Source organism: Ambystoma mexicanum, chromosome 3p, assembly GCF_040938575.1.
Source record: "Ambystoma mexicanum isolate Mex_15411 chromosome 3p, UKY_AmexF1_1, whole genome shotgun sequence".
In the NCBI taxonomy this organism is placed as follows: Eukaryota; Metazoa; Chordata; class Amphibia; order Caudata; family Ambystomatidae; genus Ambystoma; species Ambystoma mexicanum.
The window spans coordinates 1,140,363,290-1,140,507,468 of record NC_090925.1 but is presented as its reverse complement, the minus strand read 5'-3'; positions in this window follow the sequence as shown (position 1 = coordinate 1,140,507,468).

The following is a 144,179-nucleotide window of genomic DNA, read 5'->3' as shown; positions in this document are numbered from 1 at the left end:
CGACTTTGGACTTCCATAGTTGTAATATGTTTCTCTTTGCTACTGCTCCCGCGACTGCCACTAATCTCTGGATTTTTACAGATGCCTTTCCAATGTCGCCCAGGAGATATTTTTGTGGGAGAGCTGTGATCTGTAGCCCTGTGATGTCCCTTATTTTTGCTGCTACATCTTGCCAGAAGGATTTTATAGGGGGGCATTCCCAGTACATATGTATAGAGTCTGCATTTTCGTTGTCGAATTTGGGGCAGGCCGTTAAGGTTGCTGGGCCGTACTTGGAGATCTGTTTGGGGGTTATATGTAAGTGGTTTAGAATTTTAAACTGTATTAGCCTGAAGTTTGAGTTCATGGATATCTCTTTGGTGTATCGGCAGTATCTGGACCATTGGGCATCTTCTATGTCAATGTGCAGGTCCCGTTCCCATTTACTTTTCATTACATTCCCGGATGGGGTGGGTGCCTGGGCCGCTTTGTACAAGCTCGATACTGAGCCAGTGAATCCCTCCGGGGTTAGTACAGCTGTTAGAAAGTCATGGATCAGTGGGACCACAGGAAAGGATGGCCACCTCTTTCTGCATGTGGCTTTTATTCTATAGTAGTTTAGTGTAGTGACAAGCCCTTGCCTCACTTTTTTATGCACTATATCTAGTGTTGCGAAATTGCCCTCTGGAATAGATATCCTATTTTCATTTCCTTTTCCGGGTCCCACTTGCGTTGTACGGCTGAGTCAAAGGTTGATTACAGGTCGGGATGATGCCATAGGGGAGTGTGTGGCCAGTATGGGTTGTTACATCCCACCCTGTTGAACAGTGCCATCCAGGCACAGATTGTGGAGCTAACCGGGTCTATTGCTTTTATATTACCCTTCCTATTTGTGTACAGCATTGTCCGAATATCCGCCGGGACTACAGCAAATTTCTCGGCCCGGACATGAGCGTGATTTTCAGCCGCCTCCCCCCAGTATTTAGCGAAGTGCGCCTGTGCTGCGTGGAAATATAGCACGAAATCAGGGGCTGTCAGTCCCCCGGTTTCTTATCGCTCACAGAGTCGGGGCCATCATAGTCTCACGGATCTTCCGGCCCATACAAAGTTGACCGCCAATTTCTGTAGTCTCTGAAAAAAGTCCCCACCCGGCCAAATGGGTATCCCGCAGAACATGTATAATAATTTGGATACAACAACCATCTTGACCAGGGCCAGACGACCGTACATGGAGATCAGTAGCCTGCCCCACACTGCGAGTTTGTGCTCCAGCAGTTTTAGGTATGGCTCGTAATTATTGATATACAGGGTCTGTTTGTCAGTGGACATTGTTATTCCCAGGTACCGTGCTGTTGTGGGGGACCATTTGAATGCCTCAGTGGCCGGGGATTGTTCTGTGGTTTGTGTAAGAGGGATTATTTCCAATTTTGCCTGATTAATTTTGTACCCGGAGTACTCGGAGAATGTATGTATTTCCTGCATTATTGGCAGTAGGTGTACCTTCGGGTGCCTGACGTACACCATAGTGTCATCTGCGTATAAGGACAATAACTGGGGGTCACCTCTAATTTCGAATGCCCTTCCATGTGTGTTCATGTCTAACCTTAGCGGCCATACCCTGTATTGTAAGAGCGAACATGAGGGGAGATAGCGGGCAGCCCTGGCGGGTACCCCTGCCTAATTCAAATGGAGGGGACAGCGTGGTATTAGTTCTGACGCTAGCTGTTGGGTTCTTGTATAGTATGTGGCTATAGCTCTTGAAGACTGGCCTGAATCCCATTTTGTCTAGTATAGCAAACATATATTGCCACGATACTGAGTCAAACGCTTTTTCAGCGTCAAGCGTGATTGCGGCAGCTTTGACTTTCGGGTCTAACTCAGATGTAATTGCGAAAAACCTCCTCAGATTAAGTGCAGTCGATCTGGTAGGAATAATCCCGTCTGATCCGTGTGGATTAGCTTGTTCAAGTGTGGGAGTAGTCGGTTTTCCACTGCCTTTGCAAAGACTTTGTGTCAGAGTTTATCAATGACAAGGGGCGATATGATGCTGTGTCCTGGGGGGTTTTGTGGTTTCAGGAGGACAGTTATGATTGCTTCCCTTATGGTGGTAGGCAATTTTCCCCTTTCCAGTGACTCCTCCCATATCTCCAATAGCCTCGGGGCAAGCTCAGCTTTAAATATCTTGTACAGGTCGAGTGGGATGCCGTCCGACCCGGGGGCTGTGCCTGCATGCAGGTTTGAGATGGATTGTTAATTTTCTTCAGTTGTCAGCAGGAGATCGAGCATTGATCTTTCATCAACCCCTAATGTCGGTAATGGGAATGAGTCCATGTATTCTAGGAGATTTGCTTGGGACACCGTATCCGCATTTGCATATAAATTGGAATAGAATCGCCGGAAGACTTTGTTTATGTCATGAGGCGTGGACTGCACGTTCCCATCCTTATCAGTGATGATGGTGATATATCTTGAACCTCGTTCGGATCTGATTAGGTTAGCCATTGTCTTACTTGCCTTGTTCTTTTCACCGTACTGCTATGCCCTTATGGGTTGGGACATATGGAGGGCTTCTTGTTCTGCAAGCTTTTTGAATGCTTCCAGTCGCTCCTGTAACTTTTGTAGATGCTCTTGATCAAAGGGCATGGGTTGTTGGGCTTCTAAGCCCTTCACTTCCTGTTCTACCCAGAATACGTTTTTCCTTATTCCCCTCAGGGTGCCGTATGACGTCCCCATCAGCTTGCCTCTCAGCCATTCCTTAAACATCTCCCATACCGAGCCCATGGTCTGCACTGTACCAGCATTTCATTTGAAGAACTCCTCTATCTCTATTCTCATTGGTTCTCTGACCGATTCGTCCTTCAGGATATCTTGTGGCATGCGCCATATATGGGTGGTATGTTCCGAGTTTTTGGGTATCATATTCAGGAGAACTGGGGAGTGGTCGGATAATGTTCATGGTAAGATTGTGCATTGTTCCATCTGTGGCATCAGCTCAGGGGAGCACAACCAGTAGTCTATGCGGGAGCTAGTACCGTGTACTCCTGAGTAAAATGTGTAGTCCCTTTCGCAGGGGTGTAGTTCCCTCCATATATCTGACATAGGTAGAGTGACCATTTCCTGCTGGAGCATGAGTGCCGCCCTGGTGGTTGGTCTATGGTTTCCTGCAGAGCAATCCAACACTGGGTTCAGGGTCAGATTGAGGTCTCCGCCCCAAATCAGTTTTGCGTCGCCTATTGGTGATATTAGTTCCAGGATGTGAAGGTAAAATTCAGGACTGTCTGTGTTTGGGCCATAGGTGTTGACTAGTATGACTTCATCATTGTGCAATTGGCCCCAGACTATGACGTATCGGCCCTCTTCGTTGGTTCGAACCTTGGACGTCCGGAAGTTCACTCTTTTATGTATTATTGTAAGGACCCCCCTCACCATCGATGAGTAATTTGTTGCAGCTTTTGTGTAACCCCTGCTTCGCACAAATGTGTCTGTGACTTTCTTTGTGGCATGCGTCTCTTGCAGGAATAAAATATCCACCCTATGTCGGGTTGTGTAGGCTAGTATCTTTCTTGCTTTTATTGGGTGTGCCAATCCTCGCACATTCCACGTGAGCAGCCAAACCCCCTGCATCAACAGCACTCTCATCAGTGTTGTTACTTGTTTGTCTCAACCCCTTTCTCCACCGAGGTATCCCCATGTTTCTTGTGCTATACTCAACAGTTTTGTCTCTGATCATGTCCTGCAAACTTAGCCGGATATTTGTTCGTGTTCAGAGTGCACGTATGTACTTCTTGTTCAACTCCCACTGGGCAACTGGCCCAACCCCCATCGCGCCCCCCGCCCTCACCATCTCCCCAACTGGACGGTGTAAAACCCATTGAACTGTTCAACCTTTGAACCGGTGTGTGGCTCTGTACGGTCATACTCCCCTCATCGACTGCCAACCAGACCGCCTTTAGGGCCGTCGCACCGGTAACTTCGCACATCCAGAATTTGCATAGATTTGGACCTTCTTGTATTCAGCTTGTGGTTTCATTTGCTGTGGCCCGGCACCAGGTCTCTGCCTTTCGTTGGAAGGGGGATATTACGTTCGATGTATCCCATGGCCTCCTCGGGGGATTCAAAAAAGTGTGTTTTGCCCGTGTGTTGTATTCGTAGCTTGGCTGGGTACATCATTGCATAGGGGATGTCTCGGGCCCTTAGTGCTTTCTTAACCTGATCAAAGTTACAACGGGCCGCCTGTACTCCATTTGAAAAATCGGGGTAGATGTGTATCCTCGTTGAGTCGTACATCAGGTTGCCTTTTTCACGTGACAGTCGGAGGATTGCATCCCTGTCCCAGTAGTTAAGGATATGAGCTATGATTGTTCGTGGAGGTGCGCCGGGCTTCGGGGTGCTGCCATGACCCTGTGGGCTCTCTCCACCAGGAACTGTTGTGAGAGCTGTGCATCCGGGAGCATTGTTCGGAGTACCTCTTCTATGTAGACCTCCATTGGAACATTGATTTGTTTCTCGGCCAGCCCCACCACTCTGATGTTATTGGGACAGGACCTCAATTCTTAATCTTCGCACTTTGTCTGGAACGCCTTCAGGTGCTTCTTGATGGACTCTATCTCCTTACCATGGGTAGTCACTGTGACCTCTACAGTAGTTATTCGGTTCTCCGCCTCTAGTACACGGGCGTTCACTTGCTGGAGATCCGCCTTAATGGACGTGATGGTGGTACCAATCTCATCAAGCCTCGAATTTAAAGCTGCAAAGCCGTTCTGCAATGCTACCATGTAGGGGTCTGGGGCGTTCCCCCTTGGACTTTGCGGTTCCGGAGTTGTAGCCCGTGATGATCCAGCTGTTTTGTCCCCCATGTTAGTGCTGGTGAATGCCTCCATGGGCCCCCTCTTGTTGTGCCTTTTGACCCTGGGCATATTATGCGTAGTATGGACTGTGTTTTAGTGCAGGCCCACCAGCCTTTGTTGTGCATGGGATTATCGTGCCGCGGGGCCACTGCAGTCACGCCTCGAGGTTCAGTGTATTGTGTCACGGCTAAGACTTGTTCCTCCAACTGAGGCACCCAGCCGCTGTGCTTCAGGATATCCCCCCTTACCCCGCGGGGTAGTTTCCTGCTGAGTTTCATGGGGGATAGGACCCAATGTTGTTGCCCGTGGCTGTTCCCACCTGTGTCCCTAAGTGTCAGTGGTGGGTGTTGTGGTGCAGTTTATCCTCCACCGCTATGATGGAGGGTAGGGTGAACGGTGCCCCTGGTAATCTTCAGGGGGGGCACACGGGTCCCCACTCATGCCCAAGGGAGATCCCTCTCCTGGTCGTCCTATCGGTGCTGGACTGCGTGGGATGTATTCTTTCAGGGACCCAGTGTATTAATTGCCGTTGGGGGCTGGGCCAGAGGGCCCGTTGGACTCTTCGCCTCCTACCTCCCTGTTTGGTGAATCAGCTCCCGCGGGCCTCTCTGTGAGTCCAGGCCACCTCGCGTGCTGCAGGGAGAGAACGGAGAGACACAGACCTCGCGACCCCAGCAGCTGCACGGAGCAATCCTTGCCCTTACTTCTGGCTGCCCACTCTCCTTGGCCATATGTGTGTTCTAGGGGGGGGAAGCAGTCCCGCTCCAGCAGTCGTTGGGCAGTGTTTAGTGGGTGGGCCACCCTCGACCTGGCCGGCCTGCCGCTCGCTCCCAGTGCACACAGCGGCCGCCGGGGAGGGCAAGCCCGCTTCTATTCCCGGGCAACTGTGCACACCGTCGGGGTCCACTCAGCCCCACGCGGCTCTCCCCGCACTCACCCGACCCTATGTCTCGCGGGCCTCATCTGGCGGGCACTGGGCTGTTCACTCATCCTCCAGGGTATGTCGAGGGGGCCGGAGAGGGGGGGGCCCTCGACCCGGCAGGCCAGCCGCTCGCTCACAGCGCACACGGCAGCCGCCGGGGAGGGCAACCGTTCAGGATTTTCTTCACCAGCGGCTCTGGCTGTTGTCTGCCGCGCTTCGATGGGCGCCAGCTCTGCATCACCCAAAAAAAACAAAGCGGGGTCTGGCATGTTTAGAGGGCAGCCGTCTCCTTTTTTTGGAGTCGGTTGGTCCCCTGGGGTAAACACTTCAACGTCAGCCTCAATTCGCATGGGATTGGGTTCTGGATGCGCAGGATTTTATCAGGATTTTGGAGTAACGGCGCAGCTACTCTGTCAGGTGGCCATCTTTGTTGGCATCCGGCAGCGCCCCCATCGGACCCATGGTTTGATATGTGAAGTAAATATATAGTCTGAATACACATAAACATTCTAAAAAAAGAACAGAGGTTGGCCAATAAGAGTGTGTAATTTTCCCCCATTTCCACTCCTCTGGTTTGTTTATGCATAGTATTGTTAAATAGAAACACATTGTTACTCAAGGGAAAATCAAGTATTTCTTTCAACATTACAATGTGTAATACATATGAAGCAGATCTAGTGGCATTCGTATGATCAATTGTTTTTGAGTTACGGTTTTGTATGTTTAGCGTTTGAATTTGCAATGATTACGAAGTGGGACAAAATATGTTAACAATGTGATGTCATTAACAATGACTTTATGTATTCTTTTCCTTTTCTTTCAACTCATCTCTGTCTGATATCAGGTTTGTATTATGGATCATTTGCATCTGATTTTGGGGGGTATGATTTTGACATGCAATGATTGGCCATGTGTACAACAACATGTGTTGTTCTTTGTTTAAAATGAAGTTGTGTTTATCAATATGAATAAATAATGACTTATGTTATGGTTCTAAATCCCTGAAGGAGACCTTTACTAAAAGGTAGAAACACATTTTGGTTTACGCACATACAAATATTATTTTGTACTGACCAGTAAAAGAACATGCATCACTAACTGACTTTTGTTTCTAATTTGTCATAAAGTTATCGAATATGTGTGCCAGTTACTAAATCATGAAGTGCTGCTAACATTTCATGAATTTAGAGTAACATATACTACCCCCCTATCCTATTGGCACCAATATGCTATTAGTGGTAATGCACTAATGGACACTCTAGAAACCCTATTGTCCAACACATCTTCTCCTCATGAGGATAGACTTCCACATTTACATAATATTGAATTGAATGCCTCAATATCTTATAAAATGCCATCTGTTGAATGAACTATTGGTCCAAATAGGGGGTTAAAGATAGCATGGCAACAAGACTATGATCTCACCAATGAAGAAAAACATTGGCCTTCTGTTTGGAACAAAATCTCCAGTGTTACTTCATCAGCAGGCTTGACTGAAACCTTTAACTTTTTCCACTAAAGAGTCTTTATTCCTGCTTCAACGCTATTCAAATGTAGGATTGTTCAAAATGGCAAATGCTGGAGCTGCCTGGATGCTGAAGGATCATTTAAACACATGTTTTTCCAATGTAAGTGTGTTAAAAGAAATGTTGGGAAAATGTTTGGAGTACTTTGAAACTCATTTGTAAGATAAAACATGAGCTTGATTTTAAGTTCCTTTTGCTAGGCAGCACACTGTTGCTGTGTACATTGGAGCTAACGTTTGTCATCTATTTGAACCTTTTATCCTTATTGCAATCCAAACTATTTCCACCAATTGGAAAAACCTTTAATCTAATCAATTATAAAATTTGGTGGAATTTCGTTTGTAATGGCCAAAGACTGGAAATATGTATTGCTTTCTCCCTGTTCCAAGTTCACAAACATGAATTAAAATGGAATATTTTCCAGGGTTTCCAATCTACTGTTTCTCCAAATGTATAATTTGTACTTTATAATTCTTATTTCATATCATACTACTCTGTCTTCTTTCTCCCTGCACCCTTGTTTGTTTGTGTCCATCCTGTATTCTTCTCCGTGTATGTTTTTCTCATCCTGCTCATGTTAAAAATGTAATCTTTCTGCTCAGTTGTACCTATTTGTGAGTTTCAAATAGTATTTGTTGACACTCCGTTTCATCTAAATCAGCCATTATACGATTGTTATCTTGTTTCACTGTTATATTGCCATGCATTATTATTCTCAAATAAAAATCTTTTAAACTAAAAAAAGGTGAATACATCTTTCACATAACTACAAGAATATTGAAATATAACAACTTTAATAGGTTCAATGCTTTTGTTGCAGCACCAAAAACATCTTTTGGTTGATTATTTGTTGAGCCAATTACTGTTGGGTTATGTGCTTATTTTGCAATTTGAGTTAAATGCCTACTTCCAATTCTGTTGAGATGTCTGTGTAAATTTTGGACTATCACCACTTTTCTCCAGTCGTCCAATGAAACATCCTCTGCGTTTACGGTCTGTGAATACCACGGATATGCAGGTCATGTCGATGGAAAAGATCACCAACTGGAAGAGATTCATCAAGGGCAAAAGATTCATACAACATTTTAGAAAAATTGTGACTGGCAGTTTTTTGCAATTTTTCTTTTGGTCCAGGTAAACAAAGATTTCTGAAAAGGTTGGAATAGGAGCCAACCAGGGATCAGACCATTCGAGGAATTGGTAATGAACATTCTAAGATGAGATACTCCCAAAATACAATATCAACAGGATTGATTTGTCTGTGGGCAGGAGCTAAAACTGACTGAAATAAATCACAGATACAAAAAAAGTATTAAACATTGGTAGCATAGCACCATTATCAGATAAATCAAAATCTTCATGGTATATCAAAATTGCCCCCATGAACCTTTCTTATTTAATTATTTGAGAGTGCTTGCACCCAGCCACCTCTCCTTCCCTTTTGTTTGCCTCCCCTCAAATACACTTCCATTCCTCCCCGTCTTACCTTCGCTTTCCATCCACCCTTTCCAACCCAAATTCCACCAAGATGGCCTTCTTTTCCTGGTAGCTTCCCACATGTTGCCCAGGGCCACACTAGTTGCCGCAGGATTCCTCCTTCTGTTGGTTGAACCTTTTTCCCATGGTGGGTGCAATACTTTATTTGTCCCCTCTCCCCATCACCATACCCTGCAATTCCTTTTCCGTGCACATCTTGTTGCATCCCCCACTTTGCCCATCTGTTCATCGGTTCCATTGTTTCACTTTGCTCTTTGTGGAGCTGACTAATGCGCCATATGGAGCTAATGTGCCAAATAAACCCGGGGAATTAACACATGCATAAACACACGTTCCCATTAAGAGGGGGAGATGTTTACTTCGGAAATAATGGCTTGTGCTTTGATTATGTTTATAATACAAGTATCCATTTCAAGCTGGGACAGCTTGTCCCAAGAGGTTGGCAGCTGAACGAGCAGCTGTGTTTTACCCGCATTTAAAATATCGCTGCGCAGAACGCATAACTCATAATTACGCAATTAAAAAGACAGGGACATGATTTTAAGTCTGATTCGTTGTACGCATAATGAAAACCATAGATGTAAAGTGTTCTTCACGCGTTGCATATGCAAATCATGAACACAACAGCGCCGCGCAAACAGATGATCACTTCCTCATCTCCTCCGCTCACGCATGATGTTGGGTCCCCTGAGTGCCATTTTCAAGGTCCACTAAGTGGAGTGGAAAAGGAAAAAGGAAAGGTCAGAAAATCTTGGGGAAAAGTAAATATCGCCTGCAAATTTTGTTTTCAGGTGGTGTTTACCCATGGTGTCCTATAGGAGGCGCCAGGGTGCAAAGCCAAGGCAAGCTCACAACGCGACTCACTGAGGACACAAAGGAGGGCTACACGGCAGAGATCATATCCCCGCTCTGCGGCCCTCCGTCGTCTCGTCAGCTCACCACTCCAAAATCGGGCAGCACCATAAATGAAGGCTTAAAAGCATTACACCTCTCATTTACGTTTCCATTTAACAGGCCACCCGATTTAAAATTAGGCTGTTATGGAATTATCCATTCACTTATAGAATAAATTGTTGAATGTTATGCATGTGTGGGTCAGTGTCATATGAAATGAGAGAGGGTAAGCAAGTTGAGGGGAGGTGAGCGAAAAATGCTGGGAAAATGAATGGTCATTGATGGGTCTGGTGAGATTGGAAGTGGCTTTGCCCATGTGAACGTAAGGGGGGTAATAAATGCGTCCGCGGGTGGGTGAGCCGGCGCAGGCGCCAGTGAACACATGATAGAGGAAGCAAAACATTCTTGACTGAGGGAGCCAATGAATGAACGCGTGAAAATGAGTGAGCAGAGCTGATAGGGCGTTGAAGGGTGACGGCCTCAACACGTGACGTGAGCAAATGCGAGAGTGGGAGTGGCAGCGGCTGGGTGACGATTGACATTATCTAAATGTGCACATCATTTCTCAGTCAGGCTACACGGAAATTCAATAGTCAGAGCAACTCACATATTGCGCAGTCTTTTCAGCTGTGTGCTGAAAAAGGTTTTCCCTGCTTTTACAAAATGTGCTCCAAAAAATAAGAGGGGCCGGCGAGCTGTCTGTGTGGAACACTGCGAGTCAGCACAAGCGCCAGCCCTAGGAATTGTGGGGCCAAGTGCGGCAAATTAATCCAGGATCCCTAATTTGCATATGATATCACAGGAAGTGACATCGGAAGGATAAAACCTGGGGGATTGGAACCCGCGGCCAGCAATTTAAACATAGATCTCAGCAGTAGGCACATTAACCCAATGGCTATCATTGCTGCATGCATATTAATTCATGGCACACCGAGCATAGAGGTACTTTCGTGTCTACCTGTCACTTTACCCCAACAGACACATAGACACTTTTTTTACGGTAGACTATGTGGTATAGAAGATTCAATAACATAGCACAACAGGGCATAGAAAACGTTCCACTCATTCTCTGTTGGGCAGAACTCTGGATGGTCCATGCAACTTTGGTGTCTGCCAGCAAAATAAGAACGCAGTTAATGATGGCTCTGCTGAGCCCAGTCCTCTTTACTACAAGGGATTACATTATTTGCCCAGGATCACACACTGTTGTTAAACAGTGAAGTTGGTATGTTAGCTCATGCAGTTTAACCAATTGAACACATGTGCTCCAAGCTACACTTGGCACAAATATTTTAAGTTTGGATTTCAATGCCTACAATAATGTCTTTCAAAATGCTAACCCGTCCTGATTTATGAGAAATGTTGCCAGCCTTTTATACAGTGATGGCGCTCTTCAAAATTCAATTTGTTTGGTATTACATAAAGAAAAAAAAAAGAAAAAAGAAAAAGCTTCAACTCAGAAACCGGCATGAGCCTTAATATTTGGAGATAAAAAAAATTCTATGCTGCGCTTCTTCTCATAGAATACAATAAATTGCGTACTAATTGAGTATTTCTCAGTTTATTGTGGAGAAAGATTTTTTTATATGCAAAGTTCTAATGCATATAGTCCTGATTTCCCCTGGAATTCTGGGACTTTACATTTTCCTAAATTTCAAACGGTAGAGCAAAAACTACAGGTCCCAGACTCCAAATGCAATAAAATGTAACTTTATGGCATTCCCACACGTGACCCTGAGAAACTTCAAAGCTCAGACAGTTTACTTACAAAATACACATCTCATGTTAAAACAACATTCCATACGTTAATCCTTGGAGACACATGTTAAAGCAAAAGAATATTCTCGTTGCTTCATTTTCCACATCCTGAAATCCAGAATGGAAATTTAGAAGGCCACAATGCAAAATATTACAAACCTGTTGTGTTCTTTTTTTTTTTACCACTACTTGGAGAAAGGTTACTTTTGTCACAAAGTTCCAGCAGGCTGTTATGCAAGATGTTAAGAGCATGTGCCTATTATAAGGCGACCCTTTTCTTTTTTACATGTCAGGCAAACCTTTAACAGGGGAGCTTTATTTTTAATGAACGCCTTCTTGCCAAGCAGCTAAGCTAATGAGCTCTAAGGTAATGAGCCCATCAGTGTCAAAGGGTTTGCTGGATAAGATAAAGGGGCATGTTGCAGGTTGAACCCAATTCAGGACACTGCGTGTGGCCTTGCATAAGAATGCAATCCGCCTGAGCTCTGAAACTGCAGGGACCGGGATTGGGACCTCTCGCAGCCCAGCCTAGCTGTTTCGCACAGTCCTTTTTCAGATCCGCCAGAGCGCCAGGGGACCACTCCGGTGGTGATATTGCGCGGTACAAGTAATCTTTAACATTAACACGAGAACGAAAGTCCTGCGCTATTTTGATGTGTGTTTGCATTGTGAAACAAGGGTCATACGGCCGCATGATGGCTGGATCCGCCAGTGCTGGAGATTCTCAGCGGTTGACCTCAGCCGTCATGAGGGGGGGGCAGGAGGGGCAAACTTCAACGGTCCTCGTGCTTGGGGGGGGCTCACGCAGCCCACTCCTGCTCCCCGAGTAGAAGACAGCACAGTCCACCTGTGTCGTATATTTACACAGAGGACCGTGCTGGCTGCTCTCTGAACCTGCAATGATTTTGCTGTTTGTTGTGGAGCCAGGCCGGCAGGGCTGTTGTTCCCTGGGCTGGGATGGCTGGTTTATGAAAAACAGCAAAAACATAAAATCTTTTCTCAGACTGACAGTGCAACTGAAAGGACTGAAAAGCAGGGCCTGTTTGCAGGCTTGCCGGGCTTCTGTGAAGTACATAAATACAATGTTTCCACTTGACCATGGCTGTGCAGTGCCGCACATGTGGCCCTCCACAGTAGAGTGAACAGCAGCCCAGGCGACAGCACGGCTCCCTTCCAGCCAGCACCCTTACTCTTCACTATAAAGGCAGTACAATTCTTCTCAGAAGTTTTGAGATGACTAACAGATGCCCTGCACCTCACATGATTAAACCAGAGACCAACGTGGTTGCATTTCCATTTAGCTACTAACAGGTAAGGTGCCCATTTGTATTTCAGTAGCATTAAATACTTGCACTAGAGTTTGCATGTCTGCTAATGTGAAATGCCCAAGCTGCGTAATAATTCACTTCTTCTAAAAACGAAAATGTGTACGTTGCATGAAGTTATGGAAGCGCGCAGTTTGGTTATTTTGTAACAATGAACATTTGCGCATTTCCTTTTAGATAATTTACCTCGCAAAATCGGTTGTGTTGGAATACGCTGTTTGCTGTAACTGAAAAATCGTTTTCGCCACAAAGTGGGAAAGCGGCAATTTAGCACAATTCTTTGGGCCCATTTAAATTGTGCACACCAATAGAAACCAGCTTAGTAAACGATGAGCTTGTGGGCCTGATTTGCAAAGCGTTTTGGAATGGGACTTTCCCATTCAAAACGCTTTGGTAAATCAGGCCCAATTGGATCTGATGCTGGCTCTCTTTAGTAAGTGACGGGTGGACTAGGGCAGGGGAGGAGTCCCCTAGTAATTATTGCTGCTGTTATTTAATATTAATGTTATTTAATATTATAATTTTCATTGTTGTTACTGTTCAAATGGGACCTTCATGGCCATACAGAAGTCAGAAGGTTTCTCCTTATAAAGGAGACATTTGATAAAATGGGGCAAACAATGTAATTCAACATTTGTAAATCAGGCTCTACATCTCCATCCAGAGATCTCCATCCAGAGATCAACAAATTAACTTCAGACTTATGTTTGTGTATTCATTACAGTTCAAAGTGCATGGTTAAAGCAAGATTTGAGGGGCCACGAAGATCCTTTCGTAAGCAGCTGATGCCTCCCTTATCAGCTGCAAGATAAACAACAGAACGCATAGCTTTATGTCTGTGCTCAGCATACAGTAGCATGGATGGGCGTTAGCAGAGCGTTTTGGTGCACCATGTCATGATTACTTTATTTTCATCAAAAGTGCATCGTTCCTTTGTATTCTACTAAAGTAAACTGCCCCATGCCCTTTCCTCTATGTACTTTCTGGGAGTTAACTTTGCAAATACAGAGCAACTGACTAACCTCTGCAATGTTCAAAAATGGGGTCAGAGTGCGCATAAATAAAAGAGCATCCACTGTTAAAAGAAACGTTTTTCAACGAAGCACTGGAAGCAGAAGTCAAAGAGTAAAAAAAAATGCAGTATAGTGCACATAGATTTACCAGGATTGTGGAGCCGGATCTGAGATCCGGGGAAACATGTTTTACCAGATCCCAGATCTGGCAAGATCCATCCCAATGACAGAACTGAGTACAGATAGAGAGAAAGAGCATGTGTGGAGAAACACAAAGCTTGTAAGTGTTGTTTGGTTATTTTCCCACCCATTGACTGCCCAGGGCTATGCAAGTCTCTATGGCAATTCGCAACTATTTCCTGCCCCCCAGCCAAAACACATCCTCGTTTGAACTCTTTGAGCTAGCTTTAATCAAGCCTTACCATCAAACGCTGCCCTGAAATGGACTGCCAGTGTTTTCTCAAAGGTGTCTTCTGAGAGTTAATGACTTAATGGAAGTTGTAAACAAGCCACTGGTGTAATAAAAAGGTCTTGTCCAGGTCTGCCTTCAGCATCACCATTTAAAAGCACCATGCATCTCTTGCACTGAAGTCCTGTTAAAAACAAGCATTGGCTAAGCAAACAGATTTGACTTGTCCATATGTATTTAGGCATGTGCAAGGCACTGCTATTACATGCTCACGTATGTGAACCATTTTGCACCTGCTACCATCAACAGCCAGTTAATACCAATACAGCAGCGTCTTTCCCATGCCTACACAAAACCTCAAACTCTTAGCATTGCCAATGCTTGTTTTGCTTTTCCCATGATGCAAACATAAGTGTTACTACGTGGCTAAACTGGACCACATGTGAATGTAGGTCAGTCTCGCCAATAATAACACTTATGGTTCGCAGCCTGCCCAGACATATTTTCTGTGGCATGGCATTTTTATGGGCTAGGAGTCCTTATATTTTATGTTATGTCATGTCATGTCATGTCATGTCATGTCATGTTATGTTATGTTATGTTGCTTGGCATTTCTATAGCCCCTTATATATCATTGGTATGATCTCAAAGCGTGATAGGTTGAACTCCCTCGGGAACCGTAGTTCAGGTCAGTAGAGAGAGATAGTGTCATATGGTGCGTGGGTGCACCCGATATGTGTGCAGCCGGTGTGGTTGTCGGATGATAGCTGCTTCCTAGCGATCGGTGTGGTGCTGAGGATATCAGTTGGATGTGTCCAGTCTGGTGGGTGGACACCCAGACTGGGTTCTGGCTGCGTTAGGCCTGAGGAACACCTATGTGAGCAGCTAGGCTGCAATGTGCTCAGCTAGCTGCATTTTATTAGGGTGATGAGGTGTTCATGGGGTCGTATTCATATGTGAACAGCTAGGCCGAATTATCAGGGGTATAGCTGTGTTCTAGTTGAATGATGATGTATAGTAGAGAGTATACATAGTGTTGTGATAAGGTGGTTATCTGTAAAGCGCCTGAGACCAGGCACGTGAGCAGGACGGTGGGAACGTACATGGCACATACGGATATATAGCGACAGGGGTCGATATAGGTATAAATGGGGATACAGATACACAGATATATAGTATATAAAGGGGGGTACAGATATATGGCAACAACACAGGGAACAGGTGCAGAGAGATACAGACTTTTAGTGCAAATTCATAGTCATTTTGCCATACTATCTAGGGGTGATACAGTTTTAAGATGCAGAATATGGCCAAGCGGGAGATGGGAATGTCCAATTGAGAGATGGGAATGTCCAAGTGGGGGATGGGAATGTCCAAGTGCGATATGGGTATGGCCAAGTGAGATATGGGAATGCCCATGTGAGAGATGGTATATGGCGATACTGGCTTATATTGGCACATCCTGCATGGACATACATGGGAGGAACCTGCATGAATATATTTTTGTACTGCCATATGTTGTGGGCAAAGGCTGTAGGAAATGCATTGGAAAATGTTCCTGTGCATGGTTGCTGACTTGCAACTATTTACTTTTTTCATTTACCATACAAAACCTGTTGCAAACTATGTGGCTTTCTACCCAATTTTGCAAAGAAAGTGCTGTAAAATGCATCATTTCAACCCAATGTTTCAAATATTTTCTTGGGGGTGAGAAACCCCTTCAAGCACCTCTTGTTAGGTTTGGGCTGCCTTGCTGTGCTCTGTCAATCCTGCATAATTGGTGTAAACATTTAAGCCTCTTCAGTTCAGAAATTCACCAGCCTCCACTGCACGTCATTTCTGTCACTGTGTATAATGTGGCAATAAGACCCGAGGCGGCGGGCCAATGCCGCCCCAGGTAATGCCCGGGGGCGTAGTTATAGGCCCGAGCAAAGCGAGGGCCTTAACGAAGCCCCGGGCATTACCGTGGGCGGTATTGGCCCGCCGCCTCGGGTCCTATTGCCATTAGTACCCCGGCCCGTTAGACCGGGGTACTAATTGCTTTTTTTTTTTCTATTCCGAAACGTTTTGGAACAGAAAAAAAAAAGAGAACGACCAAGAAAATGGCCGCCGCCATGGAAAGGGAAAACGAAGTCCGTTTTCCCTTTCCATGGCAGCCATCTGGAGCGGATCCTGTAAAAAGGATTACAAAAAAAGGTAAGTGGGGTTGGGGGGGCAGTTGAGGGAAAAAAAACGTACCTGCGTCCCCGGCGGGGGACGAGGGAAGCCCCTAGCCGTGTGGAGGCGCAGAGCGGGGATGGCCCCGCTCCGAGTCTCCACACGGCTGGAGGCTTCCCTCGTCCCCCGTTGGGGACGCAGGAACAAGAAGGTAAGTTGGGGGGTAGGAGGGGAAGGGAATAAAAAAAAAAAACATACCCGAGTACCTGGCAGGGGCGAAGGCAGCCTCTCAGCCGCGGGGAGGCTCGAAGCGGGGATGGCCCCGTTTCGAGCCTCCTCATTGGCTGAGGGGCTGCCACGCCCCTCGCCGGGAACAGAGTATCCTGCACGCACAGCGTAACTGGGAATACTGTGTGGTATGGCTCGCAAATGAGCCAATCAGCACACAATATTCCCTTTGCGCCGCGCTTGCTGGGTACTAATGTGTGTTTTAATGCGCACACAGGGGCAGGGCGCTCCTTAATGCTGGTGTCATGCCATCCTATATATCTGTTAGGTACATGATACAAATGTTAGTCGGCATAAACCTTTCTTCAGCAGAGAAATCTAACTTTGCTGTAGTTGATTTGCAGTTGTAGTAATAGACCATATGTGGGTTCCCGGCACAAACTTAAGTGGAGAGTTAAGTCTCCTGTTTGCGGGGGTGCCACCGTTGGACCAGTGCAAAGAATTGTACGGGGGCCTCACCAATCTTTTTGCCCTGGGCATCACCACAACTTGTGAGAGACCTGGTTGGCGCTCTTTCGCCCAGGGTCAGCCGCTGCACTTGCCTGGCAGGCACTGTCCCCCCTCATATTGCCTAACTCATGAATGCGCCTCATTTCCATGAGTCCCGAAAAACGCTACTTAAAGTGACTTATTCAGTCAGCTAACTCTTCCTCCTGTGTTTTTTTAAAGTAAGGCATGCACGGTTAGTCGGCTGCTACTCACAGAAATAGCTGAGTCACAATACCTTCACTGCGAGCAGCAAATTAACGGCAATAATTGATGTGTACACTGCATGGCTGTGCCAAGCACACGCATAACATACTATAGTGCAGCTCCTCCTTTCAAATTCGTCGTGCATACTGATAAAATGTGCACCTATTTTGTCCTCAATGTGGAAATATGCATGAAAAAGGGTAAGCATTATCTTGTGAAAACTCTATGCGCTATGTGTTCGTCCATGTTCCATAAACGGTCTTAGCTGCAAAATATGAACTACTGTACAATTAATAAAGTTGGAAAAATGTACCGAAGAAATTCACAAAGAAGGCAGAGTTTAAAGGTGGTTTACAGCGCGAGAAGCTCAAAACAAGCCCTAGAGCGACATCTAACGGATAAATGTATGATTTCAACACTTTGGTAAGAAAATGTCCATGCCTGCCGTTTGTTGCAATGGTATTTTACAGGCACAAAGCAAAGCAGTATAAAGAACTTTGTAAGGAGAAAAAACATATAATTTACCATAGCTATCATTGAAATATTGTGATAATGGTGACACAAGAACAACATATCAAATATGACAATTGCAGGAATTGTAAAGTGCTGACGATAACCACTACATTGGAAATTCAGCACAATTTTATTTTTATTTTACATTTATAAAGCGCTCACACAGCCCGCAGGCATCGAGGCGCTGTTACAGGAATTGTTTGTTTTTCTTAGTTGCGTAATTGTGTTTTTTGTCTTAGTTACGTATTTATAACGCGCTTAAACACCCAGAGCTTTCTAAGCGCGGACCCAACCTGGTGTTGCTTCGTGTCGTCTTGCTTCCAAGACGCGCACGCTGCCGCTGAGCTATCCTCCCAGGACAATATAACCAGGCATTTTAATTATAGTTTTCCGATCGTTGAGTTTCTGCCCTTGAAATGCAGTCCAGTGAAGAAGCTGCCGAATCGTCTACCAGGGGATCTGAATTCCAATCATGGGTTCACTGTATAACCAGACTACATTGTGTGACTTTGGGTAACTCACATCGGTCTACTTCCCTTTCCAAATCTAAAACTGTACTGCATAAGTCCTATATGCAAATTGGGCACTCAACCAATTAGTGTTAATTACTGAAGGAGCACATAGCAAGGAAGACACAAACAGCTAGGTACCAACGTTCCTTCCTGCAGAAAATCAAGCCCTTCACCCTAGCAAACAACTTCAGATCAGCTGTCCAAGTCTTGGTCCTCTTTCCACCTGGATGGTGGCCATGCCTCACCGGCCACCATGGCACCCTTGTAATGTGTCCTTCATGCTGCAGTATGAGTCATCAAAGGTCTCTGGGGGAGGTGGAGTGTGAGCAATCTGGCAGCGAGGGATCTACAAACAACCGGGGAGGAACAGAGGCAAGTCTCAGGTTAGGTGGGGAGTGGAGGATGTGTGGACGTAGGGAAGAATCATACCTTGAAGAACTCCTTCTTAAATTGTATAATTGAGGGTCTGATGTTGACAGTGAGGTGGTTCCACAGTCCTGGGGCATAGACAGAGAAGTCCTGTCCTCTGGTTCTTTCCTTCCTGCACCGGCAGAGTTCAAGTCTACACAGGTCTTTACTTCTATCGGATCGTAGGCCTCCAAAGATGCAGATTATTTTCACCGGTATCTTGGGGACATCAGGGTGACAGGCTTACAGATGATGCAGCATGATTTCAAGATGATACAGACTGGCATCAGGAGCCAGTGCAGTTCGGTTAGGGTTGTAGTGATGTGGTTGAATTTGCAGAGACCTTTGATGACACATGCTGCAGAATGCAAGCCACATCCCAGGGGTGCCAGGGTAGTCACTGGAAGGCCTTCCGAAAAGGTATTGCCACCATCCTGGTGGGAGAGGATCAAGGCTTGGAAAGCAGATCTGAAGTTGTTTTCTGGGATGATGGGCTTGATTTTCTGCAGGAGAGAAGGTTGATAACAAGCCATTTGTGTCTTTCTTGCTATCTGCTGTTTGAATGAGTGGTGTCTGTCAATGTCGAACCAAAGGAACCTGGCACAAGTGGCCAGTTGGGGTGTGAAGCCCTCAGGGTTCATTGCAGAGATCAATGTCTGGATGTCACAATGTTTGCTGTTGTTGGTCAACAGTAGGAATTCCGTCTTGAAGAGTTTGAGCTTCAGGTAAGCACTGGACATCTATCTGAGGCGGGCCCCGAGACTGTGCAATTCTTTGATGGAAGATATTTTGAGGTAGAGCTGCATGACATCTGTGTATTGGTAGAGGTGGATGTTGTGCGAGCAGTGGGGTTCAGAGAAATTCCCTTTAAAGATTCAAGATAACAGGGAGAGGATGGATCCTTGCGGGATTCCAAAGTTGATGGGTAAAGTTGGTGATCTGGAGGAATCCATTTGTACAAACTGTTGGCAATTAGGAAAGTAGGATTTGTACCAGCTGAAGGCGATCTCACTGCTCCCCTTGCAGTGATGTAGATTGTCAGTGAGTGTCTAGTGGTCTATTGTGTTGAATGTCGCTGATAAATCAAGGAGAACCAGGAGGCAAGTATGCCCATCATCAAGGATTTTAAGGGTATTGTTGATCACCTTAATGGTAGTCGTTTCTGTTCTGCATCTGCACCTGAAGCCAGATTGGTAGGACTGAAGGAGGTTGTTGGCTTCAGTGTGTTTGAGGAGTTGCGTTGCTACTGCTTTGACAAGGGTCTTACCTACAAAGGGAAGATGGGTGATGTGGCAGTAGTTGTTGAGGTCATCAATATCCAATTTTGGTTTCTTGAGATGCGGGCAAATTTGTCCAGCCTTGTGGGTTGAGGGGGAGGTCCCTTGAGTTGGGGAACTGTTGCTGGTTCTCAGCTAAAGCAGGAGTGCTAAAGTCAGGAGGGCTTTGAATATGGAAGTAGGGAGGATGCCATCTGCATGTGATGTGGCCTTGAGGGGTGCTACAGTGAAAGTGAGCTCTTCCAAACTGAGTGTCTTGGAAGTTGTCCACGTAGTTGTGTTTTTGCAACATGGGATGTGTAATTGACATTTGCTTTCACTTTCTATCTAGAGCAACTGAACGAAATGCTGGTAGAAACCTCAAACAATTAATGTCCAAGTACCTGCCCACAAGTTATTCTGTTATTCATATCATTTCATGTAGATGAATGGCTTAAGTGTTCTATGAGAGCTTTCCTTTTGTTTTTTGTTTTGTTTTTTTCTTCCTTGAGAAAATTTGTTAATTTTCTATTTTTAAAAAGTTTGTAATAAACTAAAATAAAAAATAAATATAAAAAATAGTGTGCTATCAGTTGTGGTGTTGGTGGCTATGTTTTGGCAGATCATATTGATCTTGTTGATAAAAAACGAGTATATGGCAGTGGATATATTGCGATGGAGTATGGTACAGGTGGGTTGGCAGAGGGTTGATGCAGTACGTGATGGCTTTCAAGAGGTCTGCTTTCACTGTTGGCCTTGTTTATGGTGTTTTGGTAGTAGTTGGCTTTGGAAGTGGTGATCAGGCATCTGTGTGTACCATGGAGTTCCTTGAGCAGGGCAAGGTTTGGTGTGCTGCAGGACTTTTTCTAAGTCTTTTCTTTTTTTCTGATGATTCGTTTGTTGAGGTTGAGTTCTTGAGTGACCAGGGTGCGGAAGGTTTAGACTTGAAGGTTTGTTGTTTTACGGGTGCATGGCGGTTGATGTTGGTGGGTAGGGTGGTGTTGAGTTGTTGGATACGCGAGTCACTGTCTATGCCTTCTACCCCTATCCTACTATCATGAGAGGGCTTCACAGGATCAGAGCCAGTTGAGCTTCAGTTGTGAGAGGCCAACTAGCTCCACAGCTTCACACCTTCTGCCTATAGGGCAGCAATGTCTTCCTCCTGCACCTGGCTGTGGTCTCTAAAAGTTGCATATTTTCTCCAAACTGGGCATTGAATTGGATTTGACACATTCTACCCTCAGAACTCAATGGGCAGCTATTCAGGCATACCAGGGGCCCTGTTTGGGCACCAACAGGAGGAAGGAAAATATTCTGTCTTGCCTGAATGTCAGGCTGCACACTCATATTTCCTGGATAAAAATATGTCCTCCTGATCCGGCAAAATGCTCCTATTCACAACTGCAGATGCAAACCCGGGTAATAAGAACCTCCTCCCTCACCATTTGGCCTTGGATCTGGGACACCTTTTACCTCTATTACTATTCGTTGCAAGGGAATGGTCAGAGCATCCTCCAGGGGTTGGTCACAACATGGGCAAGGGAAAGGGGCACCTCCACAAAGGAAATTGGCTCCTGGGCCACTGCCCAGCAAGGGCACTGGGCTGGCAGAATCTATAGCTCTGGTGTTCTTGATATGTTGGAATAATCTGTATTAGTAATCCACTTCATGGCGGGGTGCTCCAAAAATGTACCAGTCATTACACCTATTCCTTTTCTTACTCCTTACAGTGCCAACACCCACCTTTACCTCACTTGAATAATCAATCGCCTTGGCTCCTTGGGTATAACAGGAGGATTGTGGGTAAGTCAGCCTCTTTATACGCCACATAAACAGCCCTGTGGCTGTCAAATGTGACACGTTTATATGTTCAATAAAGCTTTACATTGTTTTAGTCCAGTCCCAGATTTAATTGTGAGAATTCTGAACAATATTTAAATGTGTTATCCTTGCCTTATTATGACTAGCTTCAACCAAAGTATTTCTTTTTCTTTTCTTTTATGACCCACAAATCCTCATGGGGATTCACTTTTCTACAAGTATGAAAACTCAGTCTGGGTATCACAATGTCAGATATATAAATGTTTCTCCTCTTTCTGTGTGAAAAAGAAGAAGGCCTATTTACTTTAGTTACATTCAGAAGATAATTCTGAGTGGAATCTACTCCAATTGCTGTTGCTAAGGTCCATTCATAAATGGTCTTTGTGCAACCAGTCTATCTTTCCTGTTTGTTTAAAGGTATACATCCTTCATTATATAGGGGAATTTAGATGCTTACCTGGGCTTCTCTGGTAAATGGAGACAGTAATAGCATAGTATCCCAATCACTAAAATGTGGCCCCCAAACCACAGGGGTTTTATATAGTTTTCCACAAAAGACCTCCTACAGAAAAGTCAACATGATACACTTTAGTGTGTTACATTAACAATAGACTCCTAGCTCAATATCCCTTTGTTCTTTCTGCCGGTGTAGCTAAACTGTGGTGCTCGGCGCAGCTTGGTTTCACCCTGCTGGCCTGAGCACACGGTAAGGGGCTGAATGTTCTGCTTTTTGCATTGAAAGAGACCCAAGGCAAAGGGCAGCACCCAGAGTAGCAGCTCCAGGGGGTGTTTGCCGGTGTTCGCTGTCGGAGCATGCAGCGCAGCCGTCAACCAGTAGCAACTGACAAGGTAAGAAAGGTGCGGGCTGGGGGAACCGCCATTACTGCTGCCTATTTAAATGGCTCTCTTCTTTTGCTAATCCTGTTAGCAAACTTTGCAGTCTGCTGCACGTCACAGTTGATTATCCATTTTCCGGCACTAGGTGAATTGTGTTAGTTAGTCTTGGGGCTTAGCCTCTTCTAAGAAAGTGAAATCTGTGCGTTTTTACATTTGATGTTGTGCTTAAAAAATCTGGCTTTTCCCCTCTTCTAGAAAAGTTGAATATGTGTGTTTTTTCATTTGCTGTTGTATTTATAAAATGTGGCTTTTCCCTCTATCTGGGATTTTACCTCTATCCTGATAACACGCTTCTAGGTGTCTTGCTTTCTGCTGTCGATGTAACTTAGGCATTTTTCCCTTCCTGACACTTGATTCTAGATTGTTGCTTTTCTGTGTGGTGTAGTTCGGTATTATGCACTGCAGTTTCTCCCTTGCCCTCTCTCCCCCCTTCCATCTCTCGTTGCTCTCCGGCAGTGATGCTCTCTATCTCCCCATCTTCTCTAACTACTATTCTATCACCTATCCTATATCCTATCCCAGTGTCAAAGTCTGGAAGGAAAACGTGCATGAATGATCTCATGGTCACCAATCCAGGCCTGCCCATCACTGACACCTATGTCAATGCTTCTTCCAGGCAGACTTTCACCAACATACTCTTTGCCATTCCCTCTTCAGACCTTTCGATTCCCCATATGGTCGCAATTCTCTCCCCTTTCTCTTCCTCTCCCATTAATGGGTTAACCCGTTGGGAAGTACTCTTGGCATCCTTCCTGTCCTCTAGGGCCACCATTAATGTCTACCTAAGTGGCATTGTCATGATCTAGGGCTCTCAGCCCAACCTCCTCCTTCTTCAAAGGCATATTCCGTCTCATCAACTTCCTCCCTTCTCCTACCAATCCTCCTTCTGCCACCCTTTTGGCCTCTCTGCCACCTCCAACGGGTGTGCCACACTCCTTTACCCCTCCTCGGAAGACCTTCAAAAGTGTCAACCTGCTCCATCTAGCTACCCTCAACTCTCGTTCTGCCGTCAAACACTCCTCTGACATCTGCCACCTCCTTGACGACCTCGACCTCGACATCCTAGCTCTAACTGAGGCATGGTTCATGACCATCTCTATCTCATGTTTTGACACTCTCCTCCCTAAGGGCTACAAGATCCTCTGTAAGCCCAGGCCTAACCGGTCTGGGTGGGAGTTGCCCTGATCTTCCCTGAGTGGGTTGCTGCTACTATTATACCCACTCAGGCCCACTCCTCTTTCAAATGCCTCATCTGCAGGCTTGGTGTCTCTCCTGTCCAACCTCTGACTCCAACCACGATCTACAGGACCCATGGACAGATCTCCCTCATCCTCTCAGAGTGGACTGACCTCACTTCTTCTCTCCTGGCCTCTACCTTCAAGCTCCTCCTCCTCTGAGACTTCAATTTTCACCTTGACTCCACTGAGGCAGCCTCTGGACTTTTCCACAACCTCTGTCACTCTCTTTCCGTCTCCATTCTTCCCTCCATAATTAAGAACTCAGCCAGACACACCTTGGATTCTCTCATCTCTGCAGACATCTGCATCTGCAACCCTCTCATTACTCCTCCCTAGTGGTCTGATCATGCTCTCCTGTCCTCTCACCTGGACCTCCTGTGTCCCCCCGCTAAGCTCCCGCCTGCACTGCCATTCTCCTTCTCTGTCATTCGACGTGTGAAGCAAATGTCAGTTGCTGATTTTGACGCCATCTTCATTCCCACTCCTACTTCTGCCACTGACTCTCACTCTCACGTTGACACAGCCCTTACTAACCTTCACCTCTCCATCTCAAACACTCTGGACATCCATACCCCTGTCATGAGGATCCGCATGAAACCTGCCTCCGAGCGCAATTCCTGGTATGACTCCGAACTGCCCTCTCTGAAACGCAAGTGCAGAGCAGCTATGATATAATATGATATGAAAGATTATTTATAACACGGTTAATACCCAGAGGTTCCTAAGCGCTGGCCCGGGGATCGAACCCATGTTGCTCTGTGTCACCTGGCTTACAAGGCGAGCATGTTGACCCTGAGCTATCCTCCCGAGCTGAGTGGAAGTGGCAGGCATCAAGCACATCCTCTGATAAACTAGCCTGTCGCCTGCTCAAAATGCAATACAGACTTTCCATCTGCTCAAAGAAGTGGGCCTAATTCGAAGCCCACATCTCTGGGGCCACTATCATCACTGCTGAACTTTTCAAAATCTGCAAGGAACCCAACAGTCATACTGCAGTCTCCACTTCTCCCTGTCTTCCATGCCCTCTGCACCTCTCTGGCCTCTCACTTCATTACTAAAACTCTCTCTCTGCTACACCACACCCTCACTCAGGCTCCACTAGGCCCCCTTGTCCCTTCCCTCCTACTCTCGTCTTTCTCTCCCATATCGCCTGATGAGGTTGCTAGACATATCCTTTCTTTGAAATTCTCATCCAAACAGATGTTCCCCTGCTCCTCCAGAACTATGAAGGACAACATTGCCTCCCTTGCTCCAGCCTTGGCTGATTTCTCTAATCACTGCTTTGCCACTGGATACTTCTTGTCACTTCGCAAGCACTCCCTTTTGCACCCTCTCCTCAAAAAGCCTTCTGCCTACCCTTCCTGTCGGGCTATCTAGCGCCCTGTCACCATTACCTCTTCCTGGGCAATCTCTTGGAGAAGCTGGCTATCTCCCAGCTCATCCACCAGAGTGAATCTGTTGGTTGTCTCCATGACCACCAGTCTGGCTTCAGAGCTGCCAGAGTCATGGAAACTGCACTCCTAAACACCCATAAAGACTACTGCTCTCTATTCTTGATTCCAACTCTCCTTCCATTCTCATCCTTCTTGACCTTTCCTTTGCCTTTGATACGTTCAAACATGCTGACCTTATAAATTTGCTCCATGATAGTATTGGCCTTCAGGACCTGGCTCTGGACCGGCTGATTTACTTCTTCTCTGAACGACCTTCCCAGGTTCAACTGGGTCCTTTTCTCTCCTCCATCTCATTCTCCACATATGGTGTCCCTCAGGGCTCTATTCTCTCATGTTGGCTTTTCGACATCTACCTTGCCCCCCTTGCCCATTTGATCTCTGCCTTCTCTCCTAACTTTCAGTGTTATGTGGGCAACACGTGACTCTCCTTCAGGATTCCCTCCCCTGCCTCCTCCTCTTCCTCTCTCATTCCCAACTTTCTGTCTGCTATTCAGGCATGGTGCACTGCTGCCAATCTCTGCCTTAATGCCAGTAAGACTAAGATCCTTCTCATTGGGACTCCAGCTCCCTCCTTCCCTCCTACACTCTGGCACCCTCCATGGGTTCCTCTCACCCACCCTCCTGTGCAGCAAAAAGCCTTGGTGTCATCTTCTACTCCTCTCTCCCCTTCCCTCCTCACATCACAGACCTTGCCAAGAAGGCCCACTTTCAGCTGCACCTTCTCAGAGGCATTCTCCCTTTCGTAACCTTCCACCAGAAACTCAATGTCTCCAGAGTGGTGGTCCTCTCCAGGCTGGACTACTGTAACAGCCTCTTGCTCACCCTACCTAAATCCTCACTTCACCCCCTTCAACTAATCCAGAATAGGACTGCGAGACTTATCCTTGTCCTCAAGCCCAGAGACAGCATCTTTACAGCCCTAAAATCTCTTCACTGGCTCCAGATTGCTGTGAGGATCAAGCCCTCTGCATCATCCACAAGACTTTCTGGGTCCTGGGACCCTACTACATAAAGCTCTCTCTTCCTAAATGCCTCCCTGCTAGAGCCCATTGGTCTTCTAGTTCCAACTCTCTGCAGATCAGACGCTTCTCTGAGCAGAGAATGTGGTGTGGATATAGGGACCCACTCAACAGTATTTCACCACATCACCAAGCTGCCTGGTTGCAGAAAACAGCAAATGGCTGTGCTGGCTCCTGTGCGCACAAGGACCTCAAAAGTGCATTTTTGCAGCAACAAAAAGATGGCGCACCATCCTGCCAAGCACACTTCAGGCAGGATGGAACAAGGGGTTACACTGAAGAAGCGTGCCAGTGTGTTCTGAAACACATAAATGGAATAAAGTGAAAAGGCAGCACTGCTTTGCTGAAAACCCAAAATTCGCCTTCAAAATGAAACTTTTTCACCCTTTAAAAATGCTGCTTTGACGCTAATTCCATCTGTTCTTAAACTACTGTGATTAAAAAGGCCCTGCCATGCCCAGGATATTGCATTGTGCCTCAGCAAAACCAGGCATAATTCCTTGAATGACAGGCCCTGTCAAACCAACTCTGAGAGAAATCAACAAGGAACTCCACTTTCACTCGCACGGGAAAACATGTTTATTTCTTTCCAAAAGTATCCAGGCTCAGCAGTTCTAACTCTCTGAGCCAGGTCAGTTTCATTGTATCTATGCTTCAGATAAAACTCCTGCAGTCAAGAAAATGACTATAGCTGCAAAGACAGTGTGGGAATCTGATGGAGCTGCCAAACCCAATTTAAAGAAAGAAATGCTTGCAGTTTTCAACACGTGTAAAAATTATTATTCTAAAACCTGGTTGTTTTCTTTATAATACATATATGGCAAAGATAAGAGTAAAATTGTTACCTTTCTTTACCAAATGTTTTTTCCACCCAAAATTTCATTTACAATCCTATTTTCTTAGAGCATTTTCATTCTTAAAGCCCACCTGCATGCCAAATAGTATGTCACTGTTAATATTACATTAAGCATGTCAGTTAATCTACAATATCGCTCTGCATCAACTGTGGTTCTTACTCCTGCCTTCATAAGCATAGATTCCAAGCTCCTCTTCTGTATTTTACTATAAGTCAGGCAAATGAACATAAAAATGTTGCATGGATCCTACTATGTCTGAAAAAAGGGCAATTATTATTGTTTTATACTGTGTTTTTTGTTTCCACAGTAAAGCTATCTTCCAAAAAATCCCCTCTTCACTGTCATACAACCTTACCAACTCCATTCCCCTGCCCGTCCACCCACCCACCCAGCGCCCTCCCACACAGGCAGATGCCAGCATACAACCATGAAAAGCAGTAGAAAAGTCCCTCCAGGGACCATAAGATAGGTCATAGGTAATTCTACATGTTCTTGGAATCCAATTATGTTTTAGGTTTCCCCACTTAAAATATCTTAGGGTTTGCCATTAAGTATCTCCTTTAACTAATTTACGTATGCCAATAGTGATGGGATTGTCTGTAAGTAAATACAATAGAATATTGGTTTTTTTAACTAATCTTCTTACCTATGTCCATATGAATCAGCTTCATATGTGTTAGTGTATTCAAGGCATGTTTTGGTAGTGATAATACTCTCTTCAGAAAGATGTTTTTTTACACTAACTAATTTATCACAGGGCTCATATCTTTAAGGTTCTACACCATATGCAGCACCAGTTACCAGCTTCTTCTTATAAAGTTGTATAGCAGCTGTTATGGAGCTGTTCCCTAAACTAGCACTACATGTGGCTACCATGTGACTTGATCTAGCCAACGAGACACATCTTATCTCTTTTCTCTTTCAGAGCACTCCATTTGACAGTCTATTGCCCACGTAATACAATTGGCCACCCTCCTCTATTTGTACTCCTGTGGGTTCAAGATCCACTTTTAGGACTTTTTTGTTTTGAGGTTGGCATATTGTTAATTTCGTTTTTGCCGAATTTACTTCCAACTCCTTCTTTGCGCAGAGATCATAGCATTGAGGTAACTGTTTCTTGAGCCCAGATCGTGTTTTAGAAATTAACACATAATTATCTACATACAAAAGTAAGCCAACTTTCCTGCCATTCAATCTTGGGGAATCTGCTTCCATTTGCTGATTTAATTTGCTGTTTCATTCATATATAGGTAGAAGAGAGTAGGAGCTAATGTACACCCCTGACCTACACCCTTAGCAACAGAAGAGAAATTCATAATTTCTCACTTTTGCCCATATCCAACCGGTGCTCTATTTTCACTGCACAAATTAATTATACATTCCAATAGTCCACCAGGTAAGCTGAGGGATGATGAACAACTCCACATATCAATTCTTGGCATACTATCGAACACTACCTTCAGTTCTAAAAAGAGGGGGGAAACAAGGCGCTTATTTACATGTACATGCTTATGGATAGTATGCATCATCCTAAAAACCTTTTCGGTACAACTGCTCCCTTTTTGGTAGCCAGCCTACCATGGGCTAAACATTGTACTCTCTGTCACCTACTCTTCCAATGTGTACTGTAGAGCTTTCTCGTAGATTTTGCCCATGGAATCTAATAATGACATTGCGTGGTAATTACTTGCATCTATTTTACCCCTTTCACGAACCAGGGAAAATGTCCCCTGTTTTCCAAGAATCGGGTGCCTGCCTACTGCACCTAAAAGCGTTCAGGAATATACTAATATATGGAACTCAGGCACCTTCCTGTTGTTTTGTGAATTAATTGCCTTTCTTATTTCCTCCAGCGAGAATAGCTCTTCAGCACCCAATAAAACAGGACGATGAGATCTAATATCCATGGAACCAGCTTACCTCCAGTCTCGGTAAGGGGTACTAAAGTATTCTTACCATTAAGCGCTAGCATTTGTTTCATGAAATATGCAGTTCACCATTCCTCAGAATGAATCACTGTCTTTATTATTAAATATAATTATTAATCCTCAAATTCTGCCTTTTTCATCTCTGTAGTTCATTTGTACTCAGTAGCTCTTACCCTTTTCATCATCTCATTATTCCTCCCCTTCCTATCTTTACTAATTGGGCTATGGGTGTGGATTATATATAATATTCATATCCTTTAATCTGTCCCATGATATTCTACTGTTTTTTATAGTGATATAATAAGAGTACTTCTCCCTATCTTCTTCACTTTGTCGCTGAATGGCAAAGGGTTATTGGATTTATGTCCATTGTTTTTTTTTTACAGTATATGTACGATTGTTTTGTGTAGGTGCCATATGTGACAGTTTTCATCAGTGGTTTCTATTCCCTCCTATTAGCACATATATCCCGGAAGGATGATCATTTTCCTTGTTTCCACTCCACTGAAACAGATGGGATGTCTCCCTTCGCTTCCCACTTCTGCCTTTTAACCCTCAATTTACTCATCTCCAATTGGATTTCTCCAATATCAGAACCCAAAGCCTCCATTAAAGACTTAATTGGTATCAGGATATTAATAACTATTTCACAATTATTACACATATTATGTCCAGGCCTCTGTGAATCACTTCTTATATCAGTTTGATCAGTTGGCAGGTTACGTTGTACAGACCATTTGGCAGGCAGATGCATAATACTATGTAACAGGTGTGTTCTGCTATTTTAAAACCCTCTTTTTCTTCACCTCTACCCATCTGAAGCAACAGCACCCCTTCTGAGAAATTATCATTCAAATCATATGGCCACAATAAATTTCAGCTGGCAAGCCAAGTGCCCTACCCCTCACCGGACCCACTAGATCATTAATCTCAATTGTGTACATTTCTTTTAAATATTTGATGTGTTAATTCTATATCCCTCATAAATCAGCTAGGTGTTGGTTGCCTGTTTACCCGAAAAGGTTTTTTTTTCCCTGGAGGCCCCAATGTTCAGTGCCTCTGCTTGGGGCAGCTGTCAGAGTCACATTTGGAATTTGCAGTCCCCCAAAAAATGAAGAGTCCCATTTGTGGTATTAAGGATATGTAGCAAAATAGGGCCATTGTTCCGGTCCATAATCCATGGAGGGCATCATGATCCTATTCACGCCTGTTAGTTGTGCCAAAGCCTGGCACTGGGAGCAGGTATCTGCTCCTGGATTTTAGAAGACTGATCCTGTTTGTCAGTTCTTTTCATTTTAAGATGCAAACCCTTCAAACGATCAATCAAGGAATTTCCAGGGGAGATTTCCTTGCAACTTTGGACTTTATGGATGCCTATCTTCACAACCCTACCAGGGGTTTCTATCATCTATTCCTCCTCTTTTCCAAAGGGGCTGTGGACTATCCATTCACGGTTCTTCCCTTCGGTCAAACGCAGCACCCAGGGTATTCTCAAAGGTACCAGCTGCTACAGTAGCACTGTTACACCAGGGGGGAACTGTGCCAGAAGGCAATCTCAGGGTACCCCTCTTTGGTGATTGATTCCTTATTCAGGCTCGTTTCAGGAAGGCAGAAAAAGCATAGCTAGAAAAAACGTGTTAAGCGCTGCAGAGATGCAGACGTATCATTTGAAAGGAATTACCATACGTCCATCACAGGATTTCATCTTCTTACAAGCCCGGATGTGTATGCTGCAGGGTCTGGTTCTCCTCTTAGAGGATTTAGTTACTAAGCTCAACATCAATGACCCAAATGGTGTTTACGTTACACCAATCTTATCCTAAAGCTTCTAAAGTAGACTATTCAAGCTCTCTATCTCAATCGATATGCTCAACAGACTGAGACACCATTGGAGGTTTCATCTTTTGGAGACGCATAAGCGGCTGATGTTCTCAAATACGAACGTGAAGGGGGTCTATTTGTCGAATATATATCTCAGGACCTGGGTACATGATTGCATATCTTGGGGTTTCAATTTGTGTGGCTACTCTGCTCCCATAACAAGGCATTGCATTTGAACACTGTAGTTCTTATAGAGAATGATCATGCCAAGCAAATTTCACGTGGCATATGACCTAGGATTGGTTAAAATCCACAAAGTTTAGTCAAAGTCCATTGTTTAGGCGTAGCATGTGTGCCAAATGTATCACTATGCCCTAATATGCTTTGGACATTTCAGTGCAATCAAAGGCATCAGTGAAAATGGTTCAGAGACAATGAAAATGGGCCACATGAATACAGGTCTTTTGCTGCCTTAATGAGGGGAAGTTTGTGATAGTTCTTGTTCCAGGGGTGAGTTCACCTCAAAAGTAAAAGAAAAATGTGCCTAGGAATAGTAGGACCATAAGTAAGGAAAAGTACCTTTAATTATCCAAGCACTTCTCATTCAGCAATGATTAAAAAAAAGTCAAAACAATTTTCCTCCTAATGGGGCAGCTGCCTTACAGCGGTATCAGGTAATATTATCCCCACCAATAATATCGGCATATATATGGTCGTCGGGTAAGGCCATAGACAATATTATTAGTGGCGATACTTTATGGGGTTATTGGGACCGGGGGTTGCGGGGTGTCCCTCGCTCCATTAAAAACATTATGGGGGCTGCATGGGTGTCCCCTGCAGGTTCCATGGCTTAATATCACTGCTTAAATATGGGGATATTCTTGTATGGCGATATTTTTGCGGGGATATTAACACATGGAGCCCTTACAGGTTCCTTTCTAAGGGCCGCCAGGGTCACCCCCAAAATAGCTGTGCTTCTGGAGATGGGGAAAGCGCTTTTAAGTGCGGATCAAGCTGATTAGCAAAGTAACCTGTGAATCGTGGTCTTGCCACTCACATATGAACTAGGACTGCAAAGGTAGTGCCCTTCCAGGTTAGTCACCAAACCGCAAACAGAAAGGGGTGTGGGGGCTTACTTGTTCTGTCTTGCCCGCGACTGGGCACCTGACTGGTTCATACCATGAGCAATATCTCAGGGGCAGTTTTCACAGGCACATACACCACAAGGAACTGAAGAGCCGATCCCTGGCTCAATGCGGCCTCCAAGCTACCGATGTCAACGGAATCCTACCCCTCTTCCGGGGCAGAAGCGGCTGCCTCTGGAACCAAGCGGGGAGTCCCAGACCAAGCGAGGTTTGCCAACTAGATGAAGCTTCTCATTCATTTCTCCCCCACAGACATACATCTTAATTGCGCGTCACAATGCCTCCACACACGAATTGATGCCATACATGGCCCCTCACGGGGACTTTGTGGCGAGGCTTGCATAATGCATGCTGATCCTGCATAAGTACAATCACACTTGGGAATGTCATAACGCTTGCTTCCAAAGCATAAGCACACCCCCAAATGACGCATGCACAACTCCAGCATCCACAACGTTCAGCACAACCCTTAATTCAGCTACTGGGGCCAGCACACCAGCAAATAGAAGAAAACAAGCCGCTTCTGTACAGATGCAAAAACATAACACTTTCAAACGCCCTGGCAGCAGAGCCACCTACAGGCGCTTCAAATGCTCATTTGCTCAGTGGAGACCAGCACATCATTGATTTTCCTTCATCGCATTCCACTGATGCAGGGGGATATTGCAGGGTTTAACCAATCAGCGCAGAAGATCGAGCTCGCCACAAAGCCCTGTGCAAACGGTACAAGGGATTGCAAAGGAAATTAACGAGAAGACAATGGCAGAACAAGATGGGCTTAATTCTCTGCTTTTTTAAACGCCAATTTTAAAGTTGCCATATCCTTAACCTGCCAATACGCTCTGGCCAACCTTTCCGGCTGCCTAGTCCTGAAAACACAGCGTCAACACCATTGCAGAACGCAAAGAGGCTGATAAATAGCATATGAATTAGTGAGGATTTATGTAATGTATTTGCACGCAAAGTTTACTTAATATAAACCATTTCAAACTATCATCTATTTCAATTTGCGTCCGAGATCATTATTATTTTAAATTCATTCAAATGTTAAAATAAAACCTTTTAAATCCAATTAAAATCGTAAATACATAAGTTCATCATTAGACATACAGGGCCTGATTCATGGAATTTGTAGCGTGGTGCAAAGTGACTTTTTAATGGTGCAAACTGGCTTTCTACTGGTGCAAACTGGCTTTACACTGCCTACAGACACCCTGATTCATGGAGCAGTGCAAAGTGTATTTTTGCAGTGCACAGTGGCTTTGCAACAGCAAAAAGTCACTTTTCACCCCGCTAAAAATTCCATGAATAATGTCATATCTTAGATAGGCCAATAAAATATGAAGTAGTAATGAAAAAAATAAAACATTTCTGCTTGTGGCAAACATGCCATTCTTGTATTTGGAACAGTTTCATAAAGAAAGTAGCATTCCAAGGTCTCTGTAATATCCCAGGAGGATATACAGCACATTTAGCAGGTGTGCCCATCAAATAGAGGAAAAGAAAGTAGGGGTGCAAAGTTCTCCTTGCAGTCTGGCAGGTGATCGCTTACCCACACCAGTGAACTCTGCAGAGGTGCGCATGCGCACAGAAGCACCGTCTGCTCTAGCAGCTGAAATGCCTCTGCATCATAGGATGAAGCGTGAATCATCGGGCCTGTCAATCTCCACTCTCCACTGAGCCGAGGAACAGACTGCATGTGTCCTTCTATTAAAAGGAGTGATGCTCGCCTAACAGAGGGTGCCTGGGGGCCATCTTCACATGTGTGGGCTACAGTCAGAGCAGCAGGTGGCTTGCAGGTCTCAAACCCGGACACAGTTTCCTGGCGGGGGGGTGACCAGAGGGGGTAAGAGTCGTCTCGACTGTTAGGGGTTTGGAGGGCCCCAATTAAACACGGACACCAGCGTGTAAATTCAACACCTTCTTTATTGGATTTTAAAAAGTGAAAGTAACCATCCCCGGTGCTTTCCCCGGTCTCTCCATGTCACACCTTTACGTGACGTTTCCCCATGGGGTGGCTGCCTTAAAGGGGCAGTCACCCATAACAACACCCCCGGACAAATGTCCTTGCAACAACTTGAACTTGGCCATGTGGCAACGCTGTCAACATTCCTCCACTAACCTGGGAGGCTTCCTGATGCTTCTCTGGGGATGTCCTCGCGGCTCCGGGCGTGAGCCGCCATCAGCGTCTCCCTCAGGGTCTGGCTGACGTTGAACCTGTGGTCAGAGGGGGACCCACGTTTCATCCTGAGTGTCCATGTATTCTGGGTCTGGATCATCGGGGGGGCGGCTTGTCTTCTGTTCCTCTCCTGATGTGTTTGAACCTGGAACTGTTCCGAGTCACTTCCTTTTCTCCATTTGCAGCTGTTATCATAGTTCCTTTTACTGCAACTACTTGTAGTGGCTCAGGTGAGAACTACGGTTCTGTCTTTTTGTTACAATTTTCTGTACCCACACTTTGTCTCCAATTTGGAACTCTTTTTCCTGCGCCCTCCTCCTTCTGTCAGTCTGTTCCCGAGTTCTTTCTTTGGTTTCTTCGTCTCGCCTGATGACTTCCTGGTCTGCCGCGGGCCGTACTGCTGGATTTGTGACTAACCTGGTCCTGACCTGGTACTTCATCATGAGTTCTGATGGGGTTCTGTTGGTGGCCTCATGAGGCGTGTTTCTGTAGTCCCTCACCATCCTGCATAGTGCTTGATGTGGGTCGGTCACTTCTATGCGTGCCCTTTGTATGGTCTTTTTGATGGATGCCATAAACCTTTCTGGTATCCCGTTCGCCTGTGGCCATCTTGGTGTTACTCTTTGGTGTCGGAATCCCATATGTTTTGCGAACACTCCAAATTCATGTCCACTGAAAGGTGCTCCGTTATCTGATTTTATTGTCTCCGGTATTCCCCACTCGCTGAAGACCTCATCAAATGTGGCAGCGACATGAGCAAATGCTGTAGATTTGACACGTTTTACTATGGGGAACCTGGAGTGTTCATTAATGAATAATAGTAGGTAGTCACCTTCCTCCCGTGGTCCATAGAAATCAACCGCAACTCTTTCCCACGGATGTTCAGGAATTGTGGTTACTCTGAGCGGCACTGGTGGTTCTGGTTTTGCTGTGCACTGGCATGTCGTGCAGTTCTTGACCCACCGGTCAACCATATCATCCATGAAGGGGAACCAGACATTGCATCTTAATTGTCTTTTCGTGTTCTCCGCCCCACGATGACCTTCATGTGTAGTTTTGATGACCTCTGAGCGCAGTGTAGAGAGAATGACTATCTTGCAACCCCGTAGCAGAATGGACTTGTCCTGGACCGCTAGTTCCGCATGTACTCTGGCCATTCTCTCAATCTCGTCTCTGCACGCCCCTGGGTGTCTGTGACTGCTCTGCGGAAATCTTTCCATTTGCCATTTTCCATAAGGCTAATCGCCAAAGCCATGGATGGGTCTGCGGCCGACGCAACAACAATGGCTTTAATGGATATGGTAGGCAGAAGTGCGTTCGTAGTGACGTAGCTGAAATATTCCCAATCACCTTACTTGTTGTTGGACTGCTGACCGGGTGCCTTAAAAGGTAATCAGCAGGGTTATTCTCACCACCTGGCCGGTGGATGATGTCAAAGTCATACTCTTGTAGGCGAATGCCGCAGCGTTCAATTCTGGGGGGCATTTTTGTGCACGGATTGCCAAAAAGAGATAGAAGGGCTTGATGATTGGTGATCAAGCGGAATTTCTTTCCAATAATAAAATTATGGAAATGCTCACACGCCCAGACGGCTGCTAGACTTTCTTTCTTCGCCTGGGAGTAGGCAGATTCTGGTGGAGCTAGGGCTCTGCTGGCATACGCAACCACATGCCATGGATGAGTGTCTTGTCCACTGGTTTGGGCAAGGATGGCCCCCAGACCCACCGGACTGGCGTCGACCACTATTTTGGTGTGCCATTCGGGGTCAAAGTAGGCTAGTTTTCTAGCTTCCGTAAGGGAATGTTTGATCGTGTCGAACGCCGATTGGCAGTCATCGGTCCAGATGAACGTGACATCCTTTCGTAGTAGGTGCCTGAGAGTTTCAGTAATGGAGGCAAAGTGTGGAATGTACCGAGCACAGTATCCGGCCATTCCTAGGAATGATCTGACGTCGGCAACTTGAGTCGGTTTTCCTAGGTGAAAGATGGTCGAAACTTTGTCAGGGTCAGGGGTCATTCCATCCGCTGAAAAGATGTGGCCAAAAAACTTGAGCTTGGCCTTACTGAACCGACACTTCTCAATGTTGAGGGTTAGCCCAGCTTCTTGTACGGCCCTGCATGCAGTTCGTAGAGCTTCATCATGTGCACTGCGTGACTTTCCAAAGACTAGGATGTCTTCACTATAGTTGAGGGTTTCCTTGATGGGACGTATTATCTGTCAGATTGTTTCATGAAAAATTTCAGCGGCACAGGAAATCCCGAAGTTTAACTGCTTCTAGCGGAACAGTCCATCATGTGATGCAAATGTGGTGATGGGTCGTGAGTCAGGGTGAAGCACGAGCTGGTGGAACCATTGATTCAGCTCCAACTTAGAGAAGAGAACCGACTTGTTTAGTTGGACTATCATATCTTCGATTTTTGGACCGGGATGACGTTCCCTCTGTATGGCTGTATTGGCAACCCTCATGTCCACACATGGCCTTAGGCGACCACCCTCCTTTGGGACGATTACGAGAGGGGAAACCCATGGCATCGGACCAGTGGCTGGCTCAATGATGTCAAAGCATAACAGTTGATCCAGCTCCTTCGAGACCGCCTCTTGTAGATGGAACTCCACTCTGCGTGGGTGTTGTGGGACTAGTCGGACAGCTGGGTCAATGTGTAGCTTGATCGGTGGGCCTTTCATCCTACCTAGGCCATGACAAGTTGTGGAAATTCTCTAATAATGTCTTCCTTCGTGATGAGGTGCCCTTTGCCCCTCCCAACATTTGCACTCCCCACTACTGCTGACAGATGGAGAGTTGTTGGCAGTAGCAGCATGAATTTGCGCCAAATCCCTCTTAACATGATCTTTTAGAGCAGTGTTCTGGTAATGCGCAGCCCCCTCCCGGCACTCCCTCTTCTGACTCTCGTGCCAGTCAGCTGAAGTGGGCCCTGCCAGGTACAAAAGGCGCCTCTGTCCAAGAAAGTCATGGCTGGGGCTACCTCCATCAAAGCTTCCTGTTATGCTCTCGGTCGCCTTCATATTCTTGCGATGGTGTCATTTACAGCATTCTGCCAACTGAGGACTGGCCAGCAGGCAGCGAATAGTGACGAACGGGTCACGAGGGCAGGCTCCCTTGTGACCCTTTAGTATGAACAGTTGGCAAACCTCGCACGAACAATGATGGCATGTTAAGCCAGTGATGGACCGCATGGACTTTTAAAACCAAATCCCAGTCGTGGGTTGGAGTTTATTCATTCGTTTGGGAAAGAAACAGTTTTAGTAACTGCTTGCTTGACACACTGGCAAAAGAAAGGCATTTTTTTTGTTGCTGAAATGCACTTTTTATTCACATAATTGCAAAGAAAAAAAACTGGATGCGTGTTTCAAATAATGACAACATCAGGTATATTTTCCTTTTTTAACAGCAATCCACAGTAAAGTTCACAGACACATGCAGACATCCCATCTGCACATGGCACGCCAGACCCCACCTCCTGTCCTGGCATTCTCCCACTTGCCGACTGGCTTTTAAAATGGACAGGTGTACAACAAAGAAAGAATCATAACAGTGTATGCCCCGCGCTGCTCACGTGGGCATAGATACATCTTTTGAGTCATCAAATGGCTTTGCACGCACCATTTTAAATGTGCTCGGCACCACGGCCTGTAAATACCCTTTATGGCATCAAAGCTCTGAGGATTTGCTGGAAGTGAGGTGTGAACAGTGGCTGGCATTTGTGAAGGTATCATGAGGAAGAACACAGACAATACGCACACGTGAGGATGGACAAAAGCCTACCTTGCCTTATGCTAAGGTGTGATTTCCCTACCTAAATATAACTAAGGAAAGTCTGAGCCAAAGAGTTCAACTGAATAATCTGTCTGTGTCCAAAACATATACTTGCTCGCACAACTAATCTGTACAATGTGGTGGTATGTCAGAAACCAAAAGAAACAGTGTACAACACAAAGTTCTGTGCTTCTTCCGGCTCGCAGCTTCCCTTGGGGAAGCTCCCTTCCCAAGTATAAAACACTTTTAGCAAAAGTCTCAAAGTTACTTCTCGTGAACTTAAAATAATGTAGTTTTCACCAGGGCTTGGGGTTCCCTTCCCCAAGTAACATAAATCCACGTACTAAAGAATCTTGAGGGGTTCCCTTTCCCAAGTAACATAAATCCACGTACTAAAGAATCTTGAGGGGTTCCCTTCCCCAAGTAACATAAATCCACGTACTAAAGAATCTTGAGGGGTTTCCTTCCCCAAGTAACATAAATCCACGTACTAAAGAATCTTGAGGGGTTCCCTTTCCCAAGTAACATAAATCCACGTACTAAAGAATCTTGAGGGGTTCCCTTCCCCAAGTAACATAAATCCACATACTAAAGAATCTTGAGGGGTTCCCTTCCCCTTGTAACATAAATCCACGTACTAAAGAATCTTGAGGGGTTCCCTTCGCCAAGACTTAAGCTCAGCAACATCAAGAATTGTCTTGTCTTTGCACAGGTCTTTGCCACTCGTGGGTTGTCTGTTTATAGTTGATGGATCTGATATAAAGTTTGAAATATACTCAAAACAACTTCAAATTCTTAATTGTAGTCACTTGAAACACTTGTGTATAGGCGCGTTATAAATGCCATATCATATCATAATTTGTTATGCTTCAAAAGGTAATTCTCGGTAAGATACAGTTCATAGCTTCATTTGGAATTTTAAATTATTTTGGCGAAGATTTCACTCTGTTCGGTATACAACACAAGTAGAATTGCACTTGTTAAGGTTTCGTTCAGTTTGGCAAAGAATTCACTCAGTTCAGTATTCAATATGTGTGGAATTGTATTTGTCAAGTTTTTGTATAGTTTAGACTTCACTGGGAACAGGCTGCATTCAGCACACATCTTCCCTTTTTAGCCGTGATCTAAGTTTGGTGTTCCCTGAACGTGGGTTGCACTGAAAACCCTGCTTCTCTTCAGCCCGCTATGTAATATTTCTTTATTTACTTGAAAGGGAAATACCCGGTGCTTGGAGACCTTCGAAAACATGTTTGATCTCACACTCGACCACTCTGATACAATGTAGTCCTCTCAGGAAGTTCAAACACTTGCGTACCGGGTTTCTCCTCTGCGTGAAACTTACCAGTTGTGCTTAAGACCCTCGCAACAGAGCAGATTGCTCAGCCATCAGCTTTACACATCAGGGATCCAAATCCTGCCCCTCAGACACTCCTGTGTCACCTTCTGACCACAGGGAAACAAGCACTTCAAATTACACAAAAAGGGACAACCTCTCCGCACAGCTCATTTTCCAGCGCTCACTCTGCTACACAGGGTTTTAGCTCACAATGCTGCTCTTCTACAGATCTTCTCCCTCTGCAGACCTCAGCGTCTCAGCATGCCTCTTTACCACAGTTCCCAGTTGATTCTCTTGGCCTTTCCGCTGCTGCTTCTTCGACTCCACCTCTGCTTCCTCCTTCCTCTTCACAGTAGGAATCGGGCCCCTTTTATACACCTGCAGCCCTTTGACAGGTTGCAGGTGCAAATGTTCAATTAGCCCTGCACGAACACAGTTAAAGAGGCATGCCTGACCCTTCCAACTCTCAGCAGGCCTCTTTCTCGTCTCAGTACCAGAGTGGTAAAAATGCATAGTCTTCATTGCTCTTAATTGCTTCTTTTTCATCCCAGTACTGTCAATGGTTACGTGTGAAGAAATAAGGGGAACTGACTCACGAAAACCCATGAAGGTTGGTGAAGGGTTGGGTTGGTTGTCATTATGGAATGGGCCAATACCAGGACTCACCCAAGGTCACCCCACTCCCAATTCCCGAGGATCCCCTACCAAGGTGGTGCTCTCTCGCTTCCCCGCCCCCAGAGTCAGACTCTAATAGCAATGGCCCTTCCCTGGCCACTGGTGCAGAGGATCCCAGGGGTTTAGGAGAGAGAATACCCTCAGGGTCCTCACACAGTCAGGGGGCATTTCCAGGTTTTGTCAGCCCTACTGTTATACACCCACTAATTGAAGGCAATGTGCAGGAGCAAGCTGTGGATCTGAAACAGGCTTCAGGACAAGTTGGAGGTACAGTGCTTCCATCCTCAGCAGAGGGTGGGAGCACATTGATGGATCCTGTCAGCAGCTATGCTGGGCTTCTGGAAGCAGTCAGTAGCTGCAACTTCCCATGCCATAAATGGGAAGCCCCCACTCAGGGTATTTCCATTCACGGGCATACAAATTAGCATGCGTTTTGCAGCGCTTGGCAAATATTCCGTCAGAACTGTGCGAAGGACTCACCCAACACTGGAGTAACATCATTAGAGTGCCAAGAGACCACACAGGTGGCAATTTTGTGCGATATAAGAACCTTTAACATAACATAACATAAAACAGAGAAGGACTATCTCCCTTGTGGCTACAATGTATCCTACTGTCATTCTTACCTGAACTGAGGGTCTTCAGCAATGACTCATGGTACGATCATCACCAAAAGGCAGTGCTTTAAGTGGGGTAAGCAATTGAGGGCGGGGGGGTGGCATTTGGGAGCATGGCTTTCATGATAGGCATGGTCTAAGACTGATGGGCATGGCCTAAAGAAGAAGGAGGAGGAGTTCTGAATGAGCAGAGCTGGCATTTAACCTCCTCTCAAAGAAATTTTCAAAATGATAGTTTAAAAATGGTGCAATTTCTTTCATGCTGCTTCTTTTCCAAACTCCACACTGTACGTCAATTCTGCTTTAAATCCCTTCCATGGCAGTGGTGTACCCAAAAATATACTATCAATGCTACTTTAAAATCACTGAGGGGTCCCGTCATCTGATGAGATGCAGTCTCCAAGATTGCAAGAACTCTTGCCACATGACATCCTAGGCAAATATTCACGACTCACTTCCACTCAACAGTGAACAGGTCCTGATTTTTGACTTCTAACATCAATGTACTCCAAGGCTGAAAACATTGGGATGTGTTTGTGACATCAAAGACAACGTTCAGTGGGTCCTATGGCTTCTTATGTCCTCAGAGTTTGGCCATTGGTTGACGGCACAAGAGAAACTTAATTATGTGTGTGCGGAGTGCACATCAATTGGCCCACCCCACTTGACCCAACTGCCCCATCCCCCCTCCCATCAGAATTTAGGCACGATTTCGTGCCTTACATTCTGATTAGAGGAGCTAGTGGTTTGGTTGCCCACTATCTTCTGCTGCTCAATACAGCTTAGTAGGGGCCTGCGGCTGCTGCACCGGTGTGAACTGAAGAAGCCAACAATAAGCAGGAAGTTATCTTCTATTTCAATCATGTTTAATCATGTTTAATTTAGAACATGAATGAAATAGGAGTTAACTTCTCCTGGCTTATTTTTGGCTTCTTCACTTCAGTGCCGTCCCGTTTCACTTACCAGCAGGGGATGGCACCACAGTGCCGGTGAAGTGAAGATGTAAACAATAAACCAGGTGAAGTTAACTCCCATGTCAATCATATATATGATTGACATGGGAGTTAGCTTCCTCGTGGCTTAATATTTGGCTCACGATCATTTTCACTGCTGCAGCGCCGAGTCCGACAGTGGCACGCACCTGTTGCTAATGAAACTTAACAGCAGGGGTCCACTCGGATGGCCCCGCAGCAGTTATTGAAGTGAACAGAGCACAAAACTGGCAACTTCTTCTCGTGACCCTCGGCGAGGTTGGTAAGCCTTGCGAAGGGTTGTGAGAGGAAGTTACAGTGACTGGCAGAAGTTAGAACTTCTGTCAGTCACAGCTTGCCTGACTTGATCATGGCGGGCGCATTTACCGTTGCGGTTGGGGCCATGGTAGGATAATGTGTCCTGTCGTGGTGTGGCGAGACCTGGTGGCCCAGTAGGGTCCCTGCTCACCCCACCTTTTGGAGTCTTCCGGGGCGCAGCCTCGGCTGGCCCCAGCTCACTTAATGCACTGCCTAAAATGCCGAACCTTCACTTTTTGGTTCATTTCTAAACACTCTACAAGAACAATGACTATAGATGGAAAACCTAAGTACCGGCCTGATTTGTGGTTCTCCGCAAAACATAACCATCTCCAATTGCAGTAGCTAATTCAACCCAACAAGCATTGGCACTGCCAACAGGTTGGGCTTTTGTGTAGGCATTGAAAATGCATTAGCCAGGCACTGCCTTAATGGTATTAGTTGGTCATTAATGGTACACACTGAACAATGGTGCAAATGCCTGGGCATATTTTGGCAATGGCTGGCAAATGCCTGTCTAATACCTATATTCAAGCAAAAACTATTGCCTTTGCCAGTGCTTATTTTTAACACGACTTCAGTGAAGGATGTGCATACTGCTTATAAACCAAGTGACTGAAGGCAGACATGGCTTAGACAATTTTATTACATCAATAGTGTGTTTACAGCTCCAATTAAACCATCAAGTCCATTAAGTCGCAGAAGACTGCTTTGAAGAAATACTGGCGGTCACTTGGAGCTACCTTTGATGTTAAGGCTTGATTAAGCCAGTTCAAAGAGTTTCCAGAAGGGTATGTTTTGGGAGGGGCAGAAAGTGAGTGGGAATGACTATAGGGTTTAGCATTGCCATGGGGGGTCAATGGGTGCGTAAGTAACCAAGCAACAGTGACTGCATTGTGTTCCTTCTCATATGCCATCTCCCCCTAGCTGTACTCCACTGCAATAGGTTTGCCTTAAAGGTGGGGCTAAAGTGCCACCATACAGCCAAAACTAAAAAGGACTAGTATTGAAGGGCCTTTACGCAATCATATGAACTGCAAACGCAGCTATTGCAACCCGTAACGCATTCCCTGTGCAAAATGCCTCTTGGAAATCCTACATCGCTGTGCTTCATAAATGGTGCTGGATGTGTGAGTCGCAGCCATGACACTGGACACATTGTGTGGTTCTGTGTCCATCGAGCGACTTTGAACAGAATTGGTGATTGCCTAGAAACTGTTGTGTCCACAAATCCGATTGAAAACGACCTTAAAGAAGGGGAGTTCTCACCTATATTAGATGGCTGCATGTCTAATGTGAGTTGCCATGTGAGAATGTACACTCAGACAGACGTGAAGGACATACGGGGGCGGGTGGTGTTGTTATTGCTTTTCTGTCTAATGAACGCTATTCTCCTTAATTTCCAGAGGCCTTTAGGAAGGGCTCTGGAGTCCACAAATGAAGACAAATATGAAAATGCGCGCAAATCAAGCACTTGCTTCTCGCGTGCTGTGCGTGCTTCCTGCCAAATGCTTATTACAAGATCAGAATCTTAAATCTGCAGTTGAATGCATTCTCCCTCTCTATTAGATACAAGGCTGCATCCTGGGTGTTCCTTGGGTGTAGGACATTCATGCAGTATGCTTAGGTCTCACTTAAGTCTTTAGGTCAATCAATTCCCTTCTGTTTGTAGCACTTGTTTCCAGCTGATTTCATTGTGTGAACACTACACCATCACGTATGAAGTGTCTGTGGGAACTTGATGGAGACTGCTCCTACAGCTTGTTCCACTTATGAACACACCAAATACTGTCTGTGCTTCCGACCCTTCCCGTTACCGGCATCTGCCCATTCTCCCCCCTCCCTCCCGTACCTGTCCATTCCTGTACTGGAGGCATAAGGAGTTTCTGCATGGTGCCTGAACTCTTCGATGGAACACCCCCTTAGGGCTCTACATAAAGTCACATGGCATGGACTTGATGGGGGACTCTGGTGGTCAAGGTAAGCTGCCTGCTAAACGATGCAACCCGTGGGTATCCCCCAAGGTCCCCCTACCCTCCCCAGGGTCCAAGTAGAGAGTAGAACAGTCCCTTTCCAAGGCCTCCAAGGTTCCATAATTGTCCACTTCATTGGTTGCAACGAAACCCCATTGGAGGTTTTGGACTGCAGGGACCAAGGGCCACCCAGAAGGAGATTGGCAAGCAGAGCCCTCGCAGGAAGGATCCGAAAGGCCTCAATCACCTAGTTCCACAGGAGTATCGCAGAATGGGGATGTTGGGACTACATTGCCAATAATACCATGCGTCCTCAGACCGAAAACCAGGAGTGGAGCTGGAATTCCCAAAAACGGATCAAGAGAAGGGAAAAGAAGGGGTTGCCTAGAACTTCCTGGAAAGTCCCTTTCCGTACAGGGGAATTATAGGAAGGGGTCCCCTATAACCCTCTGTCATATCAAAAGAGCTACCACAATACAACCAGAAGAGTGAGTATGGAAAACTCTTCCTCTCAGTTGAGCATCAGGGCCTCTTCTTGCAAAACACTGATCTTCCCTTACAAACAGATTAGGGGCAACTGATTCAAAATTCCCCAGGGAAAGGAAAAGAAACAGACCCGACCACTTGAAAATGTCCCTAGTTTAATATAATTTACCAACACAAAGGATGACAAACTGTTGATGGGAACTGTCTGTCTCTTTCTCTGCCCCTCCCTTTGTCCCTCCCTCTCTCTCTCACACTCTCTCTCTCGAAACACTCTTCCTAACCACGTGGTATGAATTCAAGATGGCCACTTGGCCTTTCAAAGATATTCACCCAGACTGAGGGACTACAAAGCCTCATCAAATCGTAAGGAGATTATCTGACCATTCTAGGCATTCCGGCTCACAAGCCTGGTTTGGGAGAAATTAAATGAGCTGTATTTCCTTAGTCAAGGTGAGGGGAGTTATGAGGCAGTTGAAGATTGCTGAACAGAGCAAAGGAGAGCCGGAGATTGGTGGAAGGATGGGAAATCAGGGAAATGAAGGCGTGCCATGAGGAAAAGATCAGTGAGGAGTCAGAAAAGATTGTGAATGTAGGGTTGCTTCGGTGCAAGGAGAGAAAGGGTAGAAATGAAGATCAGGGTGGAGGAAGGAAGACTGGTCAGGGAAAGGTTGGCATTTTAGTGAGGACAGAGATGGTTTGAGGAGACAGGAGGAGAGAGGAAAGAGAAGGACACCAATTTTACATACGGTAATAGAAATAGGAATGGATGGTCTGATTCAAAATTATTAAAGGCAAACAAATGGTGTGAGAATATCACAGTTGAACATCTATTGTACCTCTCTGCAGAAGATATTGTATGCTGGCTATCCAAACATCTCTATGAGCTGATGCCTATTTCGGGGAAGATATGCCCCCAATATGCTACTAATAGTAGAATGTTTGATAATAACATAAGGGATCTGATTAGAGAGATGAGAAAAAAAACGGAGGCACTGTGATAGCTCAGACCTAAGCTTAATCCCCTTGTTGAATGCCAAAAAAGCGATACGAAATAGTTATCGTAATGCGATTAGATGCTATTTGGCCTCAGACAAAAATACTACATGGCACACATGGTGAGGCTGCTTATTGATGGTAACACTAAGAAGTTCTGGTTTAGCTTCAGAACTATTTTGTAATGCTGGTAACCCGCAGCTTCTAATCCCTATAGGCAGCTGCACCTGGATCAAATATTTTACCAACAAATTCTATGAGCAAACTGCCAAATTAGATTACCAACCGATAGATAATCTGTCCAAATGCAGGGATGATATTCTGTTAATAATAAAAAAACTTAAATGCTCACAGGCCCCTGGGCCCGATGGGCTTTGTAATATCATTCTTAAAGAAAATTCAGAATTATGGGCGGATATCTTGGCAGTGTTATTCCAAAAGATCATAAAGACAGGAATGATGCCAGATTCATGGAAGGTTTCTAATCTCATTCCGATATTTAAGAATGGCCCCCATTGTTTGCCCGAGAGTTATAGGATCTTGGCACTTACCGATGTTCCAAGTAAACATTTTTGCACCCTTATTCTTCAGCAAATTAATAAGTGGATTGAGAAAGAAAACATCTTGGATAAGGTGCAAACTGGCTTTACAAAAGTTGTTCCACTGTGGATAATATTTTCATTCTAAATATGTTAATCGAGCAGGCTAATCATGACAAAAAGCTACTGTCATATGTATTATATGTTGATTTTCCCTCTGCTTTCGATTCTGTAGAACACCAGTAGCTCTGGATGAAACGTAGATCCTTTGGCATGCCCTCTCACCTCCTCTACTGTTGTATGATGATGATTTATGATGACAGCAGGGTCCGGATTAGGTTGGACAATCGAGGGTAGATTATCTGATTCCATATATATATATACATAAAGGGATCAGCAGGGATGTTCACTTCCCCCTACATTATACAACATATTTATGGCTGACTTTGGTGGCATATTTAAGGATAAAATTAACGCCTTTCCTAACATTGGCCGACACAAGCAAGGATGGATCTGCTATGCTATACAGATAATATCATCGTATTTGATAATACTTGCCTTGGTATTTGTAACAGAGCTAATGCCTTGTGTGAATATGCAAACACGAATGGACTGTCGATTAATCTGATAAAAACTCAGTTAATGGTGGTTGGCAATAACTGCTGCAAATAAATGACCATACCCTGCAGTTTGGGAATGATAAAGATTGGTTAAGAGCTATAAATATTTGGGACATGAGATATGTGGAGAGAGAAGAAAAATGAATCCTCTGGTCCAATTAAGTAAGAGAACCAAAGTCATGGCTACGCTATCTGCTGTTATGACATTGTCAAAGAAAACAGCTGGCTTTAGCTTGTTGGGTATTCTTAATATCTACAAGCAAATGGCGTCAGCTATTTTCTTATATGCTCCGGAATCTTCTTTTTCTGATTGGTCAGTTTGGGCAGATGTGACGGAGGGACTCATTTGGAGAAGATTACTAGGCCTCTCCAATTATACTCTGATACAGGCCATTAGGATAGAAATGGGCCTTATCTCCCTATCTGCTCAGATTGAACATAACAGGGCCAGAATATGTCAAAATAAAATATGCACGCCAAGGCACGTTATTGCATATTATTCGTGAAGGATTGGAGGGAGGCAAACAGGCAGCTTTGAATATTTTTCAGAAGAAAATCCTTGATTATTTTGGACCATGGGGAGAGGGTGGTACTAAAATCATTGAAGAACTATATCAAAAAATGGGACTGGGTTGCCAGTCATAATAAAGTGGCTGAATTGAGTTCACTGTATATGTTTGCTAAATTACCGTTTATATATAAAAAAAACCTCAATACTATCTAAAAATAATGCCATCTAAAGCCAACCGCAAAATATTCTTGCATCTCAGATTGAATCAACTCAATGTATTGGGGATACGTGGAGCCTGGACGGGAATCCCGAGTGATAGTAGCTTCTGTAGACTGTGTCTTGATGAATAAGAGACTGAAACTGCAAGGCATGTCCTTACTTGTTGTAAAAGTATGAGTTCCATCTATGAAAAATACTTTAAAAAAAGTGAGTTTGATCCGATTTATATGAACAGTAAAAACTTCTGGCTTAGGTGTCTTGCGGGGTCGAATAGGAGAATAATCATTGCCGTGACACAAATATGGAAGGTGGAAAATGTACGCTTAAGAAAATTTGAACAAGAAGTGCAGCTTTTAGTTGATCTTTAAGTATTCAGCTGTGATTTATCTGTTGTAAATTTGTTAGCCCCTTCTTCTCTTTTCATTTATCTGTTTTAACCTTTTGTAGTAATTTTTTTGTTGAGTTTTATTGTATAAATTATATATTAGTTCAGATAGGAGTTTATTGCAGTTTCTCTTTTTCTTTTATGATCACTTACCATATCCTATCTGTATTTATTTCCTTTTTATCAAATGTTAAAAGTGAAATTGTCATTTTCTCTCTATCTATGGTGAATTTTAATTTGTGTTTGTTATGCCATATTTTTTAAATGTTCTTTGAACTGAAACACAATTAAAACATTTTTTAAAAGAAGAACACCAAACAAAAGCAGAAGTTGCACTGTAGGAAGGATAGAAGAGAAGGAAGGAGGAAGAAAGATAGCATCGAAGAAGGTTGGAGACAAAAAAAGGTAGACAGAGAGGTTGCAAATGAAGGAGGAAGTCAAGCAGGAGAAAGAGCAGGTTCTGGGGAGAAGAGCCAAAAAGAGGAAGAAGGCAGAAAATGGTGGTGGCCAGAGATGAGACCCAGTATTGGCCAAGCCAAGATTGCAGACAAGCCAAGAGGGTGGTAGGCGGTGTAAGGTGGATCTATTGGGGAGTGAGTTGGAAGATAGCCATAGTAGCAGTGCTGATGCAATTTAGACACTTTCTAATGTGGGTCTAAGAGTTGGTGGGGCACAAACCAACACATCCCTGATCAAGCAGACAAGAGTGTGGCTAGCTGGTAGGTGCAGACCACATCTGTTTTAACTGGAAACTGGTTTGAAATGGTAACTCCACCAGTGGCACTAAATAATTCTTGGAATCAAAAGGCGAGGATGAACCCTGAAAATCACAAAAGTCCTGCCATTGGTCATAGAAAAGATCTGGTGAACTTGGCAAGTCCACCAATAAGACCAAAGAACAGTTGCCTAATGGTAAGAGTCAATAATTGATAATGCAGGGGCTTTCTTGGCTATCTGAGACCAGTAGGTGTTCCAAAGGATGAGCCTGGGCGCAAAGGTCCAAGAAGGAGAACTAAACCTGTGATGGGCTTGCACAAAATGGTGTCAAGAGAAAGAGTGATGGGAGCAATTGCAGTGGGTTACACCCTACAAATCAACCTGAGACCGATGTGGAAGAAATACATGCTCACCTGACTATAATCTCCATCATTCTCAGTGATCGTAAACCATCAGGTGCAGAAGGGTTGTTCTAGGGTTTGACATAGGTTGAGCAGTTATGAAGGTAAAGCCCTAGGGGTGTATGAATGTGCAACTGCTGAAATAAATAAATGAGGGTTGATCAGCTTAGTGGGAAAGAGCAGTTGGTGTCAATCAAAATACCTATCAACCAAACATGGTTGATAATAAAACATAGATCCAGCAACAATAACTGCCAGTTCACAATGGTGGCTATGAGTGGAGGTCTCTGTTGTGTTCACACATACACTGTGCTGCTCATCCTGGACTCAATACAAAACGGTGGCAGGGACAAAACCCCAACCATATCATGCACTTCTGTGCCCTTACAAACATGCATGAGTTGAATCACTGCTCCCCTTTTGCCATGTATGGAGATTGATCAGAATCGAAGTAAAGAGACTGACGCAATGGATGTGCTGGTGGTGAGTGCCTTTCCTCTGATTTGTCTGCAGCCATTGAGAAGAAGAGCATAATAACAACGGGAAGTGAAAACTAGAATCTTGGTCAACACATTTGCTTCCTGTATGGGAGATTTCGATCTGTGGGGAAACTCAAATAAGTCAGCAGTAATGATGTGTTGTGGTAAAAAGCATTCCTATACATTTCCTAAAAATTTTTGTGCAGGGATGGAGATTTCTAAAGTGACCCAGTCCGACTACCTTGGTGTTTGTTTTAACAACAAATTAACTGGGGAGGTCCATATTATAAAACAAGCATCACTTTTTAAACAATCAGTTCGAGGTATTTATAGATTTATGAAGCAACATAAGCAGCAACCCCTTAGTATCATAAAAAATGTATATAATGCACGCACCTTTGGGGCAGCTAAATATGGTGCAGCAATATGGGGGTTTGCGGACAATGGTGTGATGCAAAAAGAGGAAAACAGTTATCTAAAAAAAGCTTTTAGGTTTACCAACTTCGGCACCGAATTTTGCTGTACTTTTGGAGTTAGTATTGAGTTTTCTTGAAGACATATTGATTGTGGAACCCATCTTTTTATGGTTGCATGTTTGGTCTTACTCGATGGCTGATTTTATTCAGAATATATTAAAGGACCTGTTGGGGAAAAAAGGATTCATATAAAATCGTCTTGTTGTCAAATATTAAGATCATGTTAAGTTATGCGAATGCCATCAGCTTTCTTGAAATCCAAGCCCATATAAATAACAATATGTGTTGTATAGTTAAAAAGAGAATAACGGATTGGGATGTTGAGGCTATAGAGATCAGAGAGTTGATGAAACCCATGAATGGAAAGTTTATAATTATTTCAGTCAGTCAAAAAAAAAGAATGTTTATTTCAGATAAAAAAAAAGCCATAAAACACACAAAAAACATACACAACAATGATCACAATTGATAGTTGGTAAAAAAGCCAGTCCCATAAATGTACACTCATCACAGAAATCCACATAATGCATATCATATACACTGTGCTAAAACAATCCACATAAAATCTAATTTACTGATTCTTTGCTACGCGAGCAATAAAAACACAATCTACAACATATAACTCCCATTCCCATTACATTCCCATTACAATCCAAAATAAAACTCACAGCATTTTTCAACTTGTAGCCTCAATATCCCCTTTCTAAAATACATTGCTCTTTTCAAGAAGGAAAGTAAGGCCCAAGCAACCTGAACAGAGTCGGTACTCAAAAGAAACAGAATGGCAGCTCTATGTTGATGAATGTTAACCTCCCTCAACACTGGTAATAACGTCGACCTTCAGATCCCTTCGTACCCTGTGCAAAACAATAGCAAATGAGTCAAATCTTCCTTTTTGTACCCACACACTGGGCACTCAGCCGAATCCGGGTAGCCCTTCCAGTGCACTGTATTATCCCTCAAGTAACACACTCAAGGAATATCTAATCTGGTCCAATCACAAATTTCAAAGGGCACCAATTACAAGAGCCCATTTTGGGTTTCTCGTACTTGGAGAGGTCCTAAGTCGGGGAACGGGTAGAAGCCTGGAAACTAAATGCCCCCTGTGCCAGGCTGGCATTGAGGACTTGGCACACTTATTATTTTGCCTTTCCTACGACCATTTAAGGAGGAAGTATTTGATACCCCTACTCAAGGGTAGAGGTTTTAGCCAGTATCGACCAGCTCTTTATTATTTGCTGGATGGAGCTTCACCTGCCATTGCTTGGCACTTATTCTTATTTATTAGAAAGCCATGGAGACTTTGAGAGAAAGAAAAGGTGACGGGAATGTAATTATGTGAATGCTTTTAGAGTATATGTATGATAGATGGTTTTTACTTATAATCAAATTGTGACAACTATGGCCCTGATTCATGGAATTGTTTGCGTGTAAAACAGGGATTTGCGTGCCATTCTGCCTGCAAATCCCCATTCATCAAACAAGGATTTGCAGGAAGAATGGCACGCAAATCCCTGCTTTACACACAAATAATTCCATGAATCTGGGCCAATATCTACTTTATAGATATGTACTACAGGAATTGGGGTTATTTTAATGTGTCATCAGCAAGATCTGAACTAATGATTTATGAGAGAGCAAAATAACTTCAGTTTGTTTATTTGAAAAGTTCTTAAGAGAGTTGAATTAATGGACATAAGATTTTAAGTGTGTCTAACTTGTTGATTTAAACAATAACTAAATGTTTCTGGTATGTAGATTGTTTGATTTATTATTCAATTAGAATTGTAATATTTATTAATATTATTTTTTAAACCTTTTTATTTTATTTTATTACATGTTTGCACGTTGCATCACATTACAATGGCCATTCTTGTATCATATCTTACAATAAAGTAAACCCCTCCACCCGCCTCCCTCCCCCCAAATAACCAACACAACTAAACGATTACAACAATCACGGCTTGTACTTCACGGAAGGTTCACTAGTTCTTCCCCATTATCTTACTTTAGGCTTAATCTTCCTATTTTGCAATTATCCATTCTTCTCTCCTGATCCTCCTTCTCCACTATCTCCCAAGGCTTAGTGAGAAGTCAGGGGGTTTATCATCTAGGGAGGCAAAAATAATGTGCATCAAGGCATTCCAGGTCGCCACATTCTCAAGAATTTCGCCCCTACCAATCAGAATAGTGTCATACCATACCGCAGCTTCAGCTATGGACCAGCGTCTTAGATTTCCCCACCACCCATCAATTTGTGGGCCATCCCATGGTATGACAATCCTTTTTCCCAAAACCCAAGCAAGGTCTGTTCTCAGGTTTAGCATTCTTTGGGCGAGTGAACATTCCCAGCAAGCAAGCTTGTGGGGTCCATTTATATTTTGTTATCCCTCCTTTCTTAAGGTGAATTTCCATTTCTCGACAGAATTTTCGAATCACTTGGCATGTCCAGAAGATATGCATCATATCTGCATACCATGGACACGTCTTCTCCCTCGTGCCGGAAATTGTGAAATAAGATGTGACGTCATATAGGCCCTATTAAGTACATACATATGGGTCATCTTTAACCTAGCATTCCTTGACACCTTTTTTGGGTACATCACCGCCCAAGCTCATTCTGGGTCTCTGAACCCTCTACCTATGTCTAACTCCCACTTAATTCTTCCTTTGGGGTTTTCTTGGGATATTGCCTCCAGCAACAATCTAGACACACCATGCCCACTCTCATAGATGACATATAGCAGTCCAAATACGTTCCCCCAGAAGAGATGGGAAGCCCTGCCATCTACTCTTCACCTTGTGCGTTATTCTGGAATACACTAAGAACTGTCCTTACTTACTCCATATCCTTCTTCGATCACTTGAAACTTCAGGGATCCTTCTAATGAGAACAGGTCACCCACAGTAACTATCCCTTTGCTTTCCCATTGTGACCTAATCTGTCCCAGATCCTCTGTATTTTTTCCCTATATCGCCCCCAAGGGAATGTGGGGAGAATAGGCTTCTCTCAGTTTTAACAGCTTCTTAGTCCTGGTCCAAATTCTCCTACCCAACTGTAGAAGGTATGGGGGATCTTTAACTTTACGTCCCTCTAGACATAGTAAATATGGAGTTATTTTAGCACTTAGAAGTGTGTGCTGTCCTCTAACCACCCAGCCACATGCTATAGCTCTCCAGCCGAATAATATAATTCAAAATGGGGAAGTCGCACCCCACCATCATCATAATCCCTATACAGAGTATTCGGAGCTACGCGGCGCCTCCCCAAACCCCATATAAAGCCTCCTATTATCATATTCAACTCACTAATGAACATTCTTGGTATAAGATATGGAATATTTAGAAAGTGATATAGCAAACGCGGAAGGGGCACCATTTTCAGCAATGAAATTCTGCCCATCACTGAGAGGGGCACTTTCTCATGAACTTGATCTAATTCGTTAAACCCGTTTTTTGCCTTCAGCGTATTTTCTCAATGGGTCACCTCTGTATCATGATCTATATTGATTCCCAGAAACCTAAAAGTTTTTAATTTTCACTGTAGCACCATGTCGGACGATGTGATTTGCCCACTCCTATCCAGTCCGCTAACAGAAATATACAGGATTTCGCTCTACTGACTGCTATCCCTGATAGTTTTGCAAAATTCTCGGACACCTCCAGATAAGACTCCAGGTTATCTTCTGGGCTACGCATGTGTAATAACATGTTGTCCGCATATAGCCAGACCACCTGATGTACTCCACCCACTAGTAGTAACCTATCTCTAAACTCCACCCTCAGAAACCCTGCCAGTGGTTCAAGGGCCAAGACATATAATTTGGGGGACAGAGGGCATTCTTGTTTAGTGCCTCTTCGAATGAGGAACTTCTCTGACACATGTTTGACTGTCCATACCCTCACCGTCGGCTCAGAGTTAAGCATCCTATTCCACCTCATAAAACTCTTACCAACCATTCCCATCTAACCGAATCAAATGCCTTAATTGCGTTCAACACCACCACTGCACACCCCCGTGTCACGTCTATTATAGCATGTAACCTTCGTAAATTCTCAGATGTCACTCTCTCTGGAACATATCTTGTCTGATCTGGGTGGATCAACATCCCGATCACTTTCTGCAATCTACCTGCCAGAATCGCTGTGAGGATCTTACTATCCTGATTGATCAGAGATTTCGGGCGGTATGAATCACAGTATCTCCCCTCCTTCCGGGCTTCAAGATCGAGAGGATGATAGATTCTTCCATGCTATTGGGCAGGCTCTCTGTCTCGCGTGCCTTTTCAAACGTCTGCAGTAACCTCAGGCCACCTCCTCTTTGAGTTCTTTATACATTTCCCCCCTTGGTGTCTTAAACATAGGCAATATCTCCTTGTCTCTACTGTCTTGTGCTCCACTGTATAGTTCCTGGTAAAATCTCCTGAAGGCTTCATTTATTTCCCTCTGTGACCTCCATAATTTAACACACTCATTCTCCACTGCCGTGATCCCCTCTCGACTGTCCGCACCCCTACACAGCCATATTAATAGTCTACCTGTCTTGTCCCCCTGCCAATGTAGTTTCTCTGAGAATCGTGCAAAGTTTTTTCTTTCCAATCTTTCCCAGTGTTCTACACATTGCTCTCTAAGCTTAATAAGTGTACCCTGTATGTCCTCATCCATTAGGTGTGCCCTCTCCCCCGCTTTAATTGCATCCTAAATTTCTGCCAGACCTCTCTCCAATTCCCTCCGAATACCTCCTGCCTTTGCTATGGCAGCTCCCCAGATCACAACTTACTGCCCACGCTCCCTTTGTTAATACTGAAATATTCTTCTATTTTTTTGTGCTATTCCCTCCCCGAAGGGCGCATCTCACAGGGTCTCAGCCCGTAGCCTCCACGGCGGGATCGGGGTCAGCTTATTGCTGATTACCCTTTCTATGGTCAGAGGAGAGTGGTCTGATAGTGTCCTACCTTAATACGAGGTACCCACAAGTTCCCCCAATTGGTCTACCCCTGTAAAGAAGTAGTCAATGCACGTATACACGCTATTCACACTTGAATAGTATGAGAGCTCCCCCTTAGGTCCCATTAGCCATTGCCTGATTTCATGCAGTTGCAGTTCCTCAAATGATGTCTTTAGAACACTTGCGGGCGGGGTCGGAGCTGCGTCCTTACCATCTCACCTATTTAGCTCTGGATTTAGAGTACAATTGAAATCTCCTCCACAAATGCATGTCATCCCTCGGTAGGGGGCTTACCTTGCATACAGGGAATGGAAGAAGGTGGACACTCCTCAATTGGGAGCATGGTGGCATACCTCCTTATCTAAAAAGCCATGCACTAGGACCATTCTCCCTTCAGTATCCGTGCACACCTCAACCTTCCAAAAGGTCATTGTCTGGGCCACCCAGAAGAGCACCCCCCTCGCACAGCTGGAGTAGTCTGATCCAAACCCCTTCCTGCCACTTTTCCGTAGGATCTGGAAGTGTTCATCTGCGTTGAGGTGCGTCTCTCGTCGTAACACTATCTGACTACCTTTACATCATACGTATGACCCTTTTTAAATAATAATTCAGGCCCCGGATATTCACGGATGAAATTTTAAGCACTTGCGCCTGCTGGGCTTTTCTTTCTCCAGTCCTTCGCCCCCAGTCCTTTGTAGAAAACTTCAGATTGAAAGAAATAAAAAATGCTGCTTGGGGCTGCAAAAGTGTGGTAACTATTTTAGCCTGCATTCTAAGCAGCATATAACGTGTGCCTAATTGTAGAAATTATAAAGACTCGAGTCATTGTGCACATTTCCGTGCAGCGCCAAATAGTCCATGGCCCAAGCAGCATTTCTTATGCGCTTCAATCTAAAATATTGAAAGATTTGGGCCTTTTCTGATACACAACAGTGTGCCATGATCTCGATTTGGGTTCTCAAGCAACACATCCTGTGCAAATAGCATTTCATACACGGACAGATCAGGCTTCTGGAATCACATAAAGAAAACTAACCGAACACGAGGAAAAAGGGACATTTTAAAGATGCCCTTATAAGTTTGGGACACATCAATTTATCTCACCAACAACGTGTGAAACGTTTGTAATACTGTAAACCTTTTTGCCCTGATGACAACCCGAAGTGGTTGAAACACGTGTCGGCAGTTAACTATGTTAAAACCTTTTGGATAGCCTATGCTTGCCCAAATTCAAAAAGTCTTGATTAAAATCCTTTGAGTTACCAAATGCATTTACATAAAACAGGCAGTCAGCCATGTTGAAACCTTTTGGACAATCCATGCCTGCTATAATCTTTTCAGAAACATTGACTGAAATCAATTGTTGTGAAATCAATTGCTGTTATCATATGCATTTGCACAAGACATATTCATTTTTCAATATTTGTTGAAGATTGTGTGTATTTCCCCCTTGTTTTTGTTTACGCAAATAAATATAGCTGCATAGGCACAATTTCTTGGGTACACCCTGTGAAATACACTTGTTCCTAAAGAGCTAATTGGTATCTCTGTTGTCTGAGAGTGGTAAGTAGAGGACAATTCTCATTGTTTGTTCCATTCTATTTAGGTGACCACAGGCAAGTCACCAGATCCTCCACTACTGCAGCACAGCATTTTTCTCCCATTTTTTTTTTTTACTACACAATATAAATACAAGTGTAAGCGCACTCCGGGTTAGTTTCCCTACCGTTTGATTATATTAATACAACAACCTTCCTCTTGTGGAAATAAAATAACTTTTTCCGGACTAAGTGCCTTTATATAACTTGTTATGGCCCATTGTCATGGGGGCCTGAATGATTGTCATTCCACTTGCACAATACAAAATGTGGGCACCAGCTAACTCAAACCAACACCCTGTCAGATATAAAGCCTGTGATCTGAACTTTGCATTACAGTCAAATCTGTTGGTGCATTGATCCATTGAACTACACTGCTTGTGTCAAAGCCGACAGCACTTTCTTTCTGTATGAGCTTCGGACATGCATGAGCCATGGACAGAGCAAAGCTATGGTAAGAGATGATGATTCAGCCACAGCCATGTTATGGCAGTTGGCACAGAGTGAACGCTGATTGGTTGTCATGCAAACGGGAGCCAATAAGGCTCTGTGTATGCTATCGCAGGTCCTGTCCAGGGCTCACATATGCCTAGTTTCCCAGATCAACATCACTGTTGAGGTTGGGTTGCACCACCTGTGAACCATAACAAGAGTCATGTGGATTCTAGGTGCCAGATCTGGGTGTATTACGTAGGATGGAACGATCTGCTTAAGGTGGTGGTATGCATCATGTGGGTAGGCCAAGCAGGCCAGCACAGGATTCCAATGTAAAGCCCTGTCCATCCATGGCCAAAGGTAGTGCTGCAAGGAAATCGACTTATAATGTAGCAGACTCAATGTATCACACAGAATCTTCTGAAGATGATTAACTGTGTAAAACCCTGCATACACCCAGAGGTTTCTGTGCTCAGGAGCCACATTTTTGGATGGGGATATTATGCCCCTTCCGATTTCTGCACAACTGAATGGAAATAAACCTTGTCTCTACCTTTGCTGCCTGGTTTCCCTATTGGATTATTGGGTGTTGGTCTGCTAGATTAATCACTGACTGTGTTGCCATTCTGCCAATAATTCCTGCCTTAAAACCACAGAGAGCTTTAAGACAGTACAGTATCAAGGAAGTAATCAGACCAGAAAATCTTATAGTTTCAAAGCATTACACTTACACTCGACTGCGTTCTCGCTTCTTCTCATCCAGAGGTAAGGGTAGATTTGAACACCCTTCTTAGAGCGTTCCGATTTACAGCCTGATGCTCGTAATGCAGCCTTCATCCAGCTCCTCACATACATTCTGTGATCCTGCTGCGAAGGCCTTTACTGTCAAAAGGAGACTGACATTCTGTTTCCTGTTTATATCTGTGTCTTGTCGAACTATTTCCTGGTTACTTTGGGAATTTAAGCACTTGTCCTAGGGTGCCCACTTACCTGGGCGTCCAGGGCAAAGGGTAGACATAGTGAAGGGCTCCTGCAATTATCCTTTTCTCTGGTTTCGTCTTTGTTCCCTGTTACCCCGTTTGCCACTGGGTGCGGCAAAACATGCTTCAAACCAAGCACACACACAAAATACAATTCAAACTCAAACACAGCACTACACTTAAAGAAACAAATCACATACAGCGGCATTCTCCTAAACTGTTGCTCTTCACCAGCACACACACTTTCAACCAATGCGCTAATTAGCACACACTCCCCATACATACTCTTTCCAACAGAAACATGGGTGAAACCCCACCACACACCTATCATCCCTGACATACTTTCATCACATTATTTCATCCAACAGAGACTGCCCACACAAACATGATGCTTGCATTGCCATCATTTACAAAGATTCACTCACACTTAGCTACCCACAGACCCCCACATACTTCCTTTGAAGGGCTCTATCTCACTTGCTTCCTGTCATCACACCTACACCCCACATGTATCTGCCTCATCTACCAGTCCCCCCACACCCTGGTGACTGGACTGACTACACAATTAACAACCGCAGCTCCACCTGCACCAATATCCACCTAGGCAATTTCAAATCTCGTTGTTCCCATCCAGACAACAACCCCATACTACACTGTATCGTCTCTCCACTCACCCCCTGAGGCCTCACGCCACTCATTATCTACCCACACACATATCTGGCAACACGGTTGACCTTTTGAAAAAATTGTGTCTCTTTGGTAAATGTAATCTGGGAGCTGTGGTCTGACCACTGACCACTTTGCAATTCCCTTCACCCTCACTACACTTCACAAGATAACCTCACCTTCCACATCCCTCTTGCACCCAAGCCAGACAAGCCAAACACATTACATACACAGCCTTAGCACCACTCATGCTGACCCTCTCCTCCCCACTCACACATCCCTCGATCCTCCACAACTATTACAACACTATCATCGCACAGTCACTCTACAAAATAGCCCCCCCCAAATCACAAAAACCCTGAAACGAAAACCATAAGCCATGAGTGAACTGTTCATTTTTCTCGGTCAAGCAGGAAGACAGATGCCTAGAAAGAGACTGGCTAAAGAACCCATGCCCCACAACCACAACACCCCTCAAACAAGCTGCAACAAATACAAAACAGCCATACTTCATGCCAGAGCCACCTGTAGTCTCTAAGAACTCCATTCCACCACCAGTTTTACCCAAACCCCCATCCACACCCTCATCCACTTTAGTGTGCAACTCCTAATGGACTACATCAACTCTAAAATACACATGAGACATGCCTCCCCTGTTGCTAAACATTCCAGCACATGGGACATCTTCCACCTCATTGACAGAGAAAACCTTGCCACCTTTAGTTCCAAAACGAAACCTGCAAATTTCCTCAATAACTGAAGCCTACTTCAAGCTGCAGCAATTTCATCGCCACCCTAGCTCTACACTGGCTCAACACTATCAACTCTGGAATCTCACATGATACTATCCCCTAAACCCAGTGGTCTTTAAACGTTTTTGGCCAGGGCCCCACCGGAACTAAATTTGGGCAGGCCTGGACACCCCAAAAATGCCAAATGTACAGGATGTATGATATGATAGGTTATTTATAACGCGCTTAATACCCAGAGGTTTCTAAGCGCGGACCGGGGGATTGAGGCTTTGTTGCTTCATGTTGTCTTTCTTCCAAGGCAAGAATGTTGCCACTGAGCTATCCTCCTGGGCTGTCACCACTATTGCGTGCTGTCACCACACCCTACTCCCAGTGTAGTCCCTGGACTCCCCCCCCTGCTCCCATCACAGTCGTTGGGCTCCCTCATCCCACTCCTACCCAGTCGCTGGGCTCTCCCCACCCCATCACACACCATGGGCTTCCCCAACCTGCTCCCACCCCTATCCCATGGTTTTCGCCCATCCTGTTCCCACCACAGTCCCTGGGCTCCCCCATCCTGTTCCCAACACAGTCCGAGGGCCAGTGGTGGCTGGTGAATTTTTGAAGTGGAGGGGCATAACTATTTCCCCCAAAAATGCCTAAGCGACCAAGTGCAGTGAGGGAGCCTGAACCAATCATGGGGGGGCTCAGGGGGTTTTCCCCCGTGATAATTTTTTTTTAAATGGGTTAAAATGTTGCATTGTAGAGCAAAAAAGAAATGGGTAAATAGCCAAACAGTTTGCAATTGGTGCTGGGGGGCCCAGGGGGCAGGCATGACATTTTTTACTGGACATCTATGATAGATGTCTAGTAAAATAAATACCATCCCTGTCCCCTGGGCCCCACTGGGCCTAACACAATCAACATTATTATGTGTGTATGCAAGGCATTGGGGTGCAAGGGGGAAAGCATGACATTTTTGACTGGACATCTATGATAGAAATATAGTAAAAATAATGCCATCCCTATTCCCTGGGCTCCACAGCGCCTCAGAAGGAGAGCTGATGTTGGCAGGTGAGTAGAGGGATTGTGCAACAAAGGCATTTAGGCATTTTTAAAATGCCTTTGTTGTACAACCCTCCTTCCCTCTCTATCCACCACTTGCCAAAATCAGCTCAACGGACCAAAACAAACTAACACACACACACATTCATACAGCAATCACTCTATCATTCACACAAGCATCCATCACCCTACACTCACTCATAACACAAGCCTACACGCATCCATACACATGTTTAAATAAAAAGAAAAACATAAACGTACATTCTGCAGGGGCCTGCGTGTGGGTGCTGAAACGCCCCGCACCAGGCTGCTCTGTCCATATGTGCGAGGAGGCACAGGAGCTCCCCTTCGCACATTCAGACATTCAGTGCCCCAGCCAGCATTTCCAATAAGTTATGCAAAGCTGGCGAAGCAAAACGCCCCAACCTTGCATGGCTCAGTGAGCATGTGCAGCTGGGGCACTGAACAGAACTGTCAAAGGGAAACAGTGTTTCCCCTTGGACAATTCAGCCAGCCCAGGAGCACTCCCTCAGCTGGAAAAAGCAGCTGAGGGAGTGCTCATTGTTTCACTGGACTGGCTCCTTAGCTCCTCCATAATGGGTGAGGGGGCCACTGGGTGGGCACCCCCTCGCCATTATGGATGAGCCGCCAGGAACAGACTGGCCTATAGGGCAATGCATGTACCAAAAATGCAAAATGCTAGTGTGGGCCATTTAAAATGGGCCACCTTTTTGGCCAATGTGGCCCAGTTTGATGAGTTACTTCACTATGCAGTTAGATTTTGACCACTAAGCAGTTAGTAATGTTGATCATTCTTGCTGAATAAATATTCTCTAAATATCACAATTTATTCACATTTTAACACAAAGCACCCTCTTGGGTACTATTCAAACAGTCTGCGACTAAAGGAATGAATATCCATTTACAACTGCGTGCCACTTTTTTATTGGTGTCTGAGACAGTTTCATGCTTCTGTCCGACCATGTGAGCCGCCCCTGCCATTTCGTCCAATCTAAAAAATAAAAATAAACATTATTATTTATGTATTTTTTTAGATTTCATGCTGGCCTCTCACATCCCCCAGGGATGTGGCTGCGTACCCCTGTGGGGCTGCGCCCCACAGTTTGAATACCACTGCCCTAAGCACTCAAAATTGGTAAATCTCCCCCAGCCATCCATCAACCCCACAATCCCAGAAAACTACTGTGTCATAACTATCCTGCATAGCTCATCAAAATCATGGAGTACTTGGTTACAACTTAATTGCAACAACACATCAAAACAAAAAACCTCTTACAACCACTTCCAATCTGTCCTTCAACCTGAACACAGCACTGAGACAGGTTTACTTAACATCCATGATGACGTCCACAACATCACAGACAAAGGACATGCTGCCATCCTCATTCTCCTCGACCACTCTGCAGCCTTCGACACCAATAACAACACCATTCTACACAAGAAACTCTCAAGAAATGTACTCGACTGATCCACCTCCTTCCTGACACTTTGTCTCCATGCCCCCTTCTTCTTCTGACCCCGCCCCAGTCAAGTATGGGTACCTGAAAAGTTTCTTCCCTGTCTTCACTCCGATTCAACCTACCTGCAGAATCCGCTGGACAGACGCTTAGCAAACACAATGCCCATTCTGACCAATAAGCAGACACATAGAAATATTTCCAAATCACACCCCCTTCACAACTCCACACCCTCAAAAGCTCTCTCTCCATCATTACCACCTGGATGCCATCGACCTTCTCAAGCTCAACCCTTCCCAAAACAGACTACCTCACTATCGGCCCCTCGACCGAACTCTCTTTATCAAAGACTTTGGCACAGACAACTAATACATATACCTCTCCACACCTGTCAAATCCCTTGGCTTCACCATCGGTCCCACCTTCTCTTCACACACCCCAGAGTGGTTGTCATCAAAAAATGCAATCTACAAATATACCTACGCAAGATCAGGCACAGCCTTCCTCCTGATGACTTCTGCACTGCAGTCCATGCCCTGGTACTGCCCACGCTGGTCCGAGGTAATCCTAGTCACTGGACTCCCCAACAGCACCCTTTCCCCCTACGAGCCATGCAAAACACAGCAATCAGAGTCATCCACCACCTAATCAAACATTCACACATCACTCCAGCTCTTGAACAGCTTAAATGGGTCCCGGTATCGCAGCGAATTGACCTGAAAGGACTCTGCATTTTTTTCATAGCCGTTCACCCAAAAACCCCATCATACCTTCATTTCAAACTCAAACCCATCACCTACAAAAACACTGGACAAGTGAGCTAGCATATTCTACACAATCCCCACTCTGCAAAGTAACATGCACACACAAACAAATATTTACTCAGAGCATGAACTCCCCACTTCACATCCACACTGCACACTCCATCCCCACTTTCTGAAAGAGCCTTAAAACATACCACACGTTAGCCAGTCCTTCTACATCCCAGATACCACTTGTTAACCCTAATCTTCCAATCATATCCTGAAAGCATTTTGTAGCTTCTGTTTCTCCTCCCACCTTTTGAATCTTTGAACCATGTAAAGTGCTCTAAGACCCTCTGGGTAGGCCCAGCGCTGAACAAAAAGTGTGTCCTTACTGTCAACCCCCTCTGCCAGGGTTGCCTCTGAAAGGATGCAGAGACACCCTTTGCAAAGAAGAGACACAGAATGAGTGGTGTGCTATCACGGATGCACGCTTCTCTGCCTTCTCCTGCTGGTCTCTTGCTTTACACTTGCACTCGCGATTGCTGTTCTGTGCCCTTTCTTGCTCATTCATTTTGTTGCAGCACCTTTGTGTTGGCTGATTTTTTCAGTCCAGTTTGCAAGGGTGATGCAAGAAAATGCTATTTAGTAAGAGAGTTCCACTTTTGGAAGAGGTTGTGCATTGGGTTTTGAGTAATGATATTGTTGGCACCTGACACGGCATTCCTTAGTGTAATGTACAACATTATGTGTGCATATAATCCTGAAAGTCGGGGGCATGGCTTCAATTCAGACAACTCAGCGTTTAACCCTTGAAAGGCCAGACCATTGAGTGCCATGCTGTTTGGTAAAGTAACACCTATTACAACAGTGTTCGGAAATGGAATAGGAACTCGGCAAACACAGATGAGGAAAAATGCAATCAGAATGTCATTCATTCTCAGGAGCAGAACGCAATGAGTTATAGAGGGTGGTACTTATACTATGAGCCCATAGGCAGCACCGAGGAAAAGATATGGCTGTCTCCAGGGCAGGAGACGAAGACGGTTTCCGAATGAGGAGGAGGGCCAGATGGGCCCATAATGCAAAGCAACATGAGGAGCCTGGGCCAAGAGAGCGGGAGGCCTAACCAATAAACAACGAGCAGATGGTGAATGCAACCCTAACTGGAGAGAATTTAGACATGCCCACATATGTAAGGGCAGAGAAACACAGACCAGCCCCGTACCTGTAAAAACCATTTAGAACAGGAAAGAATGAATACGCCATGATGACTGGAAGGAAGAGAAGAATTTCCTAGAACTCCAGGAGCGGCGAAAGTGAATGCAAAGAGAAACCGAGATTACTGGAACTGGGAGAAACCCTGCCTAGAACGTATTCGGGAAGTGAATGAAAGGAGCCATTTTGTAAGCTGTACGCGCAAGAGAATGCTCTTATAGCGCATTGATAAAGCGGCTAAAGAATAAATGCTGGAACTGGGAGAACGTTTTCTTAGACCACACTGAGAAAATAATTGAAAGGGTAAATGCTACATTCTGGAGTGGAGAGTCTCTGTTCATGGAGTAATGTCAGAAGTTATTTGAAAGGAGAAACAGTACATGATGCAACTTGCAGGCCAAGTTCTCAGAGACATTGAGACAGACATTGAAACGTTGTTGACCACGGAAACTCGTGTTGCTCCGAACAAAGCCTATTCCCAGTTACTCTTATCTTGCAATTTGACTTTCCTATCGCTACTCCAGTGTGTTCTCATGTTGATGTAGCTGTTTCATCGCAGAGCCTTTCCCGAGAAGGGATACAGCTTGCTTGCTCGCGGGAACTTGCTTGCTGTTGTTTTCAGTTGACCTCCCTTTCCTGTTCCAGCACTAGCTTCTTTCCATTATTCCGGTCTGATGAGCCACCTGTGTTTTCCCTGGAGAGGTTTCTGTTAGTCCCAAGATCCAGTAGCTTTCTACAATTACTAGTACACTTTTCAGTATCACTCTGAGAGATTTCTTGTTTGCTTACTTTCTGTTCTGCCCTTACTTTCTGATGTTATTTGATTTCTTTGTCCCTGAATCTCCAATCCCGATTCACATTACTTTGTTCAAGGTGCTTGGTCTGGTCCTAAATCAGTTAAACCATTATTTTTTCATTTACTTGGTTTATAAGCAACTAACTCTGGGAGCCGCCACTTTGAAGTGTAACCCCTTATATACTCGTTTCATTATCCCCCGCCTCCCCGCCTCAGATCTGTCCCTGAGTTCATGCTGCACCACCACACAAACAATGACCAATTTTGCTATCTTTTTCTATACACTACTATTAATAATTTATGGAGTGTTAATAAACATATTTTAATGAGATGGCCAGATTGGTAGAAATATTATTGTTTTCTATGTATTCGGGTTTAGGCAAACCCCTAGTTATATTTTGGGACTTGCAGCAGATTCTGCCTGCTGTCAGCTGATTGCCTGCCCTCTAAAAGTATGGTCAATGATGCAGCATTTTTGCAGTTCCTCTTCTATCTTTTAAGTGAGAGTGATGCAAATACAGGTACAGGTTTGCTATCCCTTACGTGCCTGCAAAACCTTTTCCCCATTATTCCTGGTCCTCCAAGGACTCGGACACTCAACACGCTAAGGCCAGTATGTGAGTGTTACAGCCGGTCTTTGGAAGAGTTCGGTCTGGCATCGTTGGCGGCTGCAGTCAAGAACGAGACTCAGTACCTTCAACATGGCGCCCGTACCGCGAAGGAGCGGTATAGTTTATCGGAAGGAAGACGAGAGCAAGGCTCCTCCTCTCTCTCTCCGGAAGCAGTATATGAATCCGAGCCGCCAGGACTGCAGCGCGTTGCTACTGTCTTGGGCAGCTACGCTCCGAAAATTCTTCCATTCCGTCCCTTTTTCCCCACCCTGCCTTCACTCACTAGCTCGACTACATGGATCAGACCCCGCTCAGTCTTCAGTACACGGAATTCACCGGTCACGCCCCGGTTCCATTACTAGGTTCCGTCCCCAAGATCCATACACCAGTATATTTCCAGACTGGTCTATTTTCACGACTACAGGAGCCTCTCCTGAATAGCCCTCGGGAATACCCCTCAGGGCTCTACGACTAGACCATTTAAGACATCTTTCCTCATCACTTACCTGCAAGACTTTGTTATCCATCGCGAGGGAGCAGCAAGACCAGTCACTCCTTCAGCAAAAACGACAGCCGGGTTTTCTTCCCCAGGAGGGTTTCCCGGGAGCCTCCTTCCAGCACCTGTGTTGGAAGGTGCGACAAGAGGGCTTCCGGTAAACTTTCTCACTCTCCTAAAAACCGAAGACAAGGTAGGAAGTTTCTTGTTGTTGCCTGCAAGGTTGTTTTTTGGTGTTTCTCCAGACGAATAAAAGAAACGTGGTTATAGAACAGTGTATAGCCTTGGCAGATATTACAGTGAGCGCCTCAGTGCCCGAACGCCCCTTGCCTGATTAGAACATTGAGTAAAGGTTTAACGTCTGGAAGAGTTACAATCAAAGGGAAACGTGCTGCAACCTGGTCAGCATGTACATCTTGCCCATTGCTTTGTGTGACCTGGGACTACTGCCAGAGTGCCCTCCACTGGCAAGTTTACCTTAGGTTTCATTTAGATAGTCAGTCTGCAATAATAACACAATAACCACTGTCCAGCAATAGCAAAGTGAAGAGCAACAACTTCTGGTCACTATACTCGATCCTGTACTACAATTCTGCGGCAGCAGTGATTCGGTCATGTAGGTGAAACACCCCCAAATGTAATGGCCTACCTCCTTCGCCTCTTATGGTAATATTACCCAGGGTTAGGCTGTATATTCTCCGGTGATGTGCGTACCAGTACAAAGGCTTAAAAACAACAATAGTACAGTAAACAGCAAAAGAAAATGGATGTCCAAATAAGGTTTCCATAAACAAAAACAGAAATTTACTCCAACACATATAATTGATTAAACATACTGAATAATTCCACCAAGCCATTTGGCCGTGCCCACTGTCTGTTTATTAAAAAACGCAGAGGGACTCAGCCAGGGACATAAGGGCCTTGGTCACTGTACATGTTGCACCAATTATTAAAAAATACACATATCCCCCTGCCCAGTAGTTCTGATCCAATCTGCAGGTTTCAAAGACCACCAGGTCCCCGTGTCCGTTTGATTATACCCATGTACCCCCCCTTTATTCACATGATAATACAGAGCTGCCCATCCCAGTGGTAATTTAACAATTGCTGATTCCTGCGTTAACGTAATGTTTGCTGATTCCTGTGACAATGGAAAATGCTTGAAAATTAAAGTTTTTACCGCCATCCCTTTTGTTTTACTTTCCTAGCCTTAACCCTCAGATAGGCCGAACATTTTCTCCCTCAAACAGGCTCCCCAGCCCACCCGAGTTCCCCCACTGCACATGTGGTTCGCTTTCCCTCTTAGCGCCTGTAGCCTAAAATGAATGCATCCCTTTTCCTCCCCCAAATATCATTTTGAGCACTTTTCATTTTTGGCTTCCCCCGGATCCTTGTGGAATCTTGCAAAAAAGAATGGTGGATTTTCATTTCAGAAAAAAAACTCTCAGCCACGCTGCTGCAAAGAACCATGAGAGATAATACATGATTTCTGGGAGAAAAAGACCCTCTCTTCCACATCCACTATTTTAGAAATGGCTGGATGGATTTCCCTCAAACCACCAAAAGGCAAATCTGCAACACTTTGTGCCCATATTTTGCACTATGGGTCTTCAATTGAGGCACTTTTTCTCTAATGAAAAATTAATGAAAGTAGGTACAAAACAGCGTTAGTTTTTGTTGATAACTTTGTCATATTTTAACACGTATTCCCCCAAATATGCAGTTTGGAGGGGCCCAGGACAAACTTTACTTTTGGAAAATGCCATCCAAATTCATCAAACGAGTCAAAGTTATTAGCAATAGAATTTTGTGGAAAGATCTATGTACACAAGCTGCAGTTTACTTTAGGGTGGTGACTGCCGCCATGTAACATAAATATTAGGTGATTGCTCTAGCGCATGCCATAGTTAATGTTAGGATGAAGTCTCTATGGAATTTTAGAAAATAGATGTTCTCAATAACTTTCAAATCCTTGTATGAATACATCTACAAATAATCCACAGTAATATTTCAAGGCAATAACCTGTACATACAAAACTTCAGAATTGTACATTATCGGCTTCATAGTTTAATAAATGCTTACTTTGATCACATTTTTAACAGCTTTTAACACATTTTATTCGGGCCAAATATCTCCAAATCGGCCGTTTCGATTTCCCCAATTGTTGCCATGTGCCTAAACTTCATCCGGAATTGGTGCACTATATAGAAAATTGAAAATGCACACAACACACTCTTATGACAAACAACATATACGTTTACTACGTAAGCTCACCTGTCACATGCGCCACTACAACACACACACCAATGAGGCATATGAGTTTCACAGTTCATATAAATTACATCTCCTGAAAACTCGCATCAAAGCCAGACACACCCTCCTTTGACACACGCTCCTACGACACACATTACTAATGGAACATGCTCCTACAGCATGCACACCTATGACATGCACACCTACGACAAGTGCACCTACGATATGCGTCCCTAAGACATGCACTCCTACAACACATGCTCTTACGAAATGCGCACCTACTAAATACATACCTACAATAGGCGCTCCTATGACATGCGCTACTACAACACAAGCTACTATGACATGTGCTCCTATAACATGAGCTCCTACAACATGCCCTCTAACGACACACTCTGACATGTGCTCCTATGACATAATGACATGCACTCTTATGACAATACCTCTTATGACAAAAGCTCCTAGGACATACCCTCCTATGACACACAGTCCCACAACACGCTCTCCTATCACACTCACCTATGAGAAGCTGTCCATTGATATGCTATACTACAAAATGCTCTCCTATGACAACTGCTCCTAAAACATACTCACCTATGACACACACACTTATTACATGCTCTCTTACAACATGTTCTCCTATGACATGCTCTTCTATGACACACACACTCCTGTGACACGTGCACCTAAAACACATGTTCCTAAAACACATGCATCTATGACATCTGCACCAACATGTGCACCTACCGCACACTCTTACGGCGCACATTGTTACAACACACCCTCCCAAGACACATGCTCTAAAAACACACTTTTTTACTACGTACTCCCCTATGGCACGTGCTCCTACGGCATGTGCACTTACAACAGGCACACATATGGGCTAAATGAGTTTTACAGTTCATATATTATGCCATTACATCTCCTGAAAACTCACATGAAATTCAGGGCTGGATTTGATGTCTATTTTCATGTCATGTATGTACATTAAACACATTCAAAATGAATGTACAGCTTCTATATAAAATATGCATGGACAGGTAAAGTATGTATATTATGCATGCTTATTATAAATGTACAGCTTCTATCCAAAATGTGCATGGGCGTGTACAGCATGTATATTACCCACACTAGGAATTAATATACTGTTTCTATACAAAATGGACACAGGCATGTAGAGTATGTACATTACGAATGCACAGAATAAATGTGCAGCTTCTATACAAAATGCACATGAACATGCAAGTATGTACATTGCACACATTAAAAATGAATGTGCAGCTTCTATAGAACATGTACACAGATGTGTAGTGTATGTACAATGCACATGCTCAAAATGTATGTACAGCTTCTATTCAAAAGGATCATGGACAGGTGTAGTATGCACATTACGCGGGCTCAGAATAAATGTACAGCTTCTATACAAAATGCACATGAACATGCAAGTATGTTCATTACACACATTAAAAATGAATGTACAGTATCTACACATAATGTACACAGACATGTAGAGTATATACATTATGCACACACAGCATACATATTCTGTTTCTATACAGAGTTTACACAGACATGTAGAGTATGTACATCATCTAAACAGAAGAATGTACCCTTGCTATTATTTATTTTCATATTTTTTCTTTTTTTCTTTAAAAATAATAAATTATTATTTTTGAAAGGTTTCCGGATTGCGGAAATCCTAAGGTAAGATCAACCGCTGTTCTTATATATCCACCCAAATAGTGAAGTAGCTCTGTGTTTCAAAGGACAAATATTATGGTGATGCTTCCAGTGTTTAAGAAATAAATAAAAGGTAACTAATATAGTTTAGGAAGAATATAAGGCAATCACTTTCTACTTCCAAGGAACATCAAAATCATATATTTAAAGAAAACCGGAACACATAATCGGAAGTCAACAAGGTTATAATCTCAACCAAGGATAGAACAAAATACAAGTACATCCACATGGTACATTGAGAAGACAACGTTTTTTGGGGGAGAGATTACAGTGTACATAAGTGTTTTAACACAATTATATTCACAGAACAAAAACAAAAAAACACAAAGAACATTGGGTTTATATTCATTTCTTTACACTAAAGTGACTAAATCATAAAGTAGAGTGCAAAATGGACATATACATGATACTGGTTCAATAAATAGACAATATCATTGCCCAAATTATGGATACTGTTCAGTGATAGTCCCTTTTTGCAATTGTTAATTTCAAGCAATTAATGCTGCAGGGTCTTTGATACAAGATATCTTTTTTATCCTTGCATCACACACACTCAGAATTTATGTACAGCTTCTATCCAAAATGGACTGTGAGAATCTAGAAGCAAGAGACGGACATATCACAAAGGCGGCATGTTGCTTGGCAAAGACTTTTATTAGCAACAAAAATGGGAGTGTTGGAGGAAATCCTAACCAGGCCTACCGCTAAGAGGGGTTTCCTTAACTCAACAAAAATAGCTAATCAAACTGTCTGTGTCAGAATGTCCAAAGTAAATTTACAGTCCTGTGTCCAAATCCTAGCCTGTCCCTCACAAGCTAACGACTTGCAGCCCAGATTTGCAGTTCACAAAAAAGTTCCAAAAGGGTGTAGTAAAACAAACAAAAGTTCCACAAAACTCAAGGGGTTGTGTCCCTTTCGCCAGAGTTTTTCCAGGTTTATCCAACATCAGGTCTGTGTCTTTAACAGTTGAAACAAGTCAGCCCTCATTACAGTTTGCCAGTATCCCGCTGGTAATCCGGCAAGATACAGGCAAAACTGCCTTAACATTTCCGCTGTCTGATATCCTGGTATTACCAGGATATAAGAGGTGGTGGATACGGTGGTAAATTCCCCTTCCATGGAGCCCTATAGGACTTTATGGGAAGGGACTGTCAGAATTACCAGCACCGGTTATACTGGTGCCGGAGATTCCAGAATGTATTTGCCGGTAAGGGCCTGAACTCCCGGCAGGTAGGCCTGCTGGTAGATCACTACCCCTACCGCCAAACCTGTGTTTCACCGGACCAGAAAAAATGGCAGTGCCAGAATTACCAGCATTCTTTCAGGGACGGTTAACTTATAATGAGCCCCTTTGTCTTTTACTTGATAAACTTGACTCCCAGGTTCTGCAACAATGAAGAATGGCCTGGACATCTCTGCCAAGCCGGGTTGAGGGCTGCCATCCCTATTCTCAGTATCCCTTCTGTTGGTGCACTTTCCTGCCAAGTTGAGTATTCAGCATTCATGGATTCACAGTTCACTTTATCTGTATTCATTTCCACCCAAGGCCTTGGTTTACTCTCCTGCCAAGATCCTTGAGGGGCCCTGTACAGACAAGCTCTGTATTCCTCTTGCTTACAATTTGGGGTATATTTCCCCAAGCTGGGCCCCAGACCCCCTTCACGTGGTTGTTCACAATGTTCTCTTTATCTATTCTCTTTTTGTTCTACAGCCTTGGTTTACCCTCCTGCCAAGATCTGTGAATGTTTCTTCTATATGCAAAGTTTGTATTCTCCTCTCTTCCTGGTCAAGGTATGCTTTCCTTATGTGGGTCCCAGACCCCCATCACTTGATCAAACACAAAGTTAATTTGGCCTGATCTTCCTTCGATCCACAGCCTTGGTTTACTCTCCTGCCAAGGTCAGGAAGTGTCTCTGGTATTTGTAAAGTTTGTATCCCCCTTTGTTACTATTAGGGGCATGACTTCCTTATATAGGTCCAAGTGGCCCTTCACTTGATTATTCTTGCCCGATCATTATTGCCTTTCTGCTTCATTTCTACTCCCTTGCACTCCCTGGGTTTCCCCAGGCCCGTAGTTAGTCACTCTTGTACTGTGGGGTCTTGGCCGCCACGTTCAAGTTGTTTGCGGGTCTCCCAAGAGCTTCTGCCGTTCTCCTGGTTTTTCAGGACTTCTCTGTTCTTCCACATCCATTCTCTGCAACTTTCCAGTGTTCTGGTTGCAGAACAGCAGCTTCTGTTACCGGCAGATGCCTTGCCCAACGTCCGGTCTGCCTTCTACATTGCGGGCCTCCTGTGAGCGTACTTCCCTGCAGGACACCGTCTGCTGTTCTGTAGCCTGGATCTGCGCAGGCTGTACCGTATTCTCGGTTCATGCTGGAGTGAAGTTAAAGACGCCATGTTTCTCTTCCCTATCCAGTTATAAATGGCAGCTGGCAAATAGAAGCATCTAGGAAACTAGAGAGTGTGTTTTTTTCTGGTGAGTGATCATCATTCCTCATGTCCTCTTCCTTGTCCCAGTTGTTCTCACTTGGTATATGCTATTACAGCACACATGGAAGTAACAGGTAATGGGGAATTGGAGGGGTTTTCAGGGAAGGTAAAGGGGATACCGCATTCTCCAGAAGTGGCCACAACTCTCAATGGGGTTCCTCCTCCCCATGAAATCCTTCTTCTGAGTGCCTGCCCCAGGGGGACTATCGAGTAGCAGCCTGACCACCCTGGCCTCATGGAAAGGGGCTTCCCATCTAACACAGTGACGATACCTCAGGATTCATCAAAGGGCATGTAGAGTATGTTCATTAAGCACACTCAGAATTAATATGTTTCTATAAAAAATGTACATGGACATGAAGAGTATACACATTAAGCTCACGTAGAATAAATGCACAGCTTCTATACAAAAGGTGTGTGTACATGTAGAGTGTGGGCATTAGGCATACTCAGAATTAATGTACAGCATATATTTTAAATGAACAGATTGTGTACAAAATGCACACTGCCATGTAAGAGTATGTAAATTACGCATGCTCAGAATGAATATACACCTTCTATGCAAAGTATACATGGACATGCAAGCTGAGAATAAATGTACTACTTCTATCCAAAAAGTACACAGACATGTAGAGTATGTATATTATGCATGCTCAAAATTAATGTACAGCTTCTAAACAATGTGTACATGGACATGTAAAGCTTGCTCAGAAGATATGTACAGGTTCTATAGCACATGTACATGATATGTAGAGTATGTACATTATACAACGATCAGTATACACACTCATACCATAGCATTACAAAAAAAAACTATAATAGAACCAGAAAAAAAGTTGTAATTATTTGAAAAACCTTTTTTTTTTAACAAAATACTTAAGGTTAAACCAACAAAAACATAAAGTCTACAAACATTAGAAATAAATAATTACTTTAAGGTAACAATAAAATTCACTTCATCAATAAGTCAACAAATATATTATATTAAAATCAAACACATCATGGTAACCTTAACTCACCAACTAACTTAAAAGCATACAATCTTTTCATAAAATAAAGCCAATTACACAGCTACAAACAAGTAATTGTATAAAATGTAACACTATTGAAATGTACATTAAATGTACACCTATAATACCTGTTAAAACAAAGCATAACCATGTTTGAAATACTAACTAACTATATTATAACAAACTTAAATGATAATATACACATGCATGATTTCTCCAAAAAGTGCAATAAAAAAAATGAAATACGCAAAGCACTGCTGCAAAAATAGAAGTTAACCATAAATGTACACTGACTAAATATACATGAGCATTTCAATATCATACTTTACATATAACATAAATTCAATTAACAAACTAATATATAATTTAATGAATGCATGAAGTGAATGTACATCGCCTAATTATACATGTACGAAATATACATGTACAAGACTAGGAGATGTACATTTTGTAAATGTATAATATGTCACTCTCCTTTATGCCTCCTCTATTTATACAATGACTTACACTCTTATTCCACAGACCTTTATGCCAGGCAACAATACAATATACACTCTTTACGTAATGGACTCCTATGATGTGCACTTTTATGTCATGCACCATGCACCCATTCAACATACATTTTGACACCTGATAGTCCTGTGTTCCACAATTATGCTATGCCCTCTTATGCCACACACGTATGCAATTATTATGCCACTTCCCATACACCCAAATGACTTACACACTTGTAGAACACACTCTTAAATAACACAACAATACAACATGCAGTCTTACTCAAAACACCCATGTGACATACACTATTAGGCCATGCATTCTTATGCCATGTTCATACAGCAAACACTCTTAGACCTGTAAGGGAGGCATGGTATCACAAGTATGACAAGGACACAAAAGGTACAATTTTTTTTTTTATTTTTTATTGGGTTATATTGCAACCCTTTAAAAAAAAGAATAACAGACACAAACCAAGCCTTAACATTCATCTCGAATCAGTGACAGCCCTCATCTCACCATCTATTTCCCATAACATGGGCTCGGGTATGGATCTCAACACGACCCAACGATCGTGTCCACCGAGACATCGTGTAGATGATCTTTTATAATACGAAGAAAAGAGACCAGTGCATGTAGCATCGCTCTGTTTGATCGATCAAACAGGGCTCTCTACCAATCATCTCGGGTGAGGAACTGAAAGTTCATTGTTATTGGGCTAAAGATGTTAACTCTTTTAGACTCAAACACAGGGCACATTAGAATTAGATGTTTCAGAGTTTCTTTAGAGGAAGCGCAGAAACGACAGGTAAGGTCCAAGTCCGGAGATTGTGACCAGTAGCAGAGGCGTTCTTTAGTTGTCATAACATTCAGTCTAAAGTGGAGATAAAGGGCCTGAGCCCACTGGTCCGGAAAACAAGCCAAATACAGAGGTACACATCCATATGCCCTTGCCTCGGCCGGCGCTTCGAGCATGGACCTCGATTTGGCTTGTTTATCACAAGTCTGAATCCAGTCATGTCTCCAGATCTTTAGTTTTGCCGCATCTGGATTTTCAAGCAGCAGTTGCATCGTGGTGTCGTACGTGTTAAGCACATCATGGCATAGCTTGTTCCATTGGAATACAATTGTAGGGGCCTTAGCAGACTGTAAGTTGTGTAAAATATCCATCTGGGGCAATGTGCTCTTCATGTTTAATTTCCTGAAAATGCTTAAAAGGTTCCAAGCAACTCTCGCTTGCATAGATATGTATCCAAGTTCATATCTAATGCACACTGTGGCGGTGCCTTTGGGAAGATGGAGAACCCTAGACCAAAAGATGTTTTCTAAGGAATTCCACACATCAGACCCACACCCAAAGGCATTTTCGCCAGCGTATATCAGAGACGGTACCACCTTCTGCTGGAAGAAAGTTAACGTTGGTCTTAAACTAAATTTTCCAAACTTTTTGTTGATTAAAACTGCTTGGCATGCCAATTGACGGCATTTTTTCTTGGCTAAATCAACCCAGGGTGCATCATTTATGCTAGCACTTATCTGCATGCCTAGGTATCTGGTGTTAAGCACACGCCCAATGGGTTCTTTGTTCACATACCATTTAAATTTCTGCCGAATCATATTAGATCCTTGGAGTCTTTCAAGGACCATGACTTCGCATTTCCCTCTGTTGATAACCAGCCCGTTCTCTGTTAGATATTTCTCCACGGCATTCAGTTTCCGCTGTAGACCTATAGGGGTTGAGTCTATCAGAATGATATCATCTGCATAGACTAAGTAGTCCACATGGGAGCCATGGAGTTTTGGCGGGAAAGTGCGGAGACCACAGAATACATTCTTGATGTCGGATATGAACAAGTTAAATAGGATTGCCGCAAGCGGGCATCCTTGCTTGACACCTCGAAAGGTGTCAATTGGTGAAGAAAGGTTGCCCTTTTGATCTAGGCGAACTCTGATGGACGTGTCCGTGTGAAGATCATAAATAGCGGCTAACAGACTTGCAGGGCAATTCCATTTGATCAGTTTAGACCAAAGCAGTTCTCTATTAATGGTGTCAAATGCCTGGGACAAGTCCACGAGGGCGAGATAAATCTTGGAATTAGATCGTAAGGCTTCCATTTTCAATAGGTTTAGTATTAAGAGGTTGATACCACAGCCCAAACCTTTGATGAAACCAGTTTGTCTAGGGTCCATCTGGTTGCAATTTGTTAACCATTCCGTCAGTTTTTGTTGAAGAAGAGTAGCATAGACTTTGCCCAGTACATCAAGAAGAGCAATTGGTCTATAATTCTTTGGATTGTGGCGGTCGCCTTTTTTGAAAATGGGTATAATCACTGCCGATTTCCAGGACATGGGAGTCTTACAGTTATTGACAATCCTTTTAAACAACAACTCGCAGAAGGTGGTCCATATTTCAGGTTGGAGCTTGAGCGTAAAGTTCGTTAGGCCATCAGGGCCAGGGGCTCTTGAGTTGTGCAAGTTCTTAATGACTCTCAGTATATCATCATGATCGAAAACCAAGTCCCAATGTGACAGTGCAGGTGGTCTCCAAGCAACAACCTCATTGTTATTGCAGTAGAGGTTTGCATAGAAGGATACCCACTCGGCCTCAGAGACCAAGTTAGCCTGGAGAGCATGTTGAGGAGCAAGATTGTCATTTATCAGTCTCCAATATTCAGCGGCATTTGAGCTCTTCATTTTTGATAACATTAGCTCTGCATCATTCTGCAACATGATACCTTTGTGGGACTTAAGCCAGTTCTTATAGCATTGTTTAAATTTTTTGACAATTCCGTTGGCAACGCTGGGGGTTTGTTTGCGGGCCGATCTTATCTGCCAGCGTAGGAGTCGTTTCCGTTTTTGCACCTCAAGATCAAATTTGTGCTTCGATGAGAACAGACTGTTGCCCATGTGGGTCCTGTTTTCACGGTATTGAGTTAAAAGATAATCATATTCCATGAAATCAGAGGTCTGGAAGCCCCTCAGGATGTTGCTTGTCTCAGTGCAATCTAGATTTAAGCGAATCCTACCAGTTCCTGTTCTAATAGGAAAGGCCCACAGATCTCGAGGATTTTCAACTGTTTCCATGAATGTCAAGACCACCATGTCATGGTCGCTATGCTGCATTGTTTGGACAGACAGACTAGTCATTCTCATATGAATCCTACTGGATACAAAGATGTAGTCCAAGGTTGAGTTGAGATCGCCTCGACGCCAAGTAGGAGCAGCCGGAATATCGCCCAACGTTTGACCATTCAGCATCATCAGGTCACGTATCTTCATTTCCAGACACCATTGGGTTACCGGAGGGAATTCTAAGTTCTTTACAGACTTCTTGTAACCTGATTCATTCGAATGATCAAAGCAGTCAATATTAAGTTGTAGTTGTAGCTCCAGCGGGTGTACTTCCCACCCCGACCGTAGTCACCTGTATATATGGAGAGATGTTAATTGAATTTATAATCCGAAGACCTGAGTTGATCCTGGCAGCTACAAGTAGACCTGCCATCGGTCTCCCCCTAGTCTGTTGAGCGCCGGTGTATGGGCAATTTCAAAACCCTCCAAAATGGGTTTTTCACAGAGCCATGTCTCCTGTAGGCAGATAATATCCAAGTCATCGGCCCAGGTGGTGTTGAACAGGTGACTGAAGCCTCTTGTGTTCCAGGAGCCGAAGGTGAGGGTTTTTTTGTTGTTATGGTTCTTGGGGGCCTGGCGTTAACAAGACATGGTGTTGTTTAGGGTTTCAGCAACCCAGGCCCAGTCATTCCCTTGCGTCATAGATGATATGTCAGACACTGGCCGGTCTTCAGTTCGATGTGTTTGGCTGACTCCTTGGATTGTAATCTTGATGTTGTTTTGGCTAGGTAGCTCATTCATAGGCTTCCAAGGTTTCTGTACTGGGGAGACGGGTCTTGAATGGAAAGCCGCAGTAACCCGCTCACTTGAGCACTTTGGAGGAATTTTGTCATCTCTACCAGCTTCCATCTGGTTCGCGGCTTCATTCAAGGTCTCTGTTGAGGCCCTTGTTGAAGCTGGTGAGATATCAACCCTAGTGACATTAACACTGGTCCGGCTTGGAGCAAAGTGTCAGCTATGATTTTTGACTGAACATGTAAAATGACTGCATCATTTTTGGTTTCCTCAAGGAATTTTACAATTTTCAGGTCACCTGATTCAATTGCCCGAAGGCTTGGGATCAGGTGACATAGCCATAGAACATTGTGTCGATTCAGTATCAAATCATCATCCGAATCAATCCGTTCTAAGAGTACCTGATGGTAAGAAGACTCACTCTTCCAATGTTTACTCTTAGGATGTTCGTTTGTTATGTGCTTTTTCAATGTGGGATTTCCTTGCGGCACTCCCAAGTCCTTAGAATACAATGGTTTAGTCTGAGTCGGGTCCTGTAATTTGGCACCTGAAGGATCAGTCTTAAAGGCTTTGGGTGGTTGTCGATTGGTACAGGGGATTAAAAAAGCTTGAGTTTCTGGATTTTTCATTTTAGAAGGGCCCTTATTGAACTGGCTGCAGGTCTTACGTCGTTTCTCCTCGAGCGTCATGAAGGATTTAGAACAAAGGTTCATATCGTCTATGGAAGTGATGATTGGCCCAATTGCTTCACATATGGACATGATTCTAGATGTTTTCCGGGCCGGCACCTTTGACGGAGAGGAATTACTGTCAGCCAAATTTAATCCAGTGTCGGGCCGGTTAATTGTTGTAGGGCAGACTACATTCGAGAGAACAGCGGTGTTATCACTCTGCCTGGATACGTCCAGGGGGGTAACTGACAACAGATTGTGCTCCGCAGTCCCATCCGCTATGTCGGCTACTTGTTCGTCATGTACCGACATGTTTAACAGCTCCTCCGATATGCAGCATAAATCAATTGAGGGTTCAGTGGCCGGATCTAACTCAGTGGCAATAGCATTTGGCTGAGGCGCACACACATCTTGTTTCTCTTTTGGAGTTGTTTTGTTGACGATTACATTCAGAGTTTTTAAATTACGCAAGAATTTCCTGGAATCATTACCTCGGTTCTTTTTTTTCATTGGCATGTTTTTTGATTTTTTGTGTTCGTTGCCTCTGTGATTTCCGGTTTTCAGACCAGTGATGGGCCCTCTTGTAGGGTGTTTAAATATGTCGAAGACTGCAACAGCAGCATCATTTCCAGATTTTAGTATATCGACCGGCACCTCTTTAACAGGAACAGGACCAAGATTTAGGTTTGAAGAGGCAGCCACTTGAGTATCATGAAGGGCCAAATTCTCTGCATCTTGAGTTTCCAGGCAAATAGCCTGGAAGTTGGTCAACACAAGTGTAGTCAGATCAGTGGCAGCGGAGGCAGGCTCGACCGTTTGCGGGCCTGTAGCACATGGATTGAGTATAAACAGCGATTGCTCCTGACCATCTTCGGGTGTAACCTTTTCAGTACAAGCTACCTTGTCTGCACTTCTGTCACACTCGAGAGCAGTGGCTTCTGCAATCTGGGCGCACGTGGCTATTGGTATCCGAGGAGGTGAACATGCTACATGGTTATTTGGAGTTCGAGAGGACTGTGCATTTCTGTCTTCAGGAGCCTCAATGTAGCCAGGATTGTCGGCTTTTTGTTGAAAGAGGTGTAATGCCTGTTTAGCCACTTCAGCCAGTAATTTTCTGTCTAAGAGTGCGTTTTTGTTACTGTCTATTAGAGCAACGAGTGCCATTTCCACCTGTTTGTTGGTATGTAAGGATGTATTCATTAGAGTCATTTGAGAGTTCTCCAGATTAGCAATCTTCGCATTTAAACCACTAATTGAAGCTGTTAAATCTTTCATGGTGTCATTTATGTGTTCATACATTTTTAAGAAAGGAGCCAAAGCAATTGTGGTTGATGACATAATGAGAGTTTGAAGCTCTTGCATATTTGATGTATGGCATGCATTGCCAATGCTGTCCATTGTAGGGCCTTTAGATCGCCTTTTGCCCACTGGGAGGCGTCTAATCTTGGGAAAGGGGCGCTCCATTATAGATGAGTCCGATGAAGATGAATCTGACTTATCGTCAGATTGGGAGCTCACACTTGAGGGTCCATGCATACGTTGATGGAAGTTAAACGATGCACCATTTTGCGATATGATGGGGTCAGCCCCTTTCGCAAAAGCAAATTTCTTTTGTGAGCATAGAATGCTCGGTGAGATACTTGAGCGTCCACTTCTACTTTCGTTCAGATTGGTCGTAGCAGATTTCTTCTATGAGCATGAAATGCTAGGTGAAAGACTCGAGCGTCCGCTTCTACTCTCAGTCAGGTTGATCATAGGAAGGCTCAGCGGGGGGCTTTTGGCCAACGACTCCGATAGGGGCACATCAACCACAGAGTTAGTGGGCGCTCTCGTTGGGGCTATAGCACCCGGCGTGAAGTGTTTTGTGGCCGAGATATTTGATCTGCTTTTATTCAAATGCTTAAGGTCCATCAAGAGCTTATTAACAACTTCTAAGGAATTTCTGCGGTTGATTGGGTCTTTTTCTTGCAGAGTCTGCATCATCTCTTCCTGAACATTTGTAAGGGAGTCACGGGTAATGGATTGTAAAACCGGGTTTTGAGCCGGTTTAATCACTTCATTAAATGTGAACGCTGTGTCAGGAGAACTACCTTCGTGCAGCGTATTTAGTGGCGACACTGGGGAAGGTAGCAACTTCTCATGTGCACTGTAGAATCGTGGGCGTGGAGAACCATTAGTTGGTTCTTTCTGTGTTAAGACACCTACTGCATCACAATCACCAGGGCTCATTTGGAGCACCTGGACACCGGACATCACACTATTGAGTTGACAAAGAGGCGTTTGCATGACAGCGAGATCATGTTGCATTGGGCTACTGTCATGTGATGAAGTACTAGCTGGGAGTTCAGAAGGGCCAAGTGTTGGGGCCGAGTTAGACATGTCCATCGGAATATCTTGTGTTTCCTGGGCACTAGCACACTTATCAGGTGGCCAGTCACGTTTACTTGGACACGGGGAGTGGGGTGAAAAAGCATGGGGAGCGACCGTTTTGAATGGGCTGGGCTGGGCAATAACGATGTCAATAGTGGGCTGTAAAGCAGTTGCCTCGGCCACTCTCTCAGCCCCCAACCCCTCTACCGCTCCTCCCATTAGCCAGGAATGAGAGGGAGAGACCGGGTCCGCACATGAAGTGGCTGCCACACAAACACTTACTGTTTCTCCATCGTTGTCGTTGTGTGTATATGTCGATGTTAGCTGCATCAGACGCTCACCTTCGTTCTTAAATTGCACACCGTCAGGGTCAGCAGCGACAGCAAGGGTAGGCATATAAAGTGCCACCGGAGACTCCGCCGAAGTCCATGAGTGTTCGGAGTCAAGGCACGCTGGCTCGCACACACGCTTCCTTTGGGCTCGAGTCTTTATAGCGTCACTCGCAGTCTTCCCTTTCACCAGAGCCGTGTAAGCGTTGGTTCGCATTATAGCTGTGACTGAAGCAGGAGTGCACACAGTGTGCAGGACGCCAGGGGAGTCCAGAGGAAAGTCCCGGTTTCCACGGACTTCCTCGGACTCCTCAGACTCTGCCAGACTCCGCGCCCGCTCCGCGGGGAGAGGCAGATTTTAAGCAAAAGTCACTCCCACAGCAATAGAAAGCAAAGTTACTGGTCACTCCTCAGACTCTGCCAAACTCCGCGGGGAGAGGCAGATTTTAAGCAAAAGTCACTCCCACAGCAATAGAAAGCAAAGAGTTACTGGTCACTCCTCAGACTCTGCCAGACTCCTTCGGTACAATTTTTAAAACCTTTATTGAAGTTTCAATGGGGTTAGAGAAACTCCTACTTCACTCTATAGCTAAGATTGCAGTAGTCTCGACCATCCCATAATAAGTAAAACAGTCCTAGTTGAGTCTATCGAATCAAAATGGCCTATACTAACAAAAACCTAATGCCTGCCCTGTATCCTGTACCAAAAATGTGAAAAGGAGAATATGTATGCAAAGAAAAGTCAGTGTTCAAATATAAAGAATAAATGTGGCTGAGTCAGCTCTCTTCCCCACGTTGGACAGCACAGCGTAAGGCAGTCCTGTAGGCAAGATGACACACTCTGGCTCAGGATCTTAACACAAAAGCAGTTCAAGATGTGGATTGAGGCCCGCCTGGCCATCCAAGTTAAAGTCTTACTTTAACTATATTTCCAAAATATAGTTCATCAAAAGAGTTCATGTCAGTCCCCCGCTAGTGGGCTCAGACCTCTTAAAGCAAAAGTTCACCATGAAAGTTCACATTGGTATCCCTCAGTCCGGTTCGGACCTTTCACAACAAAGAAAAAGTCAAATTTCACCAAACGTTCACGTTGGTCTCCCTCAGTCGGGCTCAGACCTTTCACAACAGCACCTGCAGGTGTTCCCTTCCCCAAGATCAATTCACATCCTTTAATGGATCCCTTCCTCTAACTTATTACACCTTCAGTCTGCCTCAGTCGGGCTCAGACCGCTTCCTGATATCGAAGAATTTCCAATGTGCTTGGCTTTTTTGCTACAGACCTCCGCAGGACCACTTCAACTTTCCAACTTTCAATTCACACTCCCATGTTGTTTGCCTCAGTGCTTCATGGTCTGGGTAGTTCCCTGTATTATGCACCAAAGTTCATTGTTCACCTTTTACTCTCACCTTGTCTCAGGGTCAATTTCAAACACCTCGCTTTTAAAGTTCACTCACTTTATTTTTATAAACTTTTCATCTTTCAAAGAGACTTTCGAGTGGGCTACTTCCTATCAACGGACCACTCCGTTACTCAGTATTGCTGACTTTTCATCTATTGTTACTTCAAGGTTAATTCGCAGGTCTGCCTTTCTTCGCATCTCTTCCACATGCATGCAGCCTTCACTTGTGCAATATAATGTTGCCACTTCAACCTTTCTTTAGCACACACCAGTCTCTCACATTGCTTGACAGCTGGCTGGCTGTGTGCGTTTTCTTCTTTCCTTTACTGGTGTTCAGTTTTCATGTCAAGGTTAGTACCACAGGCTTGGCCTTGCCTCCCCAACTCTGTCGTTCACCCGGGAGGATCACTGGCGTCCTTCGAACACAATGCAGCCTTCTTGTTTGGGATTCGACCTTCTCCACATGTCTTTTGCTGTCTTTTGGAGGCAACAGCCTCCTACAGAGAACTCCTGGGGTTCTCTACCTGTAGCTCTCATCCCTCAGTCTGTTGCTCTGCTCCATTAGGCTTGCCTTTTCCCTCGGAAGTTCTGCTCTCACTCCTGCTCCACCTTGCTCAGATTGTGTCTCTATCTTCTGCCTTTTATCTGTGTGAGGAGAGCTAATTCGTATCAGATATATGCACTTAGAATCAAGTGCCTGACTTTGCCTGACCCAATTAGCCGGACATGTCCATTGAGATGTATAAGAGTTAGCTTTATTACTCTCAGTCACCCCCTTCCTCTGTCCAGTGTTTGTGTGGAAATTCCATGATATGATATTATATGATGTGGCATTTATAATGCGACTATAAGCAAGTGTTTCAAGGCTCAACGGGGTATTCGAGGGGGCTGGGACATCAGAGAATCCTAAGAAATAGGAGGGATCATGGGTACGGGAAAGGGAGGAATATCGCATCTTGCCATCGGCTGCCTCACCCCCACTCCCGAAGACCCCTCACCCAGGTGATCCTCCCGCACTGGTCCACCCCCAAGGTTTGGATCCAAAGGCAATGGCCGTGCCCTGGCCACCTGAGAGGGAGAGACCTCCCGGGGACTAGCAGGTGAGACACCCTTTGGTTTCTCACAGAGTAGACACTATTATACAATGTTCTCTCATGCCATACACACTTACACAGTGAGCTCTTATGCCACACACTCTTACATCACACACCCATACAACATGTAGTTTTCCAACACACACTTACACAACACACTGTCATGATGTGCACGCTTAAACCTTAACTTTATGGCATACACTCTTATTGCACATGCTCTTACACCATGCACTTATCCCACACAATCTTAAGCTACACACTGTTATGCTACACACTGTAACACCATGCACCATACAACAAAGATTATTTTGCTATGAACACTAACACCACACACTCTTAGGACATGCAGTTTTATGATATGCACTCACACAACATACTCTTATGCCACACACTCGAACTTGATGCACTGTTACTCCATGTGCCCAAATGAAATACATGTCATCACCATGCACCCATACAACTTACCCTCTTACACCACACACCAATTACCCCATGCACTCGTACCTTGTATCACACATTCTTAAGCCACACACTCTTACACATGCACCCATATGACATACATTATTATGCCATGCACCCTTATGACAAACACTCTTGTGCCAACCACTCCTATGCCACTCACCTTACCAGTACCACTTACACTCTTATGCCTCACACTGTTATGCTACACACTCTTATGTTGCAACCTCTTATGCTACACACCAATATGACACACATTCTTACGCCATGCACTCTTGCGACATACACTGTTACGCACACACTCTTAGGCCAAACATGTATGCCACAAAACCATATAAAACAGAATATTATGCAACAAAATGTTATTCCATGCACTTATGCCACACACCAATATGCCATGCACATTTGTGCCATGAACTCTCCTGCCAGACCCTCTTACACCACACATGCTTACACCATGCACTCTTACACCATGCACTGTGGCAGGTCAGAACGAGGACACGTACACTCTGAGGATATTTCCAACATGTCTGTAATGAAGAATCAATATAAGGCCTACCTTTCCCTATCACTATGGGATATTCCTTACCTATTTTACTAAGTAAGGTGTTCGTCAGTCATCAGTAAATGTCTTTAGGAATGCTGTCCAAAATTAATGTTAACTGACCAAACCACTAATCTAAAAAAACCTAGGTCAAGAGAATGACTCCTTTTCCCCTAATGGATGCTTCTCACACGTCTCTTCTTTAATCTTTCGAGTTTCTTGTTAATATTCAAATGTTCTTTTACTTTCTGTACCAGTTCATGTAGCTCTATTTATAGAATGTTGGCTTTCCTTTCCTCTTTAATGATTACTTCTTTAGTCTTTGTTGAATCCTTTGATTTGTGCTAATATATTCTGGGTAACTGTGGAAAGTGCCTTTTCCTATGTGTTGTTTATGATTAGGCTTCAACGTTTCTGGGTGTAGTTTGTCTTGTAAATCATTTATTACTGAGGCTTCTCTGCTCTTAACTTTATAATATTCTTGCTCTCTTACATTCCCATCAATGTTCCTTGAGTAACTGGGTGTTTCCCCCTTTTCGTAGAATAGTGTGACCCACGTTCCATTGATCCCTCTCTCAGGATTATTTATGATCCTTCTTCTTATATTAACACTGTTCAAGTGCATCAGATTTAGTTTTATGAATACATCAAATTGTACTGAGATGAGTATCTGTGCTTGCATAATGAGCCTCGCTCAGGGTCCCGGTTCTTCCGTTGTCACCATTACCTTTAGTCTGTCAGGGCCACGCCATCAGGGCCTGTACCTGTGTGAGACCTTCTCCTTCACTCAGTTTCACTGTCATCTCTCTTCTGCAGGCCTCTTCTTATTGTGGTTCTCTCGCTCTCTTGTGATCTCGTTATCCCGATGGGAGACTGGATCACTTGCCGATTCCTGGCCTGTACGGTGTTAGCATTGTTACACGGGCAGCCTGCCCACCATGACGTCCTTGCGGTCACGCCACCATCCCACTTTGGGCTCCACTTGCTCTGCTTCTCGTTTTCTGCACACTCTGGGCTATCAGTGTTTGTTTCACATGTTCAGAGCACTTCTGAATGTCGCCGGTTCCATGGCTCGCTCCAGCTCTGCCTATTCTAGCTCTTACACCCCCAGGGGGCCTCCGCTGCCTGCATATGTGTTCCTCTCTCGCTGCTTCGTTCAGCCTGCACTCTCCATTCAACCTCTTCATCCCAGTTGATTCGAGATTTCTATTTAAAGAGACATTTTCATTTTTCATCCTCGTGATGGCATAACATAACTTTCTCTTCATTCAAGTCTTGGTACTTGACACTACTTTTGATATTAGATTGTCCCATGTTTGCCATCCGGTGACATGGTTTAGGGAGTTCCTCACTGGAACGTGTTCCCAAGGGGAGTCTCTCCCGGTGACAACCCCCTTGGGGGAGTATTGAGGAGTGGGCTCACCTCCTTAGCCTCACAGGGGGGCTAATCCTTGGGGAGAAGGGGTGAATTCCCTCGATTTGTCACAGCAACCACACCACATACCTTGCACAATGCACTCTTATGGCATACACCATATGGCATGCACACTTACACAACAGATTTTTATGCCAGTGCACTCGCATAACATGCACTCTTACACCACACACTCTTATGCATTCACCATATGCCATACACTTGTATGCCATGCCCTATAACAGCATGCACTCTTGCCGAAGACACTCTTACACCACACACTCAGCGATATGATATGCACTCTTATGCTGTGCACTCTTACACCGCAAACATATAACATAGACTTATGTCACAGATTCTTATATCATCTACGCTTACGCCATGCATCCATACAACCCACTCTTGCACCACACACTCTTACAAAAATCGGCCATAAACATGCACTCTTATGCACACATTCGTATACTATGCACCCATGTGACATACACTCTTGCCCTCTTCTGATACACACTTTGTATATCATGTGAGCATGTGGCATAAGTCTTACACAATGGACTCTTATGCCACACACTCTCATGTCACACACCCATAGGGCATGCACTCTTAGGCCACACACTCTTACACCACACACCCTTCTGCCACTCACCCATATTACAAACTCTTATTCCATACACTCTTGTCTCAGGCCCTCTTACACCATGCACTCTTACACCACTCACCCATATGGCATACACTTGTATGCCACTCACCCATATGACATATGTCAAGGGTTTTGACCCATGTTGAATCAATAGACTGGGTAGATGTGGGGATGAGCTGTCGCCGCCCATTATTCTATCCCAGAACAAACTAAATCAATAGACTGGGCAGATGTGTGGATGAGCTATCGCTGCCCACATTCACGCCAGAATAGGAGAACTGCGCAGTTGGCACAAGACCACTCCAAAGATACAACCATCTTGTGGGGGGTTCCACATCACCACTCTACTGTAAGGATACAATCAAAACAATGTTAAGCAAGGGCCCTATACTATCAAGCAAAAGACCACTCTATTGAAATGCAGCAATTCAAGACAACTCAAAAATGGATGCAGTACTGACAAATTCCCCAAGGTGGCGCTAGCGTTCTAAACTCTGACAGGGAAACTGTATTTAGGAGTTGCAAGAGGGGCAGGGACTTCAAAGCTTGGTGGATAATTGAAAATCTTAGCCACCTGCTGTTCCCAGAGGCCAAGAGGCTGGGAAACCTTAACACCTCAGAGATTCCCACACCAGGAGGCAGGATATCACATGACCCTGTTGATTGATTGAGGAGAGACTTCGGGCAGCCTGCTGGAGCCCACACAAAAGGTTCTTTCTGTTGAATGGGGTATGTTAATTTTGAGTGTTTCCTGTCAACAGCCCTCTGCCAGCAAGGAGAGACATGTGATCACTGACCCACCCAGACTTCTGGAGGCGGACCCAAACACTTGGGGAGTTGAATTGCAACAAATATATATTTTATAGAAATAGTGATAACGTATTGTAACCAAATGACAGGAATGTACAACTTTGAGAGTCTTAGTTTGAAAAATGCCCTCACGATTTGAGTCCAAACTCCAATTTGTACCATGTTCTGGGGCAAAACCCCGCTAATTATGAATATTGTAGACAATGTGTTTAAGCTAGAGACATGGAAAGTTACTGGGATATATGTGGAAGGGAAATGTACCTTTGTATAATTTTTGATTAAAATCACATATTGCAAAACCCACTAAAATCGAAAATAAGTTGCCATTTTTGAATGCAAGCTCCTAGAAACGCCAGAGTCGGGACAGGGACTATCTTTAGTAATATATTATGTGTGTACGTGATGTCAAACAACTGTGTACCTTGGAAATATGTATTTGAATCAAATATAGATTTGTGGGCAAATTGACCAGGGGAGGATCCTCTGACCCATAAACAGATCTCATCATGATGACAAGCCATTTCCTTCCCCCAATCATGGGAGAGGGGAGAATTGGGCCAATGACAAGTAGAGAGGGGCAGGCTCAGTTATGCCACGCACACACCCACTTCCAAAACACATAAAAAGAGACTGCTGGGACAGGTAGAGACATTCAATTCCATTTTCTGCGGGACGCTCTGCCGGGAGACTCCAGACTTCACATCCATCAATCTTCAGAGACCAGAAATTTACTTCAGAACTTAAAGCAAGGGCCTAAACCCACAAACTGAGAACTCTTCTCAGCAGGCCTCAGCATCCTTAAAATCATTTGCAAACTATTCCACAGCCGGGCGAGCTGTTTGAATTCTTTGCCAAGAACTGTTGCCAGAACTGCAGACCAGACCCAGACCCCTGTGAGCAGAACCGGTGCCTGATTGACCCGCCGTATCCAGAGAGGCTAGACCAGCAGAGCAGAGCTGACCCAGGCGCTGTGAGCAGAACCACCCAGTCCAGTCCAGTTGACCAGATCCGTGACGAGGCCCATTCATTTCAAAATTAGGAGTGAGTATCCGCCAGAACTGTGCAGAACCCAATCTCTTAGTTAGAATAATCTAATCCAAACTATTTTAACCTAAGTAGAACTGCCTCCTAGTAATCCTGTCATCTGTCATTCTAAAGCTGCGAGCTGTCATCTGTCATCCTAACGCTGCCAACTGTCACCTGTCATTTTGAGTTTTACTTTAAATCCGAAAATCTACCTTTATTAAATCGTCTGTATCTCTTGAACCGTGTGGGCTAGGAACGAAATTTAACTTTCATTTAAAGCTGTGATTCTAGAACCGACTTTCTACTCGCGATTTGCGATTTGGCTCAATTTCTCCACTTGTCAAAACAGCAGCTCCATTCTTTCCTTTGTTAAAATCTGTGTGCAACCTGACAATCATTCATAGGGCATTGCTAAAGTGAGCCTGAACTAATATAAACTAGATCTCACTCACCCTGAATCTCTAGAGGGAGTTAAAATCAGTTAGCACATTTTCCCATCCATTGCCATCACATTTGAAAGCATTTTGGGCCTGTGTGTTAAAAAGCATACCTGTTTTCCTCTAAGCTTGCTGGGGGGGACTGCATTTTGTATTGCATTTTGTTGGGATTCTTGAAGACTGCGTGCTCTCCTTCCATTTCTTACATTGCATAGGGGGGGAGTGAATTGTCAAGGAAAAGTGATTACATTGTCTTTTGTTGAAGCCATATCAAGTTATTTTCTGTACTGCATTTCATTCATCATTGCGTTTCCTTGAACCATATAAAGCATTCTTTCCCACCTTATTCTTCTGTTCCTATTCATAAGTTACCTCTTGCTGATTACTGCTCATATCCACAAGTGTAATATCCATTATCAATTTATTTATAGAAGTGTGATATATATATATATTGTTTAAATTTTCAAATAAACCTTTTAATTTGCAAAACAAACCTACATCTTGGCTCAGTGGGGTCATGGGGATTCTAAGAGGGGGGTGTTATACAAGGGTTGTCATCCAGAGTACTGAACTGGACATAAAAATACATCAATAAGGGTTTTCCTCAGCATCCCAGACTAGGCATTGACTTAGCTGTAGTGTTGATTGAATATCGCTTACACATACACTCTTAAGGCACTCACCATATGCCAAGAACTATAATTGAATTCACTCTTGTCCAAGGCACTCTTACATCACATACTCCTATGCCTCTCACCCATTTGTCATCCACTTGTATGCTGAACACTCATTCCACACACTCCTATTTATTTATTTATTTATTCAAATGTATATAGCGCACATCTGCCCTTGGGCATTGTGGCGCTATTAAAGTAGACTTACTTAGTTGCGAGGAGGAGAGTACAGAATATGACATTACAGACAAATACATACAGATCAAGTTTCAGGTTGTGGAACTGGTTCTGAGTGTTTTATACAGTGGATAGGAATTACAGTGAAGGGAGGAGAGGCGCTGAGCAATGCAATATAATAACATTGACTGTAGTATTGTAAGAGGCAGGTTACAGGGGGACCTGATCAGCCACACACGAGATATTTAGAGCTAAAACTAACTGTGGTTCCTGTGGATTGACGGGAATCTAGCGCAAAATGATTAGTTGAAGAGTCTGGTCTTGAGGGCTTTACGGAAGACAGTGTATGATGCTTCCTTTCTGAGTGTTGAGGGTAGGGCATTACAGTATTTGGGTGCTAGATGGTGGAAGCATGGTCCTCCCGCTTTAGCTCTTTTGAAGCGGGGATGTATATCTTGTTGGAATGGTGCTCTTGAATGGGTCTGATGGAGGTGACCGGGGTAATTTTGTCAGATGGGTGGGGTGGGGCAGTATGGGAGAGGCACTAGTGTGTGATGGCCAAGATTTTGAATAGAATTCCCTCTCTGACTGACAGCCAGTGCACGTCTCTTCTTGCCTGTGGGAGATGTCCCCTTTTAGGCATGCTCAGTGCAGCTCTGAAGGAATTGTTTTGCATAACTTGTAACCTGTTGATATTCTTAGCAGATGTTCCGCGCAAAAGAGCATTACAGTAATCAAGTTTGGCCCCGACGGTAGCCCTGGCTATTGCGAGGCTTTTCGGTTGATACGTAGAGTTTGACCGCATTAATGATTTTGGTGGTGTGAGCTGCAGAGGAGGCAATGGCGCTGACCTGTCGTGTCATGGACAAGGAGGAGTCGATGAAGACCCCTAGTGTTTTGACTGCTGAAGACACAGTGATCGGTGTATTTTGAATGTTGAACGTCCTGTATTGAGGGTCAAGTTTGTTGAGAGTGTCATTGGTGCCTACCAGGAGTATCTCCGTTTTGTCTCCGTTGAAACAAAGTCCATTTGCTGCCATCCATGTCTTTATGACTGCGTATATGTTGGCTAGAGCCGCTGTCTCTAGTTCATAGGATCCTATAAATCAACAGCACACACCATGTGTATATAACTCAAATGTACATCACACGCAAGTTAGCTACATGTCTACTTGTGTACATATGCTCATGTAACATATACCTTACTATAAATAAAACAATAATGCACAGAAAAAATAAAACTGTAATACAAAAAATGCACATAATATTATTGTAATAAATCTCAGGTTTTAACCTTAAATAACAATTAAAATTGATGGAGACAAAAGATTTTTAAAAAGTTAACGTTAAACCAACAATAAAATGCAAAGTAAGCAATCATTATAAATAAGAAAATTAAAGTTACAACGCAATTAGGTATATTAATCACAAGTCAAACATCATGGTAACATTAACTCACTCATAGAAACTGAATTACAAGCCAACGCACAAATAGTGAAACCCATAAGTAAATAATTACCACTCAAATTTAAATATTTAAAAAACAATCAAAACAGACAAATGTACATTTAAAAGTTACATTCAATAAAAAATACAAGTAGCAACGTGTTCTAATAAACCTAATAATAATGTACACAGAAATATCAAACAATGATAACCACCATTTAAAAAAAAAAAACACTGTAGTTAATAATAAATCAACCGAAAAGTAATACACAGAATGCATTACATGTTTGTAAACGCAAAGAATAAACAAATACCTAATAAGACATTAACTTCATAAGTTTAAGAACACATAAAAGATTTTTTTTAGCAATAATAATGTACATACACTAGTGAAATCAACATCATGAAATTGCAAAAACAAAACAGTTTAATTTCACGCAATACATCAATTTTGCTAAAACCAAATGCGTAAGTGAAAGAAAATGACCAGAGCACAACAAAAAAACAAGCATATCTTATGGGTACCATTATGTTTAATTTATATTCAATATACTTTGAATTTGTCAGAAACAGCACATTGCGTGTGAGCTTAACTCGTTGTTATTTATGAGGTTTTTTTACTAAGCTTTTTAATATAGTTTAAGGTGATTGTGTCTTAACTGTCTCTAGGGACCAAGGTAAGTAGGCCACTGGGTCATAATGCAGAAAAGCCGTTTTAGGGGCCTTTAGCCTGTTTGAACACTACTTTAGTCCCTTTGCTGTTGTTTCGACAGTGGTGAGATATTCTTCAATGTTTTAAGTCATTGACACAGTGGTCAAGCTCGTTTAATGGGATACAAGCACTGCAGCATGGATTAATGAACAAGGGTGGCTTGAAGAGATTTTCAGCATTCAGATGCATATAGGCACTGGTAAGAGTTGGGTTTGATCAATGGGTGTCTCCAAGATGAAAAAGCAGCCCATTTATTTATAGCATCTCCATGTGGTGATTTAAATCAAATGGGCTCGAGCTGCAATTTGTGCCTTTGATCTCATGGTTTGTCTGACCTTTTGGGGCAGCTCTATGATGCAATGCAGGGATCAAAGGCAAAGGGGATGAAGAGTTCCAGAAAGTGTCAGCAGTTTGACAAAGGTTCAACTTCAGCTGGACCAGTTCGCAGTTTGTATTTATTTATTTATTTATTCTGCATTTATACATCAAGAAAATGTTTTTCAAAGCACCCACAGTGCAAAAGGGGAGGAACATGGGAAGCCAAATAGAAAAAAACTGTTGAACAAGAAAGATGCGGTCCTACTAGGCTTTGTGGGCATTTGGAGCCCACAAGTGCAGAGAGAGAGAGAGAAGGGATGAGAGAAGGGGTAAGTGCATGGCAGGGATCACTTGGTAGAGTTGTTGCCTGCCAATACAATCAGTGCAGCACTGTGAGATAACACAGGCCAGTGGGTGCCCAAAGGCAAGTGCTGGGAGAGGGCAAAAGCTAAAGGTGATTGGGAGGAAAGCAAGGACACATAAGGGCCCAGGCCACCAAACTCAGTGACTGCGGGGTTTGGCACGGGAGAGAGAGGGGGAAGGGGGAAGAAGGGATGAAGAGGAAAATCTTGAGGAGCTTCCGGAATTTGAGGAGATCTGTGGAAGGGGGAGGCAGTTCCAGAGCAGAGAGCCAGCCAAAGAAAGAGATCAGCCACCAGCTGCTTGGAGAAGCACTGGACACGCCGAGAGTTGGAGTCGGAGGAGCATAAAGATATGGAAGGGAAGTATTTGGTTAGAGCAACTTGTAGATAGCGTGATCCGCGGCCCCAGATAGCCTTGTGTATGATACCGAGGGATTTGAATTTGATCCTTGCAGCAACCGGGAGTCAGTGGAGAGATTTTAGGGCTGGAGAGATGCTATCCCTAAGCTTGAGTCAAGGATAAATCTTGCAGACCTATTCTGGATAAGATGGAGATGGCGGAGGGAGGAAGAGCGTAGTTTAAGAAAGAGACTGTTGCAGTAGTCCAGCATAGAGAGTACCTGAGCTCTAGAGACATTGAGCTTCTGGGGGAAAGTGGGGAAAGGAAGGATATCTCTGAGGAGAGTTGAAAATGGGCCTTCTTGGCAAGGTCCAGGATGTGTGGGAGGAAAGTTTCTGGCTTCTGATGAAAGAGAAGGGGGAGAGCCCATAGAGTGTGGCCAGAGTGAAGGGAGGAAAGAGGGAGCAGGAGTCCCAAAAGGAAGGATCTCAGTCTTGCTGGCACTGAGGTGTAAGGTTATATTTGGGGATTTTTTTTTTGGCAGTATGCAGTATGCAGTATGGAAATGCAGCCATTTCCAAATAGGTGCCGGGCCCAGTTTTTCAGCAGGCATTATTTTTAAAAGCATTTAGTTTATTGGCAGTATGCAGTATGGAAATGCAGTCATTTCGAAAGGGGTGCCAGGCACAGTTTTTCAGCAAACATTATTTTTTTTTAAAAAGCATTTAGCAAAACGTTTTAGAAACATGCAGGGCTTTAAGTGGGCCGGGGCCTGCCGGGGCTGGGCCCCGGCAGGCTCCAAAATTTCGTTTTGAGGCGGGGCCCTGCCAGGGCCCACTAACCCCCCGGGCAGCCCCGGCCACTACACGAAAAGGCATTTTTTTCCACAGCCTGAAGCTCTCGCTCGTGTGCGAGAGCTTCAGGCTTCAGAAAAAAATGCCTTTCAGCTATAATGGTGGCGCCGCACCTGCGAGGCATCCCTTTAATCAAGGGATGCACGTGGGCCGGCGCCACCATTATGGAGAAACGTGAGGCCGCTGGAAGCAGAGGCCTTGCTTTCTAAATACTGAAGCTCCCGCGGATTCGCGGGAGTTTCAGTCTTTAGGAAAAAGGCCTCTGCTTCCAGTGGCCTCACCCTTTCAGCCTTAATGGTGATGCTGCCCCTCCCCAGCTGGCGAGGGGCAGCACCACCATTAAGGCTGAATAGGCGAGGCGCTATCCCCTGCCAAGCAAGCCTATGCAAAATAAATGCTGATCAGCACCCTCTCCCCCAACAGGGAGAGGGTGCTAATCTCTACAAAAGGCTTCCTGGCAGGGGTGCCAGTAGCCCATTGAGCCAGGGCTCGTCAAGGGGGCGTGGCTAACGGCCCATCAAGACTCCGTTGTTAGGCCACGCCCTCTCGATGGGCCCCGGCTCGATTTGTAGTGCCACTTAAGGCACTGGAAACATGCCAGTCATTTTAAAGTGCAGAGGTGACAATTTGGATGTTTTCATGTGTGTAAAACTGCTTTAGAAATACATAATTAACTAACCATATACTAATTATATTACAAATATAATAACAGCCCCACTCACTCTAACACTGTAATGCAGTTCGCGAGCACAGTGAGATACATTCAATTTTTTCATAAAGAGCAGAAACATGTGCAACAGGAAGGTGAAGGGATACATTTGCCTGAAGCTTTCATTGTTTTGGAACAGAGAGAGTTTTTTACAAAACTTTCTTGCACGATCATTGGTATGAATAGAGATGTGGTACAGCTGATGTAATTGCAGTTGATAGACAGGGAGAGTTTTTTTAATGGGCAAAGTGAGATGAAGAGTTCAGAGCTGTTCAGGACTTGAGTACGAACGGTGACTTCCAAGGATGGGAGATCCGTGGCTGCAGTCTTGAAGATAAAAAGAGAGTGGGAGAGCTGCCTGATTTTGAAGCATTTTGAGGTAGTCCAAGGCTGTGTTTCCATCGCGCGAGGGAGGTTCGCATAGATAAGGCTCCGGTGACAAGTGCTTCAGAATTCGCCCATCGTGGTGAGTCAGTCAAAGATGAGGAGCGTGGGCATGTATGAGATGTGAAAGACAGTGTAGGGAGGTAACTTAAAAGAAAAATCATGTTTCTCTAAGCATGTTTGCACTGGCTAAAAAATGATGCACACAGAGTTAATTTGCGATGTGTTTTATTTTGATATCTTTTTGATGCATTTATTCTAAAAAAGAATTGAATACAAGATTTTTATTTCTTACATGTTGCTATATGCTTGTTCTCTTCACTGTGTTTTGTTTTAGGAGACAAGGTTATGCTCGCTGTTGGTAAGCTGAATTGTGTAAAACATAAAAATATTATTAAAAAAAGCAAAGCTGGAACAATTTTATTGGTTTTATTTTACATCTCCCATGTTCACTGTGTTAGGGAAAAGAGTGCATGGGTAACTATAATGTTATACCAAAGTGGTAAAGAATTTTGCTTCCTTATTTACCCTATGGGACAGGTTTAGAATAAGAGTAAACGTATACAAATAAGCAAGACAGAAGGGTGTGTGGGTATGAATGAATCCTTCTTTGCATGCGGAAAAGAGGGCAGTGTCAGATATGACACGTAGGTTACAGGATGTAAATAAGCCAGTAATACAAGCCACATACAATAGGTGGCATTCTGAATAAACTCACTGTGTTCCCTGAAAATGTGATAGGTCTGGGGGGTTCTCTACAGGCGACTAAGAGATATTCTAATAGAGAGGAAACGTTTGTTTTATGATGGGGCCGTAGTATAAAAAAGATATGCTCACCACTATACCACAAAAAATAAGGTAATTCTGAAAATACCACAAAAGCAAGATAGCACTATAAATGACCACCAACACAAGCTAACACTATATTATCACCAAAATAGGGTAATACTGAACTATCTCTAGTGGTAAAGCCAGTTTGCTGCCAGTTTACCTCCAAAATATCATGGTAAGAAAATACTGCCAAATTCCGAATTTGCCCCAAAAAAGACAAAACCTCCAACAGAGGCAAACATCATTAGAGGCACACCAGAACTGGATATCAGATAGGCAGTCAGGAATGGTAGTAGGGAAGTAGAGAGAGGATCAGAGGGAAGTTTGAAGAAGAGTTGGGTGTCATCTGCATAACACTGGAAGTGAGGGGAGAAAGTGGAAATAATGTGAGCAAGTGGAGCGAAATAGACGTTAAAGAGTCAGGGTGAAACGTTGAATCCCTGGGGAATGCCACACATGGAGACGGAGGTGAGAGAGGAGAAAGAGCCCAGGATAACCTTGGAGGGATGTCAGTAAGGAAGGAGGTCAGCCAGTCCAGTGCCCGCTCCGAGATACCAGAGGTATCGTGGAACTGTTTTATGAGAATGGAGGGGTTGACCATATCAAATGCAGAGGAGAGATTGAGTAGAATGAGAACAGCAGGATAGTTAGAGTCAAGAGATGCAATTCTTTAGGGGTGTTCAGAAGAGTAGTTTTCGTGCTTCTGGATGCTCGGAATCCAGATTGATGGTTATGTAAGCAACCAACGAGCTCAGAATGCTGGGTCAGTTGGGGGAAGACCAGTTTTTCCAGGAGTTTCCCAAGGAAGGGAGTGATAGAGATGGGGTGGTAGTTAGCCAGACACGCGGGGTCGGCGAAGGCTTTTTCAGGAGGGGGCGAACAACAGAGTGCTTGAGAGAAGAGGGGAAATACCCGGTTGCAAGAGAGAGGTTGAAGAAATCAGCACATGCAGGGGCAAGGGAGCCGATGTTGTCCTTAATAGTTCTGGAAGAACAGGGTGAGACCTGTTTGTAGGAGACCTTCAAAGAGTGGACCACCCTAGTCACCTTGTCTGATATGATAAGAGAGAAGGGGGAGAGAAAGCCTGAGGGGGGATGGGAGGACAGGGGTGGCAGAGGGGTCGGAGGAGGAGAGGGAGAAGGGGAGGAAGAAAGAGGGTTTAGGATGGAGACTGAAGAAGGATTGCTAGTTCCTTGCAGATTTTAAAGAGTTCAGCCATGTTGTTGGATGCTCCAGAGATGTGAGCCTGAATGTGGGCCCTCTTCTCGGAACAAATGGAGGGATGATATTGCCTTTGGGGAAGGCAACAGGCCAGTTTGTCAGAAGATGAGCTTGAGGTCTGCCACTTCCATTCCGCAGCTCTGCAATTGTGCTTTAGGGCTCCTAGATCAGAGTTCTATCAAGTGTTACGCTTGGTGGCATGTTTCAGGTGGATCCTCATGACTGGGGCGAGAATTTCAAGAGTGTTAGTGATGGCAAGATGCAGGTAGAATGAAGTATAGGTGACCTGGAAGGAGACTGTGCCTGATTCTTGCACACAAGACTTATTTTTTTATTTTTTATTTTTTATTATTTATTTTTCAGAAAAAATTGCCCTTAACGTTGATGACACGTGTTTCGGTCCTCCAAGGACCTTTTCAAATCAGGGCTATTGATTAGTCTTATGGTCATGTAAGAGGCCCCTGTCACATAATGTGAAAGATGAGCTTCCATATGTCATTGGGATAAATCCCTGCTGTTCAGATTAAGCGCGTACAATCGCAAAGTTGCTACAAATCTCAAGGGGGCCTAATCAATAGCCCTGATTTGAAAAAGGTCCTTGGAGGACCGAAACACGTGTCATCAACGTTAAGGGCAATTTTTTCTGAAAAATAAATAATAAAAAATAAAAAATAAAAAAATAAGTCTTGTGTGCAAGAATCAGGCGCAGTCTCCTTCCAGGTCACCTATACTTCATACTATTCAGCAAGGGGTCTTGTACTTGGCTAAACCCCCGATTTGGTGAGACGCGACTCTAAGGACCTATTGGACTACTTACATTTACGACATTCAGTTTTTTTACCACTATCGGATGTCGCCAGTTTAGACCAAACCTTCCAAGCCAAGGGTTTTTTAAGAAGATGCAGGTAGAGTCTGCAGTGGGAGGAGAGGGGGGATGAAGGTGGATGCGAAGGCAGCAACTGACACACGTTTCATCAGGCGGATGTCTGTGAATGTGGTTGGCATAGCTGGGGGAAGGTGAAGTCAAAGGGCTGAGAGGACCCAGGTGAGAGGAGAGGAGGGAGTGGTCTGACCAGGAGAGGGGGATAGCAAGTGGGGCAAAGAGCAAATTGAATAAAAAGCATCAAAAGTGTGTCCACCTGAGTGGGTAGGACCAGATGGGAGAGTGGAGAGGTATAGCGAGGCGCAGAGGTCATGGAAGTGATTGGATGCTGTGACTGAGAAGTCAAGGTGGATGTTGAAGTCACCCACTAGAAGGAGTTTAGAGGAAGATGTGAGGAGAGAGGAGGAGAAATCAGACCATTCAGAGAGGAATAGGGTTATAGAGCCAGAGTGCCTATATACAGTTGCAATGGTCAGGGAGGAGGTAGGAGAGATGACCAGCTTGCAGACGAGGCTCTCAAAAGTGGAGTAAGGCTGGGTGGGCATGAGGGAAGAAGGGACCCACTCAGAGAACATCAGGGCAACCCCACTGCCAGCACGTTTAGGGTGAGGCTCGGAGATGATAGTGTATCCATCAAGGAGAAGGGAGTCAAAAGTAGTGACTGAGCTGGCATTGAACCACGTCTCAGTAAGAGCGAGGATATCGAGGTCAAAGTCTTCGAGGAGAAGGCATTTGTCAGCAGAGTATTTGATAGCAGAGCGAGAATTAAGCATGGCAAGATAAAGCAGTTCTCTGCCTTTAAAGTTTTTTTCGATTGGGGGTACAGGGGCATGGTACACCAGTCAGAGGAGGAGGAGGAGGGACAGACCGAGAGTAAAATGCAGTAGCAGGTGCGGGAAGGAAGTTGATGAGGGACTGCAAGCACTGGTCCAATAGGAGGAGGTTGGGTTGAAGACCCTGAGCCATGATTGTGCCATTGCGATAGACATTAATGATAGACCTGGATGATGAGAAGCATGGCAAGAGTACTTCCCATCTAGTGCCACCATTAATCGGTGAGGATGAGAAAGGAGAGATACGGTAGAGATAAGATGAGGAGTCCAGAGATCTGGAGAGGGGACAGAAAAGATGATATCAGTGACAATCTGTGTGGAAAATGCGCTGATGTAGGTGTCTTTAATGGGTAGACCAGGATTAGTGGTCAGGAAGATTTTTTTTAAATGTTTTCCTTCCAGACTTCGACCGAGAAGGAGGATAGGTGATAGTATAGCAGTTAGAATAGATAGGTGAGGTGGTGAGTGCCATAGGGGTGGCAGAGAGATAAGGATGTAGGATAGATGGAGAGACTGCACGACACAAGCACAAACTCACTAGCTGAATAATAGAGCACTAAAATGCAATGGAAACATTTGGGTACAAAATTGGGGATGTAGAGTTGTGAAACACACCCAGATTCGAAATTTCCAAAAGCACACAAATGCAATGCAAAATGGTGGTGTGTGAAACACACCTAGATTCGAAAATGTCCAAACGCATAAAACTGCAATGCAAAATGGGGGTGCAGAGTTGTGAAAACACACCTAGATTCGAAATTTCCAAAAGTATACAGATACTGGAAAAGAAAAGGTGGAATAGTAAGGCGTAGAAAAAACAGCAGGAATTGGCTTAAGGCACATCTACGTGCCTCATGTGTGAATTTTTGAATAGGCATCAGGTAGTCCAGAACATAACTCACAGGCAATATAGAGTAGGAGAACAAAGCTCCAGGTAAAGCACAAGTTGGAGTAGCCGGCTGCATGCTGGGAAACTGTTCCATGAACGTGAGAGGTGGTGGGCAGCGTGAAGTGTTGGGGGAGGAGATTGGGAGGTCCTCTGAGTCCTCCCAGGCCCAGACAGGCACAGACAGGGGCCTTGATGGTGGGCTGTCATTGGAGGCCAGTTAGGCTGCTAGCTTCCTGATTGGCCTTAAGGCAGAGTGGGATGGCCAATCAATGCCAAGGCAAGGCAGACTGGGGAGGCAATCCAAAAGAAGAAATGGCAACCGTTGGACTGCACAGGAGAAAAAGTTCAAAATGTACAAAAAGCAGCCATGCCGCTTTTATAGCTGGTGCCCACATGGCAAATCAGAGTCATTATGATGCCAAACTTTGTTGTTGCCATGGATCATAGTAGTTGATTGAATAAAGCCCTGCTGGGCTTACCTGAGGGTCCGTTGCTGCAAGGAGGATTGTTGTGGCCTCGTAGTCACAAAAAGGCTGCAGTTCGCATCTGCTGTGTGAATGATGAGCAAGAAGAAGTTGTCTCAAATCACTAGGGTGGTGGATTACACACCAGCATTGTAAGAGGTAGCACCTTTAGGCTTGCAGCAGGTTCTTGGTGCTTTCACTAGCCCCCTGGAGAAAGTAATTCCCTCTCCTGCTCTTCCCAGGCCAAAGAAATATTACAAAGCTACTTTCTGGGGTCTTGCCATAGTCTTGATGTTATCCGCAATGTACCTACTAATTTGTAAGCTATTGCGCCTTTTCTAGTAAATATGCGCATCAAACAAAGGTTTCCAGCTATAGGTTAAAAAATGGTCTGGCGCACTTTTAAAAATATTACCCCATTGTTGCTAAAAATGATTGTAGTTTATTAATAAGGGAAGCAGCGTCAATAAACGGCAACAATGCATGAAAGAGTTTGCTTAGTGCCAAGCAAGCTTTTAAAAGGAAACACGAATGGGTGCTGCTACTCAGCTACTGCATGTGTATTTTTGAAGTACATGTTACTACGTATGTGTCTGAAAAGTGGCCAGCTCACATTTCTGCTCTTGGGGTGCCAGTCGACTGTGTTGCAGCAGAAGTATAGATGTGTCCACTATTTAAATGGCACTGACCTTGTTATATTCGAAAAAGACCTGATACCAGCCCTGTTATAATCACTGACATTACCTTTTAGCAGCAGAGCACACGTGGAAAGTGTGTCTGTTTAGCAACATACACTTTCCTGTCGAGAAACCATCTCCGCTGTGCAGAGTAAAAATCAAGAAAGCTCACCAGAGTCCACACTCGCAGATGGCATTCTATCACTGTAGTCAAAACGAGGAAAAGTCAACTTTTAACATGAAGAAACGACCGATGATTAACCAGTTCGGGACTCTCCAAAGTTACCATTCTTTGTGAGAGGATTAGTGAAATCGCTCATGGTGTCAGTCAGGTTTCCACCAGCTTGGCTAAGACATTTGCACCGATTTGCTGATACGGAATAGCATCCTTGCACCTGTCAGTCAGTCAGTGCAAATGTCACTGGCAAAACACCCCTGCACCCACTGCAGAAATACCTGGAACATGTCCACTTAATGTAATCTGGACATTGGTATTGTACTCGCTACATATGTGGACATCCCGCCCAACTCTCACATTTCCTCTCGTGGACACACAACAAAGTCTTTGTTTAACATTGTAATACCTATTGCACTCTGTATGCATTTTAACATAATATACAAAAAGGTGTTTCAGTCTCCTTAAATCCACGGCAATGAGAAACCTGTATGCGTGGGTCCCCTCCCTTACACACCCACTGCACTAACACACCCACAAGTTTGCGCCCACAACGCCTGGGCCCGTCTTCAAAGGAAGCTCCCCACAGTGCACTCAAAATGAACCCTGAATCTGTTGTCATTCCGACAGGAAATGCTGCTCGGCGCTTAATGTGGTGTTCTCAGTAAGAAGCTGTTTTCCAGGAACACAAATCACCCGGAATGGGAATCGGTAAACGCTGATCTTTCTCGACCTCCATTTCGTGACTGAAGCACAACACGCAGGCAGACTCCCATATACACTTGGGAAGCCAGTCAAGTCTGCCATTCGCGTAATTAGCTGCTATTTCCGAGCATCGCGTTTTATCACATCATTTGGCATTGGGGAAGGAGTGTGAAGGAGTGGGCTGTAACATTTTACTGTTGTTGCTGATTGCGACGGGTGCTTTGTTCACGGCCCTGCTTACACCCCAGCACGGGCCCTATATCACTTTTACAATAGGGCTGCACGGGACTCGTGGCTGTGGTTTTAATTTCGAGCCACCTTTGCTGGCTCATCCGACCGTTTTGCTAATAAGAAAGATGTCCTCAGAAGCAACAAAGAAACCCATGACTGGTGGCGTCGCCAGAAATCAAATATAGCGGGGCACAGAAGGGGCCGCAGGCAAAAGTAGGGGGGCACCTATAAATGGGCGATGTGAATGCTTTCGCCAAATTGATGCGGGTGAAGTAGGCCACATTGAGCCTAGGAGGTAGAATGGTGCATTTCTACAGCATAATGTTCGAGGAAAGTTGGATACACAAATAGTAATTAATTACAAGCAATTCTGTAGGGAAAATTAAATATTCGAATACGTCTGATGCCAGGGCATCGACTGTAAGTGCAATGCCAATTATGCAACATAGGTCTTTATAAATAAAACCTGTTTTAATATTGTGCCACGGTATCATGCATTACACAGTGTTGGGTTCGGAAGTGCCAGCATATAGCAGAATTAGTTGCAATGTCTTACCACCGAGATGCCAGGTTGCTTCAAAGTATACCTTAGTGTTCTCAAATGGTGCAGGGTGCTATCAATTCACAGTGACCCAAGATGCTAATTAAAGTGTCAATCTCCCTGGGGTAATGTTTAAATACACCATGGTTTGCTTAAACACGGCCATGCTCTGTTAGTTAAGCATAGCTGTGCTAGTTTCAAACAACCCTACTTAATCACAGTCAACATAATGCCAGTAGCAACAGTGCCATGCCCGACTTGACAAAGCCTGCCCGTGTATGACATGTTTTGGTGTAAGTGCATCCTCAAATCCACCAATAATGCCCGCATATGCCTGGCCAGTCACCATTTGTAATGTATAGCCATGCATGGGCTGCACTAACAAGCCAAGTGCAGCTTCAAAAGCCCCAATAATGCTATTTTATGGTAGGTACATTCAACATATATAGTTTGGAGCAGCCTAAGTCCAAACTCAAATGACCCAACAGCACACCCATCCAGAGCGCAAGCCCCATACCTGGCATCCTGCCCCCACTTCCCAGAGCACAAGCCCCTAGCTGGCATCTTGCCCCTCCACTACCCAGAGCACAAGTAGTCCCATACCTGGCATCATGTTCCCCACCATCTAGAGCATAGCCCTATACCTGGTTAGAATGCAAGTCCCATACTTGGCATCCTGCCAAAACGCCCAAAGCACAAGTCCTATACCTGGCATCTTGCCCCCTTCCACGAGAACACAAGCTCCATACCTGGCATCCTGTCCCCAACCCAGAGTGCAAGCCCCATGCCGGGCATCCTGCCACCACCATCCAGTGCACAAGCCCCATACCTGGCATCAGGCAATCCCCTACAAGTCCTATACATGGCATCCAGCCCCCACTTCCCAGAGCACAAGCCCCATAGCTGGCATCCTGCCCCTCCACTACCCAGAGCACAAGCCCCATACCTGGCATCATGTTCCCCTCCCACCCAGAGCACAATCCCCATACCTGGCATACTGTTACCCCCACAACTCCTATCCATGGCATCCTGCCCCCCACCACCGAGAACACAAGCCCTATACCTGACATCCTGCCCGCAACCACCAAGACTGCAAGGCCCATAACTGGCATCCTGCCCTTAAAACGTAGAGCACAAGCACTATACCTGGTATCCTGCCCCCTCCCACCCAAAGTACTGAGATTGCACAAGTCCCATTGCTGAAATCCTGCCCCCCACTGCCCAGAGCACTTGCCCCATAGCTGGCAGCCTGCCCCCACTGCCCAGAGCACAAGCTCCATAGTTGGCATTCTGCCCCCCACTAGCCAGAGAACAAGCCCCATACCTGGCAAACTGCCCCCCACTAACCAGAGCGCAAGCCCCATACCTGGCAACCTGCACCCCACTTCCCAGAGCACAAGCCCCATACCTGGCACCCTGCCTCCCCACTACCCAGAGCACAAGCCCCATAACTGGTATCATGTCGCCCACCACCAAGACTACAAGCCCCATACCTGGCATCCTGCCACTCCAGGACCAAGAATATAAGCCCCATCCTGGCCACCACCACCAAGACTGCAAGCCCCATAGCTGGCATCCCACCCCTCCCCCAACAGCCAGAAAAGGAGCCCCATACCTGCCCCCCACAACAGAAGGCCCACACCATCCAGGCCATGAAAACAGCCCCTCCTAAACAGGCCACTTTGAGTGGCGGTGGGCAGCGCTGGTTGAATGGCTTCATAATGTTGGACCCAGCCCAGAAGTTCATTCCTACTCTTTTCTGTGCTGGCGCTCTCAGTAGAGAGGCAGCCAGAACAGCAACCCGGGTATTCAATGCTGCCTGGGCAGGGACATCATTTAGGGGCCGCCAGAGGTCACAACTGCGACCTCTGAGGTCTCCCTTGCGATCGCTGTGGTCTCCCTTGCGCCTTCTAAAAAAAACATTTAAAAAACTTTTTATTTTTTATTTTTGTAATGCAAGCTCCTGGTCCAACCTCGTGTGGCTCTTTACTTCTGGAGTGGCTGGCTTTCTTGTTCAGGACGCTTAAAGAAAAGAAGCAAAATAAGAACAGGAGTGCCACAAGTCTTACACTTTCAGCACTGACCCTAAATAAGAAAGAATAGGAATACCAAATAATGTGTCTTTCTGGAATTCTATACAATAATTGCTAGACCGATTAAAGGTTTATTTCAGGCACACTTCAGGGGGTCAGTCACTGATTTAATCTGTTCTTAAACACCTCAACTCAGCCTTTCATCCTTCTGAGGTCGATAAATGAGTACCAACACAGGTTGGGTGATATTAGGTGTATATTTGTTCTATATAAAGCGCTTAAGCGTAAGTGCTGTATAATAACACATCATTATCATTTTGTCATGGACGTCTGCTTGCATTCACAGTAGTTTGGTAATATGGACCTATACACACTGATCTTAACGATACATATGGCGATCCATTCTTGTATGAAATGTACATCACATTGAAGTGATATCGTAACCATATTTTTCGTAGTGTGCAATACTATGTGATGCATTTCCTGTTTTGTCAACGGGTGAAAGATCGTGTTCCATCGCTACCCGCGATATCATTTCGGGGTGGGGTGAAATGATACCACTTCCTATGATGTCATCAGGGGATCAAGGGTCGTATGATGTCACTTCCGCTGCCCCTGGCATTTTGGTGAAATGACGTCCCTGTGCCTGGGAGTGAGGGGAGGGCACAAAGGGTGGAACAAAATGTTTTGTTTGGCCGGCAGGTGCCCCCCGCACTCCCGACCCTACCCTAGAGATGTCACTTCTTATGAGGTATTTCGGCTTCCTTTGGGCTACTTCCAAACAGTATTGCTCCTGAGCCTAGCACATTCAAAGGGGACTGATTGCTGTTATTTTGCTACACTCAGGGTGGCATATGATTATCGAGGTAATGGTAAAAATGTGGTATTTTAAATATCACATGTTTTAAATATACAATGTTAAAATTAGATGGAATCGAATGGGATATTTACTGACCAGAGAAATATGGCTCATTTACCCCATTAGAGAACATTTATAAACCCAGTGCAATAAATACCCCATGTGATCTCAATTCAAAAGTGCAATGAATGCTTTTTAAACAAGCATTTGCAATGCCAACAGTTGTGGCCTTTGTGAAGATATGGGAAAGGTATTTGTTAAGCATTGCCATAATAATACTAACAGTAACAGCTTAAAAATCGTGCACGTACATGGGCATACGACAGCAGTGCCTGACAAATGCTCATCTAAAAACGATACACAAGCACAACTATTGGCTTTGCAAATGCTTGTTTTTAACAGGACTTAAGTGAAGGAAACTCATGGTGCTTATAAATCAAGTGGCTAAAAGCAGCCCTGGTTAAAACATTATTATTACACCAGTAACACTTTTATAGCACCAATTATAACATCAGCTCTCAGAAGGTTTCTTTGAAAAAACCCTGGCAGGCACTTTGCATCCAAAGTTTGATTTGAAGACTTGATAAAGTTAGCTCAAAGAGATCCCAGGAGGGTGAGTTTTTGGCTCGAGGAGCAGGAAGTGGCGGAAATGGCATAGGGGTTAGCATGGCCATGGGCAGTCAATGAGTGGGCAAATAACCAAACAACACCTACCAGCATTGTGTCCCTCCTCATGTGCCATCTCTCCCTACCGGCACTCCAATGCATTAGTTTCAGTTTATAGGTGCTGCTAAAGTGCCACCTTATAGCCCCAAACTAAAAGTGAGGTGAAGCCTGCTGGAGTAAAGGGCGGTGCTGTTTCAGCTGTGGTGGCTGGTCTACCGTCTGTCTCCTGCCTACTGCTTGCTTAAGACTCTTCTAAGACCTCGCTCTGATTCGCATCAATCTGACGGCTGGAGCCGTCAGCAGTTGAAGTGAGCAGGGCTTTTTTTTTCGTTGTGTTTCCTGATCTGTCACGTGACCACATTGAGCCACTCCTACAGGAAGTGCCAGATAAAACCAGCACAGCGCGACCCTTGCGGCATGAAGCCCACTGGAGTAAAGGACGCTGCTGTTTCAGCTGTTTCCGGCTGGGCCCGTCGGGATCTGCGGTAAGTGCTCACCAACCCTGCATACTGCCTTGCATTTCATAGCACACTGCTTAGCGTTTGTTTAATCTCCTGCCTCTGCATCCTACTAATGGAACCGACAAAACCCTGTATGTGGCTACAGGGGAAACTAGAAGAATCTGTAGCCATACTGAATAAAAGCACAACCAAACAAGAGCCGAACGAGAAACCCATGCACAATCCTAAGCCTAGTGATGAAAAAAAGGTAGAACCACCACGTGCCGAATGTTCCATACTGAAATCAAACAAAAAAGTCAAGTTTCCTGCATGCTCACAAACGACGCCAACTCCACCAACATGCTACTTGGATAATCAAGTACCTCCCATATCGGAACTCTTACCGGACTTGGGAAATGAGCTAACACCAAAAAACACACCTCAGCCTCTCGAAACTGAGACTTCTCTGCATCCATCCCAATCAAAGGTTGCTCCTTCGATCCAAAACATCTTCATTCCTGTACCTCAGTTATCAACTACAGTGAATGCCGCCCCCGAGCGAACTGTACTTGATTATTCCAAACCATCTTCTTCAAATAAAACATTGCAACAACCCACTTTTGAAGATTCATGCTTCACACCATCCCTCCAAGAAAGAGCAAGAGCAGCAAAACAACATTGGCAGTCAACATACTACCCTGCTGACCCCACTAACGATGAGTACTCCAAACCTTTGTCTGTTCGTTTGCGCGACTATCTTTTGACATTACAGAGATAGGCGCGATCAAGGACTCTCAAGAAAAAAGAACCGAAATCTTGAGCAGAGTCCTTAATCCGAAGCAAATCAACAAGATTAACACATCTACTCCCATTGCACCTAAAAGAACCTATTTTCCTCTGAAAGAATCTCCAAAATCCTCCCACAATTCGTCAACTAATCCTAAAGCACAAGATATTGAATCTTTCTCACCAGGCATGAAATCTGAACCCCTGAGTAATTCACCTGAGATTCCAGAAAGACTTCCAACTACAATGCTTGACCTCCAGAATACACTAGTAGCAGTACTATCAACAGCTATGATCCCATTCTTAAAAATCCAAGAATCCATGGTCAATACAACAAAAGACCAAGCGACCCTATTAGCCATGATCATGACCAAACAAACCCATTTTGAAACCTTTGTAGGAACCATCCAAGAGTGTCTGAAATACAAAGCTGAAACATCCAGGACTTGGCAAACCCGCCTAGCTGAGTTGGCAAGAGTGGATCGAGTAGATAAACAAAACCTAATGGAAACAGTATCAACACTCACTAAAAAAATGATAGAGGCAAAAAACAAAAAAACATTCACAAACAACCGCACAATTACAACAGTCAACGAAACAAACGCAAACCAAGAATTCAACCCGGCTAGATGTCACGAAAATAGATCAAATGACACAATATGAAATTCAAACCTTTCCCATTGCAGTACTGAATCCCTCTGTGCCAATGAACCAGGCTAACATCAAACCATCTCTATGTACTCCCTTTGACATCTTCGACCTCTCCAAACGAGGGCTTGTGGGTCATGAATCATCGAGTAAAACAAAGAATAAAAAAGCCCCCAAAAAATCTCAAACGGGCTTGCGTGCATTTCTTAGAAAAATGCAATTAGTGCAAAAATCGCTACCTGAAAACACACTCAAAAACAAGAAACAAACCGCTCATAAGCAAGTAATTCAAGAACACATCATTCCATCTTCAACAAATGGGAATCTGCCGTGAATTTCAATCCAACAAGACAATCATCCACAGCCTGAACCACTTGACGTGCTGTTAGCAGTAATTAATCTGGATTCATCTAATAAACCGGCAAATTTATTACCACCCAGAAATATAACCACATCTGATGACTCGATTGATTGCAACTCCATTTCCATAGATTCACAAGATGACGTATTAATTGTCTTAGATGAATGCCAGGACACGTCTACAGACCTTTCTCAAACTAACCTACACATCCAGGATCCACCAAATAATACCTTGCTAACATACTCAACAGTATCCAATGAGGAATCCTGGTCATCATCAGAAACGCAAAATGGCTCAAAGCACAACGACATCCTGGCGGATCACCCGAATCCACCACTCATTAGACCGAAATTTCATAATCCAACAAACTCTTCTTGTGCATTTAGAATAGCACTATTTCCAATTACGACAAGCACGGAAAAGACGATAATTATGAATAGATCCAACATCTTGCACTTATTCAGCGTAATTCCACAATTAGCCCAAGTTGGATCTGATGACCTTGAGGTAATCCTCTTTCCCAACAAACGACACATGGAAGAAGCTCACATTGATTTCAACACTCAAGACACTATGCAGCGTGTCTTAGCTACAAATCGTCAACTAACAAAATTAGGTTTCAAAGCAGAAGAAATGTTTGTATCCAGATTAATGGTTGAAAAAATCCAAGAAACTTGCGTTGTATGATCTACACGCATACAACAAGCGAACAGAACAATGCCTGCCTCAAGCGACCCAGAAACATGTTAAAGGCATTGTACCAAACTCTCGCGAAACAATTAGTGGAAACAACCCATCTAACACCCATGATGCGACAAAAAGACAAACAATATGGCGTGACCATCTACGGACCCCCCAATGCAAAACAAGAACTAATCTCCCACGAGATAACGTGAGTCAATGTAGCAGAAAAACGTATTTATAAGAACCAACATATAAAGATTTCCATTTGAGTAAAACATCCCTATGCTCCTGGAACACGAGAGGCCACAAACATCTTTTCGACGAACCTTCAGCAACTCCTGCAGAATCGAACATTATTTGTTTACAAGAAACTTGGCTGATTGAAGAGGCACTTTGCGCCTGATTTATAACCTTGATGAATCCTGCAATAATCTCGCAACAAGGCAGACCCGCATCAGGAATGATGATTCTAACGAAAATCATGCCCTTGTAGTCGATAATAACAAGCAAGAATATCTACACTTGGGCTCAATATATCACCATACTTATGACGACCTTCATTAAAAATGTGGTACATTTCCCAAAAACCATCCACATAACCATTTTTAACATCTATTGGAATCCAACTGCAATAACCGACAATAAATTCATACATTCAATATGTGAAGAAATCGACAATGTTGTTGTCACTAACAGTCAAGCAGAATTCATCATAGCAGGAGATTTTAATATCCATCTATTCACCAGAGAAGGTTCAAAATTAGACCCTCAGGATATGTCAAATAGAGCTAGAAAATGGATTAAAGAACTAAACCTTCGTAACATTTTCTTGAGTGAACAACCTACGAACAACAAAGGCTTCCCGCTACCAACTTGGTCACGAGAAAACTCTACTTCAATTATCTATTACATCTTCATTTCAGAAGGTCTATGGAAATCAATAACCTTGACTGCTAATTCTGCACACGCTTCCAGCGACCATCATCAAATAACAATTACATGGGCAATGCAAAAACCAAAAGACCAGCGATTAATTCTACCAGACCTCGAACCTACTAACGGGTTGAATAGACTATGATTAAAACACCATCAGATAACCAAATTAGTCTCCACCTTTGAAGAAGCGCTACTTGAAGATCTATTAAAACTGAACTATGGATGGATCCTAGAAAAATATCACCAACCGGGACCAAGCCACAACAATCGACAAAAGCAGACCCATAGACATCATTTCAACATGGAAATCAAACAGAAGAAACAGTTGCATCAGAAACAACCACGACAACTAAAGAAAAAGAAAGAGTCTGATTTCGAAATCGAAATAAAAAAAGAAAAACAAAAATACGCAAACTCAATCAAAGCCATTAAAGCCACGATGAAACAAAATGATGCTGAAGCGGTCTTAACTGCGTTGAACCAGAAAAACACAAGGCACTTATGGTCACTGTTGAACGACTCACCCATAGCCCATACTATGATTCAAGAAGTCGAATCTCACACTTGGGTCAACCACTTTTCAAGTCTCTACAAACAAAGCATTCATACTTCGATAAGCGACGTAGAGAAAGAAGACTCTTCCTGGAATCTTACCTGGGAGATAGAAGATATTAGAAATGCCATCATGATGGGGAGCAGGTGCAAGTGGATCTAGGTCACCTGGCCTAAGCACTGCCCACCTGGTGCCTTCCTGCCTGCCGCTCCTTCTCACCACTTAGCAAGCCCCGCCCAACTGGTGCCTTCCTGTGTGGCCCTCTTTTCACCACTTAGCAAGCCCCGCCCACCTGGTGCCTTCCTGCTTCCCACTCTTTTTCACCACTTAGCAAGCCACGCCCACCTGCTGCCTTCCTGCTTGCTGCTCTGTTTCCCTACTTAAGGAGCCCTCCAGCTTCTTTTCCTTTGCAGATGGGGAGCAGGTGCAAGTGGATCTAGGTCACCTGGCCTAAGTCCCGCCCACCTGGTACCTTCCTGCCTGCTGCTATTTTTCACCACTTAGCAAGCCCCGCCCACCTGGTGCCTTCCTTCACCATCACTGTCTTGTGGCCAATGCTGGATTTGACTTTTATGGACTTCATTCATTCACTCAGGGTGCGTCACTCTTTCTCAACTCTCATGCTGGACTTCCTTTGCATCTTGTACTCATGGTGGCTCTGAATCATGCTGTTCCCATTTTCATCTTGTATCTTGGCTTGGAACATTATGTATTACTACTGACTCCTGCAACTCTTACTCTATCAGAATTGTCCCTGGACAATATGATAGCGTCCTCGTCTGTTTCCTCCACCCTTCCATTACTGTTTTTTTCCTCCCCTCCACCCCTCTGGCACTATCTGAAATGTCGTCAGGCCTAGTATGATAGTCGCTTGTTTTGTTCCTCCCGTCCCTTTCTGCACCCCTTTCCCTCACCTTTTGTTTTTCTCTGGCTCTACCAGAAATGTCGCCAGGCCTAGTACGGTAGTCGCCTGTCTGTTTCCATTTCCTTACCACACTCCTTCTCCCTTCCTTATCTATGTCTTAGCGCTTGCACTATCTGAAATTTCATCAGGCCGAGTACGATAGTTAAATTCACATCCTTACTGTTCATGGCCTGTAAGAATGTGGGTGTATTTTCCCTTGTTCCCTGCCATTTCTTGAAGTGCTTTGAAACACATTGTGTACAGGCGCTATATAAATAAACAATCATATCATATCATGGCCCTCAATCCATCTCGAGCACCAGGTCCTGATGGACTGTCAAACATCAATCTCAAAGCAGCTCCAGAAGAATGGGCCACCTTCTTCATCCATCTTCTCCACCTCATAGAAAAGACAAGAGATTCCACGCACCTGGTCAGTAGCCATTCTGATCCCAATATTTAAGGCCGGAGACCGGAGAAATCCAGCTAATTACAGACCTATAGCCCTTTTAGATCCTCTAGGAAAATTATTTGCAGGCTATCTCCTAAAAAAACTTAACATCTGGGCAGCAGATAATGACAAGCAAGAAAAAAGACAAACAGGTTTTATCACCAAAATTGGAACCAACGTGAACCATCTTCTGTTGAACATGCTAAAATACGAAGCTATAGTTAAAACCCAGCAAATTTATGCCATCTTCATAGATCTAAAGATGGCCTTCGATTCCGTCAACACACACACACTTTGGACTAAATTAACATCATGGGGCTGTCCTTGAGAAAAAATTCAAAATAAAGCAGCGAACTCTCCTAAGATTAACAACGAACCCATTCAAACTTTAATCTATGCTGATGACATTATCATCCTAGATAAAACGGTGATAGGTCTACAACAAACACTGGATAAAGCACAAATCTTCATGATTGAAAACGATTTGCAAATAAATACCAACAAAACCAAAGTAATGAAACTGACCACTCAAAAAAACAAGAATCAATGCAACCTAAAGATACATCTAGAAAACAAAGAGATTATGGTGACTAAGATAATAAAATATCTGGGTGCACTGATTAACCCCTCCCAGAATGAAAAAGAATGGAAAGACCACATCGAGGGAAAAGCAAGATCATTGGCAAGACAAGGCCGTTTTTCCACTTACTGGAACGTACTCAATAAAAGCTACAACTATGTTATACAAACAAAAAGTAATTCCGATTTTGACCTGCGCCAGTGAATCACTAATTAATCAGCAATCAATGAAGTGGGACCGCTATGAGGCGATATTCTGGAGGAAAACGCTAGCACTGCCAAAATAATTCCCAATGCCAAGAATCCGATTTGAACTAGCCCTACAGTCTATACAATCCATAGTTCTCTGGAAGCAAATGGATCTCCACAGAAAAATAATCTCGGAAGATAAAATACCATCACTGGAAATCCTCAAAGAAAAAAACAAGCCTTTCAGATTTCAGCCCTTTCGAAGTGGATTTCCGAGATTAAACAAAAAATGAAAACAGAAGAAATTACTAAAGAAATGCTGACAAACAGACCACAATATGCAAAACGAAAAATTCGAACTAACAACTGGATAAGAACTATAAATGAGCAAACCAGATACAAACGCCATCTCAAATGTGAAATCAAAATAAGGGCCCTCCATGAACTACCACAGTACTTGAATCAATTTCCAGATTGCAAAATCCGTGATCTCTTTTTGCGCTTTCGACTCAATATCCTACCGACTCGTGACTATCTATCTACGACAGACAAATCAGATAGTACATCCTCGGACTGCCAGTTTTTTAAAGAGTCAAACATGCCAGAAACACTATTCCACCTGATTATGGTCTGCTCAGCTCTCAAAGAAAAAAGAGATCTATATAGAGACTTCTTCAACATATCTGACAAACTAATGACGACTGAAGAAAGATGGGCAAAACTACTACAAGGACAAGATCAACGTCTTATTATCACAGTAATCACATTTTGGACTGAGATCACTAAAGAACTTTAAATGAATTATTGAAATGTAACGACTCAATAATACTCTGAGATGTAACATATGTATAAATGAAAAGTTTGTCAAATCAAACAAAACATTTTAATAATAAAAAACGTGAGGTATTTAAAATAGCACTTTTTTTACCACTGCCACCATACCCATAATGCAGCCACCAGAGGGATCCTTTGGAAACATTTCTTTTAAGCAGACTTGTTTTCGTTTTTCTTCATTTAGTTTGGTCGCTGGATTTATTTGTACAAAAAAATGCCTCTAAACATTTTGCACAATACACAATGGGCCTCATTACGACCCAGGCGGTAAGTTACCGCCTGGGCCGTGACTTTACCACCATGGCGTAAACTATGTTTACGCCATGGTGGTTGGCGGATTTACCGCCCCATTCCAACCTTGGCGGGGCGGTAAATCCCCATTTTCCCATTTTCCCTTCCCCATTCCCATTTTGCCCCATAGGGCATAATGGGAGTGGGGAAGGCGTTAATTACGCCACCGTAAATTACGGTGGAGTAATTAACTCCATGGTCCCTTAGCGCCATGGATTTTAACACCTGCTAAAAGCAGGTGTTAAAACCTCCATGGCGCTAAGGGACCTCGTACTCAGGCGGTAAGGGTCGGCGCTGTTTACGCCGCCGTAAACCCCTTACCGCCTGAGTTGTGATGAGGCCCAATGCATGCAGCTAAGGTGGTCTGAAATTGTTCTTAGGTATCCAACATTCCAAAACCTGACAGCAATACATTCGGCGAAGATATAGGAGGTGCAGGGGAGCCTAATTATGAATTTTCCCAGGTGGACTGGTGCACAGATTTAAGGGCACTGGCATTACGTTATTAGAGATTGGGCACCCATGTGCAAAACGCCCCTCATGGCATGGAGTACTTTTGGCTGCACCAGTCCAAGCAGCACTTGCCCAACTGTGAATTGCAAAAATGTTCAGCTCCCTTAGGGCTCATTCTGACCAAGGACTCATAGATGGATTCTGTAGCCTGCCCAGCAACCTCTATATTGTATTAGTTCTGTTTTTCACATGGGTTTCTGAGGTTTGGGAAAGGTTATGGCAGCAGGGTGTTCTTTTTTTTTCAAAACGATCACCAACCCATCCAAGACATAGAAAAGCAAATATTTTTGTACTAATCAAAACAAAACATGGCCTTCTGCCAGTGCTGGAAATGGAATTCATTGTGGGATCCCACCAGCGATAGAGGTACAAAACACTAAAAAAACTTGAAGGGCACAAATTAATTTCCTGGATCCAAGATGTATTTATTTATTTATTTATTTATTGGTTGATTTATATATAGGAGGACCAATGCTCTTTTGATCACAAAATACTGTACAATAGATAAGAAATCAGATTTGACGGGAAACAGTGAGCTTCTGGGGTGAGATAGAGGGACATTCTGACCAGGTTGTGGAGGGGAGTAAATGGAACAGTCACCGGGGACAATGCATAAGTGGACACACATAGATTAAGGACAACCAACATTGGACATTTTTAAGTGCAGATAGGCGGTATGGACAGTTGTGCTAAGGATGTGACCATGATGGGTGAAGTGCTAGAGTGCAGGCAGAGGTTAGAGGCGAGTTAAAAATGTTAGCTAGCAGGCAGATGACAGCTTTTTAAGAGGGTAACTCAGAGGTGAACCGGTAGGCATTTAGTTTGGTTTTGAAAAAATCAGTGTGGACTGTTTCTCGGTTGTCTGGGGTAAGAGAATATAATGCAAGTGGAGAAAGAAGCGAGAAAGGGCCTCATCAGAAGTTAGGCGGTATCCCGGCAGTAAATCCGCTGGAATACCACCCAATGCAAATAGCGTTACCACAACTCGGCAGATCCCAAGTGGTGGCCGTGCTGTTACTCCCCATTTTTTGAAAGGTCCATAGAACTCCATTAGGCAGTATTGGCGCAATTACTGCACAACAAATTGTGCCACGGTGATTGCGCCATAAATGGGACAGAAAGTGGCCAGATTTACCTCCAGCTGAAAGCTGGAGGTAAATCTTGAACTTTCCGCCCAAACTCAGGATCTTTCGAACAGATAATGTGGCATAATAGCATTACTACCGCATATTTACTGCTCCCCCAAACCCGTTATGAGGCCCAAAGAGTGGAAGCTAGAGGAAGCACAGGAGGGGTGAGGAGCCACACAGGTAGTTGAAGAGGCAGAGCAGAGAATACAAGAAGGCTTATAGAGTTAGGAGGATATATACAGTGATGCTTTACGGTGGATAGATTTGTGAACCAGGAGAAAACATTTAAATCGGGCCTTTTTTGCATGGTCAGCCATCCAGCCTTGTGGCGGTGCGAGGAAGTAGGTGTGAAGTGAGGGAGTTCAAAGAACGTCCCGGTAACAAAGTTAATGGTCTTGCTGAGAGGACTGAAAGCATAGTTAGGGAGACCAAAGATGATGCTGGCACAGTAGTGCAGTTTAGGCAAGACAAGAGTGGTTAAGAGATGCTTGGTGGTTTTGAAAGGAAGGAGGTGCCTGATTTTCCTAATATTTAGCAGGTTGAGACTAGCTGCTGTTCCAGTTTTGGAGATAATATTGAGAAGGGTCATATATGACGCTGAGGTTTCTAGCTGGTGGGAACTGGGTAGGAAGACAAAGAGATGAGAGTGAGCTTTTGGCATGGAAGGAGAGCACCTTTGTTTTCGAAGAGTTTAACATGAGAGAGTGCAAAGTCATCCAATATTTAAGTCTGGCAGACAGGTGAATATTTTGATAGAGAGATCAAAGGAGAGTTGAGGAGAAGATTTGGGTTTCATCCACAAAGAGTTGGTATGGGAACCCAAAGGAGGAGAATAGTGCCCCAAGAGCAGAGAGGTAGAGTGTAAAGAGGAGCGGACCCAAGACAGAGGCCCTCATTAGGAGGTTCGAGGTAACCATGCCGCTTTTAGCAGCATGGTTGCCTCCTTACCGCATACCGGGCCCAGGTTCCTCAAGTGAGGATTTGCCGGGCCATCCCAACCCTGGCGGACCCGGTAATTCCTCGTCCGAGGAACCCGGAACCGGTCCATCCCCATTCCCATTCGAGCCCCCATAGGGCTCAATGGGAATGGGGATGGAGCTAACAACGGGCCTGTTAATAACAGGCCCGTTGTTAGCTCCCTGGTCTCCTTGCGGAACCTCGTATGGACGCCTGGTTTTACCAGGCGCCCATTGTGGGTCCTGCGAGGAGACCTCGTGATAGGGCGGAATGGGTTTACCGGCACCATTACCGGTGCCGGTAAACCCATTCCGCCAACCTTATAATGAGGGCCTCAGTGCCTTGTGGAATGCCCACCATTCAGTTAGAGGAGTGACTTAAAGGTGTTGTTGCTCCAGGAGACAGAGAATTGGCGAGGTGCAACGTAGGATTCAATCCACGCAAGGGCAGGCTCGATTGCGAATCTCAAGAAGAAAGAGAGTATTAAGGAAATCAGAGTGATCGACAGTGTCAAATGCAGCATACAGGTCGTGGAGAATAAGGACAGAGGATAGGTTGGAGTGCTTAGCAGAGGCAAAGAAGTTGTACAGATTCATGAGAGCAGTTTCCGTGGAGTGAGAGGAGCGGAAACCTGCATGTTGGGGGCCTCGAAGGCTGTGGATGTCTATGAAATTGGTAAAAGAGTTGAAGACAACCCTATAGAGTACTTTTAGCACAGTGCAGAAGGAGAGACATGGGGCAAAAGGTAGCCGGGAAGTTTGGGTTAGCCCCTTGCTTTTTTAGGAGAGAGATGACTGTAGCATTGTTCAAAACAGAGGGAAAGCTAGCAGGGTCGAAGGAGTGGTTGAAAAGTTCAGCGAGGTACGAGGCCACTTAATGGGCAATAGGCTTGACTATCTGGGGAGCAAGAAGCTCTGATGGGTCACAAGAGGGATAATCCTTCATCAGTAGAGATAACACTTTGTCAGTACTAGTGTGATTAAAGCGGAGATAGGGGCAGAGGATGATGGTAGAGTAGGCACAGGGTAAAATATAGGAGAGAGTTTGAGGTAGCTCAGGAGAGAGTCTCTAATTTATGAAATTTTTGCAGCAAAGTATTCTGCTAGGTCATTAGCTGTGAGAGTGGAGTTGATAGTCACAGAATTAAGATGAGTGAGAAGTGAGTTTAGGGTTCCCTGTAGCTGGGGAGGATGGTTGTAGTGAAGGTCAACGAGGGTTAGGTAGAATTCCCTTTTTCACTTTATCAAGAGTGGACTTGAGAGAGCTCAGGGCAGAGAGGTAGAGTTGCAGTCCCTCATGTGAGTGGGTACACCTCCATTTGAGTAGCAGCCACCGATGTCTGTGCATAGTGAGCATATGAATGGGGTGACCAATGGTTGAGGATATGCTGAAACCTAGGGGTGAAAGTAAGCAGTGGGATGTGAGAGGAGAATGAGTCATACAGTAGGGATTGGAAGCTGGAGAAGTCAGTGTTGGTGGAAGAGGTGTCAGGTGTGAAGGAGGAGAGTGAGAACTGGAGGTCAGAGAAAAAGGGATGAGTGGCAGAAGGTTTAAATTTCCTTTTAGTAATAGGTGAAGCAAGTGGCAAGGAAAGGTCAAGAGGGTGGAAAGGAGATGGTGGTGGAAACAATTGAGCGATCAGATATGGATGGTGTGACAGTAGTATTAGCAGCTGAGAGAGAGGTGGTGATGAATAAGAGATCCAAAGAATCACCCCCTTGGTGGGTAGGTATGTTATGTATATAGTGGAGAGCGTGGTCACAAAGAAAAGACTGAAGTTCCGATTTCTGAGAAGTGGTTGGAGAGGGAAGGTTAAAGTGACCTAAGAGAATGAGGTGATGTTTAGTTGAAAGAGAATCAAGGAGTTGTCTGAGATCATCAAACAATGGTCCAGTGGGACCAGGAGGGCGATAATGGAGATGATGTGAACCGAGTGAGGCAGAGCAATAGTAGAGATGGGGAATTCAAAAGACGTAGGAGAGGACGTGGCATTGGAGATTTGGGAGGCATTGAGGTCGGAAGGGAGTTGGTTTCCGACACCTCCACCACTGCCAGTCAGTAAAGGAGAGTGAATGAAGGATAGTTTAGAGTCATATAGGGCCACCAGAGTTGCAGTGTCAGAGGTAGAAATCCAGGTTTCAGTGATGGCAAGAAGGTCTAAGGGAGGAGAGCAGGAATGAAAGTAGTTAGTGATAAATGAGGTTTTGTTGCATACAGACTGAGCATTACAGAGTCCAATGTTCAGTTGGTGAGGTAAGCAAGAGTAAAGAAGTTGAGTCTCAGAGAAAGAAAGGCGTTGGAGGAGCTGTGGTTAGCTCATCGGCCCTCCTTTGTTGGACGTAGGGAGAGATGGAGCAGTGGGAGTTTTGAGTAGTACATTTTATTATAGAGATAGGAAAGGAGGAAGTTGTAGTGTAATTGGAGAACGTGTAGGGAGAAGTGAGAAGGTGCAGCAGGAGGAGCAGGAGCAAATGCATTATGGGTGAGTAGCAGAGTGTGGAGAGACAGTACAGTAATTGGGAAGCTTGGGCTACTCACAGATGCAACAGGAGGAAAAGCAGAATCAAAGGCTCCTAGCCAAAGAGGCGAAGAGGAAAAGAGGCAAAGAGGCTGGTCAATGGCTGGTCTTCACCCTTCACTGTTCCACCCTTCGCTGGAACGTCACCCCTAGTAAGTTCAGAAGGAATGACACACGCTCTTGTCACCTGATCACCTGGTCCATCAGTGGTTGGTCTGGGAATCTGGGAGATCTGGGTAGACATGTTTTGCTGAATCCAAGATCAGGGAAAACCCAGCCCAATGGCAAGTACTGTCCTCTGCCAAGTAGAGGCCTATTGTATTGTGGTCACAAATACGGAGAGTGCATCCTCAGGGGAGATCATGGAAAAATATGAAATAGGGCTTTTCATATCTCAATACCCATGTTTCAGAAGGAAGCACACACCTTACAGCGTGTGTGGAAAATGTATTAGTTCTACTACAAAAGTTAACAAGTGCCATTAAGCGATGAGCCTGCAATTCTCTGTCTTCTGATAATCCATCCCAGATTGAGTTAAGGCAATTTAATTTTAGACAGCATTTATGATTTCATAATTTAACTTTCCAGAAAGTCCATCAGCATTTCTGTATAATGCTCCTTTGTTTTTCACTTTTTTTTAAATTCAAGACCTGGAAAGGAACTAGACCATCTGAAAAGCTTTGCTCTCTCCCCCCGCATAGCCGTTAGACATTTTAGATGCTGTGTTTTCTTCTCTGGACATACTTCTCAGGGTTGCTGGTTCCAAACAAATATCTTCACAATGTGTCTTTGGCTCAAACAATGACATATTCGTCCATCTATTATAACTCCTTACCTGCTCCTTATGCAGAAGGTTATGTATTTTATGACTCATCAGGTGTTTTGTAGCCCCAAGAGCTCAATTGGTGAAAGCTGTGTCAAATGTGTGGTCAGCTGCATCAGTCTGTACTATAAATTCCTCCACTAAGTGAGGTTCTTTAAGCTCAATTCTTTCACTCTGGTCGGCTCCCTGGGCCCACTGCCCTCAACCTCTTATGAGGCAAAAAACCACCAGAAGCTCATTGTCTCCAGAGCCCTGGTTCTCACTAGGCTGGACTACTGCAATAGCCTCTTTCTCAATCTGCCTAACTCTACTCTTCGCCCTCTACAACTCATCCAGAACAGGACTGTGAGATTTATCCTTGGCCTCAAGCCCAGGGACAGCATCTCTCCAGCCCTGAAATCACTCCACTTGCTCCCGGTGGCTGCAAGGATCTAGTTGAAGAACCTCTGCATCATCCACAAGGATATCTGGGGCCGGGGCCATCAGTATCTCCAACTCTCTCTTCCTACTAGAGCCCTCCGCTCGTCTACTTCTAATTCTCTGCGGGTGAGTCGCTTTTCCAAGCAGAGATATGGGGTAGATCGCTCTCCTCTACAGGTGACCTTCCTTTTCTTCTCTTCCTTCTCTCTTCAAATCTTCTGTTAACCTTCCCTTGCTCCTGCTCCGTTCTGCTAACTGGCTGCTTGGTGTTCCTCTGAGCCTTACAGGACACCAGCCCACCCTGTCCCCCGTCCAGTCCCCCTGCACTTGCCCGCTGGCCTTCCTGCACTGCCGCTTGGCCTCTCTTTCACTATTGGGTTGTGATTCCCCTTGGAGTTCCAGCCTTCCTTGCACTCAACTCAGGGCACTGCTGCTCTGGGTGCACTTCTCCCTGTACCCTCTCCCCTGCACTTCTTGTCTGCGCACTTGCACAAGCTAAATGATACTAGGCCTAGTAAGATCGTTTTTCTTGTCCTCCCTTGTCCCCCTCCCTTGCCTGGTTACACCTTGAACCACATTGTGTATAGGCTCATTATAAATATATCATATAATACTTCCAGAGAAATGCCAATATCTCACTTCCACAGCAATTGGTCGGTAGTTGGTAGGCGCAGATCTGTTCCCTCTTTTATAAATTGGTATTATCACCGATTTCTGCCACAAGTCCGCTATCAATCTTTCCTGCATTATATTCTGAAACAGTAAGTACATAGAGGCCCAGAGAGATAGGTTGATCTTCATAATTGCATTACTCAACCCGTAATGGCCACATGCATTGTAATTTGTGGCTGTTTTAATACATGTGTCTATATCCTCAACAGGAAAAGAAAGAGACCAAAGACAATTTGTGGGAAATATGGAGATCGCAATATCGGGAGGCCTATTTAAGTGAGCACTGTGACTTTCCCAGTCGTGCGTGCTCACTGCGTTAGTTTGACGGTCCTCTTGAGGGCTTGTTGTTGCTTTCACTATGGTTCATATGTTTCTTGGATTTTTCGACACACAGTCTGCAGCATTTTTTCACCTTGTTTTTGTTTTCTGACAAAATGCTCGTAGCTTAACCACTTTTTTTAGGTGGATTTACACTTTTTTACTGCCATCACATATTCCGAATCATTGGCAAAGCTAGAGCCCTTTAGCCATCTAAGTTCAGCCCTCAATAGTCTCTTTCTGTCCTGAATACGGCCATCGTAACAACGTTTTGGTATCCCAAGAAAGGGCACTGTTTTTTATTGTTGCTGCAATTTGTGAGAAATATTGGAAAAAAGGTAGGAGAAATAATTTCCATTTTTTCTCCATGTTAATGTTGTCTACAAACGCAGCAACTCCTTTAACACATTTAAATGTACTGCCCACATTCTTAACCAATTTATGGCCCTTGTTGTGAACTACTAGACCGATATTTTTTCCCCCAAGCTTTTTTGGTTTTACTGAATATTGAAGATGGCTTTCAGAGGGCAATAGTCACTCTGGGCTTGCTCCATCGCTTGCAATGATTCACAGCACACACAAAGTGACAAAGAGGTTCACAGGTGCAGCATTGGGCCACTTCTGGAGAGTCCGCTGCCCACTGAAATGTAACACTAGCATTCATCCAGAAACAGATAATGCTGCATTTTTTTTTAATTCTTTTTTTATTTTTTTTATTTTTTTATTTTGTGTTTATCAAATTTCTTTGATTTTACAAAAAGCTGCTCGATCTGTGCAGAAAAGATCTTCGTCTTTTGTGTTGGGAGTGAATTACTCTGAGTAAAAACGTTTGATTTACAGATGCTGTGTGTCAGTTTGAAGTCGGTCATTTGTTGAGTTTCCTTGACAATTTTCCTGGAAGTTATCTTCTTTGAGGCATTTTGCCAAGGATAGGTCTATGATCTTTGCTGCTGCAATCGTCCAAGATGTTTTGTTTCCACTTATGAGTCGGTTCCACCAGACTTCTTCTTCTCGTAAAACAGAGGGCTTTAGTAGCGGGAGTAAAAAAGCTTGCCTTAGATCGATTGTTTTTGTGCAGGATATTAAAAGATGGCATATTGTTTCGGTTTGTGTGGGATCTTTGCACAGTCTGCAAGTACTCACGTTGGACAGACCTCTCAATGCTCTAATTTCATTTGTTGGTAAGAGGTTTAGTCGTGCCCTTAAAAACAGTTGTCTTGTTGTTTTGTCTGGAAATCTTCTCACGATTAGTGGGTGATCGTTTAGTTTTTTTGGGTGTTGCGGCAAATGGGCGAGAAGTTTATTTGTTGCTGCTTTTTTTTGCGTAAGTATCCAGTCTTGTCAATCCATTTTCTTTTTGATTTTGTTGGGGGTGAGGAAAAGTTCTTCTTTGGTGAAACCGAGTTCTATCAGAGTATTTTCCTTTTTTTTCGCCCAGGCGGATAACGATTTGCAGTTTCCTCTTTGAATTTCTTGAATGATTAGTTTGTACTGACTTGGAGCGTCTGGCATGATTATTTTCCTGTATAGCAACATTTCATTTACATCCACTGTCGCTTTCAATGAAGTTAGTCCTAGTTCTCTTCGGATTGCCGCTATCGCTGTTGATTTTGGGAATTGCATTACTTCTCGCCAAAAGTAGCCCTCCAACTTGTCCCAGATGGTTTTTGGGATTGTCAGGAAGGCTTCCCCATCATATGTCAGGGCTGGGAACACTTTGCCCTTGAAAAACTTTATGATTGGGAGCAAAGAGAAGCGGCCAAATTTCCTGTCCATTGCTCGACCCTGAGCTGTAAGTTTTCTGGTCTTTTCCCAAAGATTGTGTTGCATTCTTACTTCGTTGCCTGAGCTGTCAATTAGTACTCCAAGATATTTGAACTCTTTTACCACTTCAATTTTGGTGTTCTCGATTGACCAGTGGAATGTTGTTTTTCTAGCAGTTGATTTCTCGAGGATCAGAATTTGTGTTTTCTCCTTGTTTATTTCGAGGTTGTTTTCTGAAATATAGTTTGCTAAGTTGTTTAGTTGGCGTTGCACCCCAACAGGGGTTTGATCAAGGAGTATAATATCATCTGCATAGAGAAGCCTTGGAGTTGGGAAATCACCCAGTTTTGGTGCCATTGTTCTGAGATCTTTACCGGAGTCTTTGTAATCCCCAATGAAAGCCGTAAAAAGTACTGGAGCCAACGGTCATCCTTGCTTTACGCCTCTGCTGATTGCGATTTCTTTTGATAGAGTTCCAGCGTGGTTTAGTTTTACCCTCATTGATGTGTCTTGATGCAGTGCCTTTATAGGCTCTAGTAATTGAGATGGGCATTTCCATTGTTCCAGTTTGGCCCATAGCCTGCTTCGGTCGATTTTGTCAAAGGCCTGTGTTAAGTCCACAAAGGCTATGAAGACCTTACGTTGCTGTGCTCGAGTTTTGTTCTTTATGATATTGAGTATCATGATGTTTACTTGTGTACCAGTGTTCTTCGTAAACCCTTATTAGAGGGGATCCCAGCTGGGTGAGGTTGAAGCCCACCTTTGGAAGTCTTTTAGCAACAATGAGCCAAAGATTTTCCCGATGGTATCTAATAGTGCGATTGGGCGGTAGTTAGTGGGATCAGTTCTGTCGCCCTTTTTGAAGATCAGGACTACCGTGGCCTTTGTCCATGAGCGGGGTATCAATTTTGAGGTTGTTACCGTTTCGAAAACAAGGCTTGTAAACTCGGCCCATTCTTTTGGGTTGTTTTTTAAGGCTACATTTGTTATTCCATCTGGTCCGGGTGCACGACTAGGATTTAGTTTGCGGATTGCATCTTCTATATCTTCAATGTCGGAGATGTCTTCCCAATTTGAATTATCATTAGCAGTGTTTAGGGTTTGTAATCCGTTGGGGTTTTGGAATAGGGTGGAAAAGTGGGTCGTCCATCTTTCTTCACTCACTGTGTTGGCTAGGTTGTTGGCCTGGTTGCTGTCTATCTTTTTTATGAGTGACCAGAAGTCTATGGAGTTTCTTCCCATTACCTTTTTGAGCATTTCTTCTGAGTCTTGTTGGTATAGTAGAATGCGGTAAGATTTTAACCAAGCTTTATATTTTGCTGTTTCTTCTCTTAGTTTTTTTTCCATAAGTATCGATCTTGATTTTCCTACAAGGCGTTTTAGTTTCCAAAGTGCACGGCGCCTGAGTAACAATAGTTTATCGTACTTGTGATGTCTTTGGGGATTTTTTTTTTCCTGACCCGTTGTGGGGTTTGTCTGGTATTGAATTAACAGGGGTTGGTAGTCTTGTTCAGTTTTGCACCGGTTAGGCTCTTTGGCAAGTTTCTTTTTGTAGTTTTGTGCCAGATCTTTTATCCTTTCAGCGTTCAGTCTTAGGTGATTGCCTTGAGTTGTTACTTCCACTTCTTCCGACATTACGTGTTTGACTGGGCGTTGTGTGGTCCATGATATTTGAAGGATGTTATGACCGCTTTCCTCTGTGCGTAGGACCTCAAATGAGGTTAAGAGTTCTAACATGCCTTCTGAAGCGAATATATAGTCAATTGTTCCTGCTTGAGATGCTCTTTCCCAGGTTGGAATTGGGGGTTTTGTTGTTGACAGAGATGCCGTGTTGTGGAGGTTTCTGGAGTCCATTAATTTTAGCCATTTTTTGCCTCTTGAGTCTCCTCTTGTCTCGCTGTTGGGTGCTGTTGGGTAAGAGCTTTTATGGGGACATTTAGTGTTCAGGTCCCCGCAGATAATTAATTCGGTGGTTTCTGAGTTTATTTGGGTCTCGTCTATTTCTGTTTCGATTATACGAAGAAAATCGTCATCTGAGATTTTGTCTGGGTTCCAGTACTGTGTTATTATTATGATCAGGGTTTCCCAGCTTTTGTTCGTGATCGTGTTTTTTCGGGTCAACTTCACCTTAATTGATAGATGGTTCTGTGAGGAAGATAGCTCTTTGTCTATTTCCAGACCGCTGCCTGTTCGAACTGCGATCAGGAGGCCTCCAGATGGATGGCCCGTTTTTCCTCTTACAGCTTTTGAGGTTGTTAGTTCGTAGCCGTCTAAAGCTGGTGAGGTTGTGAGCCAGGTTTCTTGTAGTGCTAGAATGTCGAAGTCTCCTAGATTCGTTTTTCCTGTTTTCATCAGGTGTTTGAATCCTCGGGTGTTCCACGATGCCATTTTCAAAGTTGTTGTCGTTGAAAGCTGGTTTGTTGTTTTTCCTAAGGGTGAATCTTTCTCTGCTCTCGTTGGTCGTTGCTATTTAGTAGGCCTGTTTGGGGTTGTTTTAGGAAACCAGGACCATAGCTGTTTTATTGGTCCAAGGGAGAGTCCGGTTGTCCTTTTCTGTTCTTTGTCTTTAAGGTTGATTCTTGGCGTTGGGAGCTTTTCTGCTGTCATTTCGTTGGCAGGGTCGTTGTTTATCTTTCTGGGTTCTCTCTGTTTCAGTTGATGGGGTATTTCTTTCTCGCCTTCTCGACTGGTTTTCAGCGTTGGATGACAGGTTTTTTTGCGGGGTGTTTCCGGTGGTGTTATCACCTTTTCTGATAGCTCCGAGGTGGTGTGACTGGAAGTTGTCTGGGCTGGACGGGGTCTGCTGGTTGGGTGTTTGGTTGTTGGTCCAGTATTCCATCAGGAGATAGCCTATTTGTCGTAGATCTGTGTCGGTTTCTTTAGACCGAGTGATTCTTGCATTCTTTTTTATGTGTATGTATGCTTTTGCTTTACGGGCTTTGTGGTATGGTTCTACTAGAGGGATGTCTTCTGGTTTAAGGTGTCTAAGGGACTTGATGTTTCTGAAAATATTCATTATCGTTCCTCTATTTAGAGTTACTGCTTCAGAGTTGTGATCTGTTTGTTCCATTTTGAGGATTATTGTCTGGCGGTTTTCATCATTCTTTTTCTTTAATGCGCGGGAGGTCCATTCTTTTCTGGGCTTATTCCAAGGGGCCTTTTTTCCTGATCGGGATCAGCTTATTGGTCTGCGTCGAGGGGTTCTTTCCTTTGACCTCCTGGTTTTATTTCTTTCAATGATGGGGGTGTCTTTATTGTTGACGTTGCATCTTTCATCCAAGAATAGGGCTTGACTTTTTTGGGATACTGGCAGGGTTGGCTTTGGTTGGGAGGAGAGGTTCGGTCCTTTCGGATATCTTAAGTTCACTCTGGGGGTGTTGCGATGTGGTGTTGCGCTTTTTCATCTTCTTTTTTTTTGTTGCTTTGATTTTGGTGGGGTCGAGTCGATGCTGATTGTTGAGACCTCTTCAGCATCTTCATCTGGCGTTAAATGTATGGACAGGTTCATCCGCCAAGAAGTCTTCCGTTGTTCTTGGCGATTTTTGAATAGATTGTTGTCCCAGTTGATGAGTGGGGGGTGATTTTGGTTGCTGATTAGTAGAAGTAGTTTGTTTTGGAAGAGGTATTTTTTCTGGTCTGCCACGATCGGTAGTTGAATCTTTGGTCATTGTGCGATTTTCTGACAGTGTATTCTTTTCTGAGAATTGAGTCGGTAGATCTTTTGTTGTGTTGAATTGGTTGGGTCACTGATTCTTCTTGCGTGTTTCTTTTCCTTTGGTTCCCAGGATTTTCTTTATTTTGGGCTCTTCTGGTAGTCTGCTTCGGAAACTGAAGATCTGGGCGCATAGTGGTTGCTCTGTTTGGGTTTCTGCAGTCGAGTAATGTTTTAGTTCTCCCTTTTCAGCTCTCAGAGTATGGTCTTTAGTTTTTTTTTCTTGTTCCTTGGCCGTGATGAAGCCTTCTAGAAAGAATAGTTTCGTATGCATGAGAGCATTTAGGGTTGTGTTGTCTTTTAGCGTGTCATTCAGGGTCTCGTAAAGTTTACTGAAAGGAGCTAGAGCTATGGTTATCGTTGACATTATGGTCATCATGTCTGGTTTCCTTGACGGAGTTTCTGTTGTTTGAGGGAGGCTTATTCTGCCGGGTCTAGCCGGTGATGGTTGGGGCTGTTCAGATCTTGATCTTTCTTGTGTCTGATTGTGCGGCAGGTAACTTCCTCTTTGGTCCCTTGTTAGGGTGCTTGTTCTCATGGGTCTGGGCGTTAGCAAAATTTACCAGTCTGCTCCGACTGCTGGAGCTGGTGGGTCTTGACTTTGACCAATGATTTTATTTGTTGCTGTTTTGGGAGTTTGGGATTCCGGCAGCTTGGTTTGGGATCCAATGTTTGTTTCTGCTTCTGAGTGGGTTCCGTTGGCTTGGGAGGGTGCATCTTCGTCCAGCTGTGACTTGGTTTCCTTTTGAGGCAGAGGGTCGATAGAGTGCTGCGGGTGTTCGTCTATGATGGCCGCTTTTGGTGGTGGTTTGTCCATGAGTTTGCCAATTGGCGTTGTCGGGTCCTGTGTTATGCTGTTTAAGTTTTGACTAGGCTGGTCACCTTGTTTGGCGATGTCTAACGTTTTTTCCTCTGAGTCTAGGGCCTTGGATGTCGTTTTGCGAGCTTTAGGTGCCGGCACTGGGTCAATTAGGGGCTCCAGTATCTCGTCATCAGTTAATTCGTTGAGAATATCGTGTTTACGTTTCCCCTGTCTGGAGAAAAAGTCTTTCAGGGAAATGCAGAAGGTGGTTTTTAGTAGTGCTTCATTTTTGGGGTCCTGTTTCCCTTTTATAGTTTTTTGCTGATTGTGGTTTTTGTTAGTTTTTCTTTTTGTCTGGCAGCCATTAGCCTGCTTGGTTTTCTGTGTTTTTTGAGCAGGCTGTGTCAGACATTTTTTTTTCTTGTTAGTTTCTGTGCCGGGTGCTGAGTCTGTTTCAGGTGTGACTTTTTTGTCTGGAGCAAACTCTTCCCAAACACTGTTTGGTTGAGTTCCGTAGATCGCCTCTAGGGGCGCTCTTCCAGACTGCGGGGGTGTTGGAGCGAGGGGCCGGGGAGGCGTGCTGTGATTCTCCCAGCCCTCAGCTCCTGCTGCTTCCTCTGCGGTCTCTAACATGTGAACCATAGCTGCGACAGTGCTGCGAGCCGGACTCTCCGCGGGAGCTGGAGCCGCCGGCGACCTGGTCGAAAGCCTCGGCGTTCGTCCTTCGCAGGTGGTGCTGGGAGCCGGTGAGATTTCTCGGTTTCCTGCGGCGCTCGTGTTATTGTTGTGAGCGGGCTCATCCGCGGTTGCTCCCCCCGCTGGGGCGAAGCCCCTCGCCGCCTGTCCTCTGACATGCTCCAATAGGCTGCTCTCGGCTTGGGGGAGTTGGCGCGAGGTCGAGTCTTCGTTCGGCTCCGCATTTGATTCTTTTGTGATTTGCGGCTGAGAGGCCGAATTGTGATGCGTTGTCACGCCAGCTTCGGTCACAAGCGACGACTGAATCCTTTGAAAGTCTTTAGCCAATGACATGGCTTTTTTTGGTGCTGCAGGGTTAAACATGCAGTTTGAGCGTCCGCTAGGAGTCCCGCTTGGGATGGTTGAGAGTGGGGGGGATTTAGGGCCAGGATTTGCTTGAACTGGTAAGCGTGCTTTAGGTGCTAGTTTTGTGGCTGGTTGGTTTGTTGGTTGTGAGGTTTGAAGTATTGATGGAACCGGGCCCGTACTCCTCAGATATCTTTTTTCCGGTTCTTCAACCTCTGTTGTTGGTCTCCCCTGCAAAGATTGCGTGGGGTACGCGGGTTCTGGGTTCATTTCTTTTGCAGCCTGACAGCCTTTCAGTCCTGACAAGGACTGCAAAGACTGCTCAACTCTGCCCGAACTCCGCAACCGCTCCGCGGTGCTGGGTAAGTTTTTGTAGGTCCTCCCACAAAATGGTGGCTGTAGAATGGAGCACAGAGAGAGAGGCAGCTGGGTCTCTCCTCCAAAGACTGCTCAACTCTGTTCGAACTCCGCGACCGCTCCGCGGTGCTGGGTAAGTTTTTGTAGGTCCTCCCACAAAATGGTGGCTGTAGAATGGAGCACAGGGAGGCAGCCAGTGTCTCTCCTGCAAAGACTGCTCAACTCTGCTCGAACTCCTGCATTTGAACTTACGCCAAAGGGGCAGTCGAAATTACAGACAAAACCCTAGGTGTGTGTTCACTAAAAGTAGCACTGTGCTATTTCACTGAACAGACCCACTTCCTGAATTTTAGCAACAAAGGCAAGCTGCTGTCCTCAAACACACAGTAAAAGTGTGGTTATGACAACAGGGGAACACTCACAGCTATTTCCCACATTACCAGAACTTGGAATCCCATCAAATGATTTATTTATATATTTGAACACTGCCAAAGGGAGTGTTTTTGGGGACCACATAGCTGACGCATGGTTACATTTGATCAAAGGACTTTCTATCTTTGGTCCAAAGCCTTGACTAGAGAACATAGGATTCATAGTTTTAATGCTGAAATCAGTTAGTGTGGTTAAACCTGACTAACATGTATTTCATTTTTTATTTATTTGGTGTTTTGTATTGTGCCACTTGCATGCAGGATGCTTCACATGCCCTGCTTGGAGTTTACGGAGTGAGTTAAAGGAGGGCAACAACATGGAAACCAAACCCACATGCTCAGTTAAGAAAACCAGCTTGAACAATAATATAACATGGCACATTACAACCGATGAAAGTAAGCAGTAAAACTGTAATTCATTAAGCTTGTGGAGCAGTAACTAATGCTTAAAAACATGTGAAAACATATTGCACATGGGTTTACACATTAATAACCACACCACAGGAATTTAAAGTCTCTGACAGGTGGAGTGGGGGTGAAATGTGTATGTCCTGTAAGGAATCCATACAAAAGGAAAGTATGCAAATGAAAATTTCCATTTAAAAATAAATATATTAACTGCATTCTGTGTAAAGCATTTGAAGGAAACACATGTGAAGAAATAATGTGATGTCAACAGCTAACCTACAATAAAAGTGTATTGGCCACAGTAAATGACAAGGCCAAAAATAATTATTTTCAGGTACATGAATTAGATATCAACCTTTATTAAATGGAGAAAATATGGGATTTGAAAAGCCTGATTGGGGGGCCTGGATTATTTGTGTTTTCTTCTTTCTATGACTGAGAATTAGCCTTATGTAATGCAACCTGCAGAGAAGTGAACTGTACATTTGTATCAACAAGACCCTGATTGCAAACATGTTATAATGCCCCTGTTTATAACAAAATACAATGTGGAAATGTGGAATGGAAAGTGATTTCATGTGTTACATATGTACATCAAACCAGCAACATACACTAAAAAGAAAAATTGCATTTTCTTTATACACCAGCAACAGGAGATATTTTCCCAAAATAAAAGAAACCAAGGCCTTTGAGGCTAGGCCATAAACTTTATCACAGATCTCTCTTCATTCTGAAAAGTAGGCCTTGGTAATACAACAGATTATGACCATTAACAGCTTCCATTTTGTCACTGGGTATATCCAAGAATTCACAAAAAAAACAGCAATATATCCTGAAATCTAGGTCTGCAGTGGACATGCCCAAATTATCAGAAACTCTCAACAAACAGGCTTTCCGTTAAGGGATGCCATCCACGCTTGCAGAAATATGAAGTCTGGCATCTGTGACAGCCAGTTGATATAATCACTTAAGGGACAGAGGGCGGTGTCAACAGCTGGCTCTGAGCATCCTAGTTGCAAAAAATGTTCTGACAACAGTTCCATCATAACCCGGTCTCTGGGGGTCATAAATGGCCACACTCTGAAGCCTCCAAGTAATGACACTATATGGTTTAATGCCAGGCCAGGGAATCGAAATACAATTTAATATTTTGTTGAACCCATTACATGAAAATATATTTTTTTTACATATGGGATCACATTTCCCTGAATATCTTTTGAGAAGAGTATCTTAGAAATGTAATGCATAATTGTTAAACACCCTATCAGCTGAATGTAAAATGAAATGTTTATGGCATGTGCGCAATTATGCAAATTATATTAATGTACATTTTTCTGCACAGAAAAGCTGCACGTCAGCGATTCATATATCCTCACATTCATGCCTTCTAGGGTGAGATCCTGGGATGGGAATAGAATATTTGAGCGAATGTACCAGATAATAGCAAGCAAAAATCTGTCACATGCACATCATATGTCGCACTGAGATGGGACTAGCAATTTTTGACTCAGCAGATTCAGCATAGTGAGAGCAATCTGGCAAACTAATTAGTAACTTAATAACATGTGTGAAACATAATGTTTTAGAAAATTACAATTGTTTAATGTAAAATTTCCACAATGACATCACATCAGACGGGACGGAAATTATATTACAATGTTGCTCCGATTGGACTGCTCTGTTCTCTAATATGCCCAATGAGCACAAATGGGATGGTGTAGTGGGATGATACTTTTGAAACATATGGACTGACCAATTCAAATAGATATATGCTGCACACCTCTAAAGGGATACTCTTTAAAAGTCCAAACCCATAGATCTTAAAGCAACTGACTGGAAGAAGTGGCTAAAAAGAAGAATTAACAACAGAAAGGAGAATAGAATAGCTTGCTTTCCTTTAGGTCCATTTTTAATTGCTGGCAAGCTTGTGATAGAGACTTATATGTAGTTTAACCTAAGGACTTCCTCAGTGTAAAAGGAAGCAGACAGGCCCAATACCAAAGTAGAGAAACCAGGCTGTGGAGGAAAGCTGACCCTTCGTGCTGATGGATGCCCACATGTTAATACAGACAGAGATTTTAACACATCCTGAGATGGTAAAATAAATCCCAGCCCCTTTCGTTAGTGAAAGGGGGGTATATCAATTGACTGCACATTGTGTGAAAAGGGTAAATATTGTGCTTTCTGAAACTTTGAATTTGACAAAATAGACCCAAATGTTGTATATGTTGAGAGATCTCTGCCTCCATTTCTCTGCAATGGCCACTGGGAGCCAAATGTTATCTCTCTTTGTCTATACCTAGGAATATAATGTAATTGAAGTATTGCCTGGTTATGTCACTGAGTAGATTCCCGTTACTGGCTCTGACCCTTCTAAGGAAAAAGAGAAAGGGCTTTAACTGCAAGCAATTTTCCCCAGTGTAAGGTGGCCATTGAAAAAAGACAAATGTGCACTTCCGACACATTAATGCAATAGAAACCACTTTGAAGGGAACCTTGCAAACATGCATGTTAATGTTAATGTTAAAGGATATTTATTTTGTACACCACACTATCACCACCAAAGTGGTCCCCTGGCGCTCTTGTTAAATAGACAATTTTATTTTTGCAAACAAATTACATGCAGGAAGGTCAAGTAGCAGGTCTTTAAATTGAATTTTCTAAAATAGTGTTTGAAATATTGACATATCTAGTGAAGAAAAAAGGAGGGATTTATTTTCAACAAATGAAAAAAAGAGAGGGATAATATGATTTAATTTTGTTTGTTCAGAGTAAACCAAATGTACACATGGTGACGTACTTGCGTTTAAAAAATCCATATACAAGTTAACTGAAGTGTTTACAATTTTATTGACCACTCTATGGATCATTCATATTTGTAGTAATCATAGACATCCAAATTTTATAGAGATGGTAAATATATATAATTTGTATATATTTGAAGTTGATTTGTTGATTATTGTTTTTAATAAAAGTAGAACTTCTGCGTGAACCTCTGTGTTTCTTGTAGCAAAAGGGGAGGAAGGCTGTAGGGAATCAATACTGTTAAACTGATGTGTCCCAGGTTCATAAACAGAACCTTGATACATAAATTAAAATTGTGTGCACCCAATTGTTTTGGTGGAAAACCCCCAAACCAGATGTGGCTGCATTAACTTTACAGTCTGTCAGTGTCATGCACCAACCCCTTTGGAGGACTTTGGACCGATGGAGGATGAGGCGCCATTAGAATGTCCCTTTGTTTTTGTCTGTGTTCTTCTCTTGCCGGTCTAGTATTTTTCAACATAGCCGCTGCCAGGAGTTCTTAGCCCTTCCTCTCCCGACGGCTGCCACGTTGCTGCTGATTTGTGCTTGCTTTCCGCTTTGTTGCACTCGCTCGCAAGTTTTCCTCTTGGGCATTATTCTGCCTTTCCTGCCTTGCCTTCCTCCCTTTTCCAAGGCTCTTCGCCACCTCGACTTCGCCTCGCTCTCTCTATCATTTCCCACTTTCCACTGTGTTCGCTTTTGCCTTTCCTCTGTGTCCACTTACCTCTTCCCCCATGTACGGACACCCTTTTGCCCGCTGGTTCTCTCCTTTCCACTCACCTTTTCTCTGCGCTCTGTGCTCTTTCTTTTCCCGCTCCCTCCTTCCTGCAGTTACGCTGCTTCTTCCCGCTACCCGGACTGGATTTCACTGCTCCGCTATGTTCAGACTCTCGGCAGCCTCCGGGTCCTCACACTCCAGTCTTCCTCGATTGGATAAACATCTCCCCATTGAATCGATAAGGAACCACATCTTCCTTTGGATAATCCTGCCAGCTGTTCTGCACTGGTACAATCTAAGGTTTCGTTTTGTGCCACCCTACATGGCTGTCACGGAACTGGGGCCACCGGTCGTCTGACTTCATCCAGACCACTGTGGCGTCATTCCGCGGCAGGCCTTACCTCTACAAAAAGAAAATCAACCTCAAGAGCTAAAGAAGTAAGGACCTGAAGGTTCAGCTCACCTCCTCCTCAGGCGAAGATCCAGAGGTAAGTCCTGAGACCGAAGGTGAGCGTGACAGTCAGACGCATCTGATCAGGCATGTCAGAAACAAAAGCTTTTCTGCCAGCATCTGAATTTGCTGCTGGTGGAAAAACATGGAACCCATATGGTATCCATATAGAATCGATTGCAAATGCCTCCTGACATGCATATGAAGAAAGGCTTTTTCACTTCTTTGCTCTACAATGTGCAGCTAATGAAAATATATTCAATCCAACAGGAACTGAAATTGCATGAAGGGGACTGCTGCAACTGCACATGCTGGCAGTCTTCTCCCTACATTTTGCACCCATTAAAAACTGAATCCAAAGGTCTATGTCTGTCAGATAGAACACGTCTGAGGGGGTATTAATTTTGTATGAAATGGGTTTTATGGACTTTTAGAAACTTCCAAACTAACAAGTGCTGGTGAGTGTGTTTTTATATTCCACGGTGCATATGTTCCTGCTTCTGTAAATATCTCAGTGCTTTCCTTCAATACTGATACAGAACATGGGGACTCAGTATAAGTTTGGCAGTCCAAGAACTACAGTACCAGTAAGCTTGCCGGTACCGTAGTTCCTGGACCGGCAAACTACGAGTTGTGCTCGCGGGTGCACAGCAAGTCGGATGCACAAGCATCGTTATAAACGGTGCCTGTGCATTCAACCTCCTCATTCCCTTTCGGCCCCAAGGAGCCGAATGGGAATGGGGAGCATCTTTTTTCCGTGAATGGGCAATTACTGGGTACAGCGGGGTTGGAATGCCCCGGTAATTGCCCATTTGCAGGCGCTGGAAAATATTGCAAGTTTTGCAGCAGCCTACCGGTTTTACCAGCAAGGCTACCGCCAAACTTGTGATGAGGCCCATAGTGTTGCTAATTCAGTGTGGGCATTCTATTTAATTTAAGTAATAAATCGCTATATTATTTTATGGCTCCACAAATGCCCTCCTAAGCATAGTGACTTGACGGCTCGACCGCTGCTACCATATTTAGGCAGAGGACACCTAAGGGAGAGAAAATCTTACTTTGATTGGTGAGGGACATTCCTGGTACTGAAAACAGTCTAGTGAGAGAATTGTCCCAACATCTTTTGTGTTATGCAGTCCAAAAGAAAAAAGTATTGGGGCCGCATTACGCACATGGTGGTAATACGGCAGTAGATTCATAGAATTACCACCAAACTTGATTTCTTTTACTGCAACTTGTTCCTGTGGAGTTACCACAGGATTACAAGTGGTGGTAGGGCAGTGTAATTCACCATTTTTTGGTCAGTGAAAATGCATCTATGAATATAGGACAAGCATATGTGTCATCTTGTACCAGAGCACCGAGGTTAACTTTGCACTACCTTCACTGAACTCTGCAAACACAGAACTGGGGGTGGAGGGATGGAAGGTGGTACCTTTGAAATAGCATTACCACCTTAAGAGGTAGAAAAGCCAATTAGATGTAGATGTGTATTATCCACTCAAAATATGAAACTCAATAACGTAACACACAATTATTATGCTGGGCTGATATCCAAGCTAGGTGGTGTGTAGTCTGCAGCGATGTAATCAATGTAACCATGCAGCACGCGCCTTTGCTTCCGGAACATCCCAGTGCATAGAAACCCTTGGGCCTCATTACGGTAAAGGTGCCGGCGCTATTAAACCCATTCCGCTCTAATACGAGGTCTCCTTACAGGACCCGCTCTGGATGTCTGGTTTTACCAGACGTCCTTAGCGGGTCCCGTGAGGGGACCAGGGAGCTAACAACGACGGGCCCGTTGTTAGCTCCCTCTCCATTCCCATTGATCCCTATGGGGATGGGGATGGGTAAATTGAATGAGGAATTACTGGGTCCTCCAAGGTTGGAATGGCCCGGTAATTCCTCATTGAAGCCATTTTCATCATACACAATTTGAGCTTAGTGGCACCTGGCAGCATCCAGGCGTGACTGGAGAGAATGTGCAACCATTTCAATTCTGTCGCCATAAAGGTATGGCATGTGGAAACACATTGCTCTTTGTGTGCACTGCTGACTGTGCAAACAGTATAAGGCAGGCCTATTTGAAAGGCATGTAGGAACGGGAAACACCAAATGCATGGCACAGCTACTCCAATAAACATTAACTAATTAAAGGACATTATGCAGGTTCAATCACACTTCTTGTAAGAATGGGGCTTGTCGTGATTACTGGGATAAGTCCATGATCCCCATAGTATAACCCGTACATATCTTTCATTTACCTTATTGTTTTTATATAAGTGACAGAGGCTCCCCTGTAGCTATGCTGTGCACTCTTATGATTGGTCTTTGATAGCCAAAATCGCAGGGTCGGCTCTCTTCACTGGGGGGGGGGCTGTCCTATGACGTCTCATAGCTTTTCTGCACCAGATTAGCTCACCCTGTAAAGATGGTCATCGGCAAATTGGAAGATTTCTTTCTTTGAATAATCAATTTTAACAATGCATTGGGCCTCATAAAAGTTTGGCGGTAGCCTTGCCGGTGAAACCAGTAGGCTGCCGCCGAACTTGCAAATTTTTCTGCCGCCTGGCAATGGGGAAATACAGGGCTATTATAGCCCTGGTGGATCCTGTATTTCCCCATTGCCAGACATTGGAATGCATTACTCCCATTCCCATTGAGCCGCATAGGGCTCAATGGGAATGGGGAGGCCGGATGCACCGGCACCATTCTGAATGGTGCCGGTGCATCCAACATGATCTGCTTGCGGGTGCCGGCAGGTCGGACCAGGCGGGTGGGAAGGCACCCACGAGCAGAACTCGTAGTTTGCCGGTCTGGTAACAACGGTACCGGCAAGCTTACCGGTACCGTTGTTACCGGACTGGCAAATTTATAATGAGTCCCAATGTCTTCCTACGGTTGAACACGGTTAGATTGCAGGAGTCCAGCATCCGTCCTAACTGTGGACTTATGTAGGCATTCCCAGTGCATGTATTGATTATTTGGAACTGCACATCGGAAGTCCTTCAGGAGAAGACTTCTGAATAAACCACATAACCCATCTATATCAAGAACAGCATGCTAGAGAAGTGTTATTATATCGACCAATCTCAATGCGCTCAACTGGCTCTGAGAGTTGGGCAATCAGCAGCTAGGTCAAACAGCGAGATCTGATCTCCAGCATCCAATTTCCTAAAGAGAGTGGGAATAGAAGATGTATTATCAATGCAGGCTGGAGTTTATGGGGGTCTTCTGAGGCAACACTGCACTCTACTGCCGTTTCTTGGCAACTGTGACAGAATGCCATCTGCAAGGGTGTACAATCCTGAGATTGACTGATTTTTGCCAAGCAAAGGGAAAGTGGTTTCTTTGCAGAAAACTGATGCTACTAAGAAGACACACTTTCCACATCAGCTCTGTTGCTAAAAAGATACTAAGCTTTTGGCAATTATGCTGTTTTCAGGCCTTGAGAGTCTGTAACACAATCACTGCCAGTCATATATTGGACACATGAATACTTCTGCAGTGCACAGTCACCAAACAGCCCCGCAACTGAACAGCGAGTTGGGCACCTTTTAGAGCAAAGTATCATTTACTTCAAATGTGCACATGCAGGAACTGAGGAGCAGTCTCTCGCGTGGGTTTCCTTTTCAAAAGCTCTTTTGGCTCTAAGGAAACACTGTCTATTGAGGCCCCTTACAATGAATCTTCTTTGAAGCTGACAGAGTATGGTATGCAATCACAAACAGGCAGGTAAAGCTAAATTCACGGTTAGCAGCACTGGGGTGACACCTCTAACACGTACCACTTATAAAAAAGTACCACAGCCGAATTGTTAATTGGTAACCGCAAATTATGGAAGGGTAACTAGGACAGTGCAAAAGTAAATATAAGCTATATTTGATCCCAAAATAGATATATTGATTCGTGAGGGGATTAAATTAAACAACCAAAACTGAATTTGCTGACTCCCAGTGAGTCATACATATATTCTGGTATATTCTGACTTTGCTCCATCTATCACCATATCTCAAATTAGTTGAGAAATGCAACTGTGTTCATAATGCAGTAACTTAATGATTTCTTTTTACAATCGATTGATGTTCCACTACATTTAATTTCAATTGGTTCTTCCTATATTATGTCATTGCTATCTCTTGCCAACATATGTTTCGAGCTATAGGCTCTTCTTCAGAGAAATACTGTTAATATGGTTAGTAATATAGGAGTTAGCTTTAAAGAGAAAATGACTTCTCAAAGAGTCAATCCCATTCTTACTCTTGTACTTTCAAAACCCCTGTCCTAAGTCACCTTTGTTGGGCAGTACATACACATATATAAGCAATATAGATCTCTCAGTTAAAGGTGAGGTGGTGATCTGCTAGGTTCAAATGTATAGTGTCTTGTATTCCCTTCCCTGTGTGTTGTTGAGCCTGTAGCTGTGATGTCAGAGTGACTGCTGGAATGCATGCATGCAGACTCTGAAGCTGGAAACAAACTACCTACTCTTCAGAAAGAAACTAAAGACATTGCTATTCAAATAAATCCTGGATAGACTTCCACATACCTCTGTATTCTGCTTGTTGTGAATTACATATGTGGTTCTGCCACCGTCCCGTTCTCTGTCCTGTCATGTCCTGTCTATTTGGAACACGCTCTGATGCCCGCGGGCTGCAGCGCTTTATAAATAAATAAACAAACAAACAAGCAAACAAACAAAGAAACAAACAAACAAACAAACAAACAAACAAACAAACAAATAAATAAATAAATAAATAAATAAATAAATAAATAAATAGTACGGAAGGTTCCCTCCAAGAGGTTCCAGGAGTTGTAGTTGGAAGAGCTACCTGGTGGGATTGGTGGGCCTTCTCCTTCCCCATTGACCATAACCTATGGACTAAGACAAAATAAAGGAACCTGTTTCTACCCACCTGAGCTTCTGGACATTCTACTACTCCATAACTCTTCTCTTGGCGTTAATCGTTTTATATTGGGATACATCTTAGTCCCTTTCTCATCAGGTTCACTTTTAATGCCACCAGATTTTCTGGCATACTTCATCCCCCCAAATATGGCTGTCTGCTTTTGCCTACAGATGAAAGGGACATCTGCTGCAGGCTTTCGTCTTTAAAGCTGCTCTGATAACACATGGGTGCAGCTACTCTCAGGAAAACTATTGTGCTCCTAGTGTACATTCTGGCACCCTTCCAAGGAGGAGAGGTTGGTTTCAGAAGCGGGTAGGGATGGTAACAGGCACTTCAAGGAAGGCTGTAGGACAAAGTTGGAATACTAGAAAGGGGATAATTAATAGCGGGACCCTTGGATCTGAAGCCAGAGGCCAGAAACCTAAAGGAAGAAGCAGGTGGCCATCTTGAATTGTACTGAACATCACAACCTTCTTACCAACACCTTGCCCCCTCCCCCTGGACTTTCTGCAAATCAAGCACTCGGTGCATGACAACGCAGAGGTGGGAAAATCTACAGGTGAGACACAAATTGGCCCTTACCAGAAGGATTCTAAAAGGACCAATCCTCTGTTTGGATTTAACTATTTATAGGGGTGAACCCCCCAATCGGTGAATCAACTTTTGGACTCATCCAAACATGGAAATGATTCAGACGGAACTCTCAATGGAGCTGAAGCTGTTCAAAGCCTGTTGGGGTGGTTGGAGACAAGATCTGCTGGAGGGCTGCATCTCTCTCCCAAACTGCTTCTCAGGTTCTGGGGGACATTAGAAGTGACTTTACGAAGGAAAGCTTTCCTGCTGCTGAAGACTGCTAGTTCCCAGGGAGCACCAAGACTGTGGCCAAGATGCTACAAGCATCTCTGGAGTAGTTCACTTGATTAGAAAAATCAGACCTGGCTGGCGGAAAGGCACCCGCGGACGAACTTGTAGTTTGCCGGTCCGGTAACAACAGTGCCGGTAGCTTACCGGCACCGTTGTTACCGGCCCTGCAAACTTGTAATGAGGCCCATAGACTAGTAATTTATTTCTCAATATCAGTGTGCATCACAATACCAGATTTTTTGTATTAGGGAAAATAGACACACAATAGACCCACAATACAGGCATTTTGTAATTCAGGTAACAACATTCGAGTTGCCTAGCACGTCAAAACCCTGGGATTCTACCTAGACTCACAACTAACATTGAATGAACATGTTGATCATTTAAAATCATCATGTACATCCATGAATAAATTGCTATGGCAGATAAGACCTTTCCTATCTGAGCAGAACATGGCAATGGTGGCCTCTGCCACTGTCAACGTGAAGCTCGACTACTGCAATAGCTTGGTGGTTGGCACCACTCAGGTAAACATAAAGAAACTGTAGAATGTCCAGAATGGAGTGGTTCGTGCAGGATGTGGGCTCGGGAAGCGAGCGCATATTTCAGAGGAACGCCAGAAACTACACTGCAGAGCAAAGAATCCAACACAGGGAGCACTCGCTTGTGTATGAATGCCTGTCTGGTAATGCCCCTCTGTATCTCTGCTCACGCATTAAAAAAGGCACCCATAAGACAAACCCTGCGGTCAAATAAGAATGGTATCCTGGCCTGGCCATGATTAAAAAAACCTTGAAGGTGCCAGCTTTGATGTATGGGCTCCTGGGATGTGGAATGCGCTGCCCACCGTGCTGAGGGCAATCCCAAAACTATCCCTCTTCATAAGGAGTCTGAAGACTTTCCTTTTTGACAAGAGTAAAGCCTATGGAGACTTTGGTTTAACAGCATAGAATCTCATGTTTCTTATCCTGTCTGTCTTGTCAACACTGTGAGCCCTCGGTGTGAGTGGTGCTATACAAAATAAAGATAGATAGATAGATAGATAGATAGATAGATAGATAGATAGATAGATAGATAGATAGATAGATAGATAGATAGATAGATAGATAGATAGATAGATAGATCACCATTCCCTAAAAGTAATCATTTTGTATTTCCCTTTTTTTTGCATTTCTGATGGGTTTTCCTCCCTAGTGTCATTTACACCCATACCCTTCAGCATATATACCTATGTATGCTTTGATCTATGCAATAGTTTTAGGGTGGTGAGATTGTTAGTTGTTTTTGTCAATTGTTTGTCTTTGAGTAAAGTATCCATATTTTATAAGAACCCTGCGTGGCACTCATTTGATTTTGGTACCACTGTGCCATTGCTTTTTGGATGTTTCGGTGAAGGTTTACACATCCCCATGCTACTTTAGGAGGTATACATTTCAATGGTGCCTGCTTTACCTTTATGCCTGAATCATTGATGCACTAGTAGTATTGTTGGGTGGAGCACACGGCTTAGAAGCCATGGCTCTACCCTGTACTATTGCTGGCCAATAGTCATATCGCCACAGCAACCAAACTTTTCAGTTGATCATGGTTGCACAAGAGGGTTTCTACCCATGTCATGAAAGCAACAGAGGTATTTTTTGTATCGATGGAAGAAAAAAGAGAGCAAGTATTGACAAAGCCAAGAATGTTGGCTTTTCACACATTTTAACATTACTAGTTGTGTATATTCCGATTTTCCACAAAGTAACCCAACACAATTAAGACTGTGTTACTACTAGTCTTTGCCTTATTACAAAAACATAAGACAACCGGAGTTCTTTAAATCAGGGATGTGTGTTGTGATGCTTTATGATCAGCAACCCTGTGACAGAATACACACATGGTAAACCCGTTTTTATGAGAACAATGGCACAATAAACTCATTACCTTCCAAACAGATTGTTTGCAGGTAGAACTAGCTGTTTTAAAACGACATTTCTCATATGTTAGGTAGCACAGAGAATGAGTCAATTGTGATGGGACACCATGGCAGCCACAACTGCAGTTAAATCATCCTGAACTCTAAGGAGCAGTTTCCCAAAGCCACTTTCTCAGTCAGCTCTAAAGTGCTCAAAATGTCATGTTTTGTGCATTTTTTAGAAAGCTTTTCATGATGGTTTTCACTTGTATTTTTAAAGTTGTCAATCGGGCCAGGAAAGCTATCACTAGTGGCCCACCAATCCTTTTGGTGCATCTCACAATGGTTCTATTTTATTTTTACGACAGGAATTCTGCCGAAGTACTTTATTTCGCCTGAATTCTGCCAAAGAAAACTCACAGATTTTTGTATTTTTTATTTAGGGGGTGCACCCCCAATCCTCTCCTTTCCCACACTACCCCAGGCCCCTCCCTACCCGTTTTAACCCCTCCACCCCCCACCCCATATAATTCAATGAGTTTGTTTAAGCAGAATTCTGTTGAAGTAGAGTACTTCGGCAGAATTGCTATCGAAAAAATGACCGGATACCATCACTATTGTGCAACAGATTTTTGGCATAGACGAGCAAAAGGTCAAACTTGCAACGGTTTACTTTAACTTTGTGTTGATTCATGCCCAAAACAGCAGCCTCTGATCTCAAGTTGAATCTCAGGCTGATTTGTCAGTATATTCAGCCAATCAGAGCATTTGAATTACCTAAAGGAAGTTTCAGGTTCTATAAGATGCTCCGCTCACTACTTGTTCCTTTGTGGATTTTACTTGGCAGTGGAGAAGGTCTGATGCCAGAATAGACAGCTTTTGACTGGCTTTATAAGCAGTTTTAGGACTTTCAGATTTGTTTTTGTGTCATTTGAGGTTGCAATGGTTTGCCTATTTTTGCACCGGTTTGCCTGCTTATTTTCTATTCAGTGTTTTAATTTCCCCAGGATGAAAAAACGAAAAGACTCTGACCTATCCTCTCCTTTTTGTTTGTATTTGTTTCCAGGGATGAAACCTTTAATGACAAAGGAGTTGGTATCCCCAATCCTTTCTTCAGAAAAGAACGGAAAATGCTGTTTACACTGTTCCAGTGTCCCATTTCTGTTTGTTGTTGATGTTGTCTCTCCATGTGTTTGTCGTGCTGCTTTGTCATTCTTGTTGTGTCAACCTTGTTCTTTGGGTTCAGTTCCCTGTATGTGTTTTGTTCTTTGGATCTCTCCAAATGTCCGGTTCTCTTAAGGAGGGGAATGGTGTGCATTCAAGAGTGGAAGAGAAAGCAGTGGTGGAAGTCCTCTTGAGCATGGCAGTACGGGAGGCAGTGAATTTTGTGTAGGCTCCCACATATGCAGGGCGGCTGCACATCTGGTAGGGTCCATCTCAGAAGTTGGACCTATGATGGAACAGGAGCCATGATGATGTGTAGCAAGAAGGCACAGGCATGTTCCTTGTGTGGCAGAAGGGAGCAGTTGCTTCACACATCCTGGAGGAGTAGACTGAGGTGGTTCCTATCTGGGTGGGGGTGATTGCAGAGGAAGAAGTGGTCTTCAAACTGTAGGGGAAGGGTGAACATGTGGCAAATGTTTAGGAGGAGCATTATACTACAGACCATCGAGGGGGAGGATCATACTGTGGTGGTAAGTACCTCTACGGACCGTGGACCTTCCTGAAGGAAAAGAGGTGGATGTTAAGTATGCGAGGGGTCTGCCGGAGAAGCTTTGCCATGCCTTTGCAAGCCACCAGGGATGAGACTGGTCCCGCTGCTACTCTATATCCCTCCTAGATGGTGGTTGTGCCCACTGTCCATTAGATATGTAGTATTTATTTCCTGGAGGAAGCTCATCAAGCCCTCAGTCCTGCAGCCTTAGTTTACCAGAATGCATTACCAAGAGTCTTAACACTGCCTGAAGACATGGTTTACCAGAATGCAATATCAAGGGTAATAGCGGCTCCTGGAACAGAGTGGCAAGTTTGATACAGGATGCAAACCCAAGGAGTTTGCAGACATCAAGGAAAGAACACTCCTCTCTTACCTTAAGTTACATGTGCCAAGGAGTGAACCGACTACCGACATGCATTCAAACAACCATCCCCCAGATGCCGGCAGAAAGGAGAGACTACAGCGCACCACTTAGATGCACCAGCAGAAGGATTGAATCCAATATGGTTCAGCAAGTTGCAAATGCTTTTCAAACCTTGCAGCTGTGTTCTAATCCTCAGAGAGACCTTCAAGTAATCAACGAATACTAGGATAAGGCAAATAATAACATTATACATTAAATTAAGAGATCCCAAGGGGTCAAGCAATCACCAAACAGAATTCAAATTTAAATGGGGAAGATACTGTGACGGCTCAGAAGAAGGACAAGGGCTTGTCTTCCATTTTGGAATATTAATTAAAAATAAAGTGAAAGGGGAGACCACCAGGGGGCACAGACGAGATGGCAGCTTGAACCACTGTCTCCCTCTACGGGCGTTTACATGCTGGGAACTATGAATATATAAAACAATCTGCCGTCCAAGAAAAGCAACGTTTTCATGCCAGAAATGTTCTAGCGTCTATGGGCGAGTTTGGGAAGTGAATCGCACAGCCAACACGAAGAAAATCCCTGAAGGAGTCGCGGCCCCCTTCCGAGGTGAAAAATGGTGGCCGCGAGGCGCGCTCCTGGTTGGGGAAACTTCTCCCAGTCCCGACGTGGTTGAGCCACTTCTCCATCCACCCAGAGATCAGAGCTGGTCCCGGAGGGTGTATGGAGCGCCCTTATGAGGTGAGGAGTGGTGGGAGAGGGTTTTCAAGAAGAAAAGTGACTGTTCTTCGCCGTCGTACCCCTCCCCCACCCCAACGCTCTACCAGGCGCCTGCCCGCATGGTGAGAAAAGAAAAGTGAATCAAAAGGGAGATTTATTGGGCAGTCGAACCCCCGACCAGCAATACACAGCTTTGCTGGAGTAAGGAGGAGGAAGGGAGAGCCTTTCACTCCCATCCCGGCGCAGGACAATAAAAAACCTTTTTTTTTTCCTTCCAATAACTGCACCCTCCGTGCGCATCGGGACTCGCTCACACGCTCTCTGCCTCACCTTTTCACCCTTTCCACCCATGGAACCTGGGCTTCCCTACACCCCAGCCAGCAATGTATAAACCTGAGTTAGAGCTCGGGCGAAACAGCCCGTTCCTCTGAACCGCTAACCACCAACTGAGACCCCAGCAACAGGGCTACCTTGGGGAGAACCCACCAGCCGTAGAAAGAGCCCCACCAACCTCAGGCCACACCTTGGGGGTTGTACCCCGGCGATACTGGGTGTGCAAGAG